This window comes from Biomphalaria glabrata, chromosome 12, assembly GCF_947242115.1.
Source record: "Biomphalaria glabrata chromosome 12, xgBioGlab47.1, whole genome shotgun sequence".
Taxonomy (NCBI): domain Eukaryota; kingdom Metazoa; phylum Mollusca; class Gastropoda; family Planorbidae; genus Biomphalaria; species Biomphalaria glabrata.
This window is the reverse complement of record NC_074722.1, coordinates 34372595-34499504: the sequence shown is the minus strand read 5'-3', so window position 1 is coordinate 34499504 and position 126910 is coordinate 34372595. Positions and strand designations below refer to the sequence as shown.

General features: G+C 37.6%; 10 protein-coding genes across 26 annotated transcripts; 6 read left to right on the top strand and 4 right to left on the bottom strand.

Annotated features, from left to right (window-relative positions):
- The first annotated feature begins 943 nt into the window (after positions 1–943).
- On the top strand, positions 944–8597 carry LOC106072655 (serpin B6-like). The gene is made up of 8 exons (XM_056005457.1): positions 944–1053; positions 2025–2198; positions 2495–2624; positions 2735–2951; positions 4276–4406; positions 5439–5586; positions 6981–7169; positions 8338–8597. Exons 2-8 carry the CDS (start codon positions 2041–2043, stop codon positions 8535–8537), a joined length of 1173 nt encoding a protein of 390 aa, XP_055861432.1. The 5' UTR covers positions 944–1053; positions 2025–2040; the 3' UTR covers positions 8538–8597.
- Positions 8598–10173: 1576 nt separating this feature from the next.
- Positions 10174–28153, top strand: LOC106073229 (serpin B6-like). Of its 3 annotated transcripts, none has more exons than XM_056005455.1 (8): positions 10174–10196; positions 14707–14868; positions 16232–16361; positions 17370–17586; positions 19307–19437; positions 23481–23628; positions 25553–25741; positions 27887–28153. In XM_056005455.1, exons 2-8 carry the CDS (start codon positions 14711–14713, stop codon positions 28084–28086), a joined length of 1173 nt encoding a protein of 390 aa, XP_055861430.1. In that variant the 5' UTR covers positions 10174–10196; positions 14707–14710; the 3' UTR covers positions 28087–28153. The 3 variants fall into 3 exon arrangements, with proteins under 3 accessions (XP_055861430.1, XP_055861428.1, XP_055861429.1); XM_056005453.1 differs by lacking the exon at positions 10174–10196 and adding an exon at positions 13270–13317; XM_056005454.1 differs by lacking the exon at positions 10174–10196 and adding an exon at positions 13362–13479.
- A 4412-nt stretch (positions 28154–32565) lies between these two features.
- On the top strand, positions 32566–40150 carry LOC106063789 (serpin B6-like). Its single transcript, XM_056005323.1, has 8 exons — positions 32566–32707; positions 33779–33952; positions 34481–34610; positions 34721–34937; positions 35489–35676; positions 36417–36564; positions 38238–38423; positions 39891–40150. Exons 2-8 carry the CDS (start codon positions 33795–33797, stop codon positions 40088–40090), a joined length of 1227 nt encoding a protein of 408 aa, XP_055861298.1. The 5' UTR covers positions 32566–32707; positions 33779–33794; the 3' UTR covers positions 40091–40150.
- Positions 40151–55466: 15316 nt separating this feature from the next.
- LOC106068406 (uncharacterized) lies at positions 55467–72924 on the top strand. 2 transcript variants are annotated; one of them, XM_056007231.1, is made up of 9 exons: positions 55467–55613; positions 57354–57606; positions 60037–60285; positions 61688–61834; positions 62311–62492; positions 64555–64707; positions 66901–66980; positions 68225–68423; positions 72539–72924. In XM_056007231.1, exons 1-9 carry the CDS (start codon positions 55527–55529, stop codon positions 72611–72613), a joined length of 1425 nt encoding a protein of 474 aa, XP_055863206.1. In that variant the 5' UTR covers positions 55467–55526; the 3' UTR covers positions 72614–72924. The 2 variants fall into 2 exon arrangements, with proteins under 2 accessions (XP_055863206.1, XP_055863205.1); XM_056007230.1 differs by having other exon boundaries at positions 55467–55622.
- Positions 72925–74559: 1635 nt separating this feature from the next.
- LOC106068392 (cysteine-rich, acidic integral membrane protein-like) lies at positions 74560–80359 on the bottom strand. 5 transcript variants are annotated; one of them, XM_013227736.2, is made up of 2 exons: positions 80210–80359; positions 74560–76566 (listed from the first exon to the last, which is right to left on the bottom strand). In XM_013227736.2, exon 2 carries the CDS (start codon positions 76553–76555, stop codon positions 74639–74641), a length of 1917 nt encoding a protein of 638 aa, XP_013083190.2. In that variant the 5' UTR covers positions 76556–76566; positions 80210–80359; the 3' UTR covers positions 74560–74638. The 5 variants fall into 5 exon arrangements, with proteins under 5 accessions (XP_013083190.2, XP_055862599.1, XP_055862598.1 ...); XM_056006624.1 differs by lacking the exon at positions 80210–80359 and adding an exon at positions 78660–78778; XM_056006623.1 differs by lacking the exon at positions 80210–80359 and adding an exon at positions 78204–78295.
- Position 80360: 1 nt separating this feature from the next.
- On the top strand, positions 80361–85472 carry LOC106068393 (uncharacterized). 3 transcript variants are annotated; one of them, XM_056006628.1, is made up of 4 exons: positions 80361–80589; positions 81666–81807; positions 81907–82056; positions 84044–85472. In XM_056006628.1, exons 3-4 carry the CDS (start codon positions 82005–82007, stop codon positions 84997–84999), a joined length of 1008 nt encoding a protein of 335 aa, XP_055862603.1. In that variant the 5' UTR covers positions 80361–80589; positions 81666–81807; positions 81907–82004; the 3' UTR covers positions 85000–85472. The 3 variants fall into 3 exon arrangements, with proteins under 3 accessions (XP_055862603.1, XP_055862601.1, XP_055862602.1); XM_056006626.1 differs by lacking the exon at positions 81666–81807; XM_056006627.1 differs by lacking the exons at positions 80361–80589; positions 81666–81807 and adding an exon at positions 80648–81114.
- A 6955-nt stretch (positions 85473–92427) lies between these two features.
- On the top strand, positions 92428–98924 carry LOC106068391 (uncharacterized). Of its 7 annotated transcripts, none has more exons than XR_008774090.1 (3): positions 92428–92826; positions 95467–96800; positions 96885–98924. XR_008774090.1 is itself a non-coding variant. In XM_013227735.2 (2 exons), exons 1-2 carry the CDS (start codon positions 92778–92780, stop codon positions 96405–96407), a joined length of 990 nt encoding a protein of 329 aa, XP_013083189.2. In that variant the 5' UTR covers positions 92428–92777; the 3' UTR covers positions 96408–98924. The 7 variants fall into 7 exon arrangements, 1 of the variants encoding a protein (XP_013083189.2); XR_008774089.1 differs by having other exon boundaries at positions 96864–98924; XR_008774086.1 differs by having other exon boundaries at positions 96843–98924.
- A 371-nt stretch (positions 98925–99295) lies between these two features.
- On the bottom strand, positions 99296–105140 carry LOC129922084 (uncharacterized). The gene is made up of 3 exons (XM_056006581.1): positions 104835–105140; positions 103217–103249; positions 99296–101213 (listed from the first exon to the last, which is right to left on the bottom strand). Exons 2-3 carry the CDS (start codon positions 103245–103247, stop codon positions 100258–100260), a joined length of 987 nt encoding a protein of 328 aa, XP_055862556.1. The 5' UTR covers positions 103248–103249; positions 104835–105140; the 3' UTR covers positions 99296–100257.
- A 706-nt stretch (positions 105141–105846) lies between these two features.
- On the bottom strand, positions 105847–116738 carry LOC106068404 (uncharacterized). 2 transcript variants are annotated; one of them, XM_056006301.1, is made up of 2 exons: positions 114564–116738; positions 105847–107215 (listed from the first exon to the last, which is right to left on the bottom strand). In XM_056006301.1, exon 2 carries the CDS (start codon positions 107190–107192, stop codon positions 106185–106187), a length of 1008 nt encoding a protein of 335 aa, XP_055862276.1. In that variant the 5' UTR covers positions 107193–107215; positions 114564–116738; the 3' UTR covers positions 105847–106184. The 2 variants fall into 2 exon arrangements, with proteins under 2 accessions (XP_055862276.1, XP_013083206.2); XM_013227752.2 differs by lacking the exon at positions 114564–116738 and adding an exon at positions 110960–111381.
- Positions 116739–120083: 3345 nt separating this feature from the next.
- On the bottom strand, positions 120084–125755 carry LOC129922062 (uncharacterized). Its single transcript, XM_056006300.1, has 2 exons — positions 125574–125755; positions 120084–122137 (listed from the first exon to the last, which is right to left on the bottom strand). The coding sequence occupies exon 2, from the start codon at positions 122111–122113 to the stop codon at positions 121085–121087; it is 1029 nt and encodes a 342-aa protein (XP_055862275.1). The 5' UTR covers positions 122114–122137; positions 125574–125755; the 3' UTR covers positions 120084–121084.
- Between the last annotated feature and the right edge of the window lie 1155 nt (positions 125756–126910).

The following is a 126910-nucleotide window of genomic DNA, read 5'->3' as shown; positions in this document are numbered from 1 at the left end:
CTTTTAACAATAATCTATCTACCTAAACAGAAAATTCAAAATTTAACCAACTAATTAATTATGGTAAATTAATTATTTTGTTTAATATCAAAAAGGGAGATAACTTCTACATAACTGAAAGATAAAGTTTTAGGTGTGGAAATTTCCCCTTAGATAAGCCTCTTTTATCTAAAGGATTTACATATTTTGCTTGTTAAATGATTCATGTTTGTATATAAACTGATTGTTTGGTGGGATGAATGTTTGGTGGGACGAATGTTTGGTGTGATGAATGTTTGGTTTACGTGTGTATATTGTCATGTGTACATGTATCATCACAAGTTCGTGTCAAGAAAAACGAATTTCGAACTCAGGAATCATACTAGCTAGTTTTCCCATTTGAAGACACTGCGCCCACCCTTATGAAACCGAAAACCATATCCTTTTTGAATGCCCCTTCCTAATCCACCTTAGGCAGACCCTGCTACCACTACAGCCCAACATAACCAACACCCTGTACGGCAGTGCTGAACAACTGAAGAAAACAGCACACTATTTTTTTCTTGGCACAGTCTGCAAAAGAGCTGACAGCTCAGCAGTAAAAAGCAGGCTAGAAGAGAAAGAAGAACCTGACGGACAGACAGACAGAGTGATTCAATATACGCTTGGTATAAAACTATTAGGTGGAGACCTGGACATAAATTCTTTTTATTTAATTTCACTTAAAAGTTGATTGCATTTAGTTTTTTTTTTTTTTAAATATAGCTAGATTCTACATATTGTCATAGTATACAAAAGTCCAAAATAAATTTAGATCCAGATTTAAAAGTATTGCTATAGTCAACAGTTAATGTAAAAGGGAGAAAAATACGTTTACTCTTGGTGTCCTTTATTTTAATCGCAGCTGTTGACCAACTGACTTGTGGATCAATTTTAATTAAATAGATAACGAGATCCTGTACATCATGACCTCAGTCGCTCCTTTTGTTGTTAGATACGAACTTTTTGTTTTGGAAGTTTTATTTCTGTTGAGAACCTTTTTCTGTGCACATCAAAACTTTACAATTTACAAACGTATGTTTAATTAGTGTAGTTACAAAAAAATAAAAGCATAAGTAAATTTATATGCAGGGCCGGCATTAGTCATAGGCAAACTAGGCAGCCACCTAGGGCCTCCGATTGTTGGGGGCCTCGCGTAGGATTCAAAACAATTTTTTTTAGAGAAGAATGTCATTGTTGGAGTAAACACGGTTTTAAATAGATTGGGTAATTTTAGTTTTTCGCTGTTTAATTTTATTTGTCTATTTCATTTGGGGCACCTTATTCACTTCGCCTAGGGCCCCCTATTATCTAAGGCCGGCCCTGCTATGTATAGATGATGTTAAACAAGTATAGTAACCTAAAAGCTGTCAATTGTACTTTGAGCTTAGATCTAATAATTTCAAGTTGGGAAAATCCCACAATTCTAATTGTCAATCAATTTTTTTTTCGGGGGGATGTAGTGAGGATATTACTAATGCATTTGCTCAATAATTTTGTAGGCATTTTAGATCCGTTCAATGTTATTAGTAATGTTATAGAATATTTTTACTGGGTGACCCCTGTTGGTCCATCATCCATTATGTAAAAGAGGACGAATGTCAGTTTGACCGACTGTTACTTTAATATCTATTATCACAGTTTAATCTTGTGTATGGCCTGGTTCTAAATGACCAATCTCTGCTTCCCATTCCGAACCAAACGACTTATAAGGCGCAACTCTATACAATTTCTTTTCACTGGATCGGTAATTGGTGGCCATTCATAGTTTCATATTCTAAAATTTATTGGAATATTCTGGGACATAATTCGCTTAAATGAACGTAACATCAACATTACATGAAACTAAAATTTATCAAAGATAAAACTGAAATAAAACTTAAATTAAATTAAAATAAACATGAAATAAAAGTGACATTAGAAAAAGACTAAAATAAAACCTAAAAATTAAGAAAAAAAAACACAGAATGAAATAACTACAACCTTTGTTTTATTCTCGGCTACAGTGTCCGAAGTAATACAATGGTCGTCCTATCTATCTTTCTGGCCTTTATGGGTCAACTGGTCAGTGCTGACCAACAACAACAGCTGGCTTTGTCTTCGGCCTCGTCAGATTTCTCTCAAAGACTTTACCAGAAAGTTGCTCTGGACCAGTCTAATGTCATCTACTCGCCTTACAGGTAATGAACATTTCACGTTTTAGTCTGGTAGGATCGTACATTTATAAATTTATAAATTAGTAAACACTGCTGCTCCTATAGGGAAATGATTTGTTTTTCTTACCATCCTCTATCTCTCTATCTCTATCTATCTATCTATCTATCTATATCTATCTATCTATCTATCACTATCTATCTATCTATCTATCTATCTCTTTCTATCTATCTATCTATCTATCTATCTCTCTATCTATCTATTTAAAATATCCTTAAAACTGTCCATTTCGGACTAGACTTTAATGTCTTCCAACTTGTAGCATCCATTCGCTTTTGACAATGACGTCACTTGGGGCAAGGGGAGACACTGCAGCTGAGATGAAGAATGTGCTAGGTATTACTTCCCTTGGTGAATCAGTTCATTCTCTGTACAGAGAGACGATCCAGCAGGTTTGTTAAATGTCCTCTCACAATTATTAAGTATAATAATTTAAATTGTATACAATTTTTTTTATAGTAGCAGTACTCTGACAAGCAATGTTGTTTTATTTTTAAAACAGTTGAATTCACAATCCAACGTCCAACTTCTCACCGGAAACGCCATCTTCATCAATCCTAGCTATCCCATAGTGCCAGAGTTCATTCAGGAGACAGCGGATGAATATTTTGCTTTAACAGACCACATCGATTTCTCCGCCAACGGAGGTCCAGAAAAACCAATCAATGATTACGTTGAGGTCAAAACGGAACACATGATAAAGGATTTACTAGAAGCAGGTTAGAGATTCATTAGAACATTTCACCAAATTAAAAACAGTTTTTACTTTGTTACATGTTTTTGGACTTAAAAAAAACTTTTTAAAATAAGTGCTCCTGTGTCAATTTCTAGACTTAAAGTGCAGTTTTTGATTTCCAAACGTCTTGATCAATACTGCAATGTTATAAGATACTAAAACTAATCTACTATTTTAATGTTGCATTCAGTCTATTGATAGATTATCTAGGATTTTTTAAAAACACATCTTGCAAAATTACATCTTCACTATTCCAAATGTTGGCCTACATTATAGATCTAGATCTGGTAGATATAGATCTTAAGAGTGCTAAATCAGAAGTTTAAATTAGGTAGATCTACATCCTCATTCTAGTTCCATTTAAATGAAAATGCCAATATCTCTGTGCTGAGACATCGAAGTACAAGCACGATGTATCTGTTTTTTTTTGTTGTTTTTTTCAATTACCAATCAGTGCTGAAAGATTATCTAAAATTGCTCGTCTGACATATTGTACATATCCGATAGATGTCATGCCGTATTGTGTAATATTTCTGTGGCAGAACCTGCGACGCCGCTGACCCCAAACTGTATCGGCACTGCCGTTCCTTTGGATACATCAGCTGCATGGTGAGGGGGAAACTGATGTGTGGGTAACATCGTTCCGACCACAACTTATGCCCAGGCATTCATCTCATTTCCATGAGACGATCCATAGTCGCTTCGCGACTTAAGGAGGCCATAGAGAATTATTAAGTTAAGAGCTTTGCCTGGTCGTACGCTTAGCGTGCAGAACTAATTGTCTCGACGGTCACGGGTTCTTTGTTTGTTTAACATGTTTCGGATGTTCCTTCAGAGTTGAAGATAGTTTACTTCCTAGACCAAACCTCCCGCAAGATGACAGGGGATGGGAGCGGGCAGGGTATGAACAAGGAACCTTCGATAACTCCGAACGACAGTCCAGCACGCAAACTGCACGACCAGGCAGGGTTCATACCCTGCTCGCTGCCATCCTCCATCGCGAGAAGTTAATTCTTTTTACCTTAGAACGAACACCTGAAACATGTAAAACAGAAAAACAAAATCATTTTTTTTTTACAACGGCAAATGAATCTTTAAGACATTATTACTTTTGACCATCAAAATTAAATCAAGTCTTGAATATTCCTTGCGAAAAGCCAGATCCGAAAGGGATCCGACTCTGACAGGCCATCTCTGAGTTTGTGTGATAACACAAACTTTCTTGTTTTTATAGCAATAGTATTCTTTAGAGCTGAAATCTTTTAAGAAAGTTAAAATTAATGCTTTTATTATTATTTCTAAACCAGGTACTATAGATAATTTAACAGTCATGCTGCTCGTCAACACCATCTTTTTTAATGGAACCTGGAACTCACCGTTCGACGAAACAAAAACAAGAAAGCAAGATTTTCAACTGCCAGGTGGTGCGGTAAAACAGGTAGTGACGAAATGTATTTCCTCGATTACCTTTTCAAGTTCTCCGTACACTTTAGTCTCCGTACTGAGATAAATCTTTTGCAGCACGTTCCAGGTGTCTGGCAGGTTTTCTCAGGGTTTCCATTTCACACCGGGTACGCCCGTCGATTTCTTCCTAGTCATTCTGTTTTATATTTTTGCCGCAAACCTCTACTTCTTTTAATATGTCTCTCCCAAACATGGCTATTTAGCTCGTGAAATCTAGTATCGGTAGCAATTATGCATACACATTTAAACCATAATGTTTACATAGAAAAATACAATTTAATAAAATACTACAAAAGATACAAAGAAGCCACACACATACATATAACACATGTTTGGACAAATTTGTGCTCTTTCTTCCCAATAGCTATTAGAGCATGGAATGGGTTGCTTGAGTCAGACAGGAAAACCAATGACTTGGCAGAATTTAAGTCATTGATTAACAAGCATGACAAGATTAACTTTGAAAGGGGTAAGGGGATAAAAGAACGGGGTATCGGGGGAATCGCTTTTAAAATGTATATATTTTTTTTTTAAAGGGTTCGAACTATATTCGAACTTGTAGGCTAAAGCCTTGTCAGGCTTCTCATGCCAACGCGGTAACCACTCAACTAAAGAAGAGTCTATCAACATGGAAGATTGTATAGTTATCTAGTGATATAGTTATCTATTGTTTCTATTTCACGTCTGTGTTCACCAAGCCTCAGACGGCAATGTATAAAGGGGAATAATCCAATCCCTATTACCACTTCAGTCAAATACAATTCTTTCCCTTGATTGAGATCCCGAACAAAATAATTTATTACCAATAGGTAATTAACTAATTGATTAATTGTTTAAATTGATTGTCTTGTAGTCAGGTAAAAGAAAATAATTGCGCAAAATTTCAGCTTGATCCGAGTTTGTGTGTCGGAGAAATAACGTGTACAAACTTTGCAAAGACAGACGAACAGACAGACAGAGTTAATATTAGCTTTGTAATCATAAACATTTGTGTCTTTGTCTGAAGGTGGACATGATGAATGGAATCCAAATAGAAACAAACGTAAAGACAGATGACGTCAATAAATTTGACGTAGCCGAGATAGCTTTTACAGGAAGTAGATTTGCCATGTACATTGCACTGCCACAGGAAGTTGATGGCATCACTGACCTAGGTGAGACAACGCTGGTGGATTTCTGTATTATTGAGAATCAAACAACTACTTGCTGTTAGGCGATGATCTAATATAACTTTGTTTATAATAGTATTTGACTTCATTGACGAGACTGTTTGACATGACCTGATTTCAAATTAGCCACTGTAAGAAATAGCGTTGCACTAGACATCTAGATCATATAAGCGTTTAGTCTTCTCGTTATAATAAAACAGACTAAAATACCCCACGTAACTTTAGCGCCCAAAAAAAGGAAAAAGGTGGGGGGGGGGGAGAGAGAGAACAAGCAATCTTCTCTGTATTCACCCGTTACCAATTAGCAGGGCCGGACTTAACCATTGCGGGGCCCTTTGTGAAACGGATTGCGCAGGGCCCAGCTTGGGTCATAAGTAAAAAATTAAAAATATTAGAAAATGTATTCTTTTTGCATTGTATTCATTCCTTACTACGTACCGAAGTACTTTACGAGCCTTGCGTGTAGCGCAGTCAGTACAGTACATCATAAAAATTCAGTTTCTTACATTGATTATGCTCAATAGCAAGAATTACCAAATTACCAAATGTTTCAATCTATCTTCGAAATAAGTTGACTTCAAGTAATTCTTGATTAGTTTGAGGCGCCAGAAGCTTCTTTCACCAGATTACACTTTGAGAGTATAGTATAATGCCGTTTTTTTGTCGCGCGTAGGATTGATTGTTTTTCATATTGAATGAAACCCCAAAATGACAATTTTGTCTATTACATTTCAGGAGATTTGTATGAGTTTTCAAAAGATTTTAATAATTTCGGAGATTTCCCGGACTTTTTAATATATTTTGCAATTACAGATTTCCAGGAGCTCCTGGTAAATTAGGAGGCCGCGGAAAATCTGTTAGAAGTTTAAAAATGGTAAAATTTATTAATTTACACCTATAATTAGAGTGGGGCTTATGAATGTGCGGAGCCAACTGCGGCCGCTTAGGTTGCAGTGGCCCAAGGCCGGCCCTGCAATATTGAAATCACTGGAACTACAGCTAAGCCGATAACAGACAGAATGATACAAGAAGAACAAGTGGGTTTTAGAAAAGGTGGCGGATCAATAGAATAAAGACTACAACAAAAATATTTTAAACTCCTTTATCCCACGTTCAGTCAGTCTGTCAAGGTCATTTGTCGTTACTGAGAAGCACATAATAGTGTAATAAACTAAACCCTGGATGTGTTTGTGTGTTCTGTGTGTGAATTTTATTCGTGTTTACATTATAGTTATTGTTGTTATAGTAGTAATGCTGACCAAATATAGTCAAACTAAATTTCAGTTTGTTTGGGCTGATTAATTTATCGTATCTCATCTTACCTTAAAATATTTAAATTGCAATCATTTTTAATTTGGCCTGCAATTTATTTCATACAGAAATTCTGCTACAGAAACCTGGCAAGGTCGATGAGCTGTTCACTGGTCATGGCTCATACAATGTCCAAATGGCTATCCCCAAGTTCAAAATTGAGACCAAATTAGAATTAAAAGATGTTTTAGTTGACATGGGAATGGCTAAAGCCTTTTCAGATACATTAGCAGATTTCGCTGGACTGACTCAAAAAGGTAATCGATTATTGTAGTATCATTTTATAATGTTAAATGTCAATAATTGAAACTAAGAAACAAAACAGACAAGAATAAATCATGAAGGAAGGTATGCTAGGGATAGAATGGGGTTGAGCTGAGTCTAGAGTGAAGTTCCCCTTTCAGACCTTGTGGTCTCTAGCGCAGATGATGTAAAGGTCATCTATTTCTGTGGCCTACGGTTAACAAGGGTGTCATGTGGCCAGCACAACGACCGACGGCCTTTACTTTTTCCCCAACTAATGTCAGTTAATTATAGTTCTCTAGGCAGACTCAGAGGCGCTCTAAGATCCCGAAATAAAAAAAAAACAGTCTTAACCAGGATTCGATCCCTGGGCCCCCGGTTCGGAAGCCACCGCACTGGGTCTAGAGTTGGGCTAGAATATTATTATTCGGGATAGACTTTTCTAAGCTGTGGTAGATGATTCATGGCTTTGTGTAAACCAGCGTTTCCCAAACTGTGTTCTGCTGAGCCCTAGTGCCCTGTGAGGCCTGAATAGGTGTTCCACGAACTATTCGAAGAATTCAATAGAAAGTCACAGTGTAAATTAAAATCTCTAAAATATGAGCAAAGTGTTCTGCTCTCTTTTTTATCGCTTTCTAAATTTGTTTTCGTTGTTTTCGCTCTTTCCATTTCTTTTCTGTTTTTTATTTCTCTTTATCTCTTTCTCAATGACTTTCTCTCTCTTTATATCGATCTTTTTTTTTTCTTTTTTTTTTTTCCCCACTGGTTCTCCAATTACCTCTCTCTGTCATTATCTCTTTGTAACTCTCTTAATGTCTTTCTATTTATCTTTGTCTCTTTCTTGCTCTTTCTCTTCTTTCTCTACTCTTTCTCTCTCTCTCTCTTTATTTATATCTCTTTCTCTCTTTCTCTTTCTTATCACTTTCTGTCTTATTATCTCTTTCTATCCCTCCTAATCTCTCTCTTTCTCTCTCTCTCTCGTCTCTTTTTCTCTGTCACTCTCTTTCTCTCTTTGTCTCTCTCTCGTTATGTCTTTCTCTCTATTTATTTATTTTCCCCTCTCTCTCTTTTAATCTCTTTCTCTCTGTCTTTATCTTTATCTCTTTATCTGTTTTCTCTCCACTATCTCTCATCTATTTCTCTCTTTCTTTCACCCTCTTTATCTTTCTTTGTTTGTTTCAGGTCAAGTCTATATCAGTAAAGTAATTCACAAGGCTGTCATTGAAGTCCAGGAGTCTGGCACAGTGGCTGCGGCAGTTACTGCGGCTGAAATGTTTGAGAGAAGTTTACCTGTTTTCTTCATCGCTGACCATCCGTTCCTTTTCTTTCTGAGAGACAAAGAAACTGGACAGGTCATCTTCCAGGGAAAATTTTCAGGCTAATGGTTTTAAATGTATTGAACTGCATAAAAGCTAAAAATTAAACATTTTCATTGATCTAAAGAGTTTGCTTTAAAGTACTTATTCTCATGACACAGTTATTGTTCTTTTGGGAAATAGTTAAAGTTCAAGTTAAAGTGTGTATGTGAGTCGCGATGAGTGTTGGTTTGAGTCTCTATTTCAATATATGTAGTGTTCTGTGTGTACACTTTACTGCTCAGTGCTGTAGTTCTATTGTCACTCCTAAATGCATCAGAGTCCTGGACCCTATATTCCCGTCACGCCAAAAAGCTAAACTCATCTACTCTGTCTAAGGAGTATCCATAAGGGGCGTTGGTCCGACTACATACCAGACACAGAAATCTTAAATCTGTCCAACATGCACGGTATCAATGCCACAGTAAAAAGATTCCAACTTCGATGGGCGGGACATGTAGTCCGCATGCCAGACAATTGCCTTCCCAAGCGACCTCTGTATGGAAAGTTGTATGCAGGAAAGCGCTCCTAGTGAGGCCAATACAAGCGCTACAAAGACACTCTCAAGAGCTCCTTCATGGAATGCGATAGTGACATTCAAAGCTGGGAAGCACTAACTTTCGATCGCTCCTTATGGAGTGAAGCTGTGAGTCTCGGAGTCTCAAGATTTGAAGCAAGAAGAGTGGCCAGGGCGAAAGAGCGCCGAACCAACAAAAAGCTGAGAGAAGAAGCAGGCCTATCCTCAACTGACCAAACCCACCCATGCCACGTATGTGGTCGTCTTTTTAAAGCGAGGATTGGACTTTACAGCCATCTTCGAGTCCATAGGAAATGCGAGAGTAGTACTCCTGACGTTTGATGCAAAGGTGTATTATTTGATATATTTTATGTCTAGGTTAGTGTATTAAGTAAAAAATTTAATTACAGAATTTGTGTGTTTATTTTAACAAGAATTATGTTTTTCTTTTAAGTTATAATGACATCAATCCCTAGGTTCAGCCTAACAGACACACTTTGCATACACCAACTATGCAGATTTTTTTTTTTTTTTATACTCATTTAGTTTATAAATTAGAGTAAAATATCATTAGTTTTAAATTCTTTTTATTATTTATTTTAACAGACTGCGCTAGTTTACATTTTAAGCAAATTTTTACAAAGGAAATGGATAGGGATGATACAACTTCCGTCGACACGCCCATTTTTCAATGTACAAACTATTGTTTCAATATTTTCAAGAAACATTCGATGTGTCATGAAGCAAACATAAAAATAAACTCACTATTTGAATACTTAATTGTTATTGAAATAAATCTTTTTTTTGGGGAGGGGAGGGGAGGGGAGAGGGGCGAAGGAGTACGCATAGATCAAAAGTTTAGGAACCACTGCCCTACACCAAAACTAACAAGAGGTATCTGTACTGAGTGTTGCCTGTGATGTTAATTATTTTTTTGGGGGGTGGGGGGGTAGCAATATGTTTCTCGTAGAAGTGCTATGTGTATGTTGTGCTCTTTGAGTATGTGTTTGTACGCTGTTTCCTTGTTCTGTAAGCCTAAGCTGTTGAGCTGCAAAAGGTTTAGGTGCTTGCTGTTTGTCAGGTTGTTGTTTTTTTTGTTATTTCCAGTAGCTGACTTCTGATAGACAATTTGGAAAGAAGCTGCCTAGGACAAACCATTAGGGGGCGAGGTAGGAGCTCGTATGAATTTGATTTTTACAAAGCTTATATCAACTCAGTCTGTCCGTCTGTCCGTCCGTCTGCCTGTCTGTCTTGTAAAACGTTTGTTCACGTTAGTTCTCCAACGACCATTCTCAGTTCAAGTTGAAACTTTGCACAATTATTCATTGGCATAGACATGTATTACAAAAACATTTAGTCAATTTATTATTGGCAATTAATTATTTTGTTTGATACCAACAAGGGAAATTGATCCTTTAGTATTTAAAGATATGGCTAAATGTGCTGGGTTTAGTCCCCTTCAATAATTGTTAACGCTATTTCCCCCCTCGCCATTCTCCGATCGTGCTGACACTTAAAACAAGTATTCATTGCAGCTAACAAAACATGAATCAATAAACAAATACTTCATTTGTCCATTCATTACTGCTAAATAATGATTTTACTTGATATCGAATTAAGGAAATGACGTGTACATTATTGATAGATTTAGTGTTAAGGACGGAGTTCTTCCCCTAGAGATAAGCTTTGTTTGGCCAGTGATGCGTATTACTTGAAGTCAGCCTTTATTAAAAGAAAAAAAAACGTTCTATCAGGGTTTGAAAGGACACGCTCTGATTCAAGATAATACAATTAAATAAAGTGAAAGATGGCAGTCAGGAGATATGTTATCAGCGGTATGATCATAAGTATTCTAATCGTTGTCATCTCTCAAAAGATTCCCACTACTTACACCACACTGTGACCACTTCCTGGCCTTTGATCATTACATCACGCATTATGCGCAGGATAATATTGACATTCCTACATCAAATAAGAAACAATAAAACTAAGTATGAACCCCGCAACACAATCGTCATTCCAGCTGAAACATATGCATGTGAGACATGGAAGTCATCTGTCAAAATTGAGAAAAGACTAAATGTGGCTCAACAAAAATGGCTGAGACGGATTTTGGGAGTCAGTTCCACAGATCGGGGTCTCAAACAAGGCAATCCTATGCCGAGCTGGGAGTCGAACGCTTAGTGAGGTTGTGACAGAGCGTCGCATGAGGTTTGCGGAACATGTCCTACGACAAAATGAATTACGCACACCAAGAGTTGCGATTACATGGAGGCCAATACGAGGAAAGCGCGAACAGGGACGTCCTCGTATTACTTGGCGACACACCTACATGGAGGACCTCAGAACAGTGGACACCCAGGTGGGAGGAGGCTTCAGACATTGCCAATGACAGATCTCTATGGAAACAGCTTTCTGTCCAATGCGCCGAACGGCATGGTAGGACCTAAATCTAAGTAAGTTAACCCCGCTTTACAATATATCAAGTTATTTACATTTATTCGTTCGTATGAAGAGAATAGGGGCAACACTATAAACACTATAATAACTATAATCAAATATCAAAAAAATATTCTAAATAAACATATTTATATTAGATGAAAAGAGGGCTTAAAGACAAAGTCTTAACAACACAATTACACAACGACTAAGAAAAAAAAAATTAATTGGCAATGAAGTGACCGGGGATAAAGTGACCGGGGATGAAATGACCGGTCACCATATAGTTTATCATTTGTAAATGCCAAGAATTTTAGAGGAGAAATAGTCTTTTAATTTTTTTTTTCCATGTTAGTTTATTTTCCTTTTTGTTTAGTTGTAGGTGACGCCTATGAACTAAAGAGTATTATTATTAAATCACCACACGCCTTTGAATTCGTACTTGTATAGATATTTTAATGCTGTTTTCAGAAAAGGTAGTTAACTGTGTTTCTTTATTTCATTCATTTAGACTTCCCTTTCTTCTCTTGCGTCTGTTTTCAGCACGCATTCACACCGTTCCACGATCACACCATGGTGCGCAACCATCGTAACAGTGACACCATTGGCTATGTCCGCGCCGTGTCATAAGACCCTAGCGACGCCACTGCTAAAGTTATCATTACAAGTGTTAATATATACGAACTGACAAACACTTTCATTATATAAACAAATAAGTCGCTTCTTTAATCAGCCATCTTCGCTTGCAGCATAGTGTCCCCCTTTGAATGAGCATAACTCTTTCTACTATTTTCAATGTACCTAAAAGTGGGGGTAATCTACAATAAAAAAATCGAACAAAGCATTAGGATTTATTAAAAGAAATTTCTATAAATCAAATAAGAACATAAAACTAAAATGTTACTTAACCTTGGTTAGGCCAATAATAGAATATGCATCCTCCGTTTGGGACCCCTCAACTCAAGATAACATTAAGAAACTGGAACAGACACAAAATAGAGCAGTGAGATTCATAACAAACGAATATTCACACTTAACCAGAGTAACACCTTTAGTAAAATCACTAAATTTAGAAAGCCTTCAGGACAGAAGACTTTGAAATAAAGTAGCAACTATACATAAAACACTGAACCATAATCTTCAAATACAAAAACAAAATTTAATAAAATACTCTGAAAGACACAAAGATAAAGGCACACTCCTCGTCCCATATGCTAGGACAAATTTGTACAAATGCTCTTTCTTCCCTAGTGCTATTAAAGCATGGAATGGGTTGCCTGAGCTAGCCAGGAAAACCAGTGACTTAGCAGAATTTAAGTCATTGGTTCATATGCAGGACTAAATGCATGACGCGTAGGACGTAATCATCTTCTTTTTTGAAGTAACGTCTGTATTATATAAGATAAGATAAGATATTATGTGAGTTACTGTAAGAGGCGCAACATTCTATCAACAGCAAGCGTTGTTATTTGTAGGCCTAGGCAACAACAACAGAGGAACTGCTTTTGTTTGTGCCAGCTGCTGCGGCCTGATATTTACTTTCGCCTCTTGTGAATTTTGCTGACTGCGCATCTGACAAGCTCAAATTGTTCGCAAATTATCTGGGTAGACTTAATTATGCGTTATTATTGTTTCTTTTATTACGGATGAAATAAACAGAGATAAATTTAACTAATACTTCTGACGATTAATAATTATAATATAATATAGATCATGGTAATAACTAAACAATTATGACAGTTAAAAAAAATCTCTTACAATTAAGTCTTTAGCTGTTCGTATATAACTAGCAAGATGATGCTTTGGTTTGTACATGATTTATAGTACACTGTGGTTGGTCAGTCTTCAATGGTAGATCTAGTGTTGTTGTTTTTTTTTCTTTTTCTACTAATAGAGAAGAAATAGTTTATGTTTTATTTGTGAACATATTAGCTAATGTTTTGTACGTGGAAGAATGTTTATCTTTAAAAGCTTTAGATTCGATCAATAGGCATTGAACATGTACATACTCTGGTTTGTTTCTGTTTTAATATCCGATATTGAAATTGAATTTGTATTGTATTATAAATGGGGGGGGGGGGGGGGTTAAGAACTATGAATTAATTTTTTTGTGTCTATCCGATACATTAAATATATATAGTTCGTCTATCGTGGTTCCATGATGACCACTTTTTGTCATCCAGGAGAGCTGAGGGCTTTGTGCGCGAAATACGAAAGCATTGATAAGCAAAGTACTTTTAATATATGAGATAATATTTTTTGTGCACTTTTCAGCACTAGAGAATCAAATTTAGTTGTTTTTTTTTCTAGGAGTGCTTGGGGTTATGTTGTTGTTTTTTTATGTGAGTTGCTGATGCCATGTTGTTTTCTAGGAGTGTTTGGAGTTATGCTGTTTTCTGGGAATGGAAAAATACATTTATTTATTTTCTTTATTTGCAATAGTTATTAAATTTGTATTCTGCTTTAGTGGTTTATCTGGTGTTTATTCTTTCGCCAATATATATATATATATATATATATATATATATATATATATATATATGTATATTATATCTTATTAGTATATTATCGATCTCCAGTGATCGAAGTCATAGTATTTATAAGTACCCCTATTGTGCGAAGTAAAAATACATACAACAGTGAAACCCTGTTTAACTCTGATAGATTTCTGGATCTTCCTCATTTCATATTCCGAAGTTTTTCTTGAGGTTCCATTATTCTACCACCACATTGCACAGAATCGCTTTTTCTTCTTGTTCTTTCTCGAATAAATAGTATTTCTTTAAGGAAAACAAAAAAGAAATTTTAGAAATTATAATGGAATTCAAGAGCAGATTACTCTGATTAACTCTCAGTGTGAAAAAAAAAAACAACATCGTATTATATTTAAATATATGTAGTAATAGAACTAACCCCTCCCAGACTTGTGATCAATAAGGCAGATGATATAAGGGTCATCTCTTTCTTTGGTCGACATTTAACGCAGGTATTATGTGGCCAGCTCAACGAACTACCGTTTTTACTTTACCCATCTTAATAACCAATAGAATTGGGTGAACTCAGAGGGATGCTATAAATCCCAAATTAAAACTTCTGGTCTTCTTCGACATTCAAACCCCAGTCCTATCGGTTGAAAAGCCACCAAACCCCATTTATGTATATTGAGTTGTTTATTGTATGTATTTAAAGTGTTTCTAATTGTTTTTTTTTTAATTTTCTGTCTGCATTTTTTGAAAACAGCACAATGATCCTTCTATCCATAACCTTGGTTGTTTTTGGTCAACTGGTCAGTGCTGATCAACAACAACAGTTGGCTTTGTCTTCGGCCTCGTCAGATTTCTCTCAAAGACTTTACCAGAAAGTTGCTCTGGACAGGTCTAATGTCGTCTACTCACCTTACAGGTAATAGGAACATTTCACGTTTTAGTCACGTATGACACAATTATATTACAGTCAGTACTTTGGAAATGATTTTATTCATAAACCTGCAAAATTAATAAATCTGGGTTTATAAAAGGTAAAAACTTTGAGTTGATTTTGTTCTGGTCTGCAGGGTTCAAAGTCTCCGCTATTGCCTTCCACAAACGTACAAGGTTCATAGTTGAAGCCTATGTCTTAATAGTCCTACAGGGTTAATTATCATGCCACTAACAGAGGTGCCGTTCTCTAGCTTCTCACATGCTCACCACACTGGGAATGATCCCTTGTACAACTAAGGCAGTTCTAACCTATCTCTACTGCTCCTTCTCCATCTGCTTAGCCGGAATCAACAGTCAGACATTTTGCCTCGACCATCTGTTCATCACTGGTCTTTAACCCCTAAAACGCGTGTGGTAGTTTAGCCAGAATTGTAATTTAATTTTGTATGCACTCATTCTAAAACTGCTCAGCACTTTAAGGGTTAACAGTGCACTGGTGCGCTCCAGCGAAGGAGAAGAGATATAATAAAATGCTTTAAAATAATGATTTCTATAAGTATCTTATCTCATCTTATTAATTACAGACGTCACTTCAAAAGATAAGATGATTTCGTATTTCATGTGTCAATCTAGTCATGAGTTTTCATCAGTGGCGTAAACTCTGCTCGGTCGTTGGTTTTCCTGACTGTATAGACGGCCCATTCCAACGACACTTCTGAAGACGAACCACTTGGATGAATTAGTCCTAGTATATGGAATAAGTAACATGAATTGATCTGTGTGTCTATCTGTGTATTTCATTAGGTTTTGTTTTTCTATTTGTAAATTATGGTTCAGTGTTTTATGTAGTATTGCTTCAATACTTCTTTTTGTCTTCTGTATTGAAGTGTGTTTAAAATGAGTGATTTTATTAATGGTGTAAAATGTGAATATTCATTAGGGTTAGGGTTTAGCGTCTGTTTTAGTTTCTTTGTTTTCTTGAGTTTAGTGGTTCCCAAACAGAGGATACATTGTCTAACATAGTCAAACATTTTGACACTTTAATCTCTGTCTTGCGTATGGAGGACACGACCCTAAAAAGAGAACATGTCCTCTTTCAAACATTTGTCTAGAAACCCTAATCAAAAGCATATATACTGTTAACAGCAGCACATTGTAAGTATATGTCTCCCATTTGATGTATTCAATTTCACCTTGTACAAAATGATATGAATGAATCTCTACTCAATTAAAATTTAAATTTCCACCATGTTTGTTTGTATGATAAGTTCGCCGTGCACGAGGATAAGCATTTCATTTGTATGATAGTTATTGCTCACGACCTTATCGGTTTTTTCACCTTGTAGCATTCACTCACTTTTGACAATGACGTCACTTGGGGCAAGGGGAGACACTGCGACTGAGATGAAGGACGTGCTCGGTATTACTTCCCTTGGTGACTCCGTTCATTCGATTTACAGGGAGACAATTCAACAGGTTAATATACTGATTTTTTTTTTATATATTAATAATTAGAACTAGTCGACCCATGGCGTAGCATACGCCGCTATTTTGCAGGGGCGGCCTTAGGCCACTGCTACCTATGCGACCTCAGTGGGCCACGAACTTTAATAGGACCCACTCTAACTCTAGGTGTAAATTATTAAATTAAACCATTTTATATCTTATAACAGATTTCCAACGGCCTCCTGATTTACCAGAAGCACCTGGAAATCTCCGAAAGTCGCTAAATATATCAAAAAGTCCTGGAAATCTCCGGAAATTATTAAAATCTCTTGAAAACTCATACAAATTTCCTGAAATATATAGACAAATATTGTCTTTTTAGGGTGTCGTGTCATTCAATCTGAAAAACGCCAATCCTACGCGCGAAAAAAAAACGGCATTATGCAATATTCGTAATTGTGGAATCTGGTGAAAGAAGCTTCTCACGCCTCAAAGTAATGACAAATTATACTTGAAGTCAATAATTCTCGTAGATAGATTGAAACATTTGGCTATTCTTGCTATTGAGTGTGATCTTTGTAGGAAACAGAATAATTATGATATACTGTATGACTTTGCTACACGCAAGGCTCTAAAGTAATTCTATACGTAGTAAAGAATGAATAACATGCACAGATGAATTTATTTTCTAATACAAACTGTTAATTTTCACTTATTATCCGTATCCCTACCCAAACTTGGCGCCGCAAAATCCGTTTCGCACTGTCCCCACAATGGTTAAATATGGCCCTGCTAATTGGTGACGGGTGAATACAGAGAGGATTGCTTCTTCTCTCCCCCCCCCCCCTTTTTTTTTTTGCTTCAAAAAGTTACGTGGGTAACTCTAGAACGACTTGCAGAAATAAAAGAGTGATCTTTCCATGACATCTTGGTGGTGTCCAGACTGAAGAGAATTGTATATAGAGAGAGGGATAATTGCTAAATTGATTTAATAGTACCAGTACTTTCACAATCAATGTTGTTTTATTTCCGAAACAGTTGAATTCACAATCCAACGTTCAACTTCTGACCGGAAACGCCATCTTCATCAATCCTAGCTATCCCATAGTGCCAGAGTTCATTCAGGAGACTTCTGATAAATATTTGGCTAAAGCAGACAACATTGACCTGGACGCCAACGGAGGACCAGAAGAACCAATCAACGATTACATTGAGAACAAAACGGAACACGTGATAAAGGATTTACTAGAACCAGGTAACTCATTCCCGAACTGTGTTCCTCAGAAGCTAAGTGTTCCTCGAGACCTGCACAAGTGTTCCTTGCACTACTGGAATTATTAACTAGTAAGGACAAAGTCTGGGAAACACTTCCAAAGGGCATTTTGCCTGTTGCACATTTGGGAGACATGAAAATGCATCTTGTTTTAATTCGTGTGTACTATTGTTGAACGCGATGAAATATGTCATTGGTACTCTTGGACTCCGGGCATCGCTTTTTAACTCTTTCTTTCCGTAATTATTTTTCCACGTTTCGACGTAATTTTTCATTTTGCTTATTTACTATTTCACTCCCCTGTTATGATTAAGCTTGAATAGCTTTGTTCTTTGTTGTTGTTTTTTTTTTTTTTTTGAATAGAATTAAAAGGGGAATGAATGCATTAAAAGGGGAATGCATGTTCTTTTGATCTAACACAAAATAAAGTTTATAAGATTAAACATTAAATTAATTTAATGAGGTCAAATCAACGATGGTATCGTCAATTAGGAAAGAAGTGGTTAAATTAATCGGATGGAAACGGTCGTTAGAGGAGATGGTTAGGCCGATTAGGAATAAAACAAGGAACCCCCGTTCAGGTGCCTTAGAACTGACTCAACTGTACAGGTTTGTAATAGAAAAGATTCCAAGCTTCCGTTTTTAATATTCTCAAAACGATTCTTAATGGACAGTGGCTGATGTGGTATACAAAAAAGTATTTACCGGAATCTCCTTCGATAAAGTCCAGTAGAGAGTCGGCGCCATAGGTGACATTATCCCGTTACATCAGGGGTTCTCAACCTGTGGGTCGCGACCCCTTTGGGAATCGATTGACGATTTGCCAGGGGTCGACTAAGACCATCAAAAATAAGGATTGTTATTGTCTATTCATCTATTGCTGTGTGTGTCTCTGGGGAGGGGGGGTCGCGGCAGATTGGTATATTGTAAAAAAGGGGTCGCCGAGCTTAAAAGGTTGATAACCGCTGCGTTAGATTATTAAAAAGGACTTTGTCACGCCCAGCCGTTGTCAGGAGATCTTCACCCCTAGCCAAGTCTGAAGGTCCCACAACGGTAGTGTCCATTACTACGATTGGGTCGTACCGTGTACGGTCATGGGTCCGAAAGCGAAAAGTGGCCAAAGATCGAGCAAATGGAAAGTTATTCATTTTACTAATCTGTAACCGACAGTGTTCATACGGGGATACTATTCATAGACCTGCTCAATAACTTTGATACAAATGTTTAGAAGGAAAAGTATTTATTTCATAAGAGAATTTTGTTACATTCTTATCTTATCTCATCTTATCTTACATTCTTATCTTATCTAATACATTCTTATATTTGGAAATGAGATATTTCTTTTCCCCGATCTTATTTTTAACTTTTAACAAAAAAAATTCCCATAATTACACAATTTCAGAACGCACTTCCGTACAAAACATTTCACATACAATGTACATATGTTTTTGTTCTTTTCAATAAAGGAATTTCATCTCAAAGATCCAATTTTTTACTTACATTGAAGATTAAACTCATATTTCTATTTTTTAGAATGATACAGCCTTATTTTAAATATTTTTTAATCACTATTAATAATTTTTACATCGTATCCAAAAACCAACAACAATTTTTTAGCACCAAGTTTTAATATCAAAATATTTAGAGCTGATATTAATTTTAAAAATTGCATTGATAGTTTATATGTTGTCTTCTATACCAGGAAGCATAGACGACTTAACAGTGATGCTGCTCGTCAACACACTCTTTTTTAATGGCACCTGGGCCTCGCCTTTTGCCAAATCACAAACAAGAAAGCAAGATTTTAAGCTTCTGGGTGGCACTGTAAAACAGGTAACGGCTCATCCGCACTATTACCATTTTGTAAGTCTTCATGAACTAAGACTGAGGACAGAAATTTATTTCTCATTAACACGGTCTAGGAATCTATTAGAGTTTCATAGTGTTTCCCTGTTGTAGCGAATTTTACTTGACACAAAAGGGGTACTTAAAAATACTATGACTTCAATCACTTGAGATCGATAATATACTCAGTGGCGTAAGAATAAACACCAGATAAACCACAAAAGCAAATAAAAAGTTTAATAGGAAAAAATCCAATATTGCAAAAAAAAAAAAATACAGGTATTTTTCCACTCCCAGAAAACAGCATATATTCAACCACTCCCAGAAAACAACATATCTCCAACCACTCCCAGAAAAAAAAACTCCAATCACTCCCAGAAAACAACATAAATACCACCACTTTTAGAAAACAACATACAACCACTTTCAGAAAGCAACATACCACCACTTTCAGAAAACAACATACCACCACTTTCAGAAAGCAACATACCACCACTTTCAGAAAACAACATAACTACAATCACTCCTAGAAAACAACATAACTACCACCACTTTCAGAAAACAACATAACTACCACCACTTTCACAAAGCAACATACCACCACTTTCAGAAAACAACATAACTACAATCACTCCTAGAAAACAACATAACTACCACCACTTTCAGAAAACAACATACCACCACTTTCAGAAAACAACATAACTACCACTTTCAGAAAGCAACATACCACCACTTTCAGAAAACAACATAACTACCACCACTTTCAGAAAACAACATACAACCACTTTGAGAAAACAACATAACTACCACTTTCAGAAAGCAACATACCACCACTTTCAGAAAACAACATAACTACCACCACTTTCTGATAAAAACATAACTACCACCACTTTCAGATAACAACATAACTACCACCACTTTCAGAAAACAACATAACTACCACCACTTTCAGAAAACAACATAACTCCAATCACTCCCAGAAAACAACATAACTACCTCCACTTTCAGAAAACAACATAACTAACACCACTTTCAGAAAACAACATAACTAACACCACTTTCAGAAAACAACATAACTACCACCACTTTCAGAAAACAACATAACTAACACCACTTTCAGAAAACAACATAACTACCACCACTTTCAGAAAACAACATAACTAACACCACTTTCAGAAAACAACATAACTACCACCACTTTCAGAAAACAACAAAACTAACACCACTTTCAGATAACAACATAACTAACACCACTTTCAGCCAACAACATAACTAACACCACTTTCAGAAAACAACATAACTACCACCACTTTCAGAAAACAACAAAACTAACACCACTTTCAGATAACAACATAACTAACACCACTTTCAGCCAACAACATAACTACCACCACTCACAAAACCACCACTTTCAGAAAACAACAAAACTAACACCACTTTCAGATAACAACATAACTAACACCACTTTCAGCCAACAACATAACTACCACCACTTTCAGAAAACAACATAACTAACACCACTTTCAGATAACAACATAACTAACACCACTTTCAGCCAACAACATAACTAACACCACTTTCAGAAAACAACATAACTACCACCACTTTCAGAAAACAACATAACTAACACCACTTTCAGAAAACAACATAACTACCACCACTTTCAGAAAACAACATAACTAACACCACTTTCAGAAAACAACATAACTACCACCACTTTCAGAAAACAACAAAACTAACACCACTTTCAGATAACAACATAACTAACACCACTTTCAGCCAACAACATAACTAACACCACTTTCAGAAAACAACATAACTACCACCACTTTCAGAAAACAACAAAACTAACACCACTTTCAGATAACAACATAACTAACACCACTTTCAGCCAACAACATAACTACCACCACTCACAAAACTGCTTCTGTCAGACAACAAAGTCAAAACTTTTTTCTCACATCACGTACATACTGTCCATATTCATTCCCTATGAATATATAAACAAAGGGATATAACTATTTCATACCTAAATAACAACCACAATTATGCCTTCGATCTCGCGATAAATTGATTCGTTCTACAAGTGTGCTACTCTCTTAAAACTATATATGTTGTATGTTATTACCATGCAACGGTTCAGGATGTGTCCCACAGTTTCCATGCCCTCCTGAGAGTGTCAACATCTGGGATGAAAGTTATCGCAGACCCTAGTGATATAGTCAGTTTAAAAAAAAATAAAGTTCCCCTTTTAGTCCTTGTAGGGCAGATGATGTAATGGTCATCAGTTAGTTTGGCCGACGTTAAAGAGCAGGGTGTCATTCACAACGACCAACCACCTTTACTTTCCCCAACTTTTGTGAAGTATAGCTGACGCTCTAAGGATCCCGAAATAAAAAGACACTGTCTTCACAAGGATTCGAACCCGGGCCACACCAGCTCGTAAGCCAAATACCTTATCACTCACTGATCTATAGGGTATATGTAATGGTCATCCGTTTATGTGGCTGTTAAAGAGCAGAGTGTCATACACAACGACCAACAGCCTTTACTTTTCACCAACAATTGTCAGGTACACTTTATAGCATGGTGGCGCCCTATGGATCCCAAAATAAAAAAATCACTGTCTTCACAAGGATTCGAACATGGGACCCCCGCTTCGTAAGCCAAGCACTTGGCACAGTCTGCAAAAGAGCTTAAAGCTCAGCAGCAAGAAGCTGGCTAGAAGAAGAAGAAGGAAGCAAAGCAGCTAACCCCTCAGCCACCGCGTTACCCATATCGATTAGTGCCTAGTCTAGACAAAACAAAGACCCCCATGTTTACCAGACTTTATCACATTGTATTCAAAACATATCCAAACTTTATTACATACCCACCCTAAAAAGAAAGCGAATAAGAACAAGTCATTCGTTTTCTTTTGAAGGCTACACTAGCTGCCTCGTGGACCAATATTTAGTACCGGCAGAGAGCTTATTGTTTGATTTGTCTTATATATTTCGGACGTTTCTTCTAGAAAAAAAAAAAACTTAACGTCCTCGACTGACATAGACTGACCTAGACTGACATAGACCAATCATTTTCCTGCAGGGTTTGAACTCGTAACCGTCGTGACGTTAGTTCGAAGCGTGTATCTCGTAGCCAGACAACAACGTGGTTTCTGATAGGGGTAACAGGTTTGAGGATTCGGTTGTGTATAAAACATTAATAAATACATTGGAAGTGGCGACAAGACAAAGAGAAAGACAAACAGAGACAGAGAGAGACAGACAGAGAGAGAGACAGAGAGAGAGAGAGAGAGGCAGAGAAAAAGAAGAAGACAGAGAGAGACAGAGAGAGGAAGACAGAGAGAGACAGAGAGAGAGAAATACAGAGAGAGAGAGATAGAGAGAGACAGAGAGAGAGAGACAGAGAGAGACAGAGAGAGGAAGAGAGATAGAAGAAGACAGAGAGAGACAGAGAGAGACAGAGAGAGACAGGGACAGAGAGATAGAGGAAGACAGAGAGATAGAGAGAGACAGAGAGAGACAGAGAGAGACAGAGGGATAGAAGAAGACAGAGAGAGTCAGAGAGAGACAGAGAGAGACAGAGAGATAGAAGAAGACAGAGAGAGACAGAGAGAGACAGAGAGAGACAGAGAGATAGAAGAAGACAGAGAGAGACAGAGAGAGACAGAGAGAGACAGAGAGAGAGAGACAGCGAGAGACAGAGAGAGACAGAGAGAGACAGAGAGAGGAAGAGAGAGGAAGAGAGAGAGAGACAGCGAGAGACAGAGATAGTAGAGGATAACAAAAGCAACTTAGCTTGAGTTGGCTTTAAAACTCAACTCCCCTTGATAGCTAGCCAAGTGGTTTACGCCTTTCAGCCAGAGAAACCACATTTGTTTAAGACATACGAGTAGCACAAAGATACTGTTATTAAAGTACCTCGAACGCACCCCAAAACAATTAACAACAAATAAAGTAAAGTGTTATTTAATTAACTAATGTAAAATATATATATATATATCATTTCGACCTATAATATCTCTCCAGCTGGACATGATGCATGGGTCTGAAAGGAGAACATTCATGAAGAAAGATGACGTCAATAACGTCGACGTAGCCGAGATTCCATTTAGAGGCAGACGATTTGCCTTGTACATTGCGCTACCACGTGCCTGTGATGGCATCACTGACCTAGGTAAGTCACTGCTGTTGGATTTATGTATTAGTGATAAGCGAAGACTTGGTTTATGTTAGGCAAGAGAGAGAGAGAGAGAGAGAGACAGGCAAATGAAAAAGAAGAATGGAGAAAGAATGTTGACAGTTCCTGTGTGGTGCCCAAACGGTCCAGCAGACCAAGGGATAGATGAAAGTGAATGTGAAGTTAGATGTGAACCTGGCCTAACTGATGTCTTATAATAAGTAACTAATTGATATAATATTTTTTTCAAGGGTCAATCCCTTATTCAAAGCCTCAAGAAAATGTTTCGCTTTCAGAACAGAAAAAAAAATGTAGCCGTTGCGTCAGAACTTTGAATGGGCTCTATAATATTATGATGTCGGATTTTCACTATCTTTTCTAGCTTACGAGATCTAAACGGGACGGACAGAAACTCAAAACTTTCGGGGGCCGCTAAAAAGAAAAGGGGCTGTTCCGGACATAATCAACTATAGAAAACCAGGGAATAAATTAACGGACCTAGCGAGTCTGTACTGCTATTCTGACATTATTTATGTGATAACTGTTCCGCTATATATGTGAATCCCAAAGTGGTCTATATAGAATACACTTCTTCCCAAGCGTTATTAGACCATGGAATGGGTTGCCTGATTCAGCCAGTCAGAATATTGTTTAACATGCAAGACTGTAGAACGTAATCGTCTTCTTTTTTGAAGTAACGTCTGTATTGTATAAGATAAGATAACTTCCAAGAGGTCTACGAAAGTGCAAAAAGTAATTAGGATCTATAAGATGTAATTGAGGGTCTACAATAGTAGAGTCTAAGGTCGTGATTTCTGTAACAATCATAAAATAATGGAATTTATAATTATATTATACTTATATGATTATTGATACCTTAAATACTGAAATATTAATTCTATTGTCTGAGTAAAACATTATTTTAATACCTCATTTAAATAGCTTAAATTATAGGGAACTAATATTAAACATAACCGAATCTAAAAATTAGACATTGGTGCTCATTTTTGACTAGTTTACTTGTCAAATTTATATTGTCTGTTTGCTTTTATATACAACAAAATGTTAATTATTGACACTTTGAAACCATCTAAGTTGGAGGATCTTCTGAGACGGCGCCACTTTGATAAAAAGAATGAAGATTTGAAAAAAAAACTTTAACAATCAATGACAATGTTGAGAAAAGTCACACAGCCGACAAAATCTTGACTTTAACATCAGAAAGAGAAGATGATGGTTTGCAAGTGTCTGTAAATATCTTTGACTTACAGCGAAATTCGGAAAACATCACGCACTAGGCGAATACATGATTTGCCATCCAAAGAAGAAGTTTTAAAAATGATTTCATACTCAAACCTACATCTGACATTATTAAAGAATTTCTCTTAGCCACAAACCATTTCAAAGGCCTATTGATGAAATGAGTTGTGATATTGAAAACTTGTTATGTAATTATTTGCGAATGTTTTATTTCTATATATAATCGATAGGAGATCGGACACTGCTTATTTAACAGAATTGTTTCGTAAATTCAATGAGGTTTTAACTAAGATGTGATCATAGGTGTAGCCAAAAATTTTTCGGGGGGGGAGGGGGGGATTCAGCACATCATCACCCCCACCACCCCCCCCACCAGCTACGCCTATGCATGTGGTTGTTAATATTTTTTTCAGTCTTCACCTTATTACGTTAGAAATCATTAAAGAAAAACACATTCATAAATCAGTAAAATTGCTATCCAGTAATATTAGCTAACCAGAGGGTCGACCGAATACTGGAAAACATGGCATGGGGTCTACGAGTCAAAAATGTTTGGGAACCACTGCACTATACGGACGAGGCTATTTAACATGACCTAAATGACAAAATATTCAGTAAAAGTTTCAATAAATGTATTTTGTCCCACACCTGTTTCATGTAGAGAATCTTCTCCAACAACCTGGCAAGGTCGATGAGCTTTTCACTGGCCTACAATTTAATACTGTTGAGATGACCATTCCAAAGTTCAGAGTTGAAACCAAATTGGATCTTGAAGATGTTTTGTTTGATATGGGAATGGTGAAAGCTTTATCAGAAGTACAGGCAGACTTGAGCGGAATATCACAAGGAGGTAATTATATAATGTGTATTTTATTTTCTAACATAAAGTTTTAATAAATCTAGGAACAGGATGACACAAGGACGAAAAAGAAAAGATGAGACAGAGATAGAATTGAATGAGACAGGGATAGAATGGGCCGAGACAGGGATAGAATTGGATGAGACAGGGATAGAATGGGCCGAGACAGGGATAGAATTGGATGAGACAGGGATAGAATTGGATGAGACAGGGATAGAATTGGATGAGACAGGGATAGAATGGGCCGAGACAGGGATAGAATTGGATGAGACAGGGATATAATGGGCCGAGACAGGGATAGAATTGGATGAGACAGGGATAGAATTGGATGAGACAGGGATAGAATTGGATGAGACAGGGATAGAATGGGCCGAGACAGGGATAGAATTGGATGAGACAGGGATAGAATGGGCCGAGACAGGGATAGAATTGGATGAGACAGGGATAGAATTGGATGAGACAGGGATAGAATTGGATGAGACAGGGATAGAATGGGCCGAGACAGGGATAGAATTGGATGAGACAGGGATAGAATGGGCCGAGACAGGGATAGAATTGGATGAGACAGGGATAGAATTGGATGAGACAGGGATAGAATTGGATGAGACAGGGATAGAATGGGCCGAGACAGTGATAGAATTGAATGAGACAGGGATAGAATGGGCCGAGACAGGGATAGAATTGGATGAGACAGGGATAGAATCGGATGAGACAGGGATAGAATTGGATGAGACAGGGATAGAATTGGATGAGACAGGGATAGAATGGGCCGAGACAGGGATAGAATGGGCCGAGACAGGGATAGAATTGGATGAGACAGGGATAGAATTGGATGAGACAGGGATAGAATTGGATGAAACAGGGATAGAATTGGATGAGACAGGGATAGAATGGGCCGAGACAGGGATAGAATTGGATGAGACAGGGATAGAATGGGCCGAGACAGGGATAGAATTGGATGAGACAGGGATAGAATGGGCCGAGACAGGGATAGAATTGGATGAGACAGGGATAGAATGGGCCGAGACAGGGATAGAATTGGATGAGGTAGGGATAGAATGGGCCGAGACAGGGATAGAATTGGATGAGACAGGGATAGAATTGGATGAGACAGGGATAGAATTGGATGAGACAGGGATAGAATTGGATGAGACAGGGATAGAATGGGCCGAGACAGGGATAGAATTGGATGAGACAGGGATAGAATGGGCCGAGACAGGGATAGAATTGGATGAGACAGGGATAGAATGGGCCGAGACAGGGATAGAATGGGCCGAGACAGGGATAGAATTGGATGAGACAGGGATAGAATGGGCCGAGACAGGGATAGAATGGGCCGAGACAGGGATAGAATGGGCCAAGACAGAAATAGAATTGGATGAGACAGGGATAGAATGGGCCGAGACAGGGATAGAATGGGCCGAGACAGGGATAGAATTGGATGAGACAGGGATAGAATGGGCCGAGACAGTGATAGAATGGGTCGAGACAGGGATAGAATGGGCCGAGACAGGGATAGAATGGGCCGAGACAGGGATAGAATGGGCCGAAACAGGGATAGAATTGGATGAGACAGGGATAGAATTGGATGAGACAGGGATAGAATGGGCCGAAACAGGGATAGAATTGGATGAGACAGGGATAGAATGGGCCGAAACAGGGATAGAATTGGATGAGACAGGGATAGAATGGGCCGAGATTGAGGATAGAATGGGCTGAGCTGAGGTTGAAGTGTGATAAGCTGAGGGAAAAAATGGGTTGTTATGATGATAAGGATAAGGATACATTGAGCTAGTGATAAAATAAATAGGAATGAGGAAACAGTAGAACTGAAATAAAGATTGAGTTTTCAATCTTTTCTCTAAAGCACTAAAGTATACTCTATGTGTTTTTCTGTCTCTCTCTGTCTCTCTCTCTGAATGTCTCTTTCTCTCTCTCTCTGTCTCCTGCTCTCTTTCTCTCTCTCTCTAAATGCCTCTCTCTGTTTCTGTTTAAACCTGCCTATTGTCTCTCTCCCTAGTTTGATATTTTTCAACATAAGAAATTTTTAATGTACAAATATAAAAAAAAAACGCATGTCGTATTGGTTTCGTAATCTATCCAAATTCAATTAACTAAAAAACATTGTTATTACAGTCTACATCAGTAGGGTCATTCACCAGGCGGTCATTGACGTCCAGGAATCTGGCACAGTCGCAGCAGCAGTCACTGTTGGCGAGATGTCCTTTTTTTCGATACCTGTTATAGTTCCCTTCATCGCTGACCATCCGTTCCTTTACTTTCTGAGGGACAAAGAGACTGGACAGATACTCTTCCAGGGGAAATTTTCAGGCTGAAATATTTAGGCGAATCGTTTGTAATGGATAAATCTAAGAAAACAAAAAATTCTCTTTAACATGTAAAGCTCACTATAAAATACTTTATTTTTTCCAAAAAAAAAATTGCTTTAGTTCCTGTTTACAAAGTTCATATCAACTCACTCTGTCAGTTTGACCGTCTGACTGTCTGTCTGGTAAAAAGTTTGAACACGTGATTTCTCACAAAATCATTCACGGATCAAACTTGAAACTTGACACAATTATTCATGGGCGTAGACAAGACATGAATCAATTTAAAAAACAACAAAAAAAACAATAAGTCAATTCATTACTGGTTATTAATTATTTTGTTTGATACCGACAAAGGAAATAAATCCTTCAGTATTCACAGATATGGTTAAATATGCTTGGTTTTGTCCCCTTTAATTGTATACGATTGTATACGTTATTTTACTAACATTCGTTGTTAGATCAGGTTTAAACTTTTACCAATTATCTATTTACCTAAACAAAACATGAGTCAAAAAAAATTAACCAACTAATTAATTATTGTTAACTAATTTTTTTTTTATATCGAAAAAGGGAAATATCGTCTACATAACTGAGAATTATAGTTTTAGGTGTGTAATTCTTCCCCTTAGATAAGCCTCTTCTATTTAAAGTGTTTTTTCATATTTTGCTTGTTAAATGATTCATGTTTGTATACAAACTGATTGTTTGGTGTGATCCTTGTTTGGTTTATGTGTATACTGTCATGTGTAGATGTATCACCACAAGTTCGATTGAAAAGCTGAGCACAACCGTTTGATTGTCAAAAGAGCTGAGCCGAAGGCTCTTCGAGCTCTAGGCTTGTAAGCCTGCTTGAACAACCATTCTGCCTGGAAGAGATCCAAGTCAATGCCTATGTAAAGCATTGCTATTTCCGATATATCTTCCTGGCGCATGGACTAGAATGCATGGCCGAATGTCGAGTACACCGGGAACCTCCGCCATTTTGTGTCAAGCTAACCGTGCAGGACTCGCCATTAGTGTAACGGTCCCTTCAGGAACGGCGCATGGATTATCGACAGGGACGTGGAAGCTCTCTTTCAACTCTGCACCGAGCAATGGGAAAGCTCTCGCATTCCCTTGGACACTCCCACAGGAGTTTTTGTTTTGCTATTCATTTAGCCTAACCACTTCCTCTAATGGTAGTTTCCTCCCGAGTGCCACATTGAGGCAGAATAGCGTACCTGGGCAAACTACTGCTAGAGTCGTCACGAAAAACGGATTCCAAACTCAAATATTATACCAGCTAGTTGTCGGGAAATAAAGCAAAAAAAAAATTGATTTCTAGTTATGTGTTAAACCAGTGTTGCCCAGCCTAATTAGACCTAAGGGCCAATTTAATTTCTGACACTCGAGTTGTGGGCCATATGAACGAAAAGGTAAAAAAAAAACACACAAAAAAAAAAACAAATGAAATGTAACTTATTGAAACTATTTGATTGAAACCCGTGGATCTAGTAGGCCTACTGACAGTAAGGAATTGGATATATGAAGGTTTATTTTATCATGCCTCAGAAAACGTCTTTATTTCTCTACTTAAAATATGGGTAACATTGTAGTTGGCAATACCAACCACTCATTTTCTTGTCTCTTTTTTTTTTTGCTAAATATTACCAACGATCCTCCAATCTCTAGGCGTAGTCTAACAATCTTTTATTCGCGTCTCAAACTAAGAATGCCGTCATTTTTGTTTCTTATGACGTTTAGATGCTGCTATTTTTATTTTAAAAGCCACACTTTATTTACAAATAACATATGTTGGTTTATTATCATGCTCCACAAAAAGTTAGGATCCGATCATCTTTCTGGTAGATTCCCAGTTCATAAACGCACAAACGTTAATGGAACCATACAATTAAAGAAAAATTTAGGGCCCTAACGTAGGTAAAAAAAAATCAATATTTTTTTGGAGGGGGAGTTTGCCTAAACTTTATGCCGACATGTCGTCGGGCCGGATGGAACCGCGTCGCGGGCCGGATTTGGCCCGCGGGTTGTATTTCGGGCATCACTGTGTTTACAAAACTCTTTGCAAAACTTTTTCAGGCACTTTATAGTTTGGTTCTTCCAATATTCCCGCAACTCATGAGACAATAAAAAATGTCAAGATTCAACTGAGGAATTACGACTTATTGTATTTCAAATGAGGTCAATGTCTTCATTCATTGCAAGTTCAAGGACCTTAGTGAAAATCAATGAATTCGAAGGTTGGATTGCTTCTTTTTTTTAGTAGCGTTTTAAGAACACATTACACAATGTTATATGCACACGCTTAATATGAGTCTCTTCAATACATGGATGCCATCATGAGTGTATTGAGACACACTTGACAGCTAACAATCGGCTTACCAGCAGGAAGTCAACTGTCTTTATTTAGCAAGAAAAACATTTTTAAAAAACTATTTCTAAAAGACAGTCCTCATTTATACTTATACAACTTTTAGAGAAAGTGCTTTTTTTTTTCTTAATAACTAATGAATTTTAGATTTAAAACTATGGAAAGTTTTATTTTAACCCGCTCCATCATCCCACCCCTTCCCCCCCGAGAAAGAATATTGGTTAGATCTAGTAAAGTAAAAAAAAAAGCAAAGTTTCTTTCCAGACCTTGCGATCTATGGGTAAGCAGATGTAAAGATCATCTATTTCTGTGGCCAATGGTTAACGAGGGTGTCATGTTGCCAGCACAACGACCAACCGCTTTTACTTTTCTTAACTAATTAAGACATCCATTAGAGCTGTGTGGATTCTGAGGCGCCATAAAATCGCAAAATTCAAGTCTTTACCAGGATTTGAACCTGGAACCCTCGGTTCGAAAGCCAAGTTTTTTACTACTCAGCCACCGAGCCGCAATAGGTTTATAACAGTTTATAATATTCCAATGATAGGACTTTCGATTGTGTCTTGACGATGCGCAATATGATCCTGAGCATTAATTTATTAAATTCTTGAATCAAGAAAGCTTTCAATTCGAAAATTCCTGAACGCAATATTCTTTTCAAGACCGAAGTTGAATCTAGACCTAGACTACGTTCTCTAAAAAAAAAAATAATTATTAATTTTATTGACTTTGAAAAAAACAATAAAACAGTCGAACTATAATTTTTCTAGTGTGGCCAATGAGTTAGTAATATTTTTTTTTTCTAAGCGATATACATCAACCGTTAAACTACTAGGGAAATCGCTAGAGCCCTTTTTGAGATCCGTGTCCACCCAGGTTCCACCACCCACCTACAGTCCATGAAGGAGTGACTTTGATAGAGGAATAGATAGTAAAATTGCTCAAAGACTACTTTGAGTGTGGTTTTGATTGACGCTTCATATTTAGAGTACAGCGTTTTGGAGAACTACCGAAAATAAAATACAAAGTTGAAATAAAAAGCTTGAGATTTCTCGCCCATTGCGGCGCTCAGGTTGCGAACTAGTCAAAGCTAAGTCTTAGCGTGTCTACGAAATTTCATCTGAATTAGTTTGATGTTTTTTTTCTTGAGATCACGTGTTACATAAATCAACATTTTACAATTATAAAATAGATAACAATAAAAAGTCCAAAAAAAAAATGAGTAGACCTTGTATGTTAATTTGAGAGGATAACTAGAAAAAGTAACAAGAAAAACCTAAAATATACTTTAAAAAAAAAGCTTATACGAAGTGTAATTATATCAATTAGTTTGGATCAGTCTTGTAATTAAATTTGTAATAGATCAACATTTTAAAAAAATCTGTGTGATTAATACTATTTTTAATCAATTGTTTTTGTTTATCGCTATTCCATGCTTTTAACTTTCTCAATACTCTATGATCCTATCACTTAGTCTAGACCAGTTGGGAAATTCGGAAAAAGGGGGGGGGTGAGAAATAAAGAGATCTGGTTGGATTTAACCGTAATTGGTTTTTAAAAGCATTTTTTTAAAGGGGTAGAATCAACATGAATTCGAACTCGTGGCTCACAGGCCGCTCACACCTCCTTGGGCTGACATGCTAACCACTCTGCAGGTGAGGTACTTTAAGCTTATTACAATTTAGAGCGTCGACTTGTAATGGGGACTAATTCAGCTTATACCCCTACTTCTATTCAGTACAATGACTTTCTCCTGTTCGAGAAACCAAACAAAATAATCGATTACCAAGAATGGGTGCTGGAGAAATAGCAAGTACAAACTTTTTACCATACGGACAGACAGACAGACAGACAGAGAGGTTATGTAAGCTTTGTAAAAACCACTAACAACGATCTTACGAAGTAGATTGTATTTAGTTTTTAAAAAATATAGCTGCATATTAAATATTGTCATAGTATAAAAAATTCCAAAATAAATATAGATCCAGATTTAAAAGTATTGCTATGGTCAACAGTTAATGTAAAAGGGAGAGAAATGAGTGTACTCTAGGTGTGCTTTCTGTTTAATCGCAGCTGTTGACCAACTGACTTGTGGATCAATTTTAATTAAATAGGTCTCTTGGAATAGATAGCGAGATGGTCTACATCATGGTCTCAGTCTCTCGTTTTGTTGTTAGATACGAGCTCATGTTTTGGAAGTTTTATTTCTGTTGAGAACCTTTTTCTGTGCACATCAAAACTTTACAATTTACAAACGTATGTTTTATTACTGTAGTTTGTAAAAAAATAATAGCATAAGTAAATTTATATGCAAGGCCGGCCTTAGTCATAGGCAAACTAGGCAGCCACCTCGGGCCTCCGATTGGTGGGGGCCTCGCGTAGGATTCAAAACATTTTTTTAGAGAAGAATGTCATTGTTGGAGTAGACACGGTTTTAAATAGATTGGGTAATTTTAGTTTTTCGCTGTTTAATTTTATTTGTCTATTTCATATTTCCATTTGGGGCCATCTAATTCACTTCGCCTAGGGCCCCAATTATCTAAGGCCGGCCCTGCTATATGTAGATGATGTTAGACAAGTATAGTAACTTAAAAGCTGTCAATCGTACTTTGAGCTTGGATCAAATAATATCAAGTTGGGAAAATCCCACAATTTTAATTGTCAATCAATTTTGATTTTTGGTCTGTAGTGAGGGTATTACTAACGCATTTACTCAACTTTTGATGCATTTTAGGTCCGTTCAATGTTATTAGTATTGTTATAGAATAGATTTTTTCATTTGCTGAGAGGAGAAATTCTTACTGGGTGACCCCTGTTGGTCCATCATCCATTATGCAAAGGAGGAAGAATGTCAGTTTGACCGACTGTCACTTTAACTCATTCTCTCCTAATCGACGATACCATCGTTGATTTGACCTCATTAAATTACATTAATCTTTAATTTTATAAACTTTATTTTCTGTACTATAAAAAGAGCATGCTTTTCCCTTTAATTCTATACAAATAAAATATTTTCTGTTAACAAACAACAAAGCTATTGAAGCCCAATCATAACAGGGGAGTGAAATAGTAAATGAGTAAAAAGAAGAATTCCTTCGAAAGGTGGGAAAATAATAGCGTAGAGAAAGAGTTAATATCTAGTTATCACAGTTAAATCTTGTGAATGGCCTGGTTCTAAATGACCAATCACTGCACCTCTGGCTTTGCTTCCCATTCCGTCCCAAACGACTTGTAAGGGGCGCAACTCTATATATACTTTCTTTTCACTGGATACAAAAACACAGAATGAAATATTAACAACAACCTTCGTTTTATTCTCGGCTACAGTGTCCGAAGTAATACAATGGTCGTCTTATCTATCTTTCTGGCCTTTATGGGTCAACTGGTCAGTGCTGACCAACAACAACAGCTGGCTCTGTCTTCGGCCTCGTCAGATTTCTCTCAAAGACTTTACCAGAAAGTTGCTCTGAACAAGTCTAATGTCGTCTACTCACCTTACAGGTAATTAGTATTTAGCGCTTTAGTCATGCATGATAAAATCATTTTACAGGCAGTACTTTGAAAATGTCTACTCACCGTACGGGTAATTTGAACATTTACAAATGTTTTTCTTCTTCCCTAGTGCTATTAGAGCATGGAATGGGTTGCCTGAGCTAGCCAGGAAAACCAGTGACTTGTCAGAATTTAAGTCATTGGTAAATATGCATGGCTGAATGTAGGACGTAATCATCTTCTTTTTTGAAGTAACGTTTTAAAATGTATATCTGCTTGGATCAGACAAGCTTTCATATGCCTAGGGATCCAAAAGTCTAAGACTTGACTCTTAAGACTATAATGAAAACAATGTTTGGGCCATCTTCTTGATATTAGTCAATAAAACAGCAAAAAAGGGCAGAACTTCTTAGAATAGTCTCTTTTTTTGACACATCGTTTCTTGACAACGTTTTTATTCCATGACAGTTAATATCATTTAAAATGTCCTTAAAACTGTCCATTTTGGACTAGACTTTTAATGTCTTCAATTTGTAGCATCCATTCGCTTTTGACAATGACGTCCCTTGGGGCAAGGGGAGATACTGCAGCTGAGATGAAGAATGTGCTAGGTATTACTTCCCTTGGTGAATCTGTCCATTCTCTGTACAGAGAGACGATCCAGCAGGTTTGTCAAATGTCTTCTCACAATTGTTAAGTATAATAATTTAAATGGCATACACTTTTCTTTATAGTAGCAGTACTTTGACAATCAATGTTGTTTTATTTATAAAACAGTTGAATTCACAATCCAACGTCCAACTTCTCACCGGAAACGCCATTTTCATCAATCCTAGCTATCCCATAGTGCCAGAGTTCATTCAGGAGACAGCGAATGAATATTTTGCTTTAACAGACCACATCGATTTCTCCGCCAATGGAGGACCAGAAAAACCAATCAACGATTACGTTGAGGCCAAAACGGAACACGTGATAAAGGATTTACTAGAACCAGGTTAGAGATTCGTTAGAACATTTCACCAAATTAAAAACAGTTTTTACATATTTTGAGACTTTAAAAAAATAAAATTTTAAAAATGTGTGCACCTGTATCGAATGTGATAAAATAGTCAATTTGACCATCTGCACCTTCACTTGTGAATAAATCCATTGAGCCATTGAGGCGCCCCACAAGATCTGTCAGCCGTCTTTCTCCTTTCCTTTCAGTCATTTGCCTTAAATAGAATCTCCTATAAGGGTATACCCGTTCATCCTCTAACGTTGTCTTTCCATTGCTTTCTTTGTCTGCCTACTCTTCTTTTTCCTGGTACTGTTGCCTGACTAAAGGTCTTCGATAGCCTGGACGACTTTAAATTCTGCCAAGTCACTGGTTTTGTATTCTGGTTCAAGCAACCCATTCCACGCTCTAATAGCACTGGGGAAGAAATAGCATTTGTTCAAATTTGTTCCAGCATATATATCTTTGTGTCTTTCGGAGTATTTTATTAGATTTAGTTTTTTGTATTAGTAAATTATGGTTCAGCAATAGAATTTAGAATCCTTTAGAGCTGAATTCTTTTCAGCAAGCTGAAATAAATGGTTTTATTGTTATTTCTAAACCAGGTGCTATAGATAATTATACAGTGATGCTCCTAGTCAACACCATCTTTTTTAATGGCACTTGGAACTACCCTTTCGACGTCACAAAAACAGGAATGCAAGATTTTCAACTGCTAGGTGGCGCTGTCAAACAGGTAGTGACTAGTGTTAGGGACTTCCCTGCTGTGTCTTATGCAGATAATTGAGACGGAGGTAACACTCAAATAACGAAATCAAATAACACAGGCTAAAGTCCAACAATAGAAGTTAGTCGACGCTGATAGCGAATGTCAAACAAGAAGTTGAATATAATGAAGGGAGCCATCGAATGCTGTCAAGCTAAATCACTACCTCCATAAAACCTGCCTCTCTCTATAGCCGTCAAAAGTAGTCTGTTTACATTTCGCTATTCATCCTCAAAAACCTAGTCTAGTTTTTACTAGATTAAATCGCTTAGTAAAGTAAGGGAAGTAATTAAGTTAAATATAAAAAAAAAGCTAATATCTATAGTCCTCTCCCCTTACAGTTACAACACAGGGCCAGGACAAATTTATACAAACATTCACTCTTTCCTAATGCTATACGAGCATGAAATGCGTTGCCTACACGCTCATGCACAATGGCAACACATAAATCAATTTACAAAATCAACTAATTAGTTAATCATTTAGTATTTTCCTTGATTGAGATGCCAAACAAAATAGATTATAACCAATAGTTAATTAACTAATTGGTAAATTAGTTTTTTTTAAATTGATTGTTGTGTTGTCAGGTAAAAGAAATAATTGTGCAAAATTTTCAGCTTGATCCGAAATTTGTGCAAATTTTGGACAGACAGACAAAGAGACAGACAGAGTTGATAAAAGCTTATAAAAATATGTGTATGTTTCTAAAGGTTGACATGATGAGTGGATATCAAATAGAAACAAACATAAAGACAGATGACGTCAATAAAGTTGACGTAGCCGAGATTGCTTTTAAAGGAAAACGATTTGCCTTGTACATTGCACTGCCACAGGAAGTTGATGGCATCACTGACCTAGGTAAGACAAAACTGTTGGATTTCTGAACTATTAAGAACAATTATGATACAATTTTGTTTATTTTAATTTTTAACTGTAGTGATGAGGCTGTTTAACATGACCTGATTATTCACTGTCAGAAGTACCATTGCATTAGATATCTAGCTCATATACAGGAAAACCAGTGGCTTGACAGAATTTAAGTCATTGGTTAATATGCATGACTGAACGCATGACGCTTATTCGTAATCATCTTCTTTTTTCTGAAGTAACGTCTGTATTATATAAGATAAGATAGCCTATAGCCGTCTCTTTAGCCTTCTCATTTAGCCTTTATCATTTTTTAGTGGTACGCAATAAAAGGAAAAGCCTCTAATAATTATGCATAGTGTGTCTGTCAGTCTGTGTGTCCTTCTGTCTGTTAAATTAGATTTTGAAAACTAGAAATAAATAAAATGCATTTTATGATATTCTGAGACTTGCAAACTCAAGTTTTAAAGGTACATCTGAAATCGAACCGTTTTGCTTTCGAAAATAGATATGTGAATATATATATATTTTTTTTTTTTTAAAGAAATATATCATTATCGCTTGTTTTACTTTTATTTAAAAAAAAAATTATTTATATTTATAACATTTGTATTTTTGTATATTAAGAAGTACCGCAATTAGTTGTTTGTTGTTGATGTTTTTTTTTTTTTGTGGATTGTTTAGCTGTTTGTCCGTCCGTCCTGTTCGGACTCGAAATACTGGTGACCTTCGAGTTTAAGGTGTATCTATGATTATGATATGCACACGTATTGAAGATTTGCTACAAGATCTGACAGTCAGGAGAATGGCCCAAGCCCTGGACACATTTAGTCATTAACTCTTTCTGTCCGTAATTATTTTTTCACGTTTCGAAGGAATTTTTCACTTGCTCATTACTATTTCACTACCTGTTATGATTGGGCTTCAATAACTTTGTTGTTTGTCATCAGAAAATGTTTTATTTGGTCTAGAATTAAAGGGGAATGCATGCTCTTTTTATATAACACAAGCTCATTTTTATAAAATTAAATATTAATTTAATTTAATGAGGTCAAATCAACGATAGTATCGTTAATTAGGAGTTAACATCATTTCAAAGTAATGCTATTTACAATTCTATCAAATATACAGCACCATTAAGTTCATTTGCCCTCCTAGCGAAGTCATGTTAGGGGTGTGAATGTGCATTCTAAATCCGATAACAGACAAAATAATATAAGGATAAAAAGCGGGTTTTAGAAAAGGTGGTCATGTTAAAAATTATATTAGAATAGCTAAAACCGATAGCAGACAAAATGATATAAAAAGAACAATCGGGTTTTACACATCATGGCAGCACAACAGAACAATGGCTGCAACAAAGAGATTTAAAACTCCTTAATTCCACCTTCAGTCAGTGTGTCAATGTCATTAGTCGTTAATGAGAAATATATAATAGCCTAATAAATAAACCCTGAGTGTGTATGTGTTTGTGTTTTGTGTGTCAATGTTGTTCCTGTTTGCATTAATATTATTATTGTTATAGTAGTTATACAGGGTTAGACAACTGTGGTCAAACTGAATTTCGTTTTGTTTGTCTTATAAATTTATTGTATCTAATCATACCTTAAAATATTAAAATTGCAATAATTTTTGTTTATCTTGCATGCACTTATCTCATATAGAAATTCTGCTACAGAAACCTGGCAAGGTGGATGAACTGTTAACTGGTTTTGACTCTAAAAATATCAAAATAACTATGCCTAAGTTCAGAATTGAGACCAAAATTGAGCTGAAAGATGTTTTGATAGATATGGGAATGGTTCAAGCTTTTTCAGATAAATCAGCAGATTTTAGTGGATTATCTCAAGGTAATTAATTATTGTAATATCATTTTATAATGATAAATGTTAATAATTGAAACTAAGAAACAAAACAGACAAGAATAATTCATGAAGGAAGCTATGCTAGTGATAGAATGGGGTTGAGCCGGGTCTAGAGTGAAGTTCCCCTTTCAGACCTCGGGGTCTATAGGGCAGATGATGTAAAGGTCATCAGTTTCTGTGGCCTAAGGTTAACGAGGGTGTCAGGTGGCCAGCACAACGACAACAGCCTTTACTTTTCCCTAACTAATGTAAGTTACCCGTTAGAGCTGTGTGGACTCAGAAGCGCCCAATGATACGTAAATTAAAAATCCCAGGATTCGAACCCGGTACCCCCGATTCGAAAGCCAAGCGCTTTACCGCTCAGTCTAGAGTAGGGCTAGAATTTTTATTTTCGGGGCAGACGTTGCTTAGCTGGTTTTATGTAAAGCGGTGTTTCCCAAATTGTGTTCCGCGAAACCTTAGTGTTCCTCGAAGCCTGAATAGGTGTTCCACAAACTATTGGAATAATAATATAGTAGGCTACCACGTGAGTTAATCTCTTTAAAAAAAAAAAATCAAAGTTTTCTTCGAAATACTCGTAATGGGCGAAGTGTTCAGTTCAAGAAAAAGTTTGGGAACCACTGATGTAAAGAACACAACTTCTCTAAACAAAAAGAATATCTGAAATTTTATTTTTACTTTTTTTCAAAACTCACGTCTGCTGTTTCTCTACCTCAGTGATTGTTGCTCTTGTTTTATACAATGTTTCTCGTTGTCTCTCTCTCTAGTTAGTCTTCTCTTTCAACTATTTTCTTTTTCCGATTTGAACAAATTTCTAATTTCTATATTTTCTCTTTTTCTCTTTCTCTATTCTTCTCAATTTATATTTAATCTATCAGTTTCTATCTTATCTATTCTTCTCTCTTTTTATTTATCTGCTCTCTCTATTTATCTTTCTTTATCTTTTTCTGTCTCTCTATGACTCTCTTTATATCTATCTTTATCTTTTGTCTTTCTCTTTTTTTTTCTCTCTGGATCTCTCTCTCATTTTCCCTATCTCTCTTTCTCTCTCTTCGTATCTGTTTCTCTTTCTCTCTCTTCTTTCTCTTTTTTATATTCTCTTTCTCTCTCTCGTTCTCTCTTTATCAATTCCGCTATCGTCATCTCTTTCTAATTCTCCTAATGTCTTTCTCTTTATATTTATCTCTTTCACTTTCTTAATAACTTTCTCTGTCTCGTTATCTTTTTTTTGTCTCTCCTTATGTATGTCTCTCTTTTTCTCTTATCTCTCTATCTCAATATCTCTTTCCTTCTCTCTCTCTTTATTTCTTTATCCCCTTCTCAATCTCTCTCTATTAACCTCTTCTCTATTTATTTTTTCACTTTATCTGTTTTCTCTCCTCTCTTTCTTCTTTCTCTCTCTCATCTATGTTTCTCTTTCTTTCCCTCTCTTTATCTACTTGTTTCTTTCAGCTCAAGTCTATATCAGTAAAGTAATTCACAAGGCTGTCATTGAAGTCCAGGAGTCTGGCACAGTGGCTGCGGCAGTGACTGCGGCTAAAATTACTGGGAAAGTAAAACCTGTACCCTTCATCGCTGACCACCCGTTCCTTTACTTTCTGAGAGACAAAGAAACTGGACAGGTCATCTTCCAGGGAAAGTTTTCTGGCTAATTGTTTCTAATGTATAGGACTCCGTTAAACCTAAAAACAATCCACTTTCATTAACCTTCAGAGTTTGTTTTAAAATAATTATTTTCAAAACAGAGTGATTGTTCCTTAGTGAAAGATTTAAGATACAAACCGTATGTGAGTTGCGATGAATGTCGGTTTGAGTCTCTATTTCAATAGCTGTAGTGTTCTATGTACACTTTACTGCTGATTGTGTCTCGTTTCTAATGAGTGTTAATTCCACTGACATTTAGTGCAAAGGTGTCAAGACTTTAATCTATCTATCTGTATAATTTTCTTCTTCGCTCAATAATTTGGACGAGTAGAAGAAGAAAAGGAAAGATCACTCTCTTATTTCTGCGGATAGTCAACCAACGAAAAAACAAGAGGGGGGGGGGGGGGGGGAGAACAAATAGTATTCACACCTCACTGGTCGTGCGGTTTGCACGCTGGAATGTCGTTGGGATTTATCAAACCCTGCCTGCTGCCATCCCCCGTCGTCCTGCGGGAGGTTTGGACTAGGAAGTAAACTATCTTCAACTCTGAAGGAACATCCGAAGCATGTCAAACATTTGGAAACAAACATTTTACAAACATTTGACATAGTAGATTACATGTTATGTATCAGTTGATGTATTATAAGTCTAGGTAATTAAGTATAATTTTAATTTCAATATTTTTGTGTTTATTGTAAGAAGATATATGCTTTTCTTTTGAGTTATAATAACATCAATCTCTAGGTTCAGCCGAACAGACACACCATACACACACAGTCCTATATATAGAAATGAATTATATGGATAATGGTTTAAAAAACAAAGTATGAATTTAATACTATAATATTTACACAATGATATTGGCATGAATAAATTAAAGCTTTTATATAGCACAACGTTCATGCTTATAGCATGCCTAGAGCGGTATGGTCCAGTCTCATTTGTGGACCAGTAAGGGAGGGGGTAACTGGGAGAAGGTTTTCCGTGCTACCTCTAGGCGCTCAGTAAACACAAGTCTGCTCAGGTCGGGTGTCAAACCTCGAGCCCCATTCATAATAGCCAAGACAAGACAAGTTCAATCGTACTTAGCCTCTCTACCACGCTTCCCACAATAACAACAAGGTTAAACACCGACAGTGACCTTAATAGCATCAACCCCGGGCATCTCATAGTGGCGCCAGGATTTAAACGGTGGAAACTAGTCCGCGAGTCCGAAATGACCGTGTCACTAGAAATGGCATCGTCAAAATAGTCACAGAAGGACCCTTTGCCAAATAAAACACACTGTTCAATCACTTTGTCTATGAACTTAAGACTATTATTATTGAATCACCACACACCTTGAATTCGTGCTACTATAGATATTTTAATCGTGTTTACAGAACATGTAGTTAATTGTGTTTTTTAATTACATTTTTTTAGCTTCCCTTTCTTCTCTTGCATCTATTTTCAGCACGCGTTCGCACCATTCCACGATCACACTATGGTGCGAAAGACCGTAACAGTGACACCATTGTCTAACCGCACACACCAAACTGTTGGAGATGAGAAGACAGAAAAATATAGAGGTGCAGATCTTAGAGAGGAAGTGGAGATGGATTGGTCACACCCTTGGAAAAGATACCAACAACAGAGCTAGACAGGCCTTAGAGTGGAACCCCCAGGGCACAAGAAGTAGTGGAAGACCAAAAAGAAAATGGCGACGCAGTATACTAGAGGAAGCCGAGAGGACTGGAAAGAGCTGGGAAGCCATAAAAAAACTGGCAAGAGACCGTGGAAAGTGGCGTGTTTTTACTGAGGCCTTATGTTCCATGAGGAACTCAAAGGGAAAATGATGATAGTGGGATAAAACTTTACTGACATCAGTGTTAAAGTTATCATTGCAAACTTTTTTTTTCTAGGTCTAGGTATTCAACAGCAGAGTAATTGCTTTTGTTTGTGTCAGCCGCTGCGGCCTGAACTTTACTTCGCCTCTTGTGAATAATGCTGACGTCACATCTTGCGTGTTCATGACAAACTCAAATTATTCACAATTATCTGGGGAGACATAATTATGTTTCATTATTATTTCTTTTCTTATTATGGATGGAATATAACTAATACTTCTCTTAAATAACAATAATATAGATCATGATAATAACTGAACAGTTATGACAGTTATAATAACCCTATACAATTAAGTCTTTAGCTGTTCATATATAACTAGCACGTTGGTTTATTCTTGTTTAGTGTCTTCTTATATAATACAGACGTTACTTCAAAAAAGAAGATGATTATGTCCTACGCGTCATGCATTTAGTCATGCATTTAGTCATGCATATTGACCAATGACTTAAATTCTGGAGTTGGTCTGTTTTCAATGGTAGATTTAGTGTTGTTGTTATTATTTTTTCTTTCTCTACTAATAGAGAAGAGTGAGATTGCAACTCCACCCTTCAACTTATTAACAACCTGTTTGTACTTGGAACCACTGTTATCGTTTCAAGCTTTAGATTTGGTCACTAGGCATTGAACATGGACATACTCTGTCGTGGTTCTGTTTTAACATCCGAGATTGACGTAACATTGGATTTTTTTTTATAAATGGGTGGGGGGGGGATCTATGATTGGATTCTTTTTTTCTGTCTATCGGATATAGTTCGATGGTAACCAGCTGTCGTTCAGTGGTCACAGGGGCTTTATGTTCCAGATATTTTTGTTTTTATGTGCAATTTATAAATGCGTATGGTTGACAGAAACAAAGCAATAAGGAATATATTTTCGTGCACTTTTCAGCATTGTAGAATCAAATTTAGTTTTGGTTTAGGGTTAAAGTAATATTTGTGTTTTATTTTATTGGAAACAGTGACATTGCAATAAGGCGTCCTTGACATCGTCTAATTTGCCTATTTTATTCAAAACCTCTTCCAAACTTTTCGCACTTCATTTCCTGACGTTTTTCCCTTGGTTCCGTTATTACTGCATATCGCTTTTTTTCATCTTTTTCTCTCTCAAATAATTTTATTAGTTAAAAGGAAAAAGAAGATTTTAGACATTAAAATATATTTCAAGAGCAGATTCTCTTGACTCTGATTAACTCTTTGTATGAAAATAGCATTGTAATATATTGTTGTAACTCTGTAAGGCAGGCACTCAACGAAAGACAGGTCGGCAACAGTAAACGATGTATTTATTTATTATAACTAGTATAAGCATCAACGAATAGTAATAGTTACTAGTTAGACTTGGACGTCTGCTATAAAGTCACAGGGAGTAATATGTCTTAAGTTCTAAGAGTCCTACTTCATACCAGAACACAAAACAGACCACCGACACACTTCCCAGTGTCGCTCCAGGTCTCCCACACAGTTTCCTAGTATCACACAGGACAGCATTCAGCACCAGACTGTTCAGACTCCCATGACTTTTAGCCGGCTCACAACAGTCCTTCTTCCTGTCTCTATATGTCTTTCACTAGTCGTGTTCAGTAGTGCTCAGATGCGCACCATTAGTGTAGCGCGGGAGCGTGGTTACAACAATATTTATAATATATTTATCTATATGTAGTAATAGGACTACCCCCCCTTTCCTTGCTTGCTATCTACACGGCAGATGATATAAGGTTCATCTGTTTCTTTGGCCGACGTTTAAAGAAAGTATCATGTGGCCAGCACAACAACCAACTTAAAACCCATTTGAACTAGGTAAACTCATTGAGGTCCTAGAAATCCCGAAATTAAATACTACAGTCTACATCGACTTTCAAATCCTGGACCTATCGGTTGGAAAGCAAAATTCTTTACCGCTCAACCACCATACCCCATTAAAATATATATTAGATGTTTAGGTTTCTACCTCAAATGCTACGGTCTGTGGGCTTTTTCAGTACACTCCCCATTGATCTCAGACAGACAACATGCTACAGTACATTCAAGAAGAATGTTAAGACCTATCTGTTTAAAACTTGTTTAGATTAGTTTGTCATTTAAGCTCTCGTGTTTATGTTTGTAATGTTATCACATCGCCTTGAGCCTACATTTTTTTTGTTAACAGCGCTTTATGTATTAAATTATAATAAATTATATTATTTATAAAATAAAAAAATTCTCTTAGTTTTGTTAAAATTGCAAAATTAATAAATCTGGTTTTATAAAAGGTGAATGTAATGATCGCAGTTTTATCATATTGCAATGCATCTAGGTCAAACACTCAATGAAGGATCGAGGTAAAGAGACGAATATGCTAGGACCAATTTGTACAAATGCTCCTTTTTCCCTAGTGCTATATTAGAACATGGAATGGGTTGCCTGAGCTAGGCAGGAAAACCAGTGTCTTGGCAGAATTTAAGTCATTGGTTAATATGCATGACTGAATGCTTGACGCGTAGGACGTAATCATCTTCTTTTTTTGAAGTAACGTCTGTATTATATAAGATAAGATAAGGTAATGATGTTTATTATAGGTGATAAAAGATCTGAGACTATCACAATGAAGATAAGATAAGATAACTTTTATTGATCCAATCAAATGGAAATTTGGTTTGACTACAATTGACAACCTCAGCGTAACTACTGTACAATAACAATATAGATGCACAATATAGATGCACATACAAACGACATTCACACTCGAAAAACACATACACACTCATAACCAGAGCTTTATAAAATAGACTTCTATGAATTCTCGATGACAGAATGTGTTTTTATGTTAGTCATCCAGGGTCTATTTTTACTAAATGTTTTAATTTTCTTCTTTAGTACAATCATGTTTTCACAGAACTGGATGTACAAATTAACAGTTGTGGTAAGTTCATCTGTCTGGGCAGTTTTTTACAAACATGTCCCAATCTGCTCCAGACAACTTTAGCTGTAAAACAGCGTCGTCAGACCATGACTGGATGGACTGTACTTCGGGATTTGCTGTTTTTAAAACCGGTTTGTACATGGGTGTAAGATGGATCATTGTGAGGTCCGACTCTCCGAGGGGAAATAACGATCGAGATGTATAGGCCATTTTTATATGCTGGCAAGTGTTGAGCTAACGAAAGATGATTGAAATCTCCCATAACTAGTCGGACAGCATCATAACTTTTAGCCGCAGGGATGCCTGTAATGTCTAGTACAGTGTTTCCCAAACTTTTTCCTTAACGGAACACTGTGCACATTTGGAATATTCAGCGGTACACTTTACTTATTTTTTATAGAGATTTATTCATTGGTGGACTACTAGTTAATTATTTCAGTAGTTTGTAGAACACCTATTCAGGCCTTGCGGAACACTAGGGTTCCCCTGAACACAGTATGGGAAACACTGGTCTAGTATATGTTTTGCTGCTTTCTCTGTGTTGGCTGTGGGTGGTATATGCACAAGTATGACGTAAAATTGTGTAAACTCTCTCGGCAGGTAATATAGCCTGAGACTGTTACATAGTAGTTCAATATCGGTCGTGCACACTTTAGTTTTGATTGAGATATTGTTGACACAGCAGTACTGTTTATTGACATAAATGGCCAGCCCTCCTCCTCTTGTTTTGCCACTATCTGTTGTCCTGTCTGATCTGTACAAAAGAAACGCATCCAAGTCGACCGATGTGTCGGGAATAATTTCATTTAGCCATGTCTCAGTGAGACAGATTAGCGAGCTTTCATTTGGTAGAAATGTCTGCAGCAACAATCAAGTTCGTCCATTTTTGTTATTCAGTGAATATAAATGTCTATGGTGGCTGTGAGTTCATTCAGATCTGGCCTGCGGGGATCACTGTCGCTGCAACTGCCTTCCACTAATTTACAAGGTTCATACAGGGTTCACTATCTTGCCTCTAATACAGGTGGCGCTCTCTAACTTCTCACCATCTTGTCTCTACTATATTTTCATCTGGTGCGCACCAGCGTAGGAGCAGAGATATAACAATATGCTTTGAAATGATAATTGCAATTAGTATCTTATCTTATCGTGCACATTATAGACGTCACTTCAAAAGAGAAGATAATTTCGTCCTACTGTGTATCAAGGATTGGCCTCTTTAGTCACACAAGAAGTTGCAAAGGGAAAAGATCGTCTCTCGAGACGTAAAATGCCACAGACTTATTTCATGTAACAATCCAGTTACGCGTGTTAATCAATGACCTAAACTCTGCAAAGTCGTTGGTCTTCCTGACTGATTAAACAGCCCATTCCAACGACACTTGAGAAGACGAACCACTTGTATGACTTTGTCCTAGCATATGGAACAAGATACGTGTCTTTATCTGTGTGTCTATCTGTGTATTTTATTTGTTTTTGTAAGTTACTTTTCAGTGTTAATGTATCGCTTCTTTACTTTTTATTCTTCTGAACTGAAGCGTATAAAATGAGGGATTTTACTTATAGTGTTACTTTTGCTTAGTAATAATAATAATAATAATAATAATGTGAATATTCGTTTGTTATAAATCTCACTGCTGTATTTGGCGTTTGTTCTAGTTTCTTTGTGTTTTCTTGACTTGAGGGGGTCCCTTACACAGAATACATAGTCTAGTAAAAGTCAGACATTGAAAACTGCTCTCCTTTCCAAGGGGCCCGTACAAGACACTGGTCCCAAAACACCCCCAATAGAAAGAAAACTATATGGAGAGCTCTCTGATTTGGAATCTGAACGCTCCAACATGAAAATGAGAACGAGGAAGAAGAAGAAGACATTTTTATACTTTAATCCATGTCTTCTGTATTGAGAAACACAACCTTAAAACAAAACAGAGAGTGAATCCTCTTTTAAACGGTCTTCTGGTAACCCTAATCAAACGCCATTCCAACACAAACAAACCTCCAACGGCGACACATTTTACGGTGGGTTTTTTTTTTTTCGTTTTATTTTTCAAATTTCACTCGTTGTACAAATTGGTGTCGATGAATTAAATTTTAATTGATTTTAGCTCGTCCATCATGGTTCGACGATGACCAACCTCAAAGCTTCTCTGTAAGCGTTCAGCATAAACCCAGCCACCTGGGAGACAGAAGCACACGACAGAGCATCATGGCGTCGCACAAATTGCGCACAAATTGCTGAGGACAAGAGAACAGCGCTGGCAGAAGAAAAGCACAAGAGAAAGAAAAGCAAGGGCCAATGACACTAGCTCCAGCTGGAATAACCTGCCCAGTGTGCTCACATAGGTCTCACCAGCCACGCGAGGAAGGCATAAAACCCCAGTGCAAAGCCCTCAGCCCCCTGGATAAGAAAAGTGGTCATCACCGAACCACGATGGACGAACTAGACTCAATTAAAATTTTAAAAGTTCACTGTGTACAAGACAAAACATTTCATTAAAGGATAGTTAATGCACACGCCTTTATTTTCTTCCACATTTTAGCGTCCATTCCCTGTTTGACAATGACTTCACAAGGGGCAAGGGGAGATACTGCGACTGAGATGAAGGACGTGCTCGGTATTACTTCCCTTGGTGACTCAGTTCATTCGATTTACGGGGAGACAGTTCAGCAGGTTTGTCAAATGTATTTTTAGACGTATTAAATTAATTTGAATAATTGCTTAAATTGATTTAATATAAGCTGTACTCCCAGAATCATTGTTGTTGTTTTATTTCCAAAACAGTTGAATTCACAATCGCAAGCTCAACTTCTAACCGGAAACACCATCTTCATCAATCCTAGCTATCCCATAGTGCCAGAGTTCATTCAGGAGACAGCGAATAAATATTTGGCTAAAGCCGACAACATTGACATGGATGCCAACGGAGGACCAGAAAAACCAATCAACGATTACATTGAGAACAAAACGGGACACGTGATAAAGGATTTACTAGAACCAGGTAACCTATTTAAGAGAACCTTTTTTAATAAAGAATTTCTCCTCGCAGATGTACCTTTAGGACTTTGGTATTATTTTTTATAAATATATCCAGTGGCTGTTGGTATTGTTCCTCAGTTGGACCTATCATTCTGTAAAGTATAATGTTTGATTCTGACGACCAAGGATGAGTTTAATATTTCACATGACCACGTCAACCCTGAATTTACCTTAATCAAAGGCGGAAAACCGTGGTCCGCCGTGGTCTTTCTAAAATTATTTTTTTTTTCGTAGTCTTCGACAAGGGCTTTTAAATTTCTCTTAAATGTGTATCGCGACCATTATGAGAATTTCCAGCTGTTTTTTTTTTTAATGGTCATCTGCGTCCAGCTGCTTTCTTCTAGGCCAGTGAGAGTGAAATAGCGCCAAGGTTTAACTTTACGGCGCTTCTAAGGGGAATCATTCTTAGTTTTCTTCTTCTATGTAACTGTCCTACGAGTTGATTCTATATCTCTTGGAAGTCTAGGCCTATAAAGTCTTGCCTACATGAGTCCATGTGACTGCCTGAAAAGGCAGAGGCCACATTATTACATCCTTATTGCCAATGTCTCGTATCCAAGGATGCTTGGATTGGAAGCGATGCCAAAGGCCGAGTGCACCGGGAAAGCTTACCCATATTCCTTCTCTGTTTATGAATAAACGATCTTTTGTATATGCTTTGGATACTGTTTGTTTACTCTTCTTTTTTTATAAAACGTTGTTTTCTCCATAGGTGTGTGTATCTGCGAAATGGTGGGAGGTGCAATTGAATAGTTTTAAATTATGCATACTGAATAACTTTGGTTGAATATATTTTAAAAGCCAACCAAATGTAAACCTGAACGAGTACCCAATTGCTGGATACCAAATAAAATTGCTGAGGCCAAATATTATATTTGAAAAATTATAGTTATAATTGTGGTAATTTTGAAATGCATACTTCCATTCTACATTAAAGTAAAAAGATACTTCTCTTTTTGCAGCATTATATTTTCCCGTATCAAATTTTGAGTTTTCGTGAAATTTCGCTCCGTTGTAAATAATTAAATGTAATAGTTTTCTTTCATAAATTAAGGATATGTTTCAGGTGTAATCTGTAATGAACATTGTTTCAGTATAGGAACTGTAACAGATTCAACAGTGATGCTGCTAGTCAACAACCATCTTTTTCAACGGGACCTGGCACTCCCTTTTTGACCAAGAAGAAACAAGAAAGCAAGATTGTCGACCGCTAGACGGCACTGTGAAACAGGTAAGAGCAGACAGAAACATTTTTAAAAAAATATATACATAAGGGAAATAACAGAAACAGACAAAAAAAACTTCTGTCAAGCGTAGTGCATACATGTCACCATAAAAGGTCGAGAATTTTAGGTTTCCCCAGATAACTATAACATTTTCCATGTTCATAAGTTCTCCGCTAGCAGAGTGGTTAACGTGTTGCCTGGAGAAGCCTGAGAAGGCTTGAGCCATGAGTTCGAATGCTTTTTGATTGTCTAGATCTAATATAATTTAAATGACATGACAGGTCCAAACTAATTGATTCAATGCTTAATATAAGTTGCTGTTGTTTTTGTATTTATTTAATTGCGTATATCATTGTGTAGCAGTACGTGTTGAGAGCCATAACGAGGTGACAGAACACGAAGACACAAAAACGAAGGAAAAAAAGAGCTGAGGTGGGGCTAGTTGGGATAGAATGGACTGGGGTGGGGATGGGATAGTTGGGATAGGATGCTGAGACGGGGATAGTTGGGATAGAATGCTAAGACGGGGATAGTTGGGATAGAATGCTAAGACGGGGATAGTTGGGATAGAATGGACTGAGGTGGGGATAGTTGGGATAGGATGGACCGAGGTGGGGATAGGATAGTTGGGATAGGATGCTGAGACGGGGATAGTTGGGATAGAATGCTAAGACGGGGATAGTTGGGATAGAATGGACTGAGGTGGGGATAGTTGGGATAGAATGGACTGAGGTGGGGATAGTTGGGATAGGATGGACTGAGATGAGGATAGTTGGGATAGGATGGACTGAGATGGGGATAGTTGGGATAGGATGGACTGAGATGGGGATAGTTGGGATAGGATGGACTGAGATGGGGATAGTTGGGATAGGATGGACTGAGGTGGGGATAGTTGGGATAGGATGGACTGAGATGGGGATAGTTGGGATAGAATGGACTGAGGTGGGGATAGTTGGGATAGGATGGGCTGAGGTGGGGATAGTTGGGATAGAATGGACTGAGGTGGGGATAGTTGGAATAGGATGGACTGAGATGGGGATAGTTGGAATAGAATGGACTGAGGTGGGGATAGTTGGGATAGGATGGACTGAGGTGGGGATAGTTGGGATAGGATGGACTGAGGTGGGGATAGTTGGGATAGGATGGACTGAGGTGGGGCTAGTTGGGATAGGATGGACTGAGGTGGGGCTAGTGTGTGTGTGTTTATGCGGATGTGTTTTGACTATATTGAAGATGCATCTTGTTTGTGGGTGTGTTGTTGGGTGGATCCGGGACTGAATTGATTTCGCGTGTAGTCTGTATGTGTGTCTGCCACGTCGCAATATGAAGGTTTCAAAAACAAAACAGGTGAATGCAAAGAGTTCTCTTCTAACCCCTAACCCACGCCCTCCCCCCACGTGTCTATGTAGCAGTGCCTCGTTTTGGAAGTTGACCTGGAGTTACGTGAGACTAGCCTTAACGTGCGTTTGCGAGTCTGATTGAAGTTCGTTTGCCTGTCGGGTTAAGATGCACCTTAAGTTTGGGTTGATGTTCTTACTATACTTGTTATTGTCCCACTTTCTTCTTTATCTCTCTCCCACTTTCTTCTTTATCACTCTCCCACTTTCTTCTTTATCTCTCTCCCACTTTCTTGTTTATCTCTCTCCCACTTTCTTCTTTATCTCTCTCCCACTTTCTTCTTTATCTCTCTCCCACTTTCTTCTTTATCTCTCTCCCACTTTCTTCTTTATCTCTCTCCCACTTTCTTCTTTATCTCCCCCCCCCCTCCTAGATGTTGTGTAGTGTTTTTGTTTGTTTCCTTTCTCCTTTTTTTTTAATCATCCCCCCTACCTCCCCGCTTCCCTTAAAAATCCACACAAACTTTTCAGGCACAATTATAAAAGTATTGCCCGAACGTACAAGAAAGAAGCAGGTTTAATTCTCTGCAATAGGTTTTTGTTCCTTAGAATTATTCGAACAAATTCTAATGTTCTAATGTAACAAATGTTCTTACTATACTTGTTATTGTCCCACTTTCTTCTTTATCTCTCTCCCACTTTCTTCTTTATCACTCTCCCACTTTCTTCTTTATCTCTCTCCCACTTTCTTGTTTATCTCTCTCCCACTTTCTTCTTTATCTCTCTCCCACTTTCTTCTTTATCTCTCTCCCACTTTCTTCTTTATCTCTCTCCCACTTTCTTCTTTATCTCTCTCCCACTTTCTTCTTTATCTCCCCCCCCCTCCTAGATGTTGTGTAGTGTTTTTGTTTGTTTCCTTTCTCCTTTTTTTTTAATCATCCCCCCTACCTCCCCGCTTCCCTTAAAAATCCACACAAACTTTTCAGGCACAATTATAAAAGTATTGCCCGAACGTACAAGAAAGAAGCAGGTTTAATTCTCTGCAATAGGTTTTTGTTCCTTAGAATTATTCGAACAAATTCTACGTTACTTCACTGCAACAAATAGCTACTAGGAAATATACTCTTTTCTACATTGCCATGGCTGTAAAAAAATTTTTTTTGCTGTTACAGGTCATTGCTGTTATACATTTCTTTTGCTGTTACAAGTCATTGTTGTTACAAGTCATTGTTGTTACAAGTCATCGTTGTTACAAGTCATTGTTGTTACAATTCATCGTTGTTACAAGTCATTGTTGTTATATTTTTTTTGCTGTTACAATTCATTGCTGTTACAATTCATTGTTGTTACAAGTCATTGTTGTTACAAGTCATTGTTGTTACAAGTCATTGTTGTTATATTTTTTTTGCTGTTACAATTCATTGCTGTTACAAGTCATTGTTGTTACAATTCATTGCTGTTACAAGTCATTGTTGTTACAAGTCATTGTTGTTATATTTTTTTTGCTGTTACAATTCATTGTTGTTACAATTCATTGTTGTTACAATTCATTGTTGTTACAAGTCATTGCTGTTACAAGTCATCGCTGTTATATTTTTTTTGCTGTTACAATTCATTGTTGTTACAAGTCATTGTTGTTACAAGTCATTGTTGTTATATTTTTTTTGCTGTTATAATTCATTGTTGTTGCAATTCATTGTTGTTACAAGTCATTGTTGTTATATTTTTTTTGCTGTTACAATTCATTGTTGTTGCAATTCATTGTTGTTACAAGTCATTGCTGTTACATTTTTTTTGCTGTTACAAGTCATTGTTGTTACAAGTCATCGTTGTTACAAGTCATCGTTGTTGCAATTCATTGCTGTTACAATATTTGCGTAGGAAGGAAACTAATTTGTTGCTGGAGGCGAGCAGTTTTGATCGTATTTTTTAAAACTTGCATCTTACACAATTTGAAGATGTTCTGCAATCCACGACCCCCATCCTTCCTGGGCAGGTATAACCTTATGGTGGAGGACTTGGGGTGTAGGCATCGAAACTTGGTTAGTAATTTTCTAGTGAGTCTGTCAATGCCATTGTTATATCAACCTAGGGGATAATAACAACTGACCTCACAGACACCTTCAAGGCCCTTAACATCCCTAGGAACATCTTCGTTGCCTGTCAGAGGGCGGTACTGCTGCAGACCTGCCACATCACCAGAAAATTCCTCAGTGGAACCTGTTAAAGGGACTACGATGAATTTTGTTTCTCTTTAGCGAAACTCGACCCTGGCAGCGCCAGAGAATGACTACTCGTTTCATTTCTGACATAATAAAATAATAATAATCTTTATTGTCCGTATGGAAATTTGTCTTACAATTTGTGCATTACACCAAACAAAAAACATTATAACTATAAGAAACCAAAGTGTACATTCACACCATTGCTGTTCATTATTACATGTCATTGCTGTTACAAAATCCATTTCTGTCACAAGACATTGTTTAGTCGAGCTATTATAAATGTTACTGTTGTTACATATTATTGCTACTACAAGTCATTGCTGTTTAAAAAGTTCATTGCTTTTAAAAAGTGTTACTGTTACAAGCCATGCTGTTATAAATTTCAATTATTTATTGCTACATGTAATGGCTGTTATATATATAATTGTTGTTACAAGTTATTGCTGCTAGTTTCCTTAAACTGACAGAGAGCACCTGGCGATAGTCTGGAGATTTCTTACAAAGGCTCTGGGGAGACACATTGAAGAACAAAAGGAGATCCACTGCCGCGGACAGACGTAGCCACGTAAAATAGTGCACTCCTTCATAATCCTCAGCCTCGAAGCCAAGCCTTTGTTTTATATGTTTCTCACTTGTCAGCACTGTAGATTTTGATTTGATTTTGATTTTAGGCACATCGGCACAATTTAGGCCATGTCGTGCCTGCAGTCCCTTAAGGACTACTCTCTCTCTAAACAACAAGGGCCAAATTCTATACAGTCATATCATTAAAATCAAGGTCTATTCACAGTTAAAATAGTAAAGGTAGTAAAAATTTAATTATTTGGTAAAAATCTAATGTAAATAGTACATGTTCATAAATCATATCTTCGTAGACAACCCCACTTCCCGGATAAAGCCCAGTACCTTCCCAGGGTCGACATTATCAAATAGTTTTTTTAAGTTAGTGGCTCTAAAATATTTCTCCCTGACATCCTGGTATCTGGGGCAATCAACGAGGATAGGTTCCACGGTGAGTCAGCACTGTAGAATTAAATCTTGAAAGCACAGAACGCACAATGTATTAGACAAAACTAGAACACATACAAAATAGAGCTCTGAGGCTAATAACAAAACAAATATTCAAATCTGACTAGAGTAACACTATAAGTAGAATCACTAAATCTAGAGACACTTCAGGACAGAAGACTAAAAAGTATATTAGGAATAATACATATAACATTGAACCATCTCTACGTAATCCCAGCTGTCCCTATGGCTTATCAAAAGGATTCTTTTATCTACACTTCCGTATTTTTGTACACCGGATATACCAGAAGCTTGTTATCTAATGGATTTTCCTCCATGTTGACGCGTTGCATGATAGTTAAGAGTTGACAGCTATTTTTGCTCATTGCGTACATCGTCACCGTTATTTGTGTTGATAAATGGTCGCCTTATTGGAAGCAAACATCTTTGATTTATATTTACAGATCTAGTCATAATTGACTATATTTTTATCCTATTTTATAAACAATATACCCAGATCTAACTTTTAAAGGGCTATCCCTGTTTTCGAAAAAAGACGTGTGTGTTTATTTTGGCCAAAGCTTTTACATTTTAGGACTAGATCTAGATTGTCTTAATATATCTCGACTAGACCTGAGTCTATGAAACTTAAACTGTCTTAAGAGTCAACAGAACAAATAGATCTAGATCTAGATGTACATACGTTTATGTTTATAGAAAGCCATGTTACGTAAGTTAGTTACATAACAAAAATACAATAATCTAGATCTAATAAGTTAAATCTAATACGTTATATATGAAGCCTATTTAAAAAAACACCTCCTCTTTCTGTTTCGAAACATTATGGAAGTGCCCAGATGAATTACAGGTGTGAGTTTCCTTATTCTTGTATCGTACACCTTTTTCTCTAGTGCCTAAAGAGAATGGTATGAATTGGCTGAATCAGCCAGGAAAACCAACGGCTTAGCAGAGTTTGTCATTGATTGATGCCCATGACTAACGTACAGCGATGTCAAGATTTAAAACATCTATTGTAATATACTGAGGGTAAAAAAAAAATAAAAACATATATTATTGGTTTTCATATCACATACAAAAATGTCAATATTTGCCACCATTTATCTTACCTCCATCTGCCTGTCTGAACAAATTCTGGGAAAGATCCAAGCGGATTCTTACATTTCTTTTACCGATGGTTCATATCCCAAGGAGCTTGAATTAGAAGCGAGGCCAGTGGCAGAGCACACCCGGAAAACTCACTCATATTTCTTCATCAGCAGTGCAGGTGTCCATAAAAACGGTCCTTCGAAAAACGGTTTGTGGATAATGACATGTTTTGGGGGGCTTTCTTCCATTTCTACTTTTTTACTTTCTACATTTTGCTTCCCTATTGGTCTAACCGTCTCCTCTAACGACCGTTTCCCCCAGAGCGCTGCGGTGAGACTGAGAAGCTTTGCCCGGGTGTGCCACTGTAAGTCTAGAACTAGTTATTTAGAATCAGAAGATAAGATCACCTTTAAGTTGGCTTCACCTTTTTCCTTACTTCAACAAAAATGATTTGTGTCTAGAATATCTATATCAGTGGCGCACTGTTCATGGTATGACTCCTAGCACCCTTCCCACCTACGCTGATCTTAATGTCAAACCTCAGAGTAAAGGTACCTCAGGAATGATTCTGACAAAGTGGTCATTGATTCTTTTAGTGTTACTAAAGCGTTTATATATAAAACATATTTTTTGTATTATTTTTGTAGCTTCTAATAATAAAACTAGTGATGTTTTCGCCGCGGGCGGAGTCATTAGGAAACGTCCTGAGACGCCCATGGAAAGTGAAGAGGAACCAGCATCGAAGCGAATCAAGCTGTCCACTAACAGTGCCAACACTTTCAGGGCCTGCGCTGTAAGGAACGTAAGTCAAGTATGTTTTCAAGTAACTCGAAAATTATTCGACAGTAGTAGAGATGATAGTCAAATAAACGGTGACACCCGTTCATATGTTGTTGTTTGTTTGTTTTTAAACACTTAGATTTTCAATTTGATTTAGCGTTGTTTTGTTGTTTTTTTTTAAAAAGAAGTGCACAAAATTATGGTTTGTTTCATATCCGGTGAAGGCTAGGATTTTTTATTTCGGGATCTTTGGGCGTCCTTGAGTCCACCCAGCTCTAATGAGTATCTGACGTTAGTTGGGAAAAAGTAAAGGCGGTCGGTTATTATGCTGGCCACATGACACCGTCGTTAACGGCAGGCCACAGAAACAGATGACCTTTACATCATCTGCCCTATAGACCACAAAGTCTGAAAGGGGAACTTTGACAATCTCTAATTAATTTAGAACTTTGCTTTTTTTTCTCTACCACCAGAATTAGATGCGACCTTGACCTGGTTTAGAAAACCTTACATAACCTTATATGTTTATTTTAAATATTTAGAGATTTTAAAACGATTATATTATGGCCAAAACCTACCACAGCATGACGAGGTCGGCAGCGGGCAAATTTTTAACCTGATTTAAGTCTGGACGATGGTTTTGTGTTGTTTTTTATTTGGACTTGAAAAAAAACTTTTTTTTATATAGGGCCCTTCTTGGACCCTTCGTAATTTGTAAGTTAGGATATTTTTTGATAATGCTAAATATTACTTTCGGCCCCTACATTATATCTTATATTGTCACAGGTAAATCCGGCCCTGCATAATGTGATAGAATAAGAGGCTATGCTGCAAGTTGATAGCTTTTAGAGTTGTTTATATATCCTGACAAATGTATGTCGACATGTGTATGGTGATGAAGGAACTGAATAAAAGAATTGTTTTAATGCGTGTCTTCTTGCCGCTCTGGCATTTATCTTTCCTTTCAAGTGCACTTTGTAAACAAAAATGATGTTAGTTTTTTTTAGAGGTATCTCTTATGTCTGTGATGCACAAACTATGGTCCGCGGGCCATATTCGGCACGCAAAGCGAAGTCATCCAGCCTCTGCACACTTCAGTCCAGAAAACGCAAAAGGTTAAGCTTCACTGACAAAGGTCAGACACGCTAACAGAACCGTAGTCCTGTGCTACGGGCAGATTATTCAATCATTTATTGGCCTCCTTCAGTGTAGAACTTTGGTTCATCTCAAACACTTTTTCATATGGCTGTGGAGCCCTATTTTGGAGAGACACTCCCGTCCACATATATTGCAGGTCTAGGTGGCGTTCGCATTGGTTGGTAAGAGGAGCTGGCCATTTTCCGTATGTCACGCTTTTCTTCAAGCGCTGTTGACCATGTTTTCTCGCTGTCCATAGCTTTCTTGGGCAGGCACAGGCGCACCCAACACAACGGGCATAATGCTTGGCAGGAATGGCGTGGTGGCTGAGTCGTCAAAAGGCTAGGCTTCCGAACCAAGAGGCCTCTGGTTCGAAACCCATTGAAGACTTACGAGTCGGGGTAAAAGTAAAGGCGGTTGGTCGTTGTGCTGTCAACATGACACCATTGTTAATTAACATATGACCTTTACATCTTCTGTCCTATAGATTGCAAGGTCGGAAAAAGGAAATTTTCTGGTCATGTGGTATGTTCTTTGGGGGGGGGGGGGGGGGAATTTTCATTTGATTATTTGTTTAAAAAACTAAGCTTGATTTAATTCCTTTTTTTTTTCCGTGGACCTCTAGGTTAAACGTAATACGAGAGGCAACTGGAGGCAACTGCCCTATGTTGTGTTAAAGAAGATTTACTCTCTGCTGCCCAACAAGGATCGCTTCAACATGTCCTTGACCTGCCGAGCTTGGGGTGACCCCCTGACGACTCCCTCCATCTGGAGGAGTCTTAAGTTCAAGTTGGACAGAATAGAAGACGGGAGGACGGAGCAGTTTGTGAAGAAGGTGTTGCCATATTCTGTCAGGTACCTCAGCATTGACTGCGCAGGTGAGTCTTTTAAGATCAAGCAACTATTCTTGTGTTAGGCGTTTCCACGCTGTGTCTTATGCAGACACCTTAAACGGAGGCAACTCTCAAATAAGGAAATAAAAACACAGGCGAAAGGCCAACAATACAAGTTAGTCAACGCTGGTAGCGAATGTCAAATAAGAAGTTAAATAATAACGCAGGAAACCTTTGAATGGCGTCAAGCTAAATCTATGTTCATAAAAAGCTTCCTCTCTCTAAAGCCGTCAAAGGTAGTCGCTATTCTTCCTAAAATCCAAGTCTAGTTTTTAACTAGTCACGTCTTTTTCTCCAAGTCAAAACTTTCCCTTTCTATGAAACAAATAACGAAATTGTAATCGTGCCATAACACTAAATAATTGGTTAGAACTGCTAAGTTGGTTTCATTCCATTGGATCTTTTTACTCTCAGGAAATGACGTCATTGGTTCGATAAACGTTTCCATGAAAACTTTGACAGAGGCAAACAGAAATCTGTTTTTCTTGATCTTCTCGATCTACACGGGTTCAGAGGCTGGAGGGAGGGTTGCACTAATGGTCAAACATGAACAGTTTACTAATGGTCAAACATGGACAGTTTACAAATGGTCAAACATGAACAGTTTACTAATGGTCAAACATGAACAGTTTACTAATGGTCAAACATGGAAAGTTTACTAATGTTCAAACATGGACAGTTTACTAATGGTCAAACATGGACAGTTTACTAATGGTCAAACATGAACAGTTTACTAATGGTCAAACATGAACAGTTTACTAATGGTCAAACATGAACAGTTTACTAATGGTCAAACATGAACAGTTTACTAATGGTCAAACATGAACAGTTTACTAATGGTCAAACATGAACAGTTTACTAATGGTCAAACATGAACAGTTTACTAATGGTCAAACATGAACAGTTTACTAATGGTCAAACATGAACAGTTTACTAATGGTCAAACATGAACAGTTTACTAATGGTCAAACATGAACAGTTTACTAATGGTCAAACATGAACAGTTTACTAATGGTCAAACATGAACAGTTTACTAATGGTCAAACATGAACAGTTTACTAATGGTCAAACATGAACAGTTTACTAATGGTCAAACATGAACAGTTTACTAATGGTCAAACATGAACAGTTTACTCATGGTCAAACATGAACAGTTTACTAATGGTCAAACATGGACAGTTTACTAATGGTCAAACATGGACAGTTTACTAATTTTCAAACATGGACAGTTTACTAATGGTCAAACATGAACAGTTTACTAATGGTCAAACATAAACAGTTTACTAATGGTCAAACATGGACAGTTTACTAATGGTCAAACATGAACAGTTAACTAATGGTCAAACATGGACAGTTTACTAATGGTCAAACATGAACAGTTAACTAATGGTCAAACATGAACAGTTTACTAATGGTCAAACATGGACAGTTTACTAATGGTCAAACATGAACAGTTAACTAATGGTCAAACATGGACAGTTTACTAATGGTCAAACATGAGCAGTTAACTAATGGTCAAACATGGACAGTTTACTAATGGTCAAACATGAGCAGTTATCTAATAGTCAAACATGGACAGTTTACTAATGGTCAAACATGAACAGTTAACTAATGGTCAAACATGGACAGTTTACTAATGGTCAAACATGAACAGTTAACTAATGGTCAAACATGGACAGTTTAATAATGGTCAAACATGAACAGTTAACTAATGGTCAAACATGAACAGTTAACTAATGGTCAAACATGAACAGTTTACTAATGGTCAAACATGAACAGTTAACTAATGGTCAAACATGAACAGTTTACTAATGGTCAAAATGGACAGTCTACTAAGAAAGACGTGCATCTCCCCCCCCCCCTTTTTTTTACTATTAAAACCGTTTGAAATTTTCATACCTGGCGGTAAAACTATAAATAGCTAGCATTTTGGTGTTTCCGGTTTCATAAGTAGATCCAAAATGGAAGTGGAGAGGGGAGGGGGAGAGAACTAAATAAGCTGTCTGTCTGTCTGTCTGTCACTCTCTCTCTCTTTTTTTTTTCTAGAACCTTGCGAGACTAATGTTAGTTCTTTAACAAAACGAAGTTTCGTATGTATTAAACTAAATTAATTGCTTAGTTTCTGTGTGGAAAACTGAAAATAAAAAATCTTTTGGATAAATAATTAACAGCTGCAGTTTAGATTATGAAATTGCTTACTAAGGTGCTCGCTAAAAAAAAGATTTCTGGTAGATTCGCCATCTGAGCGCGAAAATTCGAGAGAAAAAAAAAAGCTTACTATTCCACCTTAAATTAAATTTTCTGACTATCCTCGAATTGGCGGTATAGCACTATTTTTTTTTAATCTTTATTTAATGAATAAAAATGTTTAATAGCATATACCATATACGATATACTACATCTGTTTTCTGGCAGAAGCTAAAGATGCCGTTATCAGAGAGAGAGACTCCTTGGCGTATTTGCAGGCGCTATTACGCTACTTTGTAGAGCAGAAGACAGACAAGCTCGTGTCTCTACGGCTGGCCAACCTGAGTCGAATTGTGGTTCGGTTGGCCAAGTTCAGCAAACATAAAGATCTGATGTTCACGCTGCGCCGCTTCCTAGAGATACAAACACGGTTGAATGTCCTGAATTTGTCATGCGCTGGTTTTACCCTGGAGCAAGGTTAGATGTTACTATTTATAAAACTCATTAAAATTATAACTCTCTCTCTCTCTCTCTCTCTGTGTTTAAACGTTTAAGAAGTAAATGAAAGTTAACAAACATGTTTAGATCCTGCGATCAATTGGTCGACGGTTAACAAAGACTAACTCTGTGGCATTTTTACGTCTCGAGTGGAGTTCAATTCCCCCTTGCAACATCTTGTGTGACTAAACAGGCCAATCATTAATACACAGCTGCGGTCACAGGTTGGGCATCTGTAATCACCTGGCGCCGTTGCCATTTCACCCTTCTTTCTACTACTGTTGTGTATGGCTTCTGCAATCCGGGACCCTTCCTTTATGCTAGCTCTCCATGTGGATCTATTCAGTGCCACTTTTTCACACCTGTTAGTATCGATTTTGAAGCGTTTTACTTTTTCACATCAAATGTCAGATACACACTAGAGTTGGATGGACCCAGGGACATTCTAAAAATGACGAAATTCGAAATCCCTGTCTTCATAGGGCCTTAAATCCAAGACTCGGTTCGGAAGCTATGGGCGTTACTGCTCAGATTTAGACGAGACTGGCTTTAATTATTATTTATAAAGAACAGAGCATCATGGCGTCGCGCTGTGAAAACTGGCGCACAGGTTGCTGAGGAAAAAAGAACAATGCTGGCAGAAGTAAAACGCCAGAGAAGAAAAGCAAGGCAAACGACACTAGCTATTGCTGGAATAACCTGCCCAGAGTGCGGACGAACATTCCGGGCTCACATAGGTCTCACCAGCCACATGAGGAGGCATAAAACCCCAGTGCAAAGCCCTCAGCCCCCTGGTCATCATCGAACCACGATGGACGAACTATACTATATATAAAGACCTACTAACTTGTATGCTTATCTAAGCTACTAACGCCTAAGCGGAAGGCGTTGTGCCTAGGTAGGTACCACTTTCAGGACGTTGTTGTCTGTTGTCTATGTGGGTTAGATGACGTATCATCTTTTTCTAAGTATAGCCTGGGCGTCATGTGACCAGCACGCAACACCATCTTTACTTCTCTACTGTAGTGAGGTGTCTATATGAATTGTGTGGACTTCAAAAATCCCGAAGTTCCGATTTGTACGCGATTTGTACTCGAGACCCTCGGTTCGGAAGCCACTCGGCCAACTTACTTTATGCCGTGCAACCGCCTAATCATACAACGGAACATCTGCGGAGGGGGGAGGGGGGTGAACATCAAATAGAGGAGTTTTCCCTGACGCCTTATAGGAAGCGTGGGAAGACAACTCAACTTAAACTAAACCTGCAATTAGATTTCTAGTCTACATCTAATTCTCACCCTTGCCTCCGAGTACTGACAGAACAAATTTCTATATGTTTTCAACCAGCAACGAATTGTTTGTTTTTTTTTACATCTCTAAGGTACTGCCATGCTGACCAAGGTGGGCCGCTCTTGCGGATCCAAAATAGAAAAGTTGATTATTGATGGCTTGTTCGCACAAGAAGAAAATAAAGATCGTGCGGCAGTCGTGTTACTGGAGCCATTCAGATTATTTACGGAAGTGACGTGTGAGTGGAACTTATCTTATAAATTATAGACATTACGTCATAGGCGTATCTCTGAATTAAGCTCTTCGTACTGTCTAATTGGAGACTGTAAAATCATTTTTTGTAATAGCTATTTTCCAAGGGTTAATAGTGACGTATACCAGTTTTACCCGGTCCGAGATGCTGGTCAAGATGGCTTGATAGCATTTAAACTACATAACACGGAAAGAGTGTGTACAATGCAATGGTTCTGAGATGGGGTATACATTCATACAGTGATTAAAAGATACATAAGTGTGTTCGTTTTTTAGTAAATACAATTTGGTTATGATGCCTGTGTGTAGTCGCTGAATGAACTCTTTATGTTGTGTCTGTTGTATTGATGTGAATGTTTCTGTTATGTTGCCTTTATATGAGAAACGAGTCCTTGTAATCACAACAAATTAGTCTTAGTCTTATATACTGTAACACTCCTAATGTACTGTTTCCCTTGACAGCATTGACGCTGAGCTATGAATACCTCTGTGACGATGTCCTGGATGCATTCGTCAGCTATGGTCAGCTGGAGCAGCTACGTATTTACGTGGAAGATGTCAGTCGTCTGGATCGGCTTACAAGCGAGTCCTGGCAAGTACTTCGAGATGAGTGCCCCAATTTGGAGGTCCATTTCGTCTTGCGTGTAGGTAACATGCTCGTTTAGATAAAACAGTTTAAATAACTTTTTTTTTAGCTGCAGCATTACAAGACAGCTATTTTTTTTAGCTCCAACATTACAAGAGAGCTAATTTTTTAAACTCCAGTATTACAAGAAAATCGATTCTTTTTAGCTCCAACATTATAAAAGAGTAACTTCTTTTTTGCTCCACATTACTAGAGAGCTAATTTTAATAGCTCCAACATTATAAGAGAGGAGCTACTTCTATTTACCACCAACATTACAAGAGAGCTAATTCTTTTTAGCTCGACCATTACAAGATAACTACTTATTTTTAGCTCCAACATTAGAAGAGAGCTACTTTCTTTTAACTCCACCATTACAACACTGCTCATTCTCTTTAGCTCCAATGTTGCACTGACATGTATATTTAGCTTGATTAATGGATGTGTGAAACCTGTGTATTTCTATTTGACGTGTGTAGCTTTAAAGTACCAATATTACATGTGAGGGATTAGCTCTAATATTACATGTGAAGGATTAGCTGCAATATTACATATGAAGGATTAGCTCCAATATTACATGTAAAGGATTAACTCTAATATAATATGTAAAGGATTAGCTCCATTATTACTTTTGTAGGATTAACTTTAATATTACATGTGAAGGATTAGCTCCAATATTACATGTGAGGGATTAACTCCATTTTACTTGTGAAGGATTAGGTTAAATATTACATGTGAGGTATTAACTCCAATATTACATGTGAAGGATTAGGTTAAATATTACATGTGAGGAATTAACTCCAATATTACATTTGAAGGATTAGCTCCAATATTAAGGGTAAATTGTTTTAAGCTCCAGTATCAAACGTGTCTTACTTGTTTATATAGTTTCATAATCACATATGTGTTAGTTGTTTTTTTTAGCTCCATTATAACATGAGTGTAAGCTGTTTATTTAGCTTCAATATAACATGTGTGTAAGCTGTTTATTTAGCTTCAATATAACATGTGTGTAAGCTGTTTATTTAGCTTCAATATAACATGTGTGTAAGCTGTTTATTTAGCTTCAATATAACATGTGTGTAAGCTGTTTATTTAGCTTCAATATAACATGTGTGTAAGCTGTTTATTTAGCTTCAATATAACATGTGTGTAAGCTGTTTATTTAGCTTCAATATAACATGTGTGTAAGCTGTTTATTTAGCTTCAATATAACATGTGTGTAAGCTGTTTATTTAGCTTCAATATAACATGTGTGTAAGCTGTTTATTTAGCTTCAATATGACATGTGTGTAACATGTTTTAACTCCAATTTGACATGTATTTTTCTATTTTTTTCAGCTCCAATATTACATTATGTCATTTGTTCGTTAAACTCCAATTTTTCATTTGTGTTTGTTGTTGTTTAAACTCCCAATATTTCCTGTGCGCTATTTGTTTCTTTAACTCCATAAACACAAGTGTTTTTGTTGTTTTTTTTTTTGCCTAACCAAGACCAATCAATATATATATATGACCTGAACACTGACCAACGATGTGGTAACCTGTGAGCAGTGTAGAACATTAGCTCGTTGCTACCTCACAGGCCCTGATGTTATACCCGTGAAGCGGCAACGAGCTATTGGCCTAAACTGCTCGCATGTTTCGACGCTGCTGGTCAGTGTTGAGGCCTTCTCTAATGATTGCTGGATAAGTGTTCCGCTAGTTAAACGGAGAGTGTTGGTTGTTTAGTTAAAATATTAATGAAGTTATTTGGGTGTAAATAGGCCTATATAATTATGTAATGAATTTGTTGTCACTATAACACTATTTTATGTCTATCCTCATGTCTTTATTTTTTTGGTTTTTTAGTTAAAATATTATTGGAGTTATTTAGGTGTATATAGGTCTACATAAATATGTCATGAATTTGATGTCACTGTAAGATACTTTTGCCTCTATCCTCACGTCTTTCTTTTTTTTTTTTTTGGTTGTTTGGTTAAAATATTAATGGAGTTATTTAGGTGTATATAGGCCTACATAAATATGTCATGAATTTGATGTCACTGTAAGATCTCTCTATTCTAACTTTTTTTATTCAGAACGTCTTTCACCACCTGAAATTCAAGAGAATCATGCTGCATGGCATCCCGCTGGTTTCACTAGACTGGGAATTCAAGAAGGACCTCTCTGACAGTGACTGGGATGATCAAGACGTGTGTTTATGTATGAAGTATACAGCCATACACTTCCATGTAAGCTTTTTTTTTCTATTCTTACATGCTGACCACTCTGCTAGTGAGGTGCTTATAAAAATAGAAGATTCTATAGTTATCTAATATTTGTTACAAACTTAATTTAAAGCAGTGACCTGTAAAGGGGACTAATTCAGCTTATACCACCACTTCAGTCAAGTACAATTTCTTTCCCTTTTTGGAAATACCAAACAAAATAATTAATTAACAATAGTTAATAAACTAATCGGTTAATGTTTTAAATTGATACTTGTGTTGTCTTGTGGAAGTGACTTATTAGGAGAAACTGATGAATGATTATACTGTCAAGATATAGAACATTTTGTGGTTTTATTTAAATAATATTAAAGTAATTTTAAAATGCGATCGCTTGGGTGTATAGCTCATAACACTATGGGCACGGTGGCTGAGTGTTTAAGCGCTTGAGTTCCGAATCTGGAGTCCTGGGTTCGAATCTCGATGACGTCTGGGAAAATCGACAATTCTTAACGAGCGCCTGAGTCCACACAACTCTAAGGGGTAAAGAAAGTAAAGACGGTTGGTCGCTGTGCTGGCCACATAACACCCTGCTAGTTGACCGTTAGCCAAAGAAACAGAAGACCTTAACATCGTATGCCTATAGACCGGAAGGGTTAAAAGGGGAACTTTTTATTTTTATTTTGTAGGTTTGCTCCCCCAATACTATCAATTTTTTACTAAGCTTATTAACAACTCGAATCGTGGTGAAGACTGGGTTTTTTATTTCGGGATCCTTGGGCGCATCTGAGTCTACCCAGCTCTGGTTGTTGTGCTGGCCACATGACACCTTCGTTAACATTAGGCCACAGAATCAGATGACCATTACATCATCTGCACTATAGACCACAAGGTCTGAAAGGGGAAACTTTACTAAACTACTATATCAACTTACTTTGTCTTTATATATATATATATATATAAAAAGTGTGTACATGTCATTCCTCCCACACCCATTCTCGGATCAAGCTGAAACTTTGCACAATTATGTATTGACACAGATTAGACGTGAATCCATTAAAAAAAAAGAAAGAAGTAACCACAACACTGTCTCTCACGTAATCTTCCACCAAGCTGATACCGGTACTTTAAATCATTATTCATTGTACCTAACAAAACATGAATCAATTAACAAAGCTGCTTAATTAGTCCATTAATTGTTGATAATTAGTTATTTTGTTAGAGATAGAGTAAGAAAAATAACTTGTATATTTTTGTTTATTGGTAGATGTAGTTTTAATGGCGGAGTTCTTCCCCTTTAGAAAAGCTTCGCCTTTTTTTTTTCCTTTTCTCTTTTTAATGACTAGTATAAAAGCATATTTAGTTTGCTTTAATATTTCAACATAAAGTAGAAACTGATATATAGGTTTTAAATGTATAGGCTACTCCCCTTTGACATTTTTATTACGCGATGTTCTAAGTTAATCATGAAGAGGGTGCAAGATTATCATTGCCCTTTATTCAATATCTCCATTTGCGGTTAAACCAGCGACCCCTTTTTACAAATCCCCCCACTCTGCTGCGACCCCCACCCACACAGCAGTAGAAGAATAGACAATAACAATCCATTTATCGATTGTCTTTGGCGACCCCTAGCAAATCGTCAATCGAACCAAAAAGGGGTCGCGACCTACAGGTTGAGAACCCCTGGGTTAAACGGTTATGGCTTTTGGCTTCGCTCCTTGACGGAATCAAACTCTGGACTAGAATCAGCAATTGAAAAGTTGTACCACACTCAGAAGTTAAAGGATGATGAGTCTTAAGAAGTAATGCCCAAACTAAGGCCCGTGTTCTAAATCCGGCCAGAAAAGCTATTCGACCCCTCTAAACTCCTCCCACGTAGCTAAACTTAGGACTGGGCGGCTTTTTGCAATGACAGGAGTATCGAAAATTTAAATATGCCCTGCCCAGGAATATGTTCAGTATCAAACTAAGTTAACAACAATCGTATTTGTATAGAGACAAGTTATGTTAACAATATAGTGATACTCCAGTAAGAACTGCTAATTAAAGATGAAAGATAAGAAATAATAATTTTGATGATGTAACATTGCCCTCGATAAGTCTAGGGGCGAGGTAGCAACAAATAATATAAGATTTAGTGTTTTTTTTTCAAACAAGATTATTACTATTTAAAGGTATTCTAGATCTTATAGGTAATTTTTTTTTCGTCATTAGAGCACAATACGTCACATCAATCTAACTGTGGAGTTTTGCTTCTTTGAGCTCAGATTGGTGTTTTTGGAGATTGTCAAGAGGTCAGTCGATAATGTTTTTCCGCCAAATTGAATAATAAGAGGAATTGGTTGCCTTGCGAAGGTAAAACATGTGGGCATTAGCTATGGTCGGAAAGATGTTGCCCACACAGCAGTTCTCCCCTTTTCGCGCAGCTGATGTGTACGAACGAACGTCAAGACGATACAGTTTCTGATCAGCAGCGTAACAGGCTCTAGCAGGTTGAATCACTTGTGCTGCAGGCACTACCAGGTTGAATCACTTGAGCTGCAGGCTCTACCAGGTTGAATCACTTGTGCTGCAGGCACTACCAGGTTGAATCACTTGAGCTGCAGGCACTACCAGGTTGAATCACTTGTGCTGCAGGCACTACCAGGTTGAATCACTTGTGCTGCAAGCTACCTAAGCGTCGACGGCTGTTATTTTTCTTCATGATTGACTCATGAAGCCTTTCCCTTTTTTTGGGTAGGCAGCAGAGGTTTCAATTCAGAGACTAACATCCTCTCCTACCCAAAGCTTACTGGTTTAGGCCCCAGTTTCACGCCTTTGTCATATCTGTTCCGCCGGACCCTGCACGTGAAGGCCAGAATATAGACTGGTTTTTAAAGTGTATTTGAGACGCGTGCCATTGGTAGCTAGTGCGGGTGTTTATTTTAATCACTACTTTCGAAATTGACGGAGGCGGTGTGGCTCGGGTTCGAAACCTGGTGAAGTCTGGGATTTTTCATTTCGAAAAATTTAGTGCGCCTCTGATTCTACACAGTTTACATGGGTAACTGATTTAAGTTGGGGAAAAGTATAGACGGTTGGTAGTTGTACTGGCCATACTACACCCTCGTTATCAGTACCCTCGTTATGAGTCGTTATCAGTACCCTCGTTATCAGCAGCCTCGTTATCAGTACCCTCGTTATCAGCAGCCTCGTTATCAGTACCCTCGTTATCAGTACCCTCTTTATCAGTACCCTCGTTATCAGTACCCTCGTTATCAGTAGCCTCGTTATCAGTAGCCTCGTTATCAGTAGTTATCATATTATCAATTAACCTGTAATTTGCAACTAGGCTTGCGTAGTCATGTGAAACACTGCACTCATTCTTAATCATCCGAATCGAAGACATTTTCTGTATTATTATCATTAAACCTGTAATTGTAAATTAATTAATATTTTTCATAGTAATGCTGACATTGTTATTCTGTTGTTTTACTAATTCATAATCGCTTCTACCTGCTACAACCATGGACACATTTTTTTTTTGTTTCGTTCGAAGGTGTTTGAAAATTGAGACAGTGTCCCTCAATGTACCGTACGATCTTTGTTTTAAGAGGATTTTGGCCTGCGGTACACTCTGGGCCTGCATTGAACAGCCCAGGACTCGGCTCCGGGAATTGAACTACAATGGGGTCAATATCCACCTGGTTGGATCAAAGATGCACATGTCAATCAAACGGTTGATAGAAATCACTACTGTGAGTAATCTGAGTGCACAATTATTTGTTTTTATTTTGGGAAATGGCTTCTTTGAGCACAATCATCATCTCCGGGTCACTGAATGGTCTGTGGGGTACCGTCCTCCCCATGTTATGGAGTTACTCGGCCTAGGATAGGGTGTTGAAGTCCCATGATATGGTGTTGTCCTCCACAAGATATAGTGTTTTCCTCTCTAAGATATGGTGTTTTCTTCTCTAAGATATAGTGTTTTCTTCTCTAAGATATGGCGTTGTTCTCCCCCAAGATATGGCGTTGTTCTCCCCCAAGATATGGCGTTGTTCTCCCCCAAGATATGGTGTTGTCCTCCCACAAGATATGGTGTTCTCCTCCATAAGATATGGTGTTGTCCTCTCTAGGAAATGGTGTTGTCTCCTAAAGATATGGCGTTGTCCTCCCTAAGATATGGTGTTGTCCTCCATAAGATATGGTGTTGTCCTCCCTAAGATATGGTGTTGTCCTCCCTAAGATATGGTGTTGTCCTCCCTAAGATATGGTGTTGTCCTGCCAAAGATATGGCATTGCCCTGGCAAAGATATGGCATTGTCATCCCTAAGATACGGCATTGTCATCCCTAAGATATGGCATTGTCATCCCTAAAATATGGCATTGTCATCCCTAAGATATGGCATTATCCTCCCTAAGATATAGTGTTGTCCTCCCTAAGATATGACATTGTTCTACCTAAGATATAGTGTTGTCCTCCCTAAGATATGACATTGTCCTCCCTAAGATATGGCATTGTCTTCCCTAAGATATGGCGTTGTCCTCCCTAAAATATGGCATTGTCATCCCTAAGATATGGCATTGTCCTCCCTAAGATATAGTGTTGTCCTCCCTAAGATATGGCATTGTCATCCCTAAGATATGACATTGTCCTCCCTAAGATATGGTGTTGTCCTCCCTAAGATATGGCATTGTCATCCCTAAGATATGGTGTTGTCCTCCCTAAGATACGGCATTGTCCTGCCAAAGATATGGCATTGTCCTGCCAAAGATATGGCGTTGTCCTCCCTAAGATATGGCATTGTCCTGCCTAAGATATGGCATTGTCCTGGCAAAGATATGGCGTTGTCCTCCCTAAGATATGGCATTGTCTTCCCTAAGATATGGCATTGTCTTCCCTAAGATATGGCATTGTTCTACCTAAGATATGGTGTTGTCTTCACTAAGATAAGGCATTGTCTTCCCTAAGATATGGTGTTGTCTTCCCTAAGATATGGCATTGTCTTCCCTAAAATATGGCATTGTCTTCCCTAAGATATGGTGTTGTCTTCACTAAGATATGGCATTGTCTTCCCTAAGATATGGCATTGTCTTCCCTAAGATATGGTGTTGTCTTCCCTAAGATATGGTGTTGTCTTCCCTAAGATATGGTGTTGTCTTCCCTAAGATATGGTGTTGTCTTCCCTAAGATATGGTGTTGTCTTCCCTAAGATATGGCATCTTCCCTAAGATATGGTGTTGTCTTCCCTAAGATATGGTGTTGTCTTCCCTAAGATATGGCATTGTCTTCCCTAAGATATGGTGTTGTCTTCCCTAAGATATGGTGTTGTCTTCCCTAAGATATGGTGTTGTCTTCCCTAAGATATGGTGTTGTCCTCCCTAAAATATGGCATTGTCATCCCTAAGATATGGCATTGTTCTACCTAAGATATGGTGTTATCTTCACTAAGATATGGCATTGTCTTCCCTAAGATATGGTGTTGTCTTCCCTAAGATATGGTGTTGTCTTCCCTAAGATATGGCATTGTCTTCCCTAAAATATGGCATTGTCTTCCCTAAGATATGGTGTTGTCTTCACTAAGATATGGCATTGTCTTCCCTAAGATATGGCATTGTCTTCCCTAAGATATGGTGTTGTCTTCCCTAAGATATGGTGTTGTCTTCCCTAAGATATGGTGTTGTCTTCCCTAAGATATGGCATCTTCCCTAAGATATGGTGTTGTCTTCCCTAAGATATGGTGTTGTCTTCCCTAAGATATGGCATTGTCTTCCCTAAGATATGGTGTTGTCTTCCCTAAGATATGGTGTTGTCTTCCCTAAGATATGGTGTTGTCTTCCCTAAGATATGGTGTTGTCCTCCCTAAAATATGGCATTGTCATCCCTAAGATATGGCATTGTCCTCCCTAAGATATGACATTGTCCTCCCTAAGATATGGCGTTGTCCTCCCTAAGATATGGCATTGTCGTCCCTAAGATATGGCATTGTCATCCGTAAGATATGGCATTGTCATCCCTAAGATATGGTGTTTTCCACCCTAAGATATGGTATTGTCCTCCCCAATATATGGTGCTGTTCTCCCTAATATATGGTGTTGTCTACCCTAAGATACGGTGTTGTCTACCATAAGATATGGCGTTGTCCTGCCTAAGATATGGTGTTGTCTACCCTAAGATATGGTGTTGTCTACCCTAAGATATGGTATTGTCCTCTCTAAGATATGGTGTTTTCTACCCTAAGATATGGTATTGTCCTCTCTAAGATATGGTGTTTTCTACCCTAAGATATGGTGCTGTTCTCTCTAATATACGATGTTGTCCACCACATACTATGGAGTTGCTATCTGGCTCTAAAACTCACAACACAAATTAGATATCTCGTTCATAGATATCTAGGAGTGCCACTTTCTGCAGGGGGCGGGGGCTCAGGGACATAACAGAATAAAAACCTGACAGAATGAAGACTTGACAGAATGAAGACTTGACAGAATAAAGACCTGACAGAATGAAGACTTGACAGAAAGAAGACTTGACAGAATGAAGACTTGACAGAATAAAGACCTGACAGAATGAAGACTTGACAGAATAAAAACCTGACAGAATGAAGACTTGACAGAATGAAGACTTGACAGAATGAAGACTTGACAGAATGAAGACTTGACAGAATAAAGACATGACAGAATGAAGACATGACAGAATGAAGACTTGACAGAATGAAGACTTGACAGAATGAAGACATGACAGTATGAAGACTTGACAGAATGAAGACTTGACAGAATAAAAACCTGACAGAATGAAGACCTGACAGAATGAAGACCTGACAGAATGAAGACTTGACAGAATAAAGACCTGACAGAATGAAGACTTGACAGAATGAAGACCTGACAGAATGAAGACTTGACAGAATAAAGACCTGACAGAATGAAGACTTGACAGAATGAAGACCTGACAGAATGAAGACTTGACAGAATAAAGACCTGACAGAATGAAGACTTGACAGAAAGAAGACTTGACAGAATGAAGACTTGACAGAATAAAGACCTGACAGAATGAAGACTTGACAGAATAAAAACCTGACAGAATGAAGACTTGACAGAATGAAGACTTGACAGAATGAAGACTTGACAGAATGAAGACTTGACAGAATAAAGACATGACAGAATGAAGACATGACAGAATGAAGACTTGACAGAATGAAGACTTGACAGAATGAAGACATGACAGTATGAAGACTTGACAGAATGAAGACTTGACAGAATAAAAACCTGACAGAATGAAGACCTGACAGAATAAAGACCTGACAGAATGAAGACTTGACAGAATAAAAACCTGACAGAATGAAGACTTGACAGAATAAAAACCTGACAGAATGAAGACTTGACAGAATAAAGACCTGACAGAATGAAGACTTGACAGAATAAAGACCTGACAGAGTAAAGATCTGACAATAAAAGATCTGACAGAATAAAGACCTGACAGAGTAAAGATCTGACAGAATAAAGATCTGACAGAATAAAGATCTGACAGAATAAAGACATGACAGAGTAAAGACATGACAGAATAAAGACCTGACAGAATAAAGCAATGACAGAATAAAGACCTGACAGAATAAAGCAATGACAGAATATAGACCTGGCAGAATAAAGACCTGACAGAGTAAAGACATGACAGAATAAAGACCTGACAGAATAAAGCAATGACAGAATATAGACCTGACAGAATAAAGACCTGACAGAGTAAAGACATGACAGAATAAAGACATGACAGAATAAAGACCGATACGCTTTATTAGAAAATATATTGGAAATACATTTTAGTCCCATAATTTTCTGTACTTATATATTGACGTCAATATACATTTGTCTCTCTTAGGTTGAAAAAAGTCCTTTCCACAACTTAAAAGGAATGATTAGCTTAGGCATACGTCTGCCTCGTTTTAGAAGATGAGGAATAGAGCCTGTTATTTCAACGCCACTTTGTGGCTGCCTGATTGCCATAAGTAATAGAGCCTGTTATTTTAACGCCACTTTGTGGCTGGCTGATTGCCATGAGTAATAGAGACTGTTATTTCAACGCTACTTTGTGGCTGCCTGATTGCCATATTTTGTTATTATCTCATTTAGCTATTTATATATGTATTGTTATGTTGAGAGTGATAGATGGAATGAATATTTTATATCACTTTTTATTTTACTCATATGAATACCCACGCCTAATAGTTCTAAACTCACCTTTATAATAAAAAATATTCTTTAATGACATTACACCTTGTCCTTGTTGTTTTTTTATATATTTTATTTATACTGTTACACTCTAGTGCAAAAATAAACCAAAGGGAACTAACACATTTTTATCCAGATACTTAGCATTACATTTCCTTTAAATCTTCATTACATTTAAACACAAATACCAAAGTTTTATCTAAAGATCTCAGTATTGGAAGCTATTGTCAACAAATTCTTTAGTCTCTACCCCTTCAGCAGTAAATACTATTTATAGTTATCCGGATAATTGCTATATAATCAATCTCCGACAGACTTTTCTTCTTCTTCTTGAAACTGTCAGGTAGAGTTGAGCGTTCGACTCTTGGAACTCTAGGCCAGCAAAAGTGAGCAAGAGCTCCCTTTCACCGGCCTGTTCTGTCTGGCGGGTGGGTCAGACTCGCGGCAAAAAAAAAGCCCATGCCAGTACAACAGACACGAGAATCTCTTGTATCGAGCATGTGTAATAACAAGGAGTACCCTTACTGGTCAAATTATGTTTCAAACTTTGCAACTTGGTTATGGCGACCTAAGTAAGCAGATTCTAACAAGCCTGAGCATCCTGCCATTATATTTCCATTGACTCACCCACATTTCCACTTTTTCAGCATTTGTCAACAACATTTTGTTTTAGGATATGATTCTGGAAATGTTTCGTCCTAATTACTCTGTCCTGTATTGCTCTAACAAAGCCTTCTGTTTCAATGTAAAGATGACCTGCTATGAGCCATGTTAAGGAAGCAGCCTTGACAATGTTGCCCCCATCTAATTAGGCCGATGTTCCGTGGAGTGTTTTCTTCTTCCCGTTGGCGAATCTCGTGCCCGACCTCGTCCAAACCGACATTAACACCATTATCATTGTATTATTATTATTTATATATTGCTTTACTAAGTTGTAGGAAGAAGGGTTTTATTTTCTATAACTTGTTTGTAAATGTTTGTTTGTCAAATGTTTTACATGTTTCGGATGTTCCTTCAGAGTTGAAGATAGTTTACTTCCTAGTCCAAACCTCCCGCAGGACGACGGGGGATGGGAGCGGGCAGGGTTTGAACCCTCGACCGTCGATAAATCTGAACGACAGTCCAGCGCACAAAGTCTGTATAACATATTTATGCCAATGGATTGTAACGAATTTTTTCTAATGTAACTAGAGTCATTTTGGGGTGTCGTTCAATATCAAAAAAAAAAAAAATCCTACGCGAGATAACAAAAAGGCATTAAAAAATACTCTGCTTTCATAGTTAATCTTATAATATACTAATTTTCAAACAATATTGTATTATATGTACATCTCTGTAATACATGCAATGAAATGGAAATAAACTCTACTAAGTTAAATTATCCTGCGTATATTGCACGCTGATCTGCTACAAAGAAATGTCTGTAATTCAAATACTTTAAAAGAAAACACTACACTTATCTTAGAGGAAAAAAATCCATATTTATAGCTATCGATAATGTAAAATTTATTTCCTTTTTTGATATCAAACAAACTAATTAGTTGCCAATAATTAATTGACTAGTTGATTATTTTTTCCAATTGCTATATGTTTTGTTAGGTACAATAAATAGTTTTGTAAAGTTTCAGCTTGATCAGGGAATAGGTGTGGACAGACATAGTGGATATAATCTTTAAAAAATACAACAGATTTATTCAATAGAAGTTTACATTGATAAGTAAAGTTGTTACAGAGACATTGGGACGTCAAACTAAACAATGTGTTCAACTCCAATTGTGCTTTTACCAATACAAACACCTTCATCTTTATCTATCTGATTTCCAGAATGGTTGTGTGGGTGACCAAACCAATAGCCTAGTCCTGATATAGGTTGCCCCCATATAAAGATTGGAGAACCACTGCTTCCTACGCATGTTGCATTGTCATAGCTGTAACGACACCAGACTTGATTGGGTCTCACTTCTTTCAGGATCTTCCTTTTCGGTGCCGATGCAAAGTCACGTGTTTTTCCGACGCTCATTCGTTTGGCCCATTGATGTGGATGTCCGAAAATGACCACCAAATTGACATCTCTATACATTTGTTCTTGAGATTTCTTGTACAGCTCAGCCATAAGCTTTTGATATTTTTTCACAAGATTTTCTAGCTTCTCGATTAATTCAGGATCATCAACTACACATTCAAAGGCACACCAGTCATTTTCAAATTCTAGATCTTTGTCTGTCTCTATAAGTCTGTCGCCGATCAATTGGTTTGTGAAGTCTATGTGATCCATTGGATCTCCTTCGCTAGAAGTGCTGCTTTTGTCAGCGTCACCTTCTTGAGAACATTTGCTGCTTTTGTCAGCATCATCTTCTTGAGAACATTTGCTGCTTTTGTCAGAGTCACCTTCTTGAAAACATTTGCTGCTTTTGTCAGAGTCACCTTCTTGAGAACATTTGCTGCTTTTGTCAGCATCATCTTCTTGAGAACATTTGCTGCTTTTGTCAGCATCATCTTCTTGAGAACATTTGCTGCTTTTGTCAGAGTCACCTTCTTGAGAACATTTGCTGCTTTTGTCAGAGTCACCTTCTTGAGAACATTTGCTGCTTTTGTCAGCATCATCTTCTTGAGAACATTTGCTGCTTTTGTCAGAGTCACCTTCTTGAGAACATTTGCTGCTTTTGTCAGAGTCACCTTCTTGAGAACATTTGCTGCTTTTGTCAGCATCATCTTCTTGAGAACATTTGCTGCTTTTGTCAGCATCATCTTCTTGAGAACATTTGCTGCTTTTGTCAGAGTCATCTTCTTGAGAAAATTTGCTGCTTTTGTCAGCATCATCTTCTTGAGAACATTTGCTGCTTTTGTCAGCATCATCTTCTTGAGAACATTTGCTGCTTTTGTCAGCATCATCTTCTTGAGAACATTTGCTGTTTTTGTCAGAGTCACCTTCTTGAGAACATTTGCTGCTTTTGTCAGCATCATCTTCTTGAGAACATTTGCCGCTTTTGTCAGCATCATCTTCTTGAGAACATTTGCTGCTTTTGTCAGCATCATCTTCTTGAGAACATTTGCTGCTTTTGTCAGCATCATCTTCTTGAGAACATTTGCTGCTTTTGTCAGCATCATCTTCTAGAGAACTTTTGCTGCCATTGTCAGGGTCATCTTCTTCTGAACTTTTGTTGGATTTTTCGGCGTCACCTTCTTGGGAATTTTCGCTGCGGTTGTCAGAGTCATGATGCTGTGTATCATTGGCACTATCGTCGTCTTCATTTCCGTCTCGATGATTGTGATCTAGTACAAAACAAGTTGTCATCTTATTCCAAATATCATTAACAGCCTCAAATTTTTCTTTGGTTCCCTCCCTGTAGTCATTAAAAGTGTGATAGGCAGACGTAATGGTCACAATAGCATACGGACTATTTGTTGGCACCCTTTCTGTAGGACAATGCCTTTGACGTTCAATTTTGGCGATAAAACCTGTTCCGGCGTATTCCCACAAATTTTTAACGGCTGCTTTCTTTTTCAGCAGAATTATTCCCGTCAGATCAGACATGCAATTCAAAAATGTATGAAGTTTCTGGCGATCATCTTCAGTAATTTCTTTTGGTAATTTTGGAAAGTATTTCTTTTGAATGAAATCACCATAGGTAAAGTAGTCGCTATGAAGAGTAGGACAAGTAACCATCTTTACAAACTCTGCAAAAAGAATTGAAACTGACTGAATATGCTTGTCAAATTACAAGTAGGTCTATAATTTTATATATGTGACTTTGTTAATAAAAAAAAATGCTAACATATTATGTACTAAAAACCTATAAATGACTTACTTTGACTTATCAAAAAAAAAACATTTAAAATAATTTTAAAATAAACAAAAATACCTCCTTTATGCAGCTTATTGAGCGATCGTTTTTTTGCATAAAAATTAATGAATGCTAGAAAACAAACGTGCTTATACCCCGCCCATTCCAATGATAAGCATTGAGATCTAGACTTATAAGTAACTGCGCAAAAAATTATTTATAAATTAAACTCTTGAATCGTTAAAGCCTTACATCTGGAAATTCCTGAACGCGATAATCCTTCTCAAGAACGCGATAGTCCTTTCAAAACTGATCTAGACCTAAATTTAATCTCTAGCCAAATTTACATTTATTTATTTTTTTACTTTGAAAAATTATAACGGTCAAACTAGAGTTTTTTCCAAGTGTGGCCAGCAATGTAGTAATTAATTATTTTCTCAGCGATATTCATACAAGTGATCCTTCTTCCCTATTTCCATTAGTGAATGGAATGGGTTGCCTGAATCAGCCAGGAAAACCAACGACTTGGCAGAGTTTAAGTCATGGATTAACACGCATGACTAGATTGACACATGAAATGCGTAAGACGTAATTATCTTCTTTTTTTTTCGTAATATATAAGATAAACATCGACTGTTAAATTTCTAGGAAAATCGTTAGAGCCATTTTTGAGATCAGCGACCTCCCACCCTCCATGAAAGAGTGAATAGATGTATTGTATAAAGCGGAGTGAATAGTTTCTTTGCTGACTGTTTGGTACATGCAATACATTTATCTTTCAATACAAAGGTACCACAATCTACGTGTACATCTAAAAAAAAACATGTATTCATTCACAACTTGACCCCAACATATGTCAGGTGCCCATAAGAGTTGGGTCTAGGGGGAAAAGGCCTTAAAAATATGAAAGTACAAAATCCCGGTGACCGCCTCGTCTCGGGTGCCAAGGACATCAGCTGCTTGTCTCGTCAACTAGGACGTCTCAAATAACTAGACAGCTTGATAAACTCTCAGTGCGCTAACAATCAAGATTTCTGTCGCGATTCATGGGATAGTAAAAATCTGATTTTTAAAGCCTTTTATATTTCTGAGACCTTAGCCTGAAATGTGTGGGTTAGACAGAATAAAAACATTTACATTGACTTGATACAAGTAAAAATAAATATTTAAATATTCACTTTAAGTGGGACAAAGCATCACATTGAATACAGTGATTAAAAAAAATATGCAAATAAGACTTTACCTACATGAAGTCAGAGAAAAAAATCTTCTTATATAATATAGACGCTACTTCAAAGCAGCACATATCCTTATCCCACGCGTCATGCCTTCAGTCATGCAATGACCTAAATTCTGCTAAGTCACTAGTTTTCCAGGCTGGCTCAGGCAACCTATTCCATGCTCTAATAGCCCTAGGGAAGAAGTACTTAATAGTGTAGTCCTAATACATTTGTGTAACTACTGCACACTATTGCAACACATTTATAAAGCACAAAAAGAAAGACGGAATGTGTTCCGCTATTTAGTTACCGCTACATAGGCCTACATTCTAGACCACATCGATCAACTTAAGAAAACTAAACCTAACAATAAAACCCTCGAACACACGTCCTCGTTAACGATTGATTTTAACTTCAATGTGATTTTTTTTCCCGCACAGCATTTTGATCTCGTGAGAAATTTTCAATTTTCGGATGTAAAGAAATCAAGCTTAAACTTGTCTAGCACAGAGCAGATGGGGCTCGTTTCAAATGTCAACTCTTTTCTGTTTGGGTATTACAAGTCTATTTAATACGTTTATAGATATTATTCATTTCCCACTGGGACTGTTTCACCCAGTCTCACCACATAGTGAAGTAATAAAAAAGGAATACTTAAACGTAAAGGTTCCGGAGGCTGTTGACAACAACACTAAGGGAAGAAAGGGAAAAGAAATAATTAAAGACAAAGGTCTAAATACCGGAAGAAGCTTGTAAGATCACTTACTAAACGGTCCCAACGACAAGAATAGCACAGAAGAGTTCCCTGGTTTCTAGTTTGTGTTTCATAATTTAGTAAGTCATGTTTCTCAACTCCCCTTTGTGCTTCAAAGTCCATCAGCTCAGCACAACGATTTATGTATTGATATATATATAGATTTATATATAGATTTATGTATAAATTTATATATAGATTTATATATATAGAATGCCGCGCCACTAAAAAAAATTGTTTAGCTACTGGAAGTATAAGCATCTCTTAAACTTTATGTTCTGTGATATGTTCCATATTTTGTGAATTGGAATATCCTAGTCGGTAGCTCTTGTTTCGTATTAAGTCAATAGAATTTCTTTGTTTCTGTCCTTGGTTTCTAAGCCTTAATATTCCCAGGTTTAGAAACACGTCATAGCACTGAAAGACATGCAGGACACTACAGGACAAGTAGGACAGTACATGCAGGACACTACAGGAAAAGTAGGACACTACATGCAGCACACTACAGGACAAGTAGGACACTACATGCAGCACACTACAGGACAATTAGGACACTACATGCAGGACACTATAGGACAAGTAGGACACTATATGCAGCACACTACAGGACTATTAGGACACTACATGCAGGACACTACAGGACAAGTAGGACAGTACATGCAGGACACTACAGGAAAAGTAGGACACTACATGCAGCACACTACAGGACAAGTAGGACACTACATGCAGCACACTACAGGACAATTAGGACACTACATGCAGGACACTATAGGACAAGTAGGACACTATATGCAGCACACTACAGGACTATTAGGACACTACATGCAGGACACTACAGGACAAGTAGGACACTACATGCAGGACACTACAGGACAAGTAGGACACCACATGCAGGACACTACAGGACAAGTAGGACACTACATGCAGGACACTACAGGACTATTAGGACACTACATGCAGGACACTACAGGACAAGTAGGACACTACATGCAGGACACTACATGACAAGTAGGACACTACATGCAGGACACTACAGGACAAGTAGGACACTACATGCAGGACACTACGGGACAAGTACGACAATACATGCAGAACACTACAGGACAAGTAGGACAATACATGCAGGACACTACAGGACAAGTAGGACAATACATGCAGGACACTACAGGACAAGTAGGACAATACATGCAGGATACTCATGACACTACAGGACGTACAAGACACTAGGACATGAAGGACATTTCAGCACAAGCATGACACTACAGCACTTGCAAGACATTAACCGGACATACAAACAGGACACGACACGAAGGACATTATATGACACTGCAGGTTACTACAGAACATGCAGGACACTACAGAACATGCAGGACACTACAGGACATGCAGGACACTACAGGACATGCAGGACACTACAGGACATGAAGGACACTATATGACAGGTAGGACACTATATGAAGCTGCATGAAAACTGAAAACCAATGCAATGTGTAATAACATTAGGCAGTATTTATATAATATATATAAAATCAGACAGATATGAAATAAAAAATGTAACCTACTCCAGTAAGTTAGCCGAACTGAATAAAAGCACAACAGTCACTGAAATGTAACACACTCAAGTCAGCTTTCTAAAATACTTCCTGGCAAAGTCGTTGTTCGCGCGAGACTTGGCGGGCAGTGACAATGTCATTACAACTACTAGATTTAACTACTCTGCAGTGGTGCCAAAACGAATGAGATCACCCATTCTACAACCACCCGATAGTTTAGCCGTAAATCAAGCCGTTTTATCGTATTCTCCATTTAGTACCGTGTACATGATAACTATTTCTTAGAACTCTTGTGTTTTAGTGTGTGTCGGAGATTTAATCTATTGTGATTATCGGAATAACTGTAATAGCTAATATCTTGTGTTGGTAACTAATGTACTCATTTTAAGGTCAGCACGCTGTAATGTACTAGTTTAGAGAGTAGGTTAGTTTTGTTAGTTAAATATATTGTGTCTAGTTTTAGCGACGGTAAAAGTAATGACGTAGTAAGACAGACTACTGACGTAGTAGACTTAGGTGAACAAGAGACCAACGTTATGTTAGAAGTAGGCTGTGTTTTGAATTGTAGTTGAATAGTAATTAGATATAGCGACGTTTTAGGAAGACTGGACGGATTTCCCAATGGTTAATAAAGTATCATTTTATAGAACTGAATGTTGTTATCAACTATAGTCAACTTGTAATGTTCTGTGGCTACTGTTAAGTAATAATTGATACATAGTCGAAGTCAGATTAGATTAGCCCACAACAACAGTTAAGTACTGCCGAATGAGGATGAAGAGAAGGTCTAGTTGATGAAGACAGACACGGAACAGAACTGGCCGATATTTTCATCTCACCAAGTTATAGGATAGACAACGGGAATATCAATTTCCAGCCAAGACCCAACACACAGCGAGACAAGAAAGCAAAAGGTTAGCCGAGAATCAAAGGTGGTGCCATGCCAGACACACTACTTATTTTAAAAAAAAAACAGATATGAAATTAGGAAAGCTATTTTGGCTAGGCGGACACTTCCTGGGACTCTTTGATTTATATCCTTGTTAAAACAGAAGATTGGATGGTTAGAATGAAACTTGAGAAAAGAGAAGGCGGTAGGTCCTTGTCCTGGCCACATGACCCCCATTTAAACGTGGGCCAAGAAACAGATGACCTTAACATCATCTGCTATAGATTATAAGGTCTGAAAACGGATCCCTGATATTACGAACCACGCGCCGCGGGAGTCTATTTAGAGGGATTAAATTCCTTTTTTTTTTAATATACAAGTAGGCATTCTTTTCTTTTTGTTATCTCTGAGATAAAGCGCACTGTGGGCACCCGCTCCAAAGACTAGACACACTCACTGTAACAGACCAGGGGAAGCGTGGGATAAAACCTTATTCCTCGTAGCGTAGTGATACATTTACTGGCAGTTCGCCATATCCCTAGGACTATTTCGTTTTTTTTTTTTTTGATTTACCAGAACATGTGCGTTCATGTTTTTTTGATCGATGAGGTCAGGAGTCACCCCACATGGACAGTGACGTCATACGAGGTGCTAACTACAGCAAAAAATAAAAAGAGAAAAGTTTACGACATTTTCAGGCTAAACTTTCTAGCAAGAGGTCATACGTAAATAATGGATCAACCTTTTACCTTTGACATTGTACTTCATTAGCTTTTTAAGTTTACTAAGTAACATATTAATGTTTTGCTATATTTAGGCGAGAAAGATTCTAATACCAGAACAAATTATCGATAGTCAATGTGACTTAGCAAGAGCGTTATTACATTATCTGTGTGACCAGTCGATTCTTGGGCAATGAGTTTAGGAACTAGGAAATCTTCTCAATCTACATTTAGAAATACGGAGTGTAAGTACAATGTAAAGTAGATAATAGTAATATCTTAAGAATAGTTTAATTTAATTTCTATAGTATTATTAACAAACATAATGTAGGCTCAGAGCGCTGTGATAACATACAAATACTGCAGGCTCAGGGCGTTGTGATAACATAACATACACATACTGTAGGCTCAGGGCGCTGTGATAACATAACATACAAATACAGTAGGCTCAGAGCGCTGTGATAACATACAAATACTGTAGGCTCAGGGCGCTGTGATAACATAAAAATACTGTAGGCTCAGGGCGCTGTGATAACATACAAATACTGTAGGCTCAGGGCGCTGTGATAACATACAAATACTGTAGACTCAGGGCGCTGTGATAACATACAAATACTGTAGGCTCAGGGCGCTGTGATAACATAACATACAAATACTGTAGGCACAGGGCGCTGGGATAACATAAAAATACTGTAGGCTCAGGGCGCTGTGATAACATAACATACACATACTGTAGGCTCAGGGCGCTGTGATAACATAATATACAAATACTGTAGGCTCAGGGCGCTGTGATAACATACAAATACTATAGGCTCAGGGCGCTGTGATAACATACAAATACTGTAGGCTCAGGGCGCTGTGATAACATACAAATACTGTAGGCTCAGGGCGCTGTGATAACATAACATACACATACTGTAGGCTCAGGGCGCTGTGATAACATAACATACACATACTGTAGGCTCAGGGCGCTGTGATAACATAACAAACAAATACTGTAGGCTCTGGGCGCTGTGATAACATACAAATACTGTAGGCTCAGGGCGCTGTGATAACATAAAAATACTGTAGGCTCAGGGCGCTGTGATAACATAACATACACATACTGTAGGCTCTGTGCGCTGTGATAACATAATATACAAATACTGTAGGCTCAGGGCGCTGTGATAACATACAAATACTGTAGGCTCAGGGCGCTGTGATAACATAAAAATACTGTAGGCTCAGGGCGCTGTGATAACATAACATACACATACTGTAGGCTCAGGGCGCTGTGATAACATAACATACAAATACTGTAGGCTCTGGGCGCTGTGATAACATACAAATACTGTAGGCTCAAGACACTGTGATAACATAAAAATACTGTAGGCTCAGGGCGCTGTGATAACATAACATACACATACTGTAGGCTCAGGGCGCTGTGATAACATAATATACAAATACTGTAGGCTCTGGGCGCTGTGATAACATACAAATACTGTAGGCTCAAGGCACTGTGATAACATAACAGACAATTGTAGACTCAGGACGCTGTGATAACATAACATACATGAGCACGAGGGGAAAATTGACAAATCGAACAGATCCTCATGTTTTTGAATGTAGTGAAGTATGTGGTTGGTCTGAGATCAACAGGGAGCCAGTTTCAAACCTTTCTTCTAAGCACTGAAAAAGCCAGTGAATCGTGTGTTTTTTTTTTTTTTTTTTTTTTTTTGGGGGGGGGGGGGGGGGGGGGACGTGGCTAGACTAGAAGCTTTGAGACAAGGCTCTCTGAGGCACTAGCGGATCTAGAACTTTTGAGTGGGTTAGGTTTAATTTGATTTATAGAAGCAATTATATCTGCACACACAATCATTACATTAACAATTAGATTCGGTGGTGAACACAATGAGCCCTTTTCATTTTGTTAACGCAGGTGTTCAAATAGTTGTCTAGTACAATTTACACAATTTACACGGCTTTCCAGTCTGCCTCTAACGCTTGTACAAACATAGTTGAGAAAGTCTTTTAGGGTGTCAATTCTAGAAATGTCACTGCTGTAATTTTAAAAAAATCATTGATACCGTTTCAGATTTGACTAGTATTAGTATAGATACTATAGAAGATAAACACATATGGATAATCTAGATAGATTTTACCTACTTTCTAGATACATTTTACCTACTTTAGGACCACGCTGTATTTTAGAATTTATCTTATTTTGGTTTTGACGTTCTGTTTCATTTTCAGTTGTTATTGATGTAGAGTACATTACAAAGGAAAATAAAGAACTTAAATACAGAGAAAAACAATGCAAGAAGAAAGAATATCACAAGGACTATTACATAGCTTTGGGAGATTTCAAGTTTCCATGGGAACAGTTCAGAAAAGAATACCAGCAAATTCGAGAGCTTCCTGACCTTTTCAAATGTATGTCTGATCTGACAGTCAACATCCGGACGAAGGTAGCTACTGGAAGCGGGCTCGTTCAGAAGATACGACGTCATACCCTTCAGCCTTGCCCGTGTCACAAATGTGGGGGGGAGGTGATCATGACCCACGCCGTGGTTACCGTGACCACGGTACTCCACGTGCTTGATGACGAAGTGGACGACGCCCAGCGACGGGGTTACGTTAGGGGCAAATGGGAGCCGAGCGCCACTAAGGCGGTCCTCTATTACGACAATGACAGCGATTACGTCGACAAACTCCCCACCCTAGACGGTTACCGGCTCCTGGAGACCGACAAGGAAATCAACATAGACAGTGACTGGTGCGCGATTGAATTCGCGACCCACGATTTGAAATTGGCGGGAAAACTAGAAGCCATTTTAGACACATACATGGACTTGCAGGGTAAAGTGTACAAAGCATTTAACAGCCTTAAAGTCCCAGACAATAAATTGGTCATCATAGGTCACCCACACGGAGGTCCCAAGAGAATGAGTATCGGGTCCTACGATCCTAGTAAAGTAGAGGTCCTCAAGGACGTGAGGAACTACCAACAGTGGTGCCGCTACAACTACAACATCCTCACCTGCAAGGGCAGCAGCGGCTCACCTTTGTTTATTTTTGGCCAACCACTGTGTGGGTTTGGTTACTGGTTCGGCCATCCACACAACCATTCAAAGGGAATGCCAGAAACGATGGAGGGTTACAGTTCTATCGGTGTTGAGCACGTCCAGTACAAAACAAATGATAAATAAACAAAGTAAGGTTACAGTTGTATTGGTGTTGAGCACGTCCAGTACAAAACAACTGATAAATAATCGAAGTAAGGTTACAATTGTATTGGTGTTGAGCACGCCCAGTACAAAATAACTGATAAATAATCGAAGTAAGGTTACAATTCTATTGGTGTTGAGCACGCCCAGTACAAAACAACTGATAAATAATCGAAGTAAGGTTACAATTGTATTGGTGTTGAACCCGTCCAGTACAAAACAACTGATAAATAATCGAAGTAAGGTTACAATTGTATTGGTGTTGAACCCGTCCAGTACAAAACAACTGATAAATAAATGAAAGTCACATATGCGTCTCTCAGTTAGTGTGTGTGTACTTTAAGCAACGTGTCTCTCTCTTACGTCACTTGTCTGTGGCAAAGTTTATCTGCTCATCAGTTCTCAGATGTTCATATATGGCGGAAAACCTATAAATAGCCATCTTTTCGGTGTATCCGGTGTATAAAACAATGGAAGTGTTGGTAGACTATGTCTTGAATAAGATACATTATTTTATTTTTTTTGTGTGTGCACATGTCAGTATTGCAGAGTAAAATTTTGTAAGCTCTTCTGTTTTGGCACTTCTTCTTAGTTGGCAAGTTTGGAGCTCAATACAGGGTCCTTGACAGTGTTTTGTTTATCGTGAACGTCTAAAAACATTTTTAAAAAATTGTCATAATTTAGTTTGCATCTTTTTTTAAACGACACATTTGTTATTCTGACAAAACCAAACATTGTTGTAAATACTTTGTATGCGAGTTAGGATGATTTGACAGGTTTATAAATATATGTTTTTAGCTGTTTATTTATTATACAGACATGTTGTTTTTTTAGCTGTTTATTTATTATAAAGACAAGTTGTTTTTTTAGCTGTTTATTTATTATAAAGACAAGTTGTTTTTTTAGCTGTTTATTTATTATAAAGACATGTTGTTTTTTTAGCTGTTTATTTATTATAAAGACATGTTGTTTTTTTAGCTGTTTATTTATTATAAAGACATGTTGTTTTTTTAGCTGTTTATTTATTATAAAGACAAGTTGTTTTTTTAGCTGTTTATTTATTATAAAGACAAGTTGTTTTTTTAGCTGTTTATTTTTTATAAAGACCTGTTGTTGTTTTTTTTTTAATGTTTCTTTATGACATATTCTATAACGTTATTAGAACAATTATTTCAATGCATTAAAACAACTTATAAGAAAAAGAAAATTTAATTTAGCAACTGTTTGTTCCAACGTATAATAAAAGTTCTCGGTGTATATATAACAAATAGACTCCAATGCGGAAAATGGCTTTGTCTGTATCAGCTAGGGCAAATTATAAAGGTCGTAACTGGTACTGTTTAATCACGTGAACCGCTGTTTTAATCCTTAAATTTCGGACTCATAGATATAAATGACAATGTCTTCGCGTCCGATGATTATGGGTGGGTCTTACAGACGTTACTTCAAAAATGAATATGATTAGGTCCTACGCGTCATGCATCTAATCATGCATGTTAACCAATGACTTAATTTCTGCCAAGTCACTGGTTTTCCTGGCTAGCTCAGGCAACCCATTCCACGCTCTAATAGCACTAGGGAAGAAGGAGCACTTATACAAATTTGTCCTAGCATATGGAACGAGGAATGCGACTTTATCTTTGTGTCTTTCTGAGTATTTTATTAGGCTCTATATTTGAAGATTATGGTTCCGCAATTTGCCGGTAGCATATACTATTTATTTAACAATAACATCACATATAATTTTTAACTTCAACGACAGAAAGGGAAAGGTAGATGACAAGAGAAGGTAAGGTAGATGACAAGAGAAGGTAAGGTAGATGACAAGAGAAGGTAAGATAGATGACAAGAGAAGGTAAGATAGATGACAAGAGAAGGTAAGGTAGATGACAAGAGAAGGTAAGATAGATGACAAGAGAAGGTAAAGTAGAAGACAAGAGAAGGTAAGATAGATGACAAGAGAAGGTAAGATAGATGACAAGAGAAGGTAAGATAGATGACAAGAGAAGGTAAGGTAGAAGACAAGAGAAGGTAAGATAGATGACAAGAGAAGGTAAGGTAGAAGACAAGAGAAGGTAAGATAGATGACAAAAGAAGGTAAGGTAGATGACAAGAGAAGGTAAGTTAGATGACAAGAGAAGGTAAGGTAGATGACAAGAGAAGGTAATGTAGATGACAAGAGAAAGTAAGATAGATGACAAGAGAAGGTAATGTAGATGACAAGAGAAGGTAAGGTAGATGACAAGAGAAGGTAAGGTAGAAGACAAGAGAAGGTAAGGTAGATGACAAGAGAAGGTAAGTTAGATGACAAGAGAAGGTAAGGTAGATGACAAGAGAAGGTAATGTAGATGACAAGAGAAAGTAAGATAGATGACAAGAGAAGGTAATGTAGATGACAAGAGAAGGTAAGGTAGATGACAAGAGAAGGTAAGGTAGATGACAAGAGAAGGTAAGATAGATGACAAGAGAAGGTAAGGTAGAAGACAAGAGAAGGTAAGATAGATGACAAGAGAAGGTGAGTACAGTACAAAGGACTAGTTAAACAGTCTACGTCACGGTCCTTACAAATGACATGAATAAAAGAAAACAGTAGTGGCCTTAATAAAGTTTAAATCAGAAATGTATGTGTGCACATGTATGCACTACGCAAGACAGCAGGGTTTCTGTCCAGGGCTTTTTTTGCAAGAGAGGATTTGAGCCTCTCAAGCCCTTGCTCAAATGCAGTTTGATAAATGATGAAATCAGAAATAATAGTATATGAAGAGTACGAGTGAGGCTGTTTGTTTTTTCATTTTTACCTTTTAATTTCAGACACATGTAGAATTGAAAAAAAGAAATTCGTTAGTTTTTTTGTTATATTTGTATTTTGGAGATCAGTTCTAGTACCCAAACATATTAGCTTATCTATCTTCAATGGGTCAAAAAGACTGGAACATTTGCTGCACAGGTATTTGGAAAGTGGATCTAACGATATTACTTATACATTTGTAAAAAGTAAAATATTCTTTTCAGACCTTGTGGTCTATAGGTCAGATGATGTAAAGGTCGTCTGTTTCCGAGGCATACGTATAACGAGGGCGTCTTGTGACCAAACGCCTTTACTTTTCCCAAACTAATGTCAGGTACCAAGCTTGGTGGACTCAGAGGCGCCAAAGATCCCGAAATTAAAATCTCAATCTTTACCAGGGTTCGAAGCCGGGACCCCCAGGTTCAGAAGCCAAGCGCTTTACCGCGCAGCCACCGCGCCTCCCATAAAAATGTGTAAGGCAATGTATTTTTGAGGGGAAAAAATAATTACCCGATTAGCCACAAAGTGAAATATCCATTTAGACATTTATAATTTTTCAAAATGTAATTATCTTAATATTAAATTTGGTAACTTTAAAAAAAAGAAAAACGTCCTCAGCAGAAATGACTGCCCTCTATTCAAATGTCTATCTGCTTTCCAGTAAATACATAAATAGAACGGTCACGTGGCATTTTTCGCACAGTCGCATGTAGAAGTTACAGTCAACACGTCCTCATAAAATCATTTGATGGATAGGATAGCTGCCTGGTCGTACGGTTTGTGAGCTGGGAGCTGGACTGTCGTTCGGACTTATGGGATGTACCAGGGTTCAAACCCTGCCTGCTCCCATTCCCCGTCGTCGTGCGGGAGGTTTGGACAAGGAAGTAAATTATCTTCAACTCTAAAGGAACATCCACAACATGTAAAACATTTTACAAACATTTTTACCATAGCAGAACGTAACTGTGAAAGACTCATTGGAATAATGGAGAATAGCTATAGATATACATGATATATTTATAGATATATATATAGATATATATATAGATATAGATATAGATATAGATAGATAGATAGATAGATAGATAGATAGATAGACATCTGACATCTCTCATAAACATCACATATATCTCTCCTAAACGTCACACATCTCCTGAACAAAAATCACAGACATCTCTTTTAAACATCACAAAAATCACAAAAATCTTTTACACATCACAAACCTCACTTAAAAACATCTCATTTACAGATCACATGCATCTCATATACATCACAAACATCACTTATACACATCACAAACAGCTTCCCAAAGTGTCAGACACTCTCTCTACCATCTATCCTAAAGCTTCACAATTGCTGACCGACACCCCTCCATTAGAAGTAGAAGCATTAAGAAATAAAGGTCAGTGCAATGTACAATATTAAATTTATTGTAAAGCAATTGAAATTATGTGCGCATTTAAACAATTGTTATCTCAAGGAAGTCAACTCAAATGAGAACAAGATGAGCTTGGTGTCCATATACATGGAAAATGTTGAAAATAATTTCTTGCCAACTACAAAACACAAACAGCAATTGTCAAGTCTTTGACCCATTCCTTCGAAGTCAAGTTCTAGGATTCGATGTCCCTCCTGCCAACCAACGCCTCAGCTACTTTCACCGCACCCAACCAAGTCAAGTTCTAGGATTCGATGTTCCTCCTGATTCAACGCTTCATGTACTTTCACCAAACCCCACCATCAAGACGGTTCCATTGTTAATCCACGTCCACGGCGACATGACACACATGACATAGACATTTCTATCCTCTTATTTCAGAACGCCAGACTATGATTCCCTTCCATTCGTTTCGGGAGGACGGAAGCGTCTTTCCCTCTAAACAGCATGTTCTATTCTCGTGTTGAACAGTGCGCAGCATCGTGCGGGGTGGCAGTGCGCAGGATAGAGTTGCAATAATATCATTTAAAAAAATCGTATCACTTTTCTTTTGTAACATTACATCTTATTTCCAAAACCCCCAAATAAAGAGCAACTACAGAGACTAGACGACATGATCGACTCCAACAGAACTGTAACTGTGTAATGTTTCCTCATCGTATGTGGAATGATTGTGGGGGTGGCCAAACCAGTAGCCGAAACCTGCAATAGGCTGACCAGCGATAAATATTGGAGCCCCACTGCTGCCATTACAAGTAGCTGCTTGGTAGTAATAGCGACACCAGTCTTGATTGTCACTGACAGTTTTCAGGCTTTCTTTTGGAAGAGTTATTCTTCCTATGCTGACTTTTTTAGGTCCACCGTGTGGATGGCTGATGATAACGACGAATTTGTCCCCGCCAAGGGCGACGTTTTTATATAAAGTGTACAGCCTTTTCTGAATGTCTTTATAGATCTGTAAATAGTTTTTAACTTTTTGAATAAGTTTCTCATTATGGCTAGCACACTGAAAGCAAGACCAGTCCAATTCTTCATCATCCTCCTTATCATTCTGAACGACGTGAAATCCAAGAGCTCTTCTTACTTTCTTGTGCTGCTCTTCTTTCTCTTTCTAGAGCTGGTGTTGCCGTGCTCGAAAAAGAAATCCACAGCTGCGTTCACGGCTTCAGTGTCAGTGCCGACGATATGGTTGACGGTGGCAACGGTGAACTCCCCCCCAGCTGTGCAGACGTTTGCGGTAGAATTTGCAGCTCTTCACTGGGCATAGCTCCCCACTTTTGTGGACCACTTTCATCACGATGCCGGTGCCGTCTCTGGTCTTACCCTTGTCGGGGAGGTCTACGCTGATTTTGACAGCTTCTGCATGTGAAGTAGAAATATTGGCAGACAGGGCTGTCGTTCAAGGAGTATGTCTGAGATTCTCTCAAGTTCTGCCACAGAGAAATATCTCTTATGATGGTTTGTATCGTCTTCGTTTTTCTCACATTTGTTGTAGCTGTCTAAATAGGTCTCATGAATATTTCTTTCTTGAATTTCTATTCTACCTAAAATAAATCATACATTTTTTAGATAAAATCATGAATACATTTAATCATACAATATTTAATATACACATTCTCAAACTGGCGATACCAACGTTGATTTGACCCATCAAATTAAATTATTTATTCATTTTATAAAACTTTAATTTGTGTTCTATAAAATAGCATAAATTCTTCTATAATGTTAAACCTAATCTAACATGTCTCTATTACATAAAAACTTTATTGAAGTTTAATCATTACAGAGAAGTGAAACACAAACGAGCCAAATGAATCATTCCACTGGAACGTAGAAAATAATTACGGAGGGAAAGGGTTAATATAAAACAGATTTTTTAATTATCTGAAAGACAAATTCTTTCACTGTACTAATGATGTTATTGACTGACCTCATTTCGGTAATCGATATGTTATAGATCACAGACGTAAACAGTGAGGTACGTACTACGCTGTTTGAAATATGAGGCCCTCTACAAAGTCCAGATATTATCTTATCTTATTTTACCTTATTACAGACGTTACTTCAAAAGAGAAGATAATTACGTCCTACGCGTATCCCGGTGTCAATCTAGTCTTAAGTGTTAATCGGTGATCCTAAAAATCGCTAGGTTGATGGTTTTCGTGTCTGATTCAGGCAACCCATTCCATGCTTTAATAACACTAGAGAGGAAAGAGTTTTGTTGAATATACACTTGCATATGTAATAAGTAATATGTCCTTATCTTTGTGTCTTTCTGAGTATTTTATTAGATTTGTATATTTTTTTTTTATTTATTAGTATTTAAATTAAGGGAATGAGATACTAGGTGTCAGTGATAAATATTTCTTCGTTGATCCGGCCTTGGAATAAAATCATACAGGACATAGTTGTTAAACCTTCCAAGGTTCCATGCTTAAAATAAATTGCGCCTGTATCTCGAAGTTGTTTATGGAAAAATCAAAACTCAACAAGTTGATCGCAAACCCTTTGGGGCATTAGCCTTTACATTTTTTGTCCAATCTTGTTTTGTTTCTAAATCGGGAATTCCATTTTTGTATTTTGTATCCTATTAATAGTTCCACGTTCAATTTACTTTTTATTTTTCTATCCTGAAGGGTTTCTTAGTTTAGTGTTTTTACTAATGGTGTTACTCTAATCACTCTAATCAAATTGTATATTCGCTTCTTATAGTGTGTAGTCTCTGAATGAACTCTTTATGTTGTGTCTGTTGTATTTATGTGAATGTTTCTGTTGTGTTGTCTTGATATGAGAAAAGAGTCCTTGTAATCACAACAAATTTCCATACGGTTCAATAGAGCAATCTTAGTCTTTGTCTTATATAATGTCACTGCTCTTTTTTGTATTTGTTCTAGTTTCTTTGTGTTTTCTAGAGTTGAGAGATCCCAAACAGAGGATACATATTATATCTTTACACAATTATTCATTGGTGAAAACAATTCATGAATCAATTTAAAAAAAAAAATGGTAAATAGTTATTTCGTTTGATATCAAAAAGGGAAATGAATTGTACATTATTGAGAGATGTTGAAAAGGGAGAGTTATTTCCACCTAGATAAGCTTCTTTTTTAAAGTATTTTTATCCCCATTATTGTTCTGGAAGTAGACCTACAGTGAAGAGAAGCGTGTACTTTTATGTATTTGTTTTTTCACTGTAACCAGCCTAACCTTGACCCGTGAAGACAAACACATTGATTTTATTTTTGCCGGCCTCAAAACCAGCTATAGTACGCCATGTGATCCAGTGGGAGGATTTGTTTCTGTGTCAGAATGGCTGGATTTAAAACCTGTTTTGTCTGTAGCAGACACAGAGACTAAATCTATTTCGAACATTGAGCTAGCAGTTTGGTTCTAGATCTAGTTATTTCCTAAGTGTTGTTTGAGATACAGGCAGATTTTTTTCAAATCAAACTCTTATCATTGGTTATGTAGGTCTATATGAAGGAGATAAAGGATTATGATCAGTATGTATTGTAAAAACAAATTAATGGACGTATGGCATTACTGACAATAAAGCCTGGCATGGAGGAACTCTTCTGTCAAGGTGGGTTGTTTTCATTTTCAAGTTATGATTATCTTCCATATATTAAGTCAGTGATGCCCACCCTTGTTTGACATGCGGGCCATTTTAATTTCCGACTCTCGTGTCGCGGGCCACATCAACGGAAAGATTTTTTTTTCAAGTGATAAAAATTGAGGCTTCATTTCTTTACTTGAAATGTGGGCAACACTGTGGCTAGACTTTCCACCGACCCTTTTTTTTCTTGCCTCTTTTTTTTTTTTGGTAAATATTCTCATGGATCCCCCAATGTCTGGAGGCGCAATGGCTGAGCAGTAAAACGCTTGGCTTCCGAACCGGGGGTCCTGGTTTCGAATCCTGGTGAAGACTAGAGTTTTTAATTTCGAGATCTTTGGGCGCCTCTGACTCCGCCCAGCTCTAATCTACCTGGCATTAGTTGGGTAAAAGAGAAGGCGGTTGGTCGTTGTGCTGGCCACATGACACCCTCGTTGAACTTAGGTTTGCAAAGAAAGAAAGGGGGACGGGATTTTCAACACTTTGTGTCGGCGAGCCGAATGGAACCACGTTTTGGACCGGATCTGGCCCGCTGGACGTACTTTCAGCATTGATGTATCAAATGTGCAGTTTAGCGGATACGTAGGCTATATAAAAAAATACAAAAAGTATGTGTGGTATAGGCTCATTACATTAGTTCTCATCTTTTTGTTTTCTTAGTTTAACAATTTAATAGCCAACATTTCTCTGTGTCTGTTTCTAGAAGAGAAACCGGAAGTCTTGAGATTTATCTCACTTCGAGGCTCACTTGGACTACCTCATAGTTCCAGCTAGTTTACGAGTTCCACTTCCCTGTACATAAAAAGTTCCCTTACAATTTCCACTTCCCTGTACACAATTAGTTCCCTTACAATTTCCACTTCCCTGTACACAATCAGTTCCCTTACAATTTCCAGTACACACTCAGTTCCCTTACAATTTCCACTTCCCTGTACACACTCAGTTCCCTTACAATTTCCACTTCCCTGTACACACTCAGTTCCCTTACAATTTCCACTTCCCTGTACACACTCAGTTCCCTTACAATTTCCACTTCCCTGTACACACTCAGTTCCCTTACAATTTCCACTTCCCTGTACACACTCAGTTCCCTTACAATTTCCACTTCCCTGTACACACTCAGTTCCCTTACAATTCCCATTTCCCTGTACACACTCAGTTCCCTTACAATTTCCACTTCCCTGTACACACTCAGTTCCCTTACAATTCCCATTTCCCTGTACACAATCAGTTCCCTTTCTTAAAGGCACATTCCTCGTCCCATATGCTAGGACAAATTTGTACAAATACTCCTTCTTTCCTAGTGCTATTAGAGCATGGAATGGGTTGCCTGAGCTAGCCAGGAAAACCAGTGACTTGGCAGAATTTAAGTCCTTGGTTAATATGCATGACTAAATGCATGACGCGTAGGACGTAAGCATCTTCTTTTTTGAAGTAACTTATGTATTATATAAGATAAGATAAGATAATACGTCATTATGTCCTGACTATTTGTTGGGCCATTGTTTGGGTGACACAGATTAAACCCCACCCCCCTAACACAACGCTATAACTCTACCTTACAGACATGAAACTTGTCGGCCGGGTTCTCTTGATAGTTATGCACAGGGTCAAAGTTCGGCCGGGGACAAAAAAAAGTCTGTTAGTCCTAAAGTGTAGGTCTAGTTTTAAAAGATTTATTTTTATTTAATGAATGCTATAGTTTTCCACGTGTGTTATTAATAGATTAAATTGATTAATGATCTTGTTATTATGATTAAATCCAAATTATAATTTCAAAGTAACTAAACGCGGATCTAAATTTGGGGTTTGGTATTTGCGATCCGGTCCATTGACTTTGTGTTCTATAGTAACGTATTGAATTAAAGTGTCGTATATAATCTTTCTAATAATCCTGCGAGAGAATTCAGGTCTGGTTCATATGTTCATACCATTTATCAATTTTGTTCTTTCCTTCTCTTTGCCTGTAATCTGCCAGTGTACTCGTTAGGAATATATATATGTATCTGAAAAGCCGCAGATCTTAGAGAGGAAGTGGAGATGGATTGGTCACACCCTTATCAAAGATACCAGCAACAGAGCTAGGCAGGCCTTAGAGTGGAACCCCCAGGGAACAAGACGCAGAGGAAGACCAAAAAGAACATGGCGACGCAGTGTACTTGAAGAAGCAGAGAAGACCGGGAAGAGCTGGGACACCATCAAAAAGCTAGCAAGAGACCGTGGAGAGTGGCATGTTTTTGTCGAGGCCCTATGTTCCATGAGGAACTAGCAAGAGACCGTGGAGCGTGGCGTGTTTATTGCTGAGGCCCTATGTTCCATGAGGAACTAGCAAGAGACCGTGGAGCGTGGCGTGTTTATTGCTGAGGCCCTATGTTCCATGAGGAACTCAAAGGAGTGATGATGATGAAAAGCCGCCTGATTTAGACAAGGGCCCGTATCGTATCATCTGTTAGACCTTATTGCATATTTACTATTTAAATTCCCCTTTAAACGTTTCGAGCATTACTTTAAAACCTATGTTATTCGATAGTTATATAAAGTAAACCTTTTGTTTTTTTAGATCGGATGTATTGAAGTTTTTAATTGTAATGTTTTCTTTATTATTCTCAGCATTAACCCAAGAATATATTTCTAACAAGAAGGCACCCAATCCATCTGATACACAATGTCTCAATGAGTCCAATCACAATCAGTTCATCCATTTGGACCAGCTAGCTCTTGGGGGATTACCGGAAAAGTTTCGAGACAAAGATATCTTAGAATTGATCAGAGTCTTGTCAGAACTCACAGTCCATATTACGTACAGCTTTAAAATGGATGACAATACACTTCGCTATTGCCATGGAAGTGGCTTTATTCAAAGACTCCGAAAGGAAACATTTACCTTGTGCCCCTGCCGAGAATGTGGACAGAAAAATGTGATACAGAGGTCCAAAGAATGGTACAAGCTGACCATCACAACAGCCAGCCCGGTGTTCAAACACTACAATTCCAAAACTAACACTGATGCGAGAGCAGGTTTATTTTACGACAATGAGTCTAGTCCGGTGAGTAAAGTTGACATTCAAAGTTTTGAAGCTGAGGATTTAAATGGCGACGACAATGACTGGGGAGTTTGTTTTGGTGTCACGCACGACCAAGCATTGGCTACAAGGCTAACAGATTCTATCATTTCTTACGAGAAACTTCAGGGGCAAGTTTATCGACAGTATAAAAACCAGGAGTGTACAAACGACAAACTGGTGGTCGTTGTTGGTCATCCTCATGGTGGCCCTAAGGTCGTGACCATTGGCCAGCGTCATCAAAGAATTCCCGTCAAATCAATAAAAAACGGACAACTCTTGTGTCGCTACGCTTACGACGCTGTGACCTGTCCAGGGAGCAGTGGATCGCCAGTTTACATACTTGGTCAACCAATCAGTGGCTTTGGTTACTGGTTTGGTCATCCACACAACCATGTCAAGGGAATCGTGTCGAACCGCTCGGAAGAATCCAACGAATCTGAAGCGAATGTTAGTTTCAGCACAACTGGAATGGAATGTGTGGACTAACTTATGTTTGATACCCAGTACCACATTTGCTTTTAATCAGTATGTGTACATGTACTACTGTAGTGTATTCTATATACCAATGTCCCTGTAGTTTATGAGGATTAGGACAGACAGGTATCTTGTGAACAGCTTTTATATAACGTCATTTCATGCTTATAAAATGCTCAGAGCATTATGGTCTTAGCTTTTACAATAAACAAATGAAAGGAGGGTGGGTGTCTGGGAGAAGGTTTTCTTGATGTAATCACAATTCTGCTCGTTTGATAGGTAGACAAGCCCCTTTGATAGGTAGACAAGCCCCTTTGATAGGTAGCTAAGCCCCTTTGATAGGTAGCTAAGCCCCTTTATTAGCTAGCTAAGTCCCTATAATAGGTAGCTAAGCCCCTTTGATAGGTAGACAAGCCCCCTTGATAGGTAGACAAGTCCCTTTGATAGGTAGCTAAGCCCCTTTCATAGGTAGCTAAGCCCCTTTGATAGGTAGCTAAGCCCCTTTATTAGCTAGCTAAGTCCCTATAATAGGTAGCTAAGTCCCTTTGATAGGTAGCTAAGCCCCTTTATTAGCTAGCTAAGTCCCTATAATAGGTAGCTAAGCCCCTTTGATGGGTAGCTAAGCCCCTTTGATAGGTAGCTAAGCCCCTTTATTAGCTAGCTAAGTCCCTATAATAGGTAGCTAAGCCCCTTTGATAGGTAGACAAGCCCCCTTGATAGGTAGACAAGTCCCTTTGATAGGTAGCTAAGCCCCTTTCATAGGTAGCTAAGCCCCTTTGATAGGTAGCTAAGCCCCTTTATTAGCTAGCTAAGTCCCTATAATAGGTAGCTAAGTCCCTTTGATAGGTAGCTAAGCCCCTTTATTAGCTAGCTAAGTCCCTATAATAGGTAGCTAAGCCCCTTTGATGGGTAGCTAAGCCCCTTTGATAGGTAGCTAAGCCCCTTTATTAGCTAGCTAAGTCCCTATAATAGGTAGCTAAGCCCCTTTGATAGGTAGCTAAGCCCCTTTGATAGGTAGCTAAGCCCCTTTATTAGCTAGCTAAGTCCCTATAATAGGTAGCTAAGCCCCTTTCATAGGTAGCTAAGCCCCTTTGATAGGTAGCTAAGCCCCTTTATTAGCTAGATAAGTCCCTATAATAGGTAGCTAAGCCCCTTTGATAGGTAGCTAAGCCCCCCTGATATTTAACCAAGCGGTTTAGCCTCTTGGCCATATATCCCACAAATTTCAAATATACAAATAAGAATAACACCAGACTGCTCATCGAACTAACACCAAGTGTAGTTAGTAAGCTCTGGTGCACGCTGGTAGGCCAAGCGTAGCGTAGGCGTAGTCTTAAAGCAATAGTACGAAGATATGCATGGCGATACGTTGGAAGTCAGTGGCATGGGAAAACTGCTCCACTTTAAGTTTTGAATTGGGGCACAGTGCGAGGGGGGGGGAGAAACGTCACCAAAACTCATTGTGAGAGTCTCTGCTTTGTAAAAAGTGTCAAAATTAAACACTGAAGTTTGAAAAACTACAACTTATTTTGTGTTTATTTCATTTCAAAACGTACACAACTACTAAGTTTTATCTCAACTCACTCTGTCTTTCTGTCCGTCTGTCTAGTGCAGGGGTCGGCAACATTTTCAGTCCAAAGAGCCGCATGTGGCTCGCGAACCGCAGTTTGCCGACCCCGGGTCTAGTGCATATCTTGTACATGTATTTTCTCCCACTTCCCAGTCTCGGATGAAGTATAAACTTGCGCAATTATTAAATATCAAAGACAATACACGAATGAATCGAAAAAAAATTATCCAATTAGTTTCAATTATTAAGTAATAACTATTAAAGTTTGTTTTATATAGAAAAGGGTTGAAATGTCCGCAACTATTGTGCGGTTCTTTCCCTAATATAAGCACAAAATACTAATTTAAGTTATCCAGCTTTTCTGTTAGTAGCTCTGCATATTATAAGTATGGAAGAAGTGTCAGAAGTTCGCTCTTTAACATGGAGGATCTTGTGGACATTAGTTGGCAACAGGCTGCAAAGATTGCTGGCTGGGCCTGCCTTAGAAAACGGACTACCGTGTAACTGACCTGTGTTTGATTGACCTCTTTGTATTTACGCATCTTATCCTCTTCTATGAACACACGGTATGCTGTTGATAAACTATAGCATGCTTTGTGTGTCGTTCTTTATATCCTTCTGTATGTCCATCTGTATGTAATGCACAAATTGTAAGACAAATTTCCTTTCGGACAAAAAAAAAGATTATTATTATTATTATTATTATTATTACACCAAACTGTCTGGCAGTAATCTCATCACTGCAATAAACAGCTGGGCCGTCCCAGTGCTCCTTTACACGTTCGGTATGAGCAAATGGACTGACACCAACATTGACTGACTAACTAGAAAATTACTAACCAAATTCGATGGAGGACTTGGGGTGTCCTGTATGATTAAACTCCAAGGCCGGATCTACATAATGAAACACAAGCAATAGTTTAGGGCACCCCCCACCTTTTTTTTTTTTTTACATATTTGTCACTGACATACTGACATATAATATCTCTATCTTCCTATGGAAATACTAGTAAATAAAAATATATAAATAAATAAATACCTAACAAAATACTAAGAAAGACACAAAGACAAAGGTGTGTTTCGTATTCCATAAAACCTTTTTCACAGCAATCTCAAAAACAAGCAAAAAAAATATCAATTTTGTTTTACTTATTGATATTAGTTATTTCAATTGTATCTAGATTTACATGGCGGAAAGAAATATAGGAAATAAAAAGTTAAAAATGATGTGGAAAAGAACGGAAAGTCAAGAAAAAATTGCAAATTTTTTTTTTAAAAGAAAGGTAAAAACTCCACTAATAGACTTTAAATATAATACAATAATAAAAAAAAAAAAAAATTTAAATCATTTTTGGCTCGTGGTACGCCAGTTACTAAAACGTACGCATATTTTGATACGACCAGCAAGGAATGTCTACTTACGTGGTTATTTATGGCTATGTACATTATATGGACATCTAGACCTAACACTAGACCTAGCACTAGACCTAACACTAGACCTAGCACTAGACCTAACACTAGACCTAATACTAGACATAATACTAGACCTAACACTAGACCTAACATCTAGACCTAACACTAGACCTAAATTTAATGTTTTTTCTAGAGTTTTAATTAATTTAAACTTGAACTTGAAAAAATAAATGTATGTACAAAGAGATATAAGAAACAATAAATGTAGGTACAAAGAGATATAAGAAACAATAAATGTCTGTACAAAGAGATATAAGAAACAATAAATGTATGTACCAAGATATATAAAGCAGATACAGGATTCAGTGAAAATGATCAATAAAATGAGTAACTATTTACTTTTAAACTAGGGACTTCTAAGTCTTACTTTCTAGCTCTTTCTCTCTCTCTCTCGTCACAAGCCACTGCTTCTCCTTTTATATCTTTCCTTAGAATAAAGAACCACGAAATCTCAATACCCTGTTGTTGTTGTTGTTGTTTTATTATATATTTTAACTTCTGTAAGTTAAATTACCCTGCTGTAGCCTTGAACTAAGTTTTAATAGGCGTCTCTCTCTGGCATCCAAGCGTGGTAACGCGTGACCTAATTAGAGCTACGTAAAACTGTCCTCATTTTGTGAACAATGGAAGTGACAAATCTATATATATCGGTCATGTTAATTCTTAAAGTTGTTAAGAAGTTTTGAAGCTTATTCTATCTGGTGACAACTTATCAACCAGAGTTGTATTATATTAAAATTATTAAGAAGATATATATTTGCAAAAGACACACCTGCACATATGGAATATCTTTATATGATTGTTTAAACCTGAGCTATTTTATACTATCATTTCAACGCCAACAGAAGTCATACCTATGCACATGGGCTTCTCTTTGGGTTTGGTTTTCAATTTCTTCATTGTTTTCTCTATTGATGGTTCTTCTTTTGCGTGATTATGTGGGTGCCCAAACCAGTATCCAAAGCCAGTTATTGGTTGACCAAAGATAAATACTGGTGAACCACTGTTACCTGGGCAGGTGGGTGCGTCATAATAGTATCTGCACCAGCGCTGTCCACTTCTGACATCCTTGAGAGTTTCTTTCAGATCAGGAAAGTGATGACCTATACTCACCTGTTTCTCAGCCCCATGAGGATGGCCTACTATAATTACAAGATTGATATCCTGATAAGCTGGTTCCTTGGACATTAGGTAGAGCTGCTGTTGCAAACTCTGATATTCTGCTAGATCATTTTCTAGATCGGCAATCAATTCAACATCCCAACATTCGCATATAATGGCGCACCAGTCATTTTTGACATAATACTCTTTGTCTGTTTCCAGCATTTCAGTAATATTTTTCAATGTCAATCGACGACAATCTTTAGACTCGTTAGGCCTATAAATTAAGTCAACCTTAGGATCCAAATCTTTCCAATTTTTATTGATAACGTAACGGTCATTAACCTTTTCAGCAAATAAATGATAAACTGTGGTGAAAGTGAAAATAGCATACTGTGTTTTAAATCCTTTGTCTGTAGTTTTTCGTCTGCGTATTCCCTGAAGAAAACAAGTGCCCGGAATCCCATCAGTCGTTGCCGATATATTATTTTTTTTAACGGTCAAACGTCCAGTTAAATTGCCCATTGCTTTGATAAATCTGTCAAACATGTTCAGCAACTTCTCATCTTTGTTCTTAATATGCTGTTTCAAATTTTTTTTGCTTTTAAATTCTGTCCATGTAATTCTTTTTTTGTGGAGGTCTGTCTTCGGACAAGTTTTTTCATCATTTTTATCTGAAAAGTAATTATACAATAGCTAAGACTGTTCTGAAAAAAAATTGTCTGAAATGTTATCATAGCTAATGGGTGTGGGTCGGATAAGATGTAATGACGCTAGCTTTCGATCGCTCTTCATGGCGTGAAGCTGTGAGTCTCGGAGTCTCAAGATTTGAAGCAAGAAGAGTGGCCATAGTGAAAGAGCGCCGAACCAACAAAAAGCTGAGAGAAGAAGCAGGCCTATCTGCAACCGACCAAATCTACCCATGGCATTATGCGGCCGGCTTTTTAAAGCGAGGATTGAACTTTACAGTTATCTTCGAGTCCATAGGATATGAGAAATGTGCTCATCTTCCATCACGAAGGAGGGGCTATATATATAATGACGCTAATAACAATAACGTCGTGAAAGTATTCTATTATTTGTACCTAAATAACAATTTTAAAAAAATTAAATTGACTTTTACTACTAAATTACACACTCTTCATTGTTTAAAGGTGGGTGGGAAGAGTTGGCCAAAAGTCTGGAAATTCCCGAAAGATGATAAAGCAGTGCGCTAATAAATATAGCGCGAATGTCACGAGCTCGATTTCCATATTGACCAATACTTTTATTTTAAATGACTACCAATCAGATGAGCTCTGGTCAGATCGCATCCAATCCGATCCAGTTTATTAAGAATAGTTTTAAACAAGGTCCAATTTCGATAAAGTCTAGTTTTCTATATACAATAAGTTACCATAATACTTCTTCATTCTTAAAAGGCTTGATATGGAAAAGAGTGTCGAAAAAGGCAGTACGATAATTTAAAAAATAATAATTTTTCACTAGTCAATAAATGTTAATAATGGTTTCTTCGAGGCTTCGAGGTCAGATCTTTTTTTCTTTTAATGTTTTCAATGTACAAGCTATATATTTCATCTTAGTGACTGTTATTGTGACATACTGTAATCTGTAAAATACGATATATTTTCCTTTTTTTTTTTTTTTTTTAATAAAGATTTGCTTAGGTAGTTTGAAACTTATTCTTGATTACTTTGAAATGAAACTCTGGTTTTAATTAAAGTCATATCTTTTAACTATTAAAGCATTTAAAAGAAAAAAAAATGAAAAAAAGGGATTAAGATGAAGGACATAATTGAAAGAAAGAAAGAGAGAGAGAAAGAGAGAGAGAAAGAGAGAGAGAGAGAGAAAGAGAGAGAGAACAAAAGAGAGAGAGAGAGAAAGAGAGGGTGGGAGAGAAAGAGAAAGAGAGGGAGAAATAGAGGGTGGGAGAGGTAGTGAGAAAGGAGATAAAAAGAGAGAGAAAGAGAGAGAGAAAGAGAGAGTGGGAGAGAAAGAGAGGGAGAACAAGAGAGACAAAGAGAGGGAGAAAGAGAGGGTGGGAGAGAACAAGAGAGAGAGAGAGAATAAGAAAGAGAGAGAGAGAGAAATAGAGGGTGGGAGAGGTAGTGAGAAAGGAGAGAGAAAGAGAGAGAGAACAAGAGAGAGAGAGAGAAAGAGAGTGTGGGAGAGAACAAGAGAGAGAGAGAATAAGAAAGAGAGAGAGAGAAATAGAGGGTGGGAGAGGTAGTGAGAAAGGAGAGAGAGAGAGAACAACTAATATAGAGAGAAAAAGAGAAAGAGAGAGAGAGGAAAGAGAGAGAGAAAAAAATAGAGGGTGGGAGAGGTAGTGAGAAAGGAGAGAGAGAGAGAAAGAGAGAGAGAGGAGAGAGAGAGAGGGTGGGAGAGGTAGTGAGAAAGGAGAGAGAGAGAAAGAGAAAGAGAGAGAGGAAAGAGAGAGAGAGAAATAGAGGGTGGGAGAGGTAGTGAGAAAGGAGAGAGAAAGAGAAAGAGAGAGAAAGAGAGAAAGAGAGGGTGGGAGAGGTAGTGAGAAAGGAGAAAGAGAGAGAGAGGGAACAACAAATAGAGAGAGAGAAAGAGAGAGAGAAAAGAGAGAAAGAGAGGGAGAAACGAGATGGTAAAAGAGACAAAATGTGTATAATTTGTTTAAAATTGAAAAAGGACCAATGAAACTTACTTCTTTCGTCTATTTCAAGGTCAAGGTCCATTTCTGTGAAACAAGAGTCAAAGATAATGCAACCTAATATTTAGATGCCTTTATAACTTGGTACATTTAACCAAAAAAAAATGGCGCCACTATGCAGACTCAGTTCTGTCCTACATATTTTGTCACATCTTACAGAAACCGTGCCAACTCTAAGTAACGGAGACAAACATTCATGTACTTCTGAGGGCAGGGGCGAAAAGAAAGGGAAAAAAAAAAGGGGGGGTAGATAAAAGTGATATAAAGTTTAAAGGTCTTAAGAAAGTGTGTCTGGGAGGGCGATTTAAGGCGGGCCACTCCAATTCAATGTAACATATGCTAGAAGACAATGGCCATATAAAATTGGGGGGGGGGTTGTTGAAATGTGGGCAGTTTAAAGTCTAAAAAAAAAATCAAACAGCTTATCAAATAGTTCGAAACAAAAACTGAAAATGAGAAAGATCGCCCTCTCAAAAAAAAACACTAATTTCTTGCCTGTGAACTTTAAATCACTTTTCTCCCCCCCCCCCCTTTATTTTCGCTCCGCCTTTCACTAATTCTTCCCCCTTCATTCTAAGACTTTTTTAAAAAGTCGAGTATTCTTCCACTTTTAAGCTTTTTATCAAAATATTTCAAAGGCTCTTTTAAGCGCTCAAACACCATCATTTTTACAATATTTACTATTCCAGTCAGAACTTCATGGCACCTGGATCCAGGAACCTCGACGCTGATCTCAAAAACAACCTCTAACGATTTTCCTAGAAATTTAACAGTTGATGAATACCGCTGAGAAAAGAATTACTAGCTCGTTGGCCACACGGGGAAAACTCTAGTTTGACCGTTATAATTTTTCAATGTGAAAAATAAATAAATGTAAATTTGGCTGGAGACTATATCAATGTCTAGAGCTAACAGTCAGCGTATTACCGTATAACTGAGTAAATTTAAAGCTGCTTCAATTTTATATAGAGTTCCATATATTTTTTACGTAAATCTAATATAGATTACATCTAGAATCTAGATCTAGAAGTAGATCTAGACTAGACCTTAAGAGTTAAAAATCATAACTTAGGTCTTGTGTTAGATCCATAGACATAAATAAATATAGACTGGCAGAAGGAAGTAACTTCATGTAACTTGAAAACATGTATATCTATTGTATTCGGATTTCCGAATTATGAAAAATTGCATGATCTTCATTCTTAGAGTTAAAACAAAACAACACTATTGAAAATAATGTAATACTTATATAGGTTATGGCTGAAATAGATATGAATACTTAACTTTTATACTGCTCATAAATGCTGTATAATAAAGTACACAAAATTGCAAGTCACAAATTTTCGTTTCATAAAACTCTTTAATCGGCCAGTCTATATTTATTTATGTCTATGGTTAGATCTAGATGTCCATATAATGAACATATCAATAAATAACCGCACTAATTCGCCTTCCTCGCTGGCCGAATCAGATGATGCGTATTTTCTAGCAACTGAAAGTGTCAGGGGTTTGATCATGAAAGCTGCTTATTCGTCCTAGGCAAACAAGTCTCGAGAGAAGGAAATATAGTAATAGATGTACAAACTAAACAATAAATATGAATCTTTGTTACCTACTCGGGTAAGTTCTCTGTACTGAATAAAACCACAACAGTCTTGCGCCAGTGAAATGTAATCCGCTTACGTCAGCTTTTCACACACTTGCGCATTATACGCAAGGCTTGTGTTGGCAAGAATAGGCTGTACGGGTCAATAACTAACAGTGGCCTAGCTAGGAATTCGCCATTATTTGGGGGGGGGAGGCTTGGCCTCTTTAGGGGCTTCTGCATTTCGACATTTGACATCAAGACATGAGATAATGGCGTAATATTTAAAATTAAATATCAAAAAAATCTCGAGCACTCACCGGGGGAGGGGGGGGTCAAAGTCTCCCCCCCCCCCCAAACATTCACCCGCCATAGCTACGCCACTGATAACTAACTAGATTTAGCGAAACTGTTATATTTATTCATTTTACTAATGGCGAAATATTTAATATTTAATATCAAAAACATTTCGAGCACTCACCGGGGGCCGGGGGGGGGGTCCAATTCTCCCCCACCTCACATTCACCCACCATAGCTACGCCACTGATAACTAACTAGATTTAGCGAAACTGTTGTAGTTATTCGTTTTACTAATCATCTTTTACTAAAACGGTATTACGTTCTGTTAAGGTCACAGCTGGGGCTGCCTGCATTCCTCATTAATCTTCGGGCTCGAAGACAAGCCTTATCATTATTATTACTATTATTATTACAAATCTGTACTATTAACGTGCTCATGGTATATTGTTGTTGTGCATAGATCAGAATATTGAGAACGAGTGCACTACGTGTATTGTTTTTAGCTAATTGTATGTTAATTGACCTTTTCAATATAAAGTGTCCCTGCAGTTCTTTTTTCATCACATGACAATACGCAGGGTAACACATTTTTTTTTATTTTCTATCTTAGGAATAACAAAAGCATTTAAAAATATTTCAACCAAATATAAGTCGATTCAATTTTAGTACAATAACGCAGAACTATTATCAGCTATAATTAAAGAGAATCATGAAATAGAAAAAAAAATATATATATAAATATATATTTATATGTACAATAAATAGAGAGAGAGAGAAAGAGAAAGATTCTGATAGATAGATAGAATGTATATTGTACAATTACTCAAAATATTGTCAAAATGATTAACCTATAAGTTAATTGATAATTCTATATGGTGATTATAAAGTGAAAGTTGATAATTTCTTCATTGATACGCAATCCAATCACTGTAATTAAAACCCGCTTGATTGACCAGCCTAACTTAAAACTCGATACCTGAGGCATCGGCGTGTCTGAACATCTGTTCTGCCTTGGAGGGATCCACACATGTACATTTGTTATACTAAGTTGTTTTAAAGCTACACTGGATAGACTCATTAAATGATATTCTCAACACCAATTGTGCTTTTCCCGCCTAGACCGAATTTTCCAACGTGATTGTGTGGGTGTCCAAACCAGTGTCCAAACCCAGATATCGGCTGCCCCCATTTGAAAATCGGAGCACCACTGCTTCCTGGGCAAGTCAGAGTGTCGTAGTAGTAGCGGCACCAAATCTGGTTGGACCTGACAACTCGGAGTTCTTCTTTAGCCGTTGTTGTTTTTCCAATGCTGATTCTCTTTGACCAGTTGTGAGGGTGTCCGATAATAACCACCAAATTGACATCCTTGTATACTGTGAGGGACTTCTGATACAGTTCAGCCAATCCTGATTGGTACTTTGACAACTTCCCTTCTAAGCTTTCAACGAGCTCGCTTTCATGAGTCAAACATTCTATGGCACACCAGTCACAATCCAAATCAGGTTCTTTGTCTAATTCTACGAGCCTATCGCCATACAGTTTCGGGAAGCTAGAGTTAATAAGCTCCTTCGTTGTTTTATATTTTTCATTATAGTCAAGTATAAACGCTGCCTTATAACAGCCCCATGCTTGACTGACCTCCGCGTATCTAGGATTAGGCATTTGATCACCCTCTTTAAACACGTGATACGCTGTTGATATGGTAACTATAGCGTGCCTAGTTTGTCCTTCACTAGGTCCCTGTTGGTCAGGACAGTGGCAGTCTTCCTTTCGTATCTTCACAACGAAACCAGTGCCCGTGTTCTTGACCGCTTCCCCGTCTCGCGTCATGATGAGCAAGCAGCCTGTCAAGTCTGACATATTGACCAGGAAGTCGTGCAGGCTTGCTATGTCTTTTATGAGCAGTTGACTGTTGACTGGTTCCGGTTTAAGGAGCTGGGATCCTTCTGAAGAATTCGACTGCTCGTTAGAATTCGCTCCTGAAAAAAGTTCAAAAAGCTTTTCCTTGTAAACTTCTCTGAGATTGCTGCTAAAATCCTCAAACTTTATGTAGTCTCTGTGGAATTGCCTTTTCTCACAAACCATTCTTCAATGTGAGTGTGTATGTCCTGCATAAAAAGTAGCAAAATATATGCATTTTTGTTTAAAGAACTCTAAACTTTTTGTTTAAAGAACTCTATACTTTTTGTTTAAAGAACTCTATACTTTTTGTTTAAAGAACTCTAAACGTTTTGTTTAAGGAACTCTATACTTTTTGTTTAAAGAACTCTAACCTTTTTGTTTAAAAAGCAATCATCTGAAACTGTAAGAATTTTACTTTAACAAGCGGGCAAGTGATGAGCTTAATCTTAAGTCTAAATTACTTCCACTATTATTCCCGCTAAATATTCATCAATACCATTTCGCGACGTCTTGTGGTTTTTATACACTAGTAACAAAAAATATGTGCAGTGGCGTAACGAGGGAATGGACGACGGGACGATCGCCTTATCCAGACATAAACCATTAATAAATGTAAAATGTTTTTGTTAAGTGTCAAGTTTAGACTCTAATTTGAATTGTCAACGTCGAATCCATGCATGATATGTCTCAGTTAACTATAGGAATTACATGTCGATATTAAAAAGCAAAATAGCTTGTCAAAACATATAATTTGATTTCATGTAGAAATATAAACTCTGTAAGTATAGCGGGAACATAATTTTTATGCAGTGACACTCAGTGGCAGTGACAGTCTTTAAGTCTGATACCGTACACCTATACGGAGATTTGGTGAGCTAAATGAGGACGGAACGAATTTGTCAGCACTAGATGCGGGAAAATATGCAGGTCGCAACTGGGTCTGCGTAGTCACGTGACTCACTGCACGCACCCTTAATCTTTGGAATCGAAGACATTGTCATTATACCGAGATTTCATTAAAATATTATTAATATAAGCAGCCTTGGCTGGCTTGGCCACCTTCATAGAACGCCAGAAGGGCGACTTTCACAAGACATCCTGTATGGCGATCTAATAGAGGGTAGGGGTAGACGCTGGTCGTCCACTTTTACGGTATACGGATGAAGCTCTTCAAAATCAACACTAGCAGATGGGAAATTGTGGCACTGGATAAATCCACATGGAGAGCGGGCATAAAGGAAGGGTCTCGGATTGCAGATGCCATACACAACAGTAGTAAAAAGAAGGGTGAAAATGCAACGGCGCATGATGATCACACATGCCCAACCTGCGACCGCAGCTGTGCATCAAGGATTGGAAGTTGCTAAGGGAAAAGTGCATCTCTCGAGACTTAAAAATACCACAGATTATTAATAAAATTAACTAATTGCTAAATCGGTAGTTTTTAAAAAGAATTGTTTAAACTTTTAAGTTGATCCTAGAATGGGTTTGGGAAAAATAACCTGTACATTATTTAAGGATACAAAACCCGACATATTTAACTATATCTGTGAATATCGAAGGATTGACTCCATTGTTGGCATCAAACAAAATAATTTTTATCTATTAATTATTCGACTAATTGGTAGATTATTTGTAGTTTCAGTTTTCTTTTTTCGTCTATTGTTTTCCCCAATGAAGAATTGTGCAAAGTTTCAACTTGATCCGAGATTGTTTGTGGGAGAAATTCCTAGTTTGTATTTTTTACCAGACAGACAGGTGTGGGTGGATATTAGCTTTGTAAAAACAACGTTATTGCAGCATCTAAGAATAATATTGATTTTCATACTAAAATGTATTCAAAGTAATATGCTCTCTGTTTACACGTCTGGTGTTTATTTAGATTCTAATGTGATAAGAAAGTGTGCAAAAAAAAAAATTACTAGCACCACTGGGATGAATGGATGAATAGAGAGATGTGCTAAAACACGAAGCAGGACGTTTTGGCGCCGCCGTTTTGGCGCGAAGGTCGTTCTGGCGCGAGCCGTTTTGGCGACGGGACGTTTTGGCGCGAAATACATTATGTACGTTTATTGTATTATTTCTTAAAAGAATTATTCATATCTATGTTTTGCATGAGTGTTTGTGTTAAGACATATTTTTCACGTACTAAATGTAAATGTGTTTTTTTGTTTCACATCATTTTCTCTAATAAACATTTTGGCTTGTGTATGTGTGTTTATTAAGAGGCACACTTTTATTTCAAAAAAGGTTTTTTAAGATATTACTTTAAAATTTAAAAAAAAAATATATAAAAAAATGAAACGATGATAGACTAAAAATTGATGCAATTATTTGTTTACATTAACATTGGTTTGTTTACTGACTGTATGGTATCTCCAGCTATACATACCAAACACTTGCTAATAAAAACTATTCGCTGAACGGTGTTAGAATTCATACTATACATACAATATTATGGTAGAGTGAAATAAACATTGTTATAAAAGCTAAGTGCTTATTAAATTATCGTCAAATGATATCTCGCGCCAAAAAGTCCCGTCGCCAAAACGGCTCGCGCCAAAACGTCCCGTCGCCAAAACGGCGGGGCCAAAACGGCGGCGCCAAAACGTCACGTACCGGCTAAAACAGGCCAGGGGCCTTCCATGGGCTGTAGCGCCACTGGGATGGCAGGATGAATGGAGCAACGTGCTAAAGCAGGTCAAGGTCACTTGGATCTTCTTGATACAACTACGCTTGAGATAAGTCTTTTTTGCTGTTGTTGTTTTTTAAGGGTTTTTTTTATAATCTTTTTCTTGTTTTTTTTTTCTTCTGATTTATATAAAGCAGAAACTGGTTTTTAGCAACATACTGAGCTAATGAACCGTCAGCTGGGGATGTTAATTGGAAATGTAAAGGAAGGCAAATACTCGCAAGTTCTTTCGTGTCTCCTGTGTACAGAATGAGGAACAATAAGGAAGAATTGATAGGTATTTTGAAAAACATAAAACACATTCTTTACTTTGTCTTAAAGTTGTACAATTTCCCACAACTTTCCTCAGTCATTTTCTTACGATTTCTTTACGTCTATTATACCGCCACCATATTTCTTCATGCTGCTTTCTCTTCTTTTTCTCTTTATTACATTTTAATTCTAAAGAATGTATATGGGGATCTCACACACTAGACTGTACACAAGAAGCAGATCTCTGTGATTAACTTTATGAAAATCTTATATTCAGCATGATATGGCTCCCTTCTGTCTCCGAAGACAATGCATGCGCCCAGATGAGACACTGGTTTTGGTGTTTTAGCCGCTTTGCAGCGTTTCGCGTTACATTAGGCACCAAGCTGCAGGAGGGAATTGTATAGTTGTTACTCACATCGCCTAATGGGCCTCACTCCTGATTTTTCCTCGGGTTTGTCTCTTTAAGCCTAAGTACCGCAAGGCAGCGGGGGTTTGAAGTCAGAGTACCGCCTCTCCTAGATGAATTGCCCTACTAGGCTGACGAGCTCCATCTACCCGAAGCTCCTGGTTTTGTGGCGCCAGGTATCCGCCTTCACCCCTTCACCTGTTAGTAAGAGCAGTTTCGTCAGGCTAAGCCACACGAGCAGGCCAGGTGCTGGACTTAGTTGTCAGAGGCTAACTGAGACGCATGTCTTAAGAAGTATTTTATAGACAATGGGAGCTCATCGCCAAGGACACCTCCTGGCCATGACGACCTTTGAATATTCAGTATTACTCTTCTGACATTTGACTTTGTTGTCTGATAGAATTTGTGAGTTCTAGTAATGTGTTCTATGCGGTGAATCGAGTACTTTCTCTTAAGTCAATTTAAATATTAAAGCTGTATAATCGAATCAGTGGTAAAAATACCAAAGTACCTATATAAGCGTACAATATTATAATGGGATGAACTTACAACTTATTTTGTGTGCGAGGGTGTGGCTATAAACTTGCGTCTACTTACTGTTTTATTGTTACAAAGCACAAAAGGTATTCAGGTTGTGTAGACAGGTGAGACCGAAGGCTCCTAAGTACTATGCCGCCATGACAGCATAAGTGTTCCAAGTTAAGTGTGACGTGTAGTTCCTGGTAGTGACTTTATAGCAAGGTATTAAGTAACTCTCTGCACAGAACACATTACATCATCTGGCCTTACAACACACAAATACACACTGCTTCACAATGGCACTACAATACACAAAGTGTCACCGTGTGACGATAGAGAAACCGATTCGACCGATTTTATGTATCGATGTAGAGACATAAACACGCTTGAAACGATGGATTCCTAACATAGAACCGATAGCGTTCGTTAAAGGGAGTATAGTCTTGGATTGTTCAATTTAGCAATTGTCGTGTCGATAATGTCACCGGTAGTATATTGTACATGTTCAGGATGGCTGCCTGGTCGTGCGGTTTGCGTGCTGGACTGTCGTTCGCATTTATCGACGGTCGAGGGTTCAAACCCTGCCCGCTCCCATCCCCCGTCGTCCTGCGGGAGGTTTGGACTAGGAAGTAAACTATCTTTAACTCTGAAGGAACATCCGAAACATGTAAAACATTTTTAACTGTTGACATATATGTCAACAAAAACATAACGATAAGACGTTACAACATCTCAAGATATCTTATCTTATATATCTTCTTCTTATCTTATATAATACAGACGTTACTTCAAAAAAAGAAAATGATTACGCCCTACGCGTCATGCATTTAGTCATGCATGTTAACCAATGACTTAAATTCTGCCAAGTCACTGGTTTTCCTGGCTAGCTCAAGCAACCCATTCCATGCTCTAATAGCACTAGGGAAGGAGCATTTGTACAAATTTGTCCTAGCATATGGGACGAGGAATGTGCCTTTATCTTGGTGTCTTTCTGAGTATTTTATTAAATTTTGTTTTTGTATTTGAAGATTATGGTTCAGTGTTTTATGTATAATTGCTACTTTACTTTTGAGTCTTCTGTCCTGAAGGCTTGCTAAATTTAGTGATTTTACTAAAGGCGTTACTCTGGTTAAATGTGAATATTCGTTTGTTATGAATCTCACTGCTCTATTTTGTGTCTATTCCAGTTTCTTAATGTTTTCTTGAGTTGAGGGGGTCCCAAACGGAGGATGCATATTCTATTATTGGCCTAATCAAGGTATACAGACGTTATTTTCATGTGTCAATGTAGTCATGCATCAATGACTTAAACTCTGCCATGTCGTTGGTTTTCCTGGCTTATTAAGACAAGATATGTAAACAAAATATCGCGTACAAAATATCGCGTACAAAATATCGAGTACAAAATATCGCGTACAAAATATCGAGTACAAAATATCGCGTACAAAATATCGAGTACAAAATATCGCGTAAAAATATGACCAGAATATTCTTTTTTAACCCTTAAGACGCGTGTGGTAGTTTAGCCTTTAATCATCAGAATCGAAATTCCATTTTGTATGCACTCATTTTAAAACAGCTCAGCAATTTAAGGGTTAAACAGTTCCTCTATCTATCTTGTAAACTCTTCATGAGTTCAAAAAGTATTTTAAAAAAAACAAACAAGGAAGTTGTGCGATGCGTGGACAAGAATTTCGAAACCGCTCTAATGATTTTTCCTATAAATTTGACAGTTTAGGAATATTTAAAAGGGAAAACAAATACTTTAAATTCTAGATCTAGAAATCTAGATATCCTGAATGCCAGACTACTGTGCTACTGTGGACTGCAATTAGTTTAAAGAGTGGTATTGGCCTGCGCCATCCAATTATCCCTTTAAAAATACAGGATGGGGGCAATGCAGTAGTTTATTTAATTCGCCCACAATGTTAGTTAATAAATGGGAAACAATTATTTCAAGGGGAAACTCCGATATTTTCTTTTAAAGACATATTTAAATTTTGCAAAAGTTGTAACTAGATATTTTCAAGATCACTAATGTCAAGAACGCTAGATTAAACTTCACCTTCGCCAGCTAAATGACAAAGAATGAAGCTAAAATTGGTGCGTTGCCAACTCTTGTTCTTATAAGTTGAAGTCTTGGGTCACATGTCCAATGCTTCCTCTACATTGTAAACATTTTGTGCTATAAACGAAAGGTTTTTTAAAAATGTGATTCTGCTGTGTACAAACATTACAACATAAAATATATAATATGAGTTATTCCAATAATATATTTGGTCTCCTTCAGTCGCCAAGCGACTATGGATCATCTCATGGAAATGAGATGAACGCCTGGGCATTAGCTGTGGTCAGAACGATGTCCCTCCCCCCCCCCTTTCCAAACAGCTGATGTATCCAAAAGAACGTCAAGTGCCAATACAGTTTGGTGTCAGCGGCGACGCAGGTACTGTAGCACTGTCATCGGTGTATCTACAATAACGAAATGTCCTTGTACCTTAGCGAACTGATCACTCCATATGTCCCTCAAAAGCTACGGTCCACGGGCTTTTTCAGTGCACGGACCAAAGGTTTGGAAATCACTCCCCCTTCATCTCAGACAGACAACATGCTACACTACTTTCAAGAAGAACATTAAGACCTATCTGTTTAAAACTTTTTTAGATTAGTTTGTCATTTTAGCTGTCGTGTTTGTGTTTGTAATGTTATTACAGCGCCTTGAGCCTACATTTTGTTTGTTAACAGCGCTATATAAATAAAATTATTATTATTTATCTTCGGAAACGAAGACCTTGCCATCGCCATTATTACTATCATTTTGATTTTTAAGATCCCAATTATGTTCTAAAAGCTATAAAATGTATAAAGATAGAAAAAGAAGAGATAGCAATATGAGGAAATGTGGTGTCGATATAGTGGAAGAAAATAGAAAAGCGGAAGATGAAGAAAGAATCTTAAATAAATAAAAGAAAGGACTTTTGTCTACGTGTCTAGCTAGGCCGCAGCGGTTCTCAACCTTTTATGCTCGGCGACCCCTTTGTACAATCCCCCACTCTGCCGCGACCCCCCCCCCCACACACACACACACACACACATACAGCCATAGAAGAATAGACAATAACAATCCATATTTTCGATGGTCTTAGGCGACCCCTCGCAAATCGTCAATCGACCCCCAAGGGGGGTCGCGACCCACAGGTTGAGAACCCCTGAGCTAGGGGATGATATAATGAACCGGGCTCCCACCACGGCAGGCTAATGTATTAGTTAAAGAGAACAACAGCAAACCAAATTGCATAATAACCGAACTGTCAATAAGTGGTCAACGATCGTTGAACAATAGCAACATTTAATACTAAATACAAATAGTTAATATTCAGAGTATGTACAAATCATGTGATAATCAGTTGATGCATTATTAAGTGTACAAATAAACACACCTCACACACGGCACGGTAACTCCAAATACTACAATACGGAGATACAAGGCTCAAATTAATCAAGGGTCAGTCACGGCTCCAAGGGCGAGCTCCAAACCACACACTCCATCGTAGCCCCCAAGCCTAACACCCTGAAACAAAGTATAACTTAGATCTAGCGACGCGGCTGAATCACAGAACTTTCATTAGCGACACCCGTACCGAAATATCAACCTGATTACTACATTTATGTACTTACGTACCGTTAAAACACGGAAGCAGTGAGAACTATAGCGCAGACAGAATCTACAGCCAGAACGCCCTCTCCACTAGAAGAACAATACCGGAACTAAGCGAGAAGTAAAACACACAATATTCTTGACAACAAAACACGCCCAATGCAACTACTTCCTAGTCCTAAAGACACGACTATTTTAATATTAGACAAGAAAGAAAACTTCACACACACACATTTGTATATGCTTTATTAAAAACTTCCGTAAAATATCTCCGTACTCTTTACACTGTATACAACAAACAAGCTTGCTAATCATGCATTGACCTCCATGTAAGACATGTTACATTTCTACCAATGTTTTCAAATCCAACAGAAAAGATAATTGAATTGGTACAATTAAATGGACGTTTAGTTTAACTACAATCGTCTACGTCAGCATAACTTCTATAACAATAAAAAATATAGTTGTAAATATGAACAACATTCACACACGAAACACACACACACACACACACTCACGTACATATATTCAGCGCTTTATAAATTAAGCTTCTATGTACTCCTAAGTGACGGCAGACGATCTTGCAATACCCTGACTAAAAGTGGAATAATCATTCTGTTTTAGACTTAATGGAGAGGAGACAACCACTTCGTCCAGATCTGATGTAACTGTATAGCTCCTCCTTCGTGATCGAAGTTGAGCACATTTCTCATAGCCTATGAACACGAAGATGACTGTAAAGCCGACCGCATGGGTAGGTTTTGGTCAGTTGCAGATAGGCCTGCTTCTTCTGTGAGCTTTTTGTTGGTTCGGCGCTCTTTCACGATGGCCACTTTTCTTGTTTCATATCTCGGGACTCCGAGACTCAAAGATTGCCGCCACGAGAAGCGATCGAGAGCTAGTGCTTCCCAGCCGTGTATGTTAAAGGAGCTCTTGATAGTGTCTTTATAGCGCTTATATTGATCTCCCTGGGAGCGCTTTCCTGAACAGCTCCCCGTACAGAAGTCGCTTGGGGGAAGCGATTGTCTGGCATGCGGACTACATGTCCCGCCCATTAAAGTTGAGACCTTTTAACTGTCGCATTTGGTACTGTTCATGTTGGACAGCTTTAAGATTTCTGTATCTGGTAGGTATGTGGTCGGACCGATGTACCATATGGATACTCCTTAGACAGCGTAAGTGGAAGGAGTTTAGCTTTTTTGATGTGGCGGGAGTATAAGGTCCAGGAGTCTGATGCATATAGGAATGGCGTGAGAACAACAGCACTGTAACAACTACTGTAACATTAAACAAACAACCTAGAATGCACTAATCACGCGGGTCTATCTACACGATGTTTTCTGTTCCTATCGTGCTCTAACCAACACAAACTGTCTGGTGATCATCATCTTCGTCGTCCGTTGTTTCGGAATGGTCATGCGGATGGCCAAACCAGTAACCGAATCCCGATCTCGGCTGACCCCATATGAAAACTGGCGCCCCACTAAATCCATTGCAGACCACGTTGTCGTAGCTGTAACGGCACCAGATCTGACCCTGACCTCTTTCAAAATTTCCATTTCCGGAGACTTCTTGAACTTCCGGCGTTGGCCGATGCTAATGCGTTTTGGTTTAATGTGGGGATGCCCGATGACGACGAGGTTAATGTCAGCGTGAAGCTTAGACTTCTGGTAAAGCTGAGATATACAGGACTGGTAACTTGAGAGTCTCTCTTCTATGATTTTAATTTTACTTTTATTTTTAATTTTGCATTCAAATGCACACCAGTCGCTTTAATAGTCAAGATCTTTGTCAGTCTCCAGTAGTTGAGAACCTTTGAAAGTAATTTGTTTATCTTTCTTGTCGATATCACTATCACTGCTGCTACTACCACTGACAGTGTCTTCTGCTGCCCAACCAGGCGTGTCGATGAATGTCCTTTCGTTGTCGTAATAGCAATCGCTATCGCTGTTGAAGCTATCCCCACTCTTATCAGAATCTCTGCCTTCACTATCCCTGATAATTTCGCTCGAGTTAAGTTCCTGGTTGTAGTCGAGTTTGAACTTAATCGTGGAACGGCTCCAGATCTCGTTCACCTTTTCGTAGCTCGGTATGTCAGTACGATCGTCATCATTAAAGATGTGATACGCAGTTGACACCGTCACAATGGCGTGAAACTCTTCACTTTCTTTGTCACCGTACTTCTGTTATCTGACGATGAAACCTGTACCGACAACGAATGGAACATAAGGACCTTCTTTGTCTGAAATCCTCAGCAATCCAGTAAGGTCAGTTTACCTCAGGACTGTTTGATTCCTTTGATGAGGACACTTCTAACCCATACAACATCCTAAACACCATCCCGAACCAAACTCACCAACCACTAGCCAGATCCACTCCTGTTAAACCTAAATCTACTAAAATTAATACAACAGCCTCACTAAACAAACCTACTAAAGAAGTAATACCAAAATACCTTAAAACCTTAGTTATAAATTTTCAAAGCATTAGGAACAAAACAGCAGACTTAGAAATTTTATTAGAATGTGAGAAACCAGACATAATTGCAGGAACAGAAACTTGGCTGCATCCTGAAATTTATAATGCAGAAATTTTCAATAGTAATTATGAAATTTTTAGAAAAGATAGGGCTGATAATCATGGAGGAGTTCTTTTAGCAATAAAAAACACTCTTATAGCAGAAGAAATTACCTTACCTAACTCAAAAAATGTAGAATCAACATTTTGTAAAATTAATACCACCTCAACATCCCTAATAATAGGCAGCATTTACAGACCACCAAATTCTAGTTTAGAATACATGCAGGAACTATGTAATCAGATTACTACACTTAAAGAGACAAATAAAAATGCAGTTTTTTGGATTATGGGTGATTTCAACCTACCTGATATAAATTGGAAAACACTAACCATAGATAAACACCAAAACCTTAAGGACATAAATGAGCTTTTCATAGAAACTTTACACAACCTAAGTTTAGATCAAATCATTAAAAAGCCAACTAGATTAAACAACACATTAGATCTCTTCTTAACCAACAGACCTGGATTAGTAGTTGATTATGAAATTATCCCTGGTCTATCAGACCATGAGATCATAAAAATACACAGTCAGATAAAAGCAGTAGCCAATACAAAACCCAAAAGAAAAATCTTACTCTGGAATAAATGTAACCTAACACAACTACACCAAGCTGCACTAAACTTTCAACAAACATTCTTATTAGAAAAAGACATTAACCAACCAGTCGATGACCTCTGGAATTTCATTAAAAACCATCTTAAAAGCATAATAGAAAATCATATACCAACTAAATACACATCAAACAAAATAAATAAATGCTGGTTTAATAATAGACTAAAGAAGCTTTGTAAACAGAAGGAAAACCTCTATAGAAAATTTAAAGAAACTAATGCAGAAAGAGTTTACAAAAAGTATATAAAAATTAAACACTTAACCCAAAAAGTAAGCAGACAGCTGCAGAGTGAATACATAAACAATGTAATATCTAAAGATAACAACAAAAACCTATGGTCATACATTAAGTCTAAGAAAATGGAAACAACAGGCGTAGCGCCATTAAAAGATGAACATAACATAATACATAATGATAATGAAACTAAAGCAAACATTCTAAACAAATACTTTGCATCAGCATTCTCAGCCCCAGGAGACAAAGACATATTACTGAATTTGAACCAAGTAGACAACATAGAAGATATAGTAGTACAAGAAAATGGAATTCAAAAACTATTAGCCAACACCAAACCAAATAAAGCTTCTGGACCTGATGGTATTCCAGCTAGATTACTCAAAGAACTAAGTAATGAGCTAGCCCCAGTGTTCAAAATACTCTTTCAGACTTCACTTAACCAGGGCAGAGTACCAAAGGACTGGAAAGAAGCTAATGTCACCCCCCTATTTAAAAAAGGAGAAAAATCTGACCCAGGGAACTACAGACCAGTATCACTTACCAGCATCACATGTAAAATCCTAGAACACATAATATGTAGCAACATCATAAACCACTTAGACAAACATAATGTCCTCACACCATACCAACATGGCTTTAGGAAATATAGATCATGTGAAACACAACTAATAGGACTAATTGATGATTTTTCAAAAGGTTTAGATAATAGTGAACAAATAGATGCTATCTTACTAGATTTTTCTAAGGCTTTTGACAAAGTTCACCACCATAGTTTGCTTAAAAAATTAAAATATTTCGGCATTAATGGTCCACTGCATCAGTGGATTAAAGACTTTCTGATAGGGAGAGAACAAACTGTAATAATAAATGGCTCTAAATCAACACCGATAACAGTAAACTCAGGTGTACCTCAAGGTACAGTCTTGGGTCCACTACTATTTTTAATTTACATAAATGATTTACCAAATTGCATTAGTTCAGGAACAAAAGTCAGATTATTTGCAGACGATTGCATAATATGTAGAACAATAAAAACAACACAAGACACAGATATTTTACAAAGAGAATTAGATGAATTACAGAAATGGGAATCAAATTGGAGCATGTCTTTCCACCCAGAAAAATGTCAGTTGTTAAGAGTAACAAAAAAACTAAAACAAATTAATTCCACTTATCTTATTCATGGCAAACCAGTATCACAGACTAAAAACGCAAAATACCTAGGTGTTATAATAAATGAAAAACTATCATGGAATCCACATATTGATGAAACTACAAAAAAATCAAACAAAGCATTAGGATTTATTAAAAGAAATTTCTATAAATCAAATAAGAACATAAAACTAAAATGTTACTTAACCTTGGTTAGGCCAATAATAGAATATGCATCCTCCGTTTGGGACCCCTCAACTCAAGAAAACATTAAGAAACTGGAACAGACACAAAATAGAGCAGTGAGATTCATAACAAACGAATATTCACATTTGACTAGAGTAACACCTTTAGTAAAATCACTAAATTTAGAAAGCCTTCAGGACAGAAGGCTCAAAGTAAAGTAGCAATCATACATAAAACACTGAACCATAATCTTCAAATACAAAAACAAAATTTAATAAAATACTCTGAAAGACACAAAGATAAAGGCACATTCCTCGTCCCATATGCTAGGACAAATTTGTACAAATACTCCTTCTTCCCTAGTGCTATTAGAGCATGGAATGGGTTGCCTGAGCTAGCCAGGAAAACCAGTGACTTGGCAGAATTTAAGTCATTGGTTAATATGCATGACTAAATGCATGACGCGTAGGACGTAATCATCTTCTTTTTTGAAGTAACGTCTGTATTATATAAGAGGTCAGACATGGATTCAAGAAGCTGATGTGTATCTTCAAACAGACCTTCTTTCTGATCTGTTGATGAAACTGTTGAAAAGCTCTTCATCAACTGCTGTTTATAATGTTTGTCTTTTCTTTGAAATTGTTTAAATGTAATATACTTGTCATGTGAACCTTTATCTTTATGACATTCTCCTTCACTCATTTCTTCTGTGAACAAAAATTACATTAAAACATAAGTTTGGAATTGGATGTTTTTGTTCTTCGATCGCATGTTGTTTTTTTTGTTGTTGTTTTTTTTTTCTTGCTGAATGTCTCGTGCATTTATTTGGATCTGTATGTGGGTTAGGGTCTTACAGACGTCTAGAAATAGGAGGAAATATCCTTCTATTTGAGGTCTCTTCCTCCGTCCGGAATCGGCCTAAGGTGTGAAAATGTCCGGCTTTTTATGCTGTCATTAACTAAAAAGACACTATCGAATGTAATGGTTTAAATATCTTCTTAATGTACCTCAAGAAATTGAGTATGGATGTTATTGATGTAGGATTCAAGGCAAGGCTTACCAAACGTCCGGCTAATGGAGGACAAATCCTCCTTTTTGGATCTGTATTTTCCTTCCGCTAGGTTATGGTCTAAAGTGTGAAAAAGTCAGACGATCACTCTGTTGTTTACTGCCATTTGCTTGTTTGATATCGCTCCATACTTTCATAACGTCTGATTTAAACAGCAGAGTGTTGAAAACTTCCTTGATAGCCTTCTTCGTAAACATTCGCATCTTTAGGGCTTTTTAAAAGAAACCTGTTATTCAAAGCTTCTCAAGATATTTGATTATTTCTTTTGCCATTCTGGGCATAGTGCTCAAGTTAAAAGACCGTTTAGGCTGCACAGCGCACATAGAGACCTAAGAGAGAAATAGACTCTCTACTGATTTTCTCGCCAAGTATGTTCTAAGCAGAATGAGCACGGATTTTCAAATGTAGGTCATGTTTACAGGAATGATAAACTTCACCGAAAGGTTCGAGAAATTCTTGAAGTTTTACAGAATTTACTGACATATCAAATACATTGTAAGTCTTTTTTTTGTGAGTTCGTGTGTGTCCTCTTTGAAAGGATTTGTCTCCTTTTCGTTCTCATCTGGTGCTGTATCCTGAACCCTATTTCAAGAAACTATCATAACACAAGACAGACTTGGAAAGTAGTCAAATTAGGTTCTATATATAGCCTATGTTAAAAGATAAAAAAGAATAGGCTTTACGTTACGTATAGAACAAAGAGACTAAACAATGTTTTCAACTCCTATCGTGCTTTTCCCACCTTTTTCATCCTCATTGTTACCTTCTGAGTGATTGTGTGAATGTCCAAACCAATATCCAAATCCTGACATCGACTGCCCCCATTTAAAAATAGGAGAACCACTGCTTCCTTTACAAGTAAGATTATCATAATAGTACCGGCACCAAAGCTGGTTTGACCTGATCACTTTGAGTTCCTCTTTATTTGGACACACTGTGTTTCCGAAGCTGAATCTCAATGACCAGTTGTGTGGATGCCCGATTATAACAACCATATCAACATCTGTGTACTTCGTGAGGGACAAGTTATAGAGTTCCTTTAATCCTGATTGATATTGTGACAATGTTCCTTCTAATTTTTTAATAAGTTTCGTGTCATGAGTCACACATTCTATAGCACACCAGTCACAATCATAGTCTAAATCTTTGTCCATCTCTATCAGTTTATGACCATACAATGTCGGGAACTTGGTACATTCTTTGATTTCCTCCAATGATTTGTCCTCATCGCCATTATAATAAAGTTTCAATTGAGTTTTATATTCGTTCCATATTCCATCAATCTCTTTATACCTACGCACGTCCGTCTCATTCTCTCCACTAAAGATGTGATACGCCGTTGAAACTGTAACTATTGCGTGTTCTGTGCACAATTCATTGTGACTCTCCTGGTCAGGACAAGGACATTGACCATTTATTTGTCTTCTTATTTTCACAATGAAACCAGTTCCATAGTGTTTCACGTGGTTTTGCGACATTATAAGAATCAAGCCTGTCAAGTCCGACATATTCTTTAGGAGGTTGTGCAAAGTATTAAAATCATCATCAATTAGAACACTGGTGACTTCTGGTGGTTTTAAGTTTTGAAGTCCGTACAAAGAATCCGTTTCCTCATCAGAAAGATTATCCCTTGTAAAGAATTCAAAGATTTTTTCTCTATATTGTTCACTTAATTCCAAAAAGTCTCTATAGTCGATGTAATTTGTGTGCATGGTTTCTTTCTTACAATTCATTTTCTTATAGTAATAGTAAATGACCTGCAAATATACAGTAGCTTCCATTAACAGTAGTTTTAATAAACAGTAGTATTAATAAACAGTAGTTTTAATTAGCAGTAGTTTTAATAAGCAGTAATTTTAATTAAAAGTAGTTTTAATTTACATTAGTTTCAATTACCAGTACTTTCCATTACCGGTAGTTTCAATTACCAGTACTTTCCATTACCGGTAGTTTCAATTTACCAGTACTTTCCATTACCGGTAGTTTCAATTACCAGTACTTTCCATTAACGGTAGTTTCAATTACCAGTACTTTCCATTACCGGTAGTTTCAATTAACAGTTCTTTCCATTACTGGTAGTTTCAATTAACAGTACTTTCCATTTCCGGTAGTTTCAATTAACAGTACTTTCCATTACCGGTAGTTTCAATTAACAGTACTTTCCATTACCGGTAGTTTCAATTAACAGTACTTTCCATTACCGGTAATTTCAATTACCAGTACTTTCCATTACCAGTACTTTCCATTACCGGTAGTTTCAATTACCAGTACTTTCCATTACCGGTAGTTTCAATTAACAGTACTTTCCATTACCGGTAGTTTCGATTAACAGTACTTTCCATTACCGGTAGTTTCAATTAACAGTACTTTCCTTTACCGGCAGTTTCAATTAACAGTACTTTCCTTTACCGGCAGTTTCAATTACCAGTACTTTCCATTACCGGCAGTTTCAATTACCAGTACTTTCCATTACCGATAGTTTCAATTACCAGTACTTTCCATTACCGATAGTTTCAATTACCAGTACTTTCCATTACCGGTAGTTTCAATTACCAGTACTTTCCATTACCGGTAGTTTCAATTACCAGTACTTTCCATTACCGGTAGTTTCAATTAACAGTTCTTTCCATTACTGGTAGTTTCAATTAACAGTACTTTCCATTTCCGGTAGTTTCAATTGACAGTACTTTCCATTACCGGTAGTTTCAATTAACAGTACTTTCCATTACCGGTAGTTTCAATTACCAGTACTTTCCATTACCGGTAGTTTCAATTACCAGTACTTTCCATTACCGGTAGTTTCAATTACCAGTACTTTCCATTACCGGTAGTTTCAATTACCAGTACTTTCCATTACCGGTAGTTTCAATTACCAGTACTTTCCATTACCGGTAGTTTCAATTACCAGTACTTTCCATTACCGGTAGTTTCAATTAACAGTACTTTCCATTACCGGTAGTTTCAATTACCAGTATTTTTCATTACCGGTAGTTTCAATTACCAGTACTTTCCATTACCGGTAGTTTCAATTAACAGTACTTTCCATTACCGGTAGTTTCAATTACCAGTACTTTCCATTAACAGTAAAACTACTTACCAGTACTTTCCATTAACAGTAAAACTAAATTAAATTTCACCTTTGTGATCTTTTGGGCAGATGATGTAAAGATCATGTGTTTCTGTGGCCCACGGATAACGAGGGTGTCATGTGGCCAGCGCAATGACCAACCGCCTTTGCTTTTCCCCAAGTGTCAAGATACCCTTTAAAGCTGGGTGGACTCTAGAGGCGCCCTAAAGATCTCGAAAGTGAAAATCTCAGTCTTCCCCAGGATTCGAACCCGGAACCGCCGGTTTGTAATCCAAGCGCTTTACCACTCAGCCACCGCGTCTCAATTAACAGTACTTTCATTTAATAGTAACAGCTTTAATAAGTAAAATTTTAGTTAGCTTTATATTTTTAACTATGTTGCCTTTCATTCAGCAATAGTGTCTTTTGGCGAGATCTGAATTCAGCAAGTTTCATTACTAAAATGTCCCTATAAAGCTTAAATTACATTGAGAATATTTAAAAAACATACTGTGGTCTAACTGTTATTTTAAATTTTGATTAGAAACGTTTATTTTAAATGTTAAACTTAAATGTTTAATTTTTAAATTAATAGATTTAGTGATTTGAAAAAACTGGGAGCTTCGAAAAGATGGAGCTCCTAGGAAAGCAATTCGTCTGGGAGAGGGATACTGTGTCTTCAACGCTTTGTGGTACTGAGGCTTCAGAAGAGAACCTGGAGGAAAAATCAGGATTGAACCCCCTAAGGTGTTGACATTCCCTCCGGTGGTTTCTGCGACTGAGTCGGTGCCAAAATGTAATACAAAGCGCTGTTTCCGATCACACCAGCTAGGTCAGAAGGTCAGCAAGGTCATGAGGTCAGCAAGGTCAGGAGGTCAGGAGGGTCAGCTAGGTCAGGAGAGGAAGATCTATGATTCCTCATATCTAATGCCCTGTAATGCTTCCAGGAGAGAAAACTATACCAGTGGCTCATCAGGGCGCATTCAGTGTCATTTGATGAAGAATGAGCCCTTCAACTAGGGCTGGAGTCAAGTTTGTGGAAACCCCCGGGGCCAGGTTTTTGTGGAGGCCCCTACATTTTTTAGACAGCTTTAATAAAGATCTGATTGTTACTAATTATTAATAGTGATACTTATATCTAAAAGCATGCCATATTTTAGAAGAAAGAAATAGCGTACTTAAAATGTTACCTCCTTTTCCTTCTTTAAAAAGAAAGATTTAATATACATATTGTTAAAACCCTATCCGCGACGCAAAAGGGTTAACTGTGTGTGATCAACTGACATATGTGACACAGGCCAGTAACACAGTTTAGCGTGCTATATTGAAAGGCAAGGGACAGTACTGGCATGAACTTTGCACGTGAATAGCGCCCATGTTATGGTCATCTGATCATAAGCCTGCGCAGACCAGAGACACAGTGGGTAAGAAAGCGGCAGTTCAAGACCGGAGACCAGAACTGTTGGTCTGCAATGAAGTCGGTCCTGGTAGAGTCCTCCACTGAAACGTACGAGTCCAGGAAGAGACAGTAGAGTTGATGAGTTTAGTACAGTGACATACAGTCTAACGTTGTAGTAGTTGATTGTGTTGCCAATTGTGTCATACTGGCTGTTTTATTTGACCCTTATTAAAGTACCAGATTATTTGGAGCCTTGTTGTCAAGTTCTTGATGTGTTTAGCAGTGTTTACAGAAGGCCTGATTAGGAGAAGGTTTTATTTAAAATATATAATATATACCCAAACAAGGGGTGACAAAGACTGTAAGCATCAAAGTTATTGAATTGGCGTTTGGTACCAGAAGGTCGAGCTAGTCATCTTTAATAAGTAATAACAGACATAAAGTATTACCAAAATCTCACATTTCATCATTGTAAATTCCGTAGAATGAGTAAGTATGAAAGAAACATTTGAGATTTCTGGGGATGATGATGTAATGGAAGGAACGGTAAAAATAAGGGGTTGACACCATGAGATCACCGCACCGGGTGACACCCACTCTAATGACGCCACTGCTTCTGACCCCTCAATCAGGAAGCCCAGAGGTGCCTATGGTAAATTAATTTCTCATTTAATTTATTAGGTCTGTGTGACAAGATCAATAGAGTCAATAGATAGCATCTACTTACAGGTTTGTAGTTACAAAGTTTGGAATGTAGTATGCAGACAGTTGAAACAGAAGACTTGTAATATTATACCGTAAAGACAGTTTACGTTTTCTAGACTGAGTGTGAAATGCAGTTCCTGGTAGGGGCCCTAGAGCACGGTATTGAACACACTACAGCAACCCCGCACACATGTGCACATTACTTCACACAGGGCCTGCAATACACACAATGAGGTGTGACGTAAAAACGCCGATTCGATAGATTTTTTGCTTCAATGCAGTGGCATTAGCATTACTTGGCACGATACCAACCATAAACTCAAAACATAGAATCGATACGTGTCACTAACCCAAATAAGTTTAGTCTACTGTCACTGGAGTGTCGATAATCCCCCTTAGAGCCGGCCCAAGGCCACTGCAACCTATGCGGTCACAGTGGGCCCCGAATTTTCACAGGCCCCGCGCTAATTCTATGTGTACTAGTACTTTTTCTATCCTATATATTAATTATATATATATATATATATATAATCAGTTGCATCAGTTCAAGTATCTTTTATTGATGAAGGAGATTCCAGGAGATTCGAATATTTGTACAATGTAAATAGAGATTCCAGGACATCCAGATATTTGTGCAATGTCAAGTTTGTGTACTTTCTTTAGAAGTAAATGAAATGTCTGTTATAGCTATCAAAAATGTGTTTCTTTTAAATCTATTTCTATTTTAACTCAAGTGTCATTGTTGATTATTTAAAATCTAACTATCTAAACATATTTGTGTGTTTTGACGACATTCTAGTAGTGTCAGAAGTGAATGTGACAATTAGAAATTATGTTGAAATAATTTATGGTAGGTTAGTTAATGGTAGGTTAGTTTATGGTAGGTTAGTTTATGGTAGGCTAGTCTGTAGCTTTTTTTTTCCTCAATGGAATGCGTGGTCGAGAGGCTAAGTACGCTTAAACTTGACTTGGCTTGGCATGGCTACCTAAGAAAGGGGGCTCGATGATCGACACCCGACTTGAGCAGAGTTGTCAACAACACCTAATCGTCAACTCGAGTACTATGTACGGGTGCCTCAAGGTTGTGTACTTTCTCCTGTACTGTACACTCTTTACACTAATGACATAAGAAGCATCTATGACTCAGTTAAACTCATTTAATTCGCTGATGATACTGCCATAGTCGGTCTTATTTCAGAAGACGAAACTCAGTATCGAAGCTCGATAGAAGAGTTTACAAACTGGTGCACCGACAACTTTCTAGAACTGAATGTCACAAAAACTAAAGAACTTATAATAGATTTCAGAAAGAAATAACAAACTATAAGTGAACTGCAAATAAACACTGCATCTATAGAA

What these genes read in the sequence shown, in the direction of transcription:
- LOC106072655 (XM_056005457.1), top strand. Translation starts at nt 2,041, where the DNA reads ATGGTCGTCCTATCTATCTTTCTGGCCTTTATGGGTCAACTGGTCAGT. An exon ending in ACAGAGAGACGATCCAGCAG is followed by an intron (nt 2,625 to 2,734) that starts GTTTGTTAAATG and finishes TTTTTAAAACAG; the next exon opens with TTGAATTCACAATCCAACGT. An exon ending in AAAGGATTTACTAGAAGCAG is followed by an intron (nt 2,952 to 4,275) that starts GTTAGAGATTCA and finishes TTTCTAAACCAG; the next exon opens with GTACTATAGATAATTTAACA.
- LOC106073229 (XM_056005453.1), top strand. Translation starts at nt 13,280, where the DNA reads ATGATTTATAGTACACTGTGGTTGGTCAGTCTTCAATG. An exon ending in GTCGTCTACTCACCTTACAG is followed by an intron (nt 14,869 to 16,231) that starts GTAATAGGAACA and finishes TTCACCTTGTAG; the next exon opens with CATTCACTCACTTTTGACAA. An exon ending in ACAGGGAGACAATTCAACAG is followed by an intron (nt 16,362 to 17,369) that starts GTTAATATACTG and finishes TTTCCGAAACAG; the next exon opens with TTGAATTCACAATCCAACGT.
- LOC106063789 (XM_056005323.1), top strand. Translation starts at nt 33,795, where the DNA reads ATGGTCGTCTTATCTATCTTTCTGGCCTTTATGGGTCAACTGGTCAGT. An exon ending in AAAGGATTTACTAGAACCAG is followed by an intron (nt 34,938 to 35,488) that starts GTTAGAGATTCG and finishes AGAATCCTTTAG; the next exon opens with AGCTGAATTCTTTTCAGCAA. An exon ending in TAGGTGGCGCTGTCAAACAG is followed by an intron (nt 35,677 to 36,416) that starts GTAGTGACTAGT and finishes ATGTTTCTAAAG; the next exon opens with GTTGACATGATGAGTGGATA.
- LOC106068406 (XM_056007230.1), top strand. Translation starts at nt 55,527, where the DNA reads ATGGAAAGTGAAGAGGAACCAGCATCGAAGCGAATCAAGCTGTCCACT. An exon ending in ATTATTTACGGAAGTGACGT is followed by an intron (nt 61,835 to 62,310) that starts GTGAGTGGAACT and finishes TTCCCTTGACAG; the next exon opens with CATTGACGCTGAGCTATGAA. An exon ending in AGGTCCATTTCGTCTTGCGT is followed by an intron (nt 62,493 to 64,554) that starts GTAGGTAACATG and finishes TTTTTTATTCAG; the next exon opens with AACGTCTTTCACCACCTGAA.
- LOC106068392 (XM_013227736.2), bottom strand. Translation starts at nt 76,555, where the DNA reads ATGGTTACTTGTCCTACTCTTCATAGCGACTACTTTACCTATGGTGAT.
- LOC106068393 (XM_056006626.1), top strand. Translation starts at nt 82,005, where the DNA reads ATGAGTTTAGGAACTAGGAAATCTTCTCAATCTACATTTAGAAATACG. An exon ending in TACATTTAGAAATACGGAGT is followed by an intron (nt 82,057 to 84,043) that starts GTAAGTACAATG and finishes TTTCATTTTCAG; the next exon opens with TTGTTATTGATGTAGAGTAC.
- LOC106068391 (XM_013227735.2), top strand. Translation starts at nt 92,778, where the DNA reads ATGGCATTACTGACAATAAAGCCTGGCATGGAGGAACTCTTCTGTCAA. An exon ending in GGAGGAACTCTTCTGTCAAG is followed by an intron (nt 92,827 to 95,466) that starts GTGGGTTGTTTT and finishes TATTATTCTCAG; the next exon opens with CATTAACCCAAGAATATATT.
- LOC129922084 (XM_056006581.1), bottom strand. Translation starts at nt 103,247, where the DNA reads ATGGACCTTGACCTTGAAATAGACGAAAGAA. An exon ending in CCTTGAAATAGACGAAAGAA is followed by an intron (nt 101,214 to 103,216) that starts GTAAGTTTCATT and finishes ATTACTTTTCAG; the next exon opens with ATAAAAATGATGAAAAAACT.
- LOC106068404 (XM_056006301.1), bottom strand. Translation starts at nt 107,192, where the DNA reads ATGGTTTGTGAGAAAAGGCAATTCCACAGAGACTACATAAAGTTTGAG.
- LOC129922062 (XM_056006300.1), bottom strand. Translation starts at nt 122,113, where the DNA reads ATGAATTGTAAGAAAGAAACCATGCACACAAATTACATCGACTATAGA.